Below are 140881 nucleotides of genomic sequence, written 5' to 3'. Positions count from 1 at the left end.
TGCCAAAAGCCACTAACGTTTCTGGGAGAAGGCTGTGTGGCAGAGTCCATGCTGTTGAGCATCCTCTGACGCCAAGTGATCACTTCCACAGTAACGGGACATTGGAAAAAGCAGCCCCAGCAGAGAAGTTCTTAGACTGTGTATTAGGAACAGCATTTTATGAACACAGCATGCACAAGGAGAAACGGATAAGGAAGTAGGATGGAGAAAGACAGCAGATCCTTGTTCCCCTCTGTTATGCTGTGCCCAGGTGGACAGTGTATCCCTATAGCCTCTAGAGCACCAAAACAAGCTTCCCTTTCTTTAGGACTGTGTGCTGAGGCTTACTTACCTCAACTCTGTGTGAATCCCACATTTGCTGTGTCGGGCAGTGTGCCTAGGATAATACAGTCTTTTGCATTGTTTCAAACATTTGTGCTGGCCAGAAGCTGTTTTGGATGATACACGATTGAATGTTGTAGACAACTGTGCTCTGGACAGCTGAAGGAAGGACTCAGATACTAGCAGCTTGGTCCTTAAGCATCACTTTTGCCTAGGAGGGAAGTTGTTTGCTGCTGGGCATTTCTTTATCAAGGGTCTGGGGGAAAAGGCTTCTTTTCTATTGGGAGGGAGTGAGCTGCAGGGTCACAGGTGGTGTCCCACAGGCACCAGGGCTGGGATATGTCCCATAATTGGAAACGCCCCGGCTGCATCGGCTCCACCTCCTACTGGGGATGGCACCTGGGCACGTGTGCTCCTTCTGGATCAGCAATGAGCTGATGGTAGAGACCATCTCCCAGAGTCCCAGCAGGCAGAAATATTTCTTTAAGTAGTGGCTGAAAGAAGTTCCAGCAGCATGGGCTAGATGGCAGTGACTGCTATTTTGAGAGAGGTATTTTCTGCTATAGTGTATTTGCTCTTAAGTTGTCGCCTCTTCTCAAGTCAACATCCAAACACTTTAAATGTTCAAAAGCTTTGCTATTTTTTCTTCCAAGTAGCAACTATAGCAGTGACCAGGGCAGTCCTCCACAGCTTACCACTGCCAACGATCTTCCACATATCTTGAAAAATATGTCACTGAGAAGAAAAAAACTTCTTGAAATACTTGGATTAAAACAACATTCTGACACCACAGTGGCCTAGTTCTTAGCAGTAATTTTCCATGGATGCAACCCTGCTGGCTCTTTGCAGCAGAACTCCTGGGTGACAGAGGAGGCCTGCTGCATACAACTTGCCCATGGGCAGCAAGCACACGAGGCTGCTCTTGGCATCCCATGGCTGTGCACTGGCATTTGTCCATGACAAAATGGACTTTCTGGAGATGGAATCTCCACAGAATTTCATGCATGTACAGTCATTTATCTTGTCAGCTTCTCTTTAGACCGTCCAGTTCTCTACAAATGGTTGCAAGGGTGAAATGTTGGTGCGTCCTCTCCTACCTCAGCTTCCTCTGGGCAGGATGAGAAAGCCGACCTCCTACCCTGTGGGCCTGTAACCCCTGCACCAAAAGCAGTGCAGTTTCAGTGAAAACCACACCTAAAAGAGCAGTTAAAGGACCCAGAAACACTGAGAGGAGCATTTCAGGTGTCACTTGCCTTCTTTATCCCAGTTAAGAGGAAGATGACCTAGTTCTGCTAGAGCTGAGTGTGGGGTGGGTACAAAGCATCCCAATGGTGTCTCAGTCCCATCTGTATGGGGTCACTTCAGCAACTGTCAGAAGATTTGCCAAATTTCTGTGTGTGTGAGTGACTGGCCGGGGAGGCTCTAAATATTCCTCCTCTACCATCTAGGGGAATTCCTCTGCAGTTCGTTCAGGTAGCTTCACACTGCAATGCATTTGTTGTCCATGTCAAACCTTTTAGGGGGGTTAAAACCATCTATATATTTATACATATTTACAAGTTTCTATTTTTATAGAAACTGAGCTCTTGCTTTAATAAAAAGAGAGAAGCACGTGCCATGTTTTTCAGGTAGCAGTTACATGACGTTGTGCAGGGTGTGTACCTTTGGCATCCCCTGGAGCTCTTCTTACACACATCCCTGCTCTTGCACTCCTGCTGCACAGGACTGCAGCGTGGGATGTGTGTGCTCCCAGTGTCAGGCCCACGAAGGGCAAGGGGAGAAGCAAGGGATGTGGGCAAATCAAAGCAATTCAATAGTTGTGTATTCTGTTAGACAATAGTTCATGAAAAAATATTTTTGTCTGTGTGGAGCTGATTTTTTTTCCCCCATGGAAAAACAATTGTTTTTATAGCGTTTCCCAACTATTTTGTCACGTGGTTAGTTTGCTGTCCTTTCTGTTTTGAGAGCTACCTTAGCAAAATGCTTGGTGATCAAGCCTGACTTTCTCACATTCACAGTTAATTTTTTGTACGTGGAAGCAATACATTTGGAAAGAACCACGTCGATACTGTTTTGGATTTTGAGCCCTTTTGCACAGAGGGACAATCAGCATTGAATTGGTGGCTGCATATTTTTCCCCCTTGAGTTCTATCGTTTCTGTTTTATTTCTGCAGTTGTTTGTTCCTTCCTCTTTTTCTGCTTGGAAATTAATCATGCAGGAAGCGATTAACCGCAGCGAGCTGTCTGTCTGCCTGTGACTCAGTGCATGCAAGGGTGCCTGGACCGCCTCGAAATGGCTGACTGCAGGCGAGCCCTGCAGCTGCAGCCCAGTTGCTCGCGCTGTGCATCCCACATGAGATGTCCTTCTTTGGCACATGTCACACTCAAAGGAAATCTCTGAGGTACTAAATTGAACGTGAAATGCCCAGAACTTGTGTTTTGGTGTAGTGCCTTTTTTACATGTGGGTTGCTTGGCAGGGCAAGGGCTCTTTGCCAAGTGTTATACGCTCTGTTTTTCCCCTGAGCTTTGTTTTTTTGGTTTTTTTTTTTTGGATGCAGTTAGTTCTTATCAAAACATGTTGCATATCATAACATGCTCCATCTTTGGAGCCCAGAGGCTGGCATTTTGGTGATAGCTACCTTAATTCTTGCTGCTGCAGTACCGGGATTTAAGCCTAATATTTACATACAGTGATGATAGTGGACACTACTGACTAGAAAATGCACAAGAACATGTGTACCGAGTCTCAAAGTTCTGATGCTCCTTCCAACTTTCTTTTGAAATGAGTTCTTTTTCAATACCTTGTGACACTGGTTGATGCAAACAGCTCTGTTGTTAACAGACTCAGTAGGTAAAATTTATCAGCTATTATTGTATTTTATGGTGTCAGCTGTTAGCAATTGGAGTTAATGTATGTTCCTTAAATTAGGCTCTTTCAGACTGATTGAGTGCAAATAATGAACCCTGAATCCATTGCTGACACACAAGACAAAAGCCAAAGCTTCCCTCTAGCTGCAGAGTTGCTCTTAGCATCCTGGGACTCCTCTGTGCTTTGTGCAAAGCAGTGGTGAATGAAGCACAGCGGCAGGACTTGAGTCCAGTGCTACACTATGCACAGTTGAGTTAGAGCTTCAAAAGCAGCAGGTGCTATTTGTTGCTGCATTTTGAGTTTCTGATGCTCCTTTTTTTTTTTCTTTTTTTTTTTTCTCATCAGCAGGAGCAGAGCTGTGCTTTTATCAAACTAATATCGCTATTAGTTTGATTTGTCCACCAAAAATTACTCTAAGTTGTGACATCCTTTGCAGCAGATCTTTTCCAAGAAAATATCACTGAAAATATCACAGCTTCAGAGCAAGAGCACTGTGTGTAAACAATTTGAGGCCAATGCTGCCAAAGTTTGACCTGTCTCAGAAACTTGCCTGATGCCTGCAAAATGCCTTTTGCCAGCCCTCCTAGCAGCTGAATCACAGGCTATAGCGTTTGTTCAGCAGCAGCTGGACGATAAGCTGGCCAGCGTACAGCTGCATCTCTGGCTTCCACCCATTCTGCTGATAAAGCCCTTTGGTACCAGAAATGCTAGCTGGTAGGCAGCTGGCACTGCAGGCACAGTGAGAGGCATCCTTCTCAATAGGACAGGAGTGGAAACTAGATACGCGTTAGGGTAGATCTATAGATACAGGAGCTGCTCTGATAGTAATGCCTCCTGCTTTATTATGTTGGCCCCTGGTGTCAGGCAGTGTCGATGGTATGGCAGTAGAGGTTGAACCTTCCCACCAGTATCCCATTACATGGTGTTGCCATGTGACAGATGGCAGCGGAAGGGCAGTCTGACAGAGTGGTGTCTGACATGGAAGTGCATATGGAGCAAAGGTGTGGAATTGAATTCCTCCATGCAGAAAAAATGACACCCACTAACATTCATTGATGCTTGCTGAATGCTTATGGTGACCAGTCAGTGGAGATGAGCACAGTGAGGCAATGAGTGGTGTATTTCAGCAGTGGTGACTGCAAGGTGGAAGATGAGCCACGTTCTGAATGGCTATGCACATTTTTATGAGCACAGCATGCAGTATCTTGTTCATTGCTGGCAAAAATGTGCAGTTGATGGTGGTGACTACGTTGAAAAATAGTGTTCTGTAGCAGAGAATGTGCTCTATCAAAGAGTGTTATTGTGCTCTTTGTATCTGTTGTAGTTTCCATGGCTATGAATAGGAGGCATTGCTTTCAAACTGATTGCATGTGTATTTATCTATATGTATCTATACACATACATATCTATACAGCTACATATAGAAAGAGGTACATACATCTTTACTAGGTAGATATTGATATTTCCCTGGAGGAAGGGATAGGCAAGCAGGAGGCACAGTGCTTTTCTTCCCTTTACCTCCTTGCAAGCAATGTGTCAAGGAAGGTCTTGGAGTGGTAGAATGCTTTCATGGGCAGTGGCTCCTTCTTAGAGAGCTCAGGCTTTGAGTGCTACTCTGCTCCTCCTCTGTTCCCACCAATTTCTTATGAAGCTGACCCAAAACAACCCAGTGAAGGAAAGGAAGGAGAAAAGAACAGTACAAACATGCAGAAAGCAATAATTTAACAGACAGGGAGGTAGACAAGTTATACATTTGCAAAAATGCTGTTAGTTGAAGAGCACACTGTAGATCAGCTAGCTGGCTTGCTGCACGCAAGTTTGAGCTGCCCTAAGAAATTAATTTAAAAGTCTGATAAAAAACAAATTTTATCCTCCCTTCTCAAGGAGCTTTCTCTTGGCACATGGAGCACCAAGAAGATTCAGGAGGGGGCGTTTTCTGGACTGCTTCAGCCTCTTACCAGAGCAATGCAGAGAGCAGCTTCTCGTTTTGATCAGTTGAAGGAGTTAAAAGTGAAGTAGCTTACTGGCACAGTTACACTAGAGACAACTGCAGCTGTGAAAAGACTGTGTTAAGAAACAGGATGGTTGTGGTCTGCTGAAAGAAATAATTTTCCTGTTGACTATTTTTTTAAACAGGAAGTTGAACAAAGCAGCATTAGTCTTAGTTCTTTTAATAGAGTTCAGATTTTAAGTACTGAATTTAGGATAATAAGAAAGGATAGGTCTCAGCAGAGTTTTATGTGGGGACTGATTGCAGGGAACTCAGAAGTCTGAAGTGCAAGTGGATTCTGGCAGATCCTGGGAACCTGAAAGCTGTGCCTCTCTGGTGACGCCTCCATAGGAGAGGTAACTCCTGCAGGATGAGTGGGTGGGAGACTTGTGTCAGTTTGCAGGGTTTGTGACTGTGGTGTTTGCACAGTGCTGCACAGACTTGGCTTCGCACAGTTTCCTCTTTGTCAGTCTGTCCATCCATCAGCTTCCTCTCTGCTCTGCTTGTGCTTTCTCAGTAACAGGAGCAACAGCATCTGCAGCAGGGGAAAATAAAACCTCCACACACCAGAGATAGTGGTAATGCCTTGAGCCTGCCCCATGCCACTCTGCTCTGAATTCCTTGTCAGCTTGAGCTAGGGGTGATGTGCTCATTTCCTTTCCAAGCCCTCTTCTCCTTGAAAATTTGACATGGGATGCTCTGCACTTCTGCACAAGCTCAGGGCTGAGCCTGTCAGAAGGTCCCTCAAAGCAAAAGTATTTTTAGGGGCAGGCAGCACAGCAAACTACTGAAATGTCTCAGCACCATCAGGAAAACCCCTGAGCTTCCAGTGGGTACAATTCCTGCTACCAGTGTGCTAAAATGCCACTAACAGCCCTTGTGACTTGGAGAAGAAAAAAAAAAGTCCACTGTGATTTTCAGTTTCAGTGAATTTCTACATCCTGCATGTGCCTGTCCTGGAATTACTGGAGTTACGTGTGGGGAAAAAGCAGGAGCCTGGTCTTAGGCAGCAGAGCTGAAGAAGTGGTCTCTGGCTGCCAGGCTTTCCCCTGCACAGCAGCTTGCTTGTTCTTCCTCCTCAGGGAACATGCACAGAGCATGGCTGCATTTGCTGCTTCTGAGAAGGAGGGTATATTCAGAGGTGGTGGTGGAGTCTGGCTTCTTGAGAGCAAGCTGGAAGAGGAGGTGCATGAGTCTTTCCTGGAGGTCTGCCTTTGCACCATACCCAGAACAGTGAGGGGGTGTTGTCTTCCAGCAGCTGAAAGATTTCAAAAGGTCAACATCCCTTTTTGAGTACCGCCCTAAAGGGATAGAGCCTTGTAGAAATAGAGGTTGATGGTTTACCAAAGAGGTTAACCTGCCATAATTCCACAGGAACAAGATTGCTGGATTAAACAGAGTTCAGTTTTGTATTCTATTGTTGCATGTGACCGCGTTACATTTTTGTGCATTGCCAGAGCAAAAGACTATGCAATGGTTGTGTGTGTACAGAACTAGGTATGTGTTTCTTAGAGTTTGCATGGCTATGGAGATCGTGCAGGGAACACCTATTTAAGGATGTAGCTTTTATCCATACAATTAAACATGAAGTGCTTTTAACAGACTGCTTAATCTTAAAAAAAAAAGAAAAGAAAAAAAAAAGATAAGCCTGCTAGATGTGGGATTGGTTTGAAGAAATACCTCCCAAAAGTGACAGATTTATTAATCTCTGGGTCTTTGCATTTTGTGTTTTGCTGTGCAGATTTCTTAGCAAGATCAGCTGAAGCTCAGCCTTCCACCATGCCTGTGCCTCCCCCTCCTGCACCCCCGCCGCCACCAACACTGGCCTTGGTAAGTCTTACAGGAGGTGGATGCACTGTATATGCTGTCCTATTTGCTGCTTGTCCTGTTGAAAGGGACGTACAGATACGCTGATGGATGATGGTGTGCTTGTATCTGCGTTGTTTTCCTGCATTTTGTATATGGTTGATTGATTCCTGCAAGAGGGTCCATTGCTTCCATTCCCTTTCAGTGCCCATGTAGATGTCACTAGCCACATTCACTTCCTCTTCCACCCATACTGGTTGTTTGCCTTGGAGCGTGGATCTTGGGTGGGGAGGCACAGCTTGTCTAACTGGGAGGAACGGAAGTCTTGCTCTCCCCTTGCCTTTCCCCAGCCATGCACTCTCACTTTCTCCTTTGTCCCTCTCTAACACATATTGTGACCTGGCAGTGAACTGATCAGAGCACCTGAGGCAAAAAATAATCTCATTTTTTACTTTTTATAAGGATAGTTCTTAGCCAGCTTAGCTTTCTCAGCCAGTCTGTGGTATGAAGGTATGAGAACCACTGCTGGCACAACATAGTGGGTGAAACTACACTGGACCTGGTTTCAATCAGCCTAAGCTGGAACAGAGCCTGCCCTGGGCTGTGTTTGCTCTTCATCAGGCAGACAAGAAAGAAAAAGCTTCTGGAAATGCTGTTGTAGAGTACTCAAATGTTTTCATACCAAAGGCCTAGCTGGTTACCCAGATTGACAGCATGACATAGTCTTTCCCTCACTGCCCACCACAAGCAAAATACAGGCTCTGTGCTTGGACCCTCCGTGGCAGCTCTCGCTAACCTTCATGAAACTGTAACACTGTTTTTTTTTTCAGGAACCCCTGTTTCTTGGAAGAAGTAACCATATATAGATGTGCGTGTAGCCAGAACTCCATCTTTCTTCTGGTTTATCTAGAACTTGTGTATTTCGAGTTTCACTACGACTTTCAGAAATGTCCATCTTTTTTCTGTAATCAAACTGTGTTAGTAGTTTGCCCAGGCTCAGTCTCCAAAATAGTAATTTTCCACAGATGTGCTTTGGCTTTAAAAAATCAGAGACTCTTGAATTTAAAAAAAAAAGTTAAATTCAAACAAAAGTGTTCTGTTTCCAGTAAACTGCGAGTAGCAGCAGTGCCTGGAGTCAGTAACAAGGACAGCTACTTATAGAATAATTCACAAAACCAGATATGGCATACTACCATAGTGGGTTGTGATAATAGAAATTAAGGTCTAAGGTAACTACCATATTGGAGCAGAACTGTGCATCTAAAATTTGAGGTTTATTTTACCTCCTCATTTTTAATTTTATTTTGCAGGCAAATACTGAAAAACCAACTCTAAGCAGGTCAGAACAGGCAGGGCGAAATGCTCTATTATCTGATATCACCAAAGGAAAAAAGCTAAAGAAGACTGTTACTAATGACAGAAGTGCTCCAATTCTAGACAGTAAGTATGATTCTGCATGGCTGAGTTTGTGTACTTAAATTGTTCTATATATCTGAATGCAGAAAATTATGTATCTCTCACTGGATGAACTGCCATGGGAAATGCAGGTAAAACAAAATGCCAGAGCTGATATATACAAAAATAGATTCTGCTTTTTGTGGATTAAGTGAGCTGAGAAATGAAGTGCTGCTTATGAAATGTGGTCATCGGTTTCCTCTCTTACTCTCATAAGGCAATTCATTTTCTCATTTGCTTAAACCAGAACACCATGGAAACCCTACTAGGAGACCTGCTGAGAAGCTACAGTAGCTCAGGGAGAGAAATTCCTTTCAGTACTGAGGACAGCGGGGAGAAGAAAGTGCACAAAAATAAGGGCAGCCATGGCATGGCACCATTGGCGTATTAATGGACCCATAGTGCTGGAAGCAGTCGGAGCCACAGCTTCAGCCAGGTGCTGCTGTGCTGCACGTAGCCTGGCTGCCGCCAGAGCGACTCAGGGGTGTTATCTTTTTGGCTGAGCCTCATTGCTCAGCCTGCCAGGCAGTGCCCTGGCACAACACAGCAGCTTAGCTTGCCTGTGAAGAGGAGATCTCCATCCAGCTGAGCTGCTGCTGGCTCTGCCTACACACCATGGCATATGCTGAGAGAAAGCTGGAAAAGCCCCCATAGCAAAAATCAGGAGGAAAGAATAGAAGCAGGCAGTAGGCAAGGAACAAAGGCCTGCTGTGGCGGTGGCACAGCATTTATTGCCTATGGAAAGAAGAGATTTCTACAGACAGATTAACAAATGTGATACAACTCAGTCTGGGTCTGGCCATGCAATTAAAGGCTGGACTGTGGTAGAAAGGTGATGAGGAAAGAAGGAAACACCAACAGACATGTGACCAAATAGGAATTTAGAAAAAGAAATAGGTACAGTCTATCATCAGCCAGATATTTAGCTTTCAACACTTGAGTTACATGTTCTAGCTATTCTAATGAGCTGGAGAAAAGAAGTTAAGGGGTTTAAAGGAGGGCTAAACGGTAAGATTCAAATGATACAATTTATTATCTTGTTTACGTGAATTAACAAATCATGAAGAAAGATGAAAACATAGTTAGAAGCATTTCTCCAGAGGTTCACACCCTGTGTGAGTCAGAGAACTGAGCTAACATGCTTAAGAACAGAGGGATGATGTGAAACATTCCCCCATGAACACATTCTTCCTCCTTTTTTCTGGGTGGGATTATTGGAAGTGCTTTTCATCTACAGGTTTTAATTACTTTACAGTCAATGAAATTTCTACCCACCCAAAGTTGTGGAAATCAAGAGGCCAAGAAATTAAGCAATTGGGTCTCAGCCATGTAGCCTGTCATAGAACTGATGGGAACTGATCTTCACAGATATCCCAACCTGTGGGCCTACTCGTTTTGCAGTGATGTTCTAAGTAGGGTTCTTCCCTGTATTTATCACTGAAAATGCTTTCATTGCACTTCTAGTGCCTTGACACTGTCATGGCACAAATGTTGAGGAGGGACACCAGCAGTGGGAAATATTAGAGAAAAACAGGAGAGGAAATGGGACTGATAAAATAGTTCCTTTATATTGGAACAAAATGGCAGCTAATGATCATCTCACTGCATTTCTGGGCATAGAGGAAAGTCATCAGAAATAAAATCTCTTCCATGCATTCACCAGAAGTGCCCCCCAAGGGGAAGATCACCTCTGTCTTTCTCTCTCATTCCTCATTTTATGCCCTTCACGTGACATATGGAAAAATGAAGGTGAAAGATAACAATGGTATGAAGAAATGGAAAGCAGCTATGCAGATGTTAACAAAGACAATACGATATTCTCAGAGGCTCCATCCATTTTTCAGTTTCAGATTCTCCAGAGTGACTGTTTCTCTGCTTTCCAGTCCAGAGCAGCCAAAAGGAAAGTGATGGCTTAGTAGAACTCAGTAGCTATGTTTATTGCTCCACCTCTTCCATGGCACAGTAGTGGTAGTGATGGCTGTGACATCCAGCCTGAACAAGGGCTTGCTTAAGTGTTTTGAAAGCTTCTCCTTTTATCCCCACTTACAAGTGTTGCTGTAATGAAAGAGAATACTTTGTAGGATCAACCTCACTTCTCTGCATAACATGGGGGACTTTTTTCCCAACAGAACCCAAGGGAAGCAGTGGAGGTGGCGGTGGCTTTGGAGGAGGTGGCAGTGGCAGTGGTGGGGGTTTTGGTGCTGGCAGCGGTGGTGGCGGCTTCAGTGGTGGTGGACCACCTGGCCTAGGAGGCCTTTTTCAAGCAGGAATGCCAAAGCTCAGATCTGCTGCGAGTCGAGATGCTGGTAAGAAAGATCTTGCAATTTCAGTGCAAACAAGTTACACGACACATTATTTACATTAATTACAAACCGCAGCAATAAATTACCTGCTGGGATTGAGAGTGTCTTCAGACATCTTAGGCTATCAAGAAATGAAATTTTCATCTTGAATCTTGTTTTATTCTTAATAGTAGGATTTATGAAGGGGAAGTGAGACCCCTCTTTCCACTCCTTCTCCCAGTTATTGGTGAAAACTAAAGATCTTGGCAGTGTTGAGTGGCTGCCTGCAAAGTAGAGTGAGGTCCTCCTTAGCTGTGGGTGTGCAGGACCAGAGGGGAGTCAATAGGATTCTGGATTATTTCTCCCTTCTGTACCAGAAAAAAAGATCAACTTTCCATTTGGAAAGTACATCTGCGTCAGCTCCTCAAGAGTGTGATTTACCACTTAGGGTAAAGGAGGCATCCCAGCTGGCTGCTGCACGTGCGGCACTTGGAGGGCACACTCTGTGTTCTTCTAGCTGGCTAAACAGCTGCCCAGAGTCCCGTGCCCCTTCAAACAAAGGAGATCTGCAACTCCTGAGTTTCCTAAAGTTAAGGATGTAGCATTTCACACAGGAGGACTGGACAACAGGGGTCATAAAATATTATGAATCCTGCATATTTTATGGACTAATGTAATTTTTCAGCCCATTTGTACAAAACAGTCTCTTGGAGCTAGTATTTTCTATTGTGTCATAGTCTATTTTGGGAACATGTATTAATGCAAAAGTTCCTGGCACAACAGGACAGTGTTTCTTCAACTGCAAGGCTGGCTGCCTTCTTGCTGACATACACAAGTACATAAGTAGCTCACAAATATTAGAAAGGGCTGCAAAGCCCTTTTGCTGGACAGCAGTTGTTAAGTTGCTAAATAGTTAAATTGTCAATGCTACAGCTCCTTTTGCTTTTGAGTTGCTGGTATCAAATACTTGTTCTTCACCAGTTCTTTTCTTCCCTCCCAGTGTTACTGCTTGCTCCATGAGGGCTGTATACTTGTATTGCCTTGCAGTCACTTGAACCCCACAGGCCATTCCTCTTGAGCTGGAAGGACCTAACTGCTGTGATACAGATCCCAAATAGCACTGAGATTTGCTGCCAGCTGTTCTGCAGAGCGTCCCCGAACACTTGGGCAGCTGTGTCCCAGCACAGTGTTGCTATGTGAGGAGGGCCCTCTCTGGTTGCTGATGCCTTCTCCCTGTCTCTCTTCTTCCTGCCCAGATGCTGGGGCAGCCCGCCCACCCGCACTGCCGCCTGGAGCCCGCTCTGCAGCTGCCAAGCCATTCTCAGCACCGAGCGGCCCGCCTCGCTTCCCAGGGCCACCGCTGGGGCAGCGGAGCCCAGCTGCTGACCCACAAAGGAGCCGCCTGCCGCCACCCAGGCCCGATGTGGGTTCTAAGCCTGATGCCACACCGCCACCGGTGCCCAGCACGCCCCGGCCCATTGCCTCCAATCTGCACAGCCGGGGTTCGACGCCAGTGCCTGTCCTCAACCGCCAGCCCAGCCTGGGGCCGACGCCACCGCCATTCCCAGGCAGCCGAGGCGCAGGGTCAGCTGGCTCCCTGCGGCAGCCCAGCCCAGGCCCAGCAGCCCCCTACTCGGGCAGACCACCACTGCCACCCACACCTGGCCGCTCACCAGTGGATGAGAAGCCGCCGCCGCCGCCACCTCCCTCTGGGCACCGGCCACCTGCCAGCCGGGACATGGCCGTGCCGCCACCACCACCGCAGAACAACAAGCCACCCGTGCCCGCTTCACCGCGGCCACCCCTCGGAGTTCCTGCACCCCCGCCACCCCCCAGCAGGCCGGGGCCGCCCCCCGTGCCCCCTGGTCCCGCCAGCAGTGATGAAATGCCACGACTGCCCCAGAGGAACCTGTCCTTGGTGCCCCCTGCTGCGCCCAGCTCTGGGAGCGGCCGCTCTGGACCTTTGCCACCACCGCCCAGTGAGAGGCCCCCTCCACCCATCAGGGATCCCCCCAGCCGAGCAGGTAGGGGCTGGGGCATGGCGCTGTTGGGCACAAGGGATCCTGCAGTTGAAAAATGAGGGCTTGTGGGCACCACTGTAGCTCAAATGACGTTACTGTGCGTTCCCGACTAACTCACGGATCTAGGTTTTGTGTAGTTGTGCAGGGCAGGTTTTGTGTAGTTGCTGTAACAAGAAGGGGCTGCCCACCAAATCCTTTACCAACAGGGACCTGTTTTACCCAGCTGCCATGAAGTGACAACATTCACCTTCCTGAGTCAGCCAGTGTGACTTAATGGTAGTGTTGTCATGAATGGAAAGCCTGGCCTCCTACGTGTTGGAAGGCACAAACACAACAAAATACAAATTACTTTAATAGAAGGCCAATCTGACAGTTGTTAAACAGGAGGCAGTTGCTGCAGCGTGACTAACTGTCATTACCTGCTAGACACAGATTCAGGATGAGACTGAAAGTAGCGTTGTCTCCATCAGGTTATTTCATCACATGTTTTGTCCTCTGACAATCACTGTTTGTAACTTTTAAGAGTTGCTCCTCATGTGCCTGATGGCTTTCCTTGTGGAGCTGGAAGAGCTGGGGCACAAATGGGCCCCATAACACAAGGAAGCTGCACCTCAGTGCACTCACAGAGGCTTGGCACATGGCTGCCTGGCTGCAGGAGTCGTCTCACGTTTGTTGGGGAGCACAGAGCAGTTCTGCAGAGTACAGCTGTGACTTTGGACACTGCAGGAACTTCTCCCGTGACAACCTCTGCTTCCACAGGAGATTCCTGTTTAGCTCTTTTCTGATGCAGATTTTAGTAAATGTACACTGCCTTTCTGCTGAGTCAATGAGCAGAAGGAAGCTAGAGATATAAATTATAAATGTAAATACTGTTCTGCAATGGTTTGAGGTAGATGATGGGTTTTAATAAGGTTTAGGGAGAGAAACCATTCTGGTTTTCTAGTATGTGTCTGTAACTAGATTTCATCAGAACAAGGAAGCATTTAGGAAAATGAACATAATTGTCAATTGCCCAACTGCACTAAGCAGAGGTGCTGAGACCTTTGGCCGTGTGCAGCCCTCCACGCCCTCTGCGTGGCTTCCTCCTGTCCAAGCTGTAGTTTCCTCTCCTGTCCCAGTTTACTGCTGCTCAGGGAACGTCACTTTCCCACCCTGTGTGGGCTGTGCATTCACCTTGCCATGCAGAGCTTTTCTGCTTCACTGTGAAGACACATGGGGAGTTGGTGGGGTATGGGCTGGATCCCCACTCTACAAAGTTCCTGCTATAACTGCTCATTGAGGAAAATGTGATTTAGAGTGGTTTGAAATTGGCTTCAAGGGCCAGCACCTCTACAGAGTATCTGCAGCTGAGGGAGGCAGGAATATGGGTGCTGAGGTGTGTTTGTGTTTGGGTATACCTGCTCCTCTGACCTCTGCAGGCAGGGAGCAGGGAGGTGGGGTCTGCTCTTCCCAGGGACCCTGGCCTGTGTTCTGTTAGTGAGAGGCCATGGGACACGGGCAGCAGTGTGCCACTACAGCACAGTAAGGGGCAAACAGCGTTTCTGTACTTGTCTCTATTCTCTCTTCAGGCCCCCTGCCACCACCACCTCCCATCAGCAGGAATGGAAGCACCTCAAGGGCTTTACCTGCTGCTCCCCAACTGCCTTCCCGGGCTGGGCTGGAGAACCAGAGAGGTGGGCCCCGGCCACCGCTTCCCCCAGACCGGCCGGGGACAAGCGCACCACCACCACCACCACCACCTTCATCAGCACTCCGGAACGGCTTCCAGGACTCAGGCGACGGTAAGCTGTGCTCCCAGCTACTTGCCCTCATAGAAATTGTGTAGCTGCTTTTGGCTTCACGTGGCAAAAAAGTGTGGGGTAGAGGATAGAACAGGACTGCAAAGCTGTCAATATAGGCTTAAAAATAACCCTTTGAAATATAGTCTGAAAAAGAATAGCAATAAAAGAAAAAAGAAACGCTTCTCCATACTTAGCTTTGCTACAGTGCATGAAGAAGTCCTAAGGGGATTGTTCTGACTGCAATGTGAATTCAAGCCATAGCTACACTAGAACTCCTTGTAAGTCAGAACAAGTTAGATGATGACTCAAAAACTGAAAGCTGAAAGACAGAGGAGGGAAGAGGTTGTCAGAACACTGCTGAAGATGTCAAGTTTCTCTCTCCTTGCCGATGTTTCTTGAAAAGGTGAGATTCAAGATAGCTGAGTTTTAAAGATTCATTATGCTTTTCTTTTGAGTTGTCATTTACAAAGGATAGATGCATCTTTTGGCTAATTATGGATGGCTATGGAAGTTGATATTTCTGACATTTATGAGGAAAAGCAAGCAGAAAATTAAACTGTAACTCACACTTTTGAATCATCTTTGCACTTCAGATAAGGCAGATGGGTTTCAAATGTATTTTTTTTCCCTTAGTGGTTTGCAGGTTCAGAACCTGGTTTCTAATTGTAACCATGGGAATAAACATATTAAAACTCAGTCCCGGTAAATAACCTAATAGGATGCTGGTTCAGTATTCAGCTATCAAAGCATTTTGCAATAGAAAACATGTAAGAAATTCAGTATTAGAATCAGTTGATTTTTCTGAAGCTGTATCACATAACCAACCAGTAAAATGCATCTTGTTCTGTTTTGTTTTGTTGTTGTTGTTCTTTCAGATGAGTGGGAAAGCAGATTTTCTTTTCATCCTATATCTGATTTGCCACCTCCAGAGCCATATGTACCTGTGAATAGAAGTTATCCCAGTAAACTAGCAAGAAATGAAAACCGAGGTAAGTTTGTTCCACCTCTGGTGTTGGGATTTCAACGTATCTTTCTAGAAAGTGTGAATGGGGAGGAGATTGGCTCCTGAGGTTTCAGAACTTCTCCAACATCTTGTTTTCTCCTCTCCACCACACAGAAAACGCTAAATACAGGTTTGCAGGCACAAGCCCTTTTAAACTTGTACTACGGAGTGGGATGGGTGCAGTATTGTTTTCTTCCTAAGTTGTAACCTGTGTTGTAAGATACCATTTTGCCATAATATTCTGCTACAGGCAGACAGAGATGCAAAATCCCAGCTTCGCCTTCTGATTTTTGTTTGTGTGGTTTTGTCCCTGTTACTCCTCTTGGAACTCTCTTCTGTGACTTCTTTCTCATTCCCCGTCTAAATCTATGCATGACTCATTTATTTGTGTGCCAAAATCATCTTTATTCTCCCTTGTTGGTGCATTAAACCCCTGCTTTTTTGTTTGTTTGTTTTTTTTAGGACAAGTCGTGCTCTTCTCTCAACTTTTAGTTTGCTGAGGTCATTATATCAGGATGTATTACACTCTTCTTCTAAGCTAAATTCTGTTTCTCTGATCACTGATGTTGCTGCTATATACATTTCAGCTTGATTTCATCTTTTTTGATCAGTGTTACATGCTGTTCCAGTTGAGTCTCAGGCATTCCATTAGTTAGCACCATTTGGCCTGGTACACCCAAGGATTAATTCACTTCTTTCACAATAGGTCACATCAGTGCTCATAGTTATCCTGTAATCATCTGTACACTCACATGTTTCTCTGTCTGTCCTGTTTCCAAATTATGAGGTTTTGGTGTGGAGCAGAAATTCCTGTTAGTCTCTGGCTCTTACCTTTCTTCCCATTCCTATTACTCCACAAAGAGAGTCAAAGAAATCAGTTTTGAATGAAAATCTTTATTTGGGGAAATATATGAAGAGCTTTGAAACATTACTTCTAGAGCTTGCTGCTTTCATTGACGCGTGTTGCAAGTAGCACTGAGACCACATGTGTTTATGTAGTAAGAGTGACTGACCTGCTGACTTTGAAAAGGGAGCAAAGGACTGAAATGCTAGTAGTTCCTAGGCATTTGGAGATAACAGTAGTTACAAACTGAAGTTAACATTGTTTGAAGTTCTTGCATTGTTGAGTAAACTAACCAGAAACTGGAAAGATATTTTCTAAATGGTTAGACAAGGAAATGAGTAGATCTCCTGGCTTGGATGTAAACTTCCACTATAAAAAGTAATGGAAAACTTTCTTTTTTTTTCAGGAGGCTCTGGTCGAAAAGAAAGAGGTGTCCCCCCGCTTCCCCCTATACCAAGGTGAAGTGGGTTCTGGCCCTTTTTTGGGCGACATCTGTTTTACGAGGTTTCCTTCAAGTCAGCTCTCCTGTTCACATTGTTGGAAAGTTGTCTGTTTTGCTCTGTTTCCACTTTTGGCTTGTCAGCTGGAATAAACTTCAGTCTATTACAAAAGTAATAGACAAAGCTTATGAACTATAGTTGCTCAAAGCTATAAATTTTGTTCGCTTATACTGCAGGCTGTCCTGAAAGGCATTTTATGGACCATGCCCGTCATACATGCATCATGCTTACCAGGTCCAGCCCTGTCCTCTTGAGAGTTCCACAGAGGTCTGGCTTTGAATTTAACGAGAGCTGGAACAAAGCTATTTCATTCATGTGGGGTACAGTGGCTGTATTATTTGATCAATCAAATACAATCTGTTTGCTGTTTATAAACCAACTGCCAGGGAACACTGTATAGCTGAGAATCCCCTGGAGCCTTCTTTGTTTGCCTGACCTGGTCCATCTGCTTCTGCGAGCCATACTCCTACTACATGGGAACCAAAAGTTTATCTTAAATCTTTTCACCTCAGCTTAGTCAAGTAATTTTGTAATTTTCTATACAATAGATAGCACGTCCTGTCCTGAGGATGGAGTGTGTCTGGCCTTATTTTTATCTGCAGAGAATCTTCCAAAAAAGAGCACAAGTGAAGAATTTGGCAGCATAAAAATATCTTTTTTCACACCTTTTTTCCTTGTTTTGTAATAACATTACAGTTTTAATCACTTAGTGCTTTTCTACTTTGATGTGGACTATCCTACAGTCATCCGTGTCCTGGATTATTGCAACGCACTCTTCCTGAGACTACCTGCAGAGAATTCTTCAAAAGTAGTCTTAGTGGAAATGCAGCAGTTATTGTAATTTTTCTTTCTGTAAAACATTTCTAACACCAGTGCTCCACAGACTGCTTTCCGTTTGTTTCTTTGGTACAATTAAATGATGGGTTTTTAATTTAAAAAATTTCCTGAGGCTCGGGTGACAGTCTCAGAGAGATTGTAGCTGACTCATGTAACAGCAGAGCAGCTGAGGTCAAAAATGTGCATAGGTGGAAGCTCTTTGATGTCATGAAGGAGGTCTGGGGTTAGTGTGTTCAAGTGGGAGCATGAGCTCCAAAATTTGCTATCTGCACTGGTTCAAGAGGATGGGAAGATTTGGCCTTCTGAGTTTACCATGAAGCCTGTTCTTTCAACCTCCACTGAAGGGCGCCTCAGCAGAGAGCCACGAGACTTATGCTGATAGAAGAAAGAGAAAAGTATTCTGACGTTGTGACAATCGGTTTGTATGTTTAATGGCTTTTGAATTTTGTGTTTGAGAAAAGGGTTCATCGAATGAGAGTGTTTTGTAAAAGGATCCAAATGCATGTAAAATGCCTTTGAAAATTTGAGGAAGGTTTTAATTCTGAATTTTTGAATATTGCCAAATCATAGCTCTTTGTTAATTGGATTTCTGAACTTTAACCCTGAAAAATTTCTCCTCTGTCTCCTCAGCAGCATGCTTCTTGGGACCCCTACAAAGCCTATACCAGCAACCATGTTCACTGGGTAAAACAAAAATAAAAAAGTTATGTTAGTTAAGAGAGTGTTTCTCTAGTGTGAGAGATGTGATCCTAAGCTGAGGCTAGAATGAGGTTAGCCCTAGAAAATCCAGGGAATGTATCTGAAGAGAGCTTGAACCCCACTGCAATGTCTGCATGTGGGGCTTCTTGCCTGTCAGTGGGCTTGGAGGGGCAGACTGCCTCTGTCCCACCACTGGGACAGTCACCATGACAAGGCAGAGCTGGGTGCGGCCACATCAACGTAACTTCCTGGCCTTCTTGGTATTTGTTTACAAAATCTTGTTAGCTGTGATAGCATTTGATTACATACAGGTTTTTACATTTTTGTATCTAATGACATATTTTCAGTTACTGTCTACAGTCTTGAACCTGCAATTGAGTGCGCAGGCGCAGGGATGTATCTACATCAAGTTGCAGGGTCGTGGCTGTTAGAGTTTCTTATAGAAATATTAATGGGACCTCCATGTGACAGGTGCACCTTGAGATCAAGCCTAGCTCAGTACTGCATTTCTATGTATTTTATGGATGTCACTTAAACGTGTGCACTATGCAAAGTGCCTGTCTCTTTGCCTTATTGTTATGTGAATAGAAGTCCAAATAAGATTTTTAGGATAATAACTTAAAGGATAAATTATTGTATTCATGTTATTAAACTGAAGCACTTACAACTTTGAGGAGCAACATTCTGAATTTAAGAATACAATATTTCTGATACATTGACCTGCCAAATCTTTAATATCCAAACAGCTATGCAGCCAAAAAAAATAGAAAAAATAAAATCCAAGAGCTGTACTGTGTCTTGTAACTTACCTGTTTCCAGTATGACTGTTTTACTTCAAGTAAAATGCTGCAGATTGTTCTGCCACTCCTCTGCATCATTCAGAATATCCCGTATTTGATCTTTTTGGTAAGGTTCGCTGACCAGAAAGTCTGGACCTTAACCAGTGACTTGGCAAGTCAGATTCAGTCTCACTTACAATGGCTGCGTAGAAGGCCCTGTCAACAAGCTGAGGAACCCAAGGTGCCTGTTGGTTTCACCACTTCCTTGTACTGTAGAAACCTCCTCAGAACAGCTGTTTGGCATGTATGTAAAGTACCTTAAAAATGCAGAAAGAGGTATTTTTTCACCTAGCAACAAACTTGACTATTTGTATCTTTTGCAATAAAATTCCCTAGTATAATCCAGAACAATGCAGCATTTTATCTTCCATATATCGCTTCACGTATCAATAGCTTTTTACAGTATGAGCAGTATTAAGGTATTTATTTCACTATGAAGTCTTAAAAAGAAAAAGGATACAGAACAGGTTGATCCAGTGGTGCCTTATGACTTTTTTATTCAACTTTCTGTGTTTCACAAGACAAATGAAGTCGTCGTTCTTGCACATCCCAACGTCAACAGCGCTGATAGCAGCATTGCACAGTGCTGCGCCAAGTTCTGCTGCTGGTGCGTGCTCAGTCTGCTAACTTGAGTGAGCTGAATGTGTGGAGAGGTGCGGGTCAGCTTCCAGTTGAGACATGGTGGCACTGGTGCCATTGCTGGCATTGCTCTGGAAACCTCCCCTTCTCCAGGCAGCCCAGCTGCCTTCAACATGTTTGCGTGGCGTTAAAGGACTAAGCTGGGTTCACTGCTTGCATCTGACGGTTACTGATTTTGCTTTAATGGCGTTGTCTTAATAACATTCACACCTCAAAGCTTTTTTATGCCGTCACCAAGACTTGGATTGCATGACAGAGGCCATGAATGTTCATTTTTGTTTAATTTGACAAAGTAAATAAAATGAGAATAACTTTTGTAGTAATTTCTGCTCAGTATTTCTGTAAGGAAACACAAGCTGTCTGCTCTGACTTTGTGCAGCAGCTGCAGGGAGAAAAGGTCCCAGTGATTTGTGTTCAGAGTTGTTGAAGGAAGCTCAGCTTGTGGCGCAGGAAGCTTGTATTTCTGTAAATGAACCACTTCTTGAATAAGGTTGCAAGGTTCTCATTGAGAAGCCACCATTTCCCAGCACCAAAAGAGTCATAAAAATTGTTGTTTTCTACAAGACTGAGCTATTAGAGAAGTTGCTTCAGTTGCCATTTTAGAAGGACAGCAGCAGTTCGTCCTTGCAGCACTGACTGCTTACATGTCATTTCTACGAGTAGTTCTCTGCTGGAGAACAGAGCTGCTGTCGTGGTTCACATAGTTTGCAAGACAACTTTTTCTGTGCTGGAATACAAAAGTAGGAAGGGTGCATTTACCCTTGGATGCAAAAAGTGGAGTTGGATGATCAAAGTGGGGTTGTTTCAAGCAGAATGTTGGCTGCCAGGAGAGGGGAGCTGGGGAGAAGTGCACCCATGGAGGATAAGCCAGTTGGCTGGATGTGGGCACTCGTATGAAAGCACTGAGCCAGGTGTAAGCTGTGTGAGGTTGTGAATGCTGTCAGTGCACTCAGCCTGTCACTGCGGTACTTCGAGTCTGTACAGTGTGTCTTGGATGAACTTTAACCTTTCTGATTGTACTCACCAGAAAAAAAGGGAGAATCTCTTACTGGAGGTGCTCAGTAAGACACAAAGAGTGGCTCGTGAAAAGCTCTGTGTGTCCCTAAGGGAACGCAGGGTTGCTCAGCCTGCCTGGTGGCACTGCTACCAGTTATGAACAGGGTGCTGGAAATGTGGGGAGTGCGGAGGGAAATTGAGAGGGCTGCATGCCCTGGGCAAGGGAGTGGCATGTTGGTGTGCTGACGTTTTGTAATTTGCGATACAGGTTCTGTAGCATAAACTCGTACGTGATAAGAAGGCACTCTAAGTTTGGACTCAAAGTCACGCAGGGCTATAAAAGAGAAACATAACTTCCAATGCAGGCTGAGCAGAAAGTAACACGTTTTTTTTTCAGGCGCTTACAGTTGGAACTTTTATAAAATATTAATCGAGTTCTGTGAAATTTTTCTGCTTAACATTTATCTTGTATGTGATTTTTTTTTTCTCCTTATTTTTCTATCCTATGCCAAATAAATTTTACTTTTATTTACTCGCTGGTGCAGCCTGTTGCATTGAGAACGTGGTGTGAGCCTGCATGGGTGTGTGGCAACAGTGCAGCTCCTCACCTGCCTGCATCTCGCCTTGGAGCTTTGGGCTTTCACATGGGGAAGATTAGGTGTCTGCAAGGAAAGAGAAGCCAGAGTTTAGTTTGGCGTAAAGAATATTAGATAAGAAGTGTGGGCAGTGATGCTGTGCTTGCACACACACCTTGCTTTAGTTATCCATTGGTGGGCAAAATCTCTAGGTGCTGGTTCTCAGCTTTGCAAGCCTGACACTTGCTATGAGGAGATTATATGGAAAATGTAGCATTTGGTGTTAACCTCAGTTCTGTTATCTCCACTCTCTTGCCAAGATGCTTCCAGAGTATATCACGTACAGATGAAACCTTCCTTTTGATTTTAGAGCCCTGTTCTTGGTTTTGTACTTCATCTTTTCAGGAGATTTGAACCAGGTTCAACCCAGGAAGACTCTTTGGTAGAAGTCCAAAGAAGGCTCCAATTCAGGCCACAGTTCTGGTGTCTCCTTCAAAATTAGAAAGGTCATTTAAAATCCTGATCTAAAAAGCTCCATGCAGAAACTCACTGACCTCGCCAGGCTTAGCCGTAGGTTCGTTCTTGCACAGCTGTGGGTACTTTGGCAGCCATGAGGACCACTTGTTGGTGTTTCAGTTTACAGACTGGCTGGGACAGAGGTTTCTGCGTTCTCCAGAGGCCACAGAAAGCCATGGCTCATCTGTATTCAAAGGTCCACCAGTGCCTGGGCTGTGTGGGTAACAGGACAACGAAGGGGGTGGAGGCTGTGGGTACATGGGCTGCGGAGGAGCTCGTTCTGCAGGCTGAACTTGGCTGCAGCAGTCCTGAACCAGGACCCAAAGGTATGAACCCAAGGGTCAGCTAGCAGGACCACCTCTTCTGGGTTCAGTCAAAGGAAACATGCCTCTTTCTGGGTTTTGCTTGACTTTGGGAAGAAGGAACTGACCTGAGCCATAACACAGCGCAGCCCTTCCTCCATTTAACTCAAAAAAAGAATACTGTTGCTTTTAAAAGAAAACAAAAACAAACAAAACAAAAACCAGTATACTTTTAATGCTTGGAAATGCTCTCCAGTTGCAGGAAGGATCAAGCACTGGCTCAGCGTCTCCCACAGCCATCCTGCCCTGTTACAGTTTGGCTGCACTGTGCATTGCTATTAGCAAATTGGTCCTGGCCAATCCGTTATCAGTTTAGATGTTAAACGTTGCTCCAAACATGTGTATGCAACAATTATGTATTTTTTAGGTTAGCTAACGAAACAGAACCCTCCAGGGTTGGGTTTTCTCTGTCTGATAGCCATTATAACAAGTGGTTCCTAACAGCTGCTTCAGCTATGGTACAGTTCTCTGAAAAGCAACCAAATATGTAACATGATGTGAGCTTCGTACCAAGATGTTTCATTTTCAGTTGCACTCTTAGAGTGCCTATGAATGTTATTTTGTATATAATGAAACTGCTTTACACTTTTAAGTGAGCTTATCCTTTAACTTGTCAGGACACTGTAACCCTCCGGAGAAGTTCTGCTTGCTCTGCCAAACTGAGACGGGTTGGTGCATATGCACCCTTGCCGGCTTTAAAGCCAAAGAAGTTATTTTGTTATAAACCAAGCTGTTTCTCCCCATAGGCATTCTATGCTGTCTGCAAACAGCTGTGCCTGTGCTCCGCTCCCTCTTGCAGAGATGTCACAAGAAACATTTTGCGGAGCAGATAGGGGCATCGGAAACCTTTTCTGTACCTTGTTGCTTATTACGCCTTTGTGGTATCTGTGCAGCTCGTTCTGTGAGCTTCTCCACACGTAACATGCAGATCTTTAACTTTGATGAAGCATAAAAGCAATAGAATAGCACTTTGTCTCCAGACTGTAGATTTTGCAGTGATACAAATAGTTTCTGTTACTGATGTGGATCAGTAAAAGCCTTTCAGCACAGAGATTGTACCCACCAACACATGTACAGATCTAAAAGACACCGTGGGGCAGTGCGTGCTGTAGGAGGATGGAGAAGTTGGTGCTTAACTCTGTGACATGCTCCTCATCTTTCTGTAACCACTGAAAGAAATCAGTAATGCTGCACTGTATCTCAGGAGGTGTTTATTTGGTAACTCCCTCCCATCATCTGTCTGGTGTTCAGGATGCCCTCTAGCACAGCCTTCCTTGGTCCAGTCAGCAGCAGCACGGCTGTGTTGGTGCACTCTCCCTCTCTTGCAGCCCCATGCTGCGCAACCCTTTCATGACTTCCCCCAATGGAGGCCAAACACTTCTTGTCTGCCTTACAGCCCCACAGGCCATGAGGAAGCAGCTTGATTGGATAGGAAATGTGACAGCTGTGTGAATCCTTCAGCTCTGACAGAGCGTGAGTTCCTTCCTAATGGATGGAGAAATCGATCTGCATTTTTCTATGTAAAAAAAAAAAAAAAAAACAACCAATTTATTTATTCTGTTTTTTTTCATAGCTGATGATAACATATTTAAATGTTAATTTTTTGATGCCTAAGGCTATTTATTTCAACAGAGCTAGTGGACAGTCTTTTGGAACAGTTATGGTCCTGTAATCTTTTCTTCCTGTATTCACAGAGAGGCTCATAACATACTACATTTCAGCGGCAGCCCAGGTGTGGAGGTGCTCTTGAGGAAAGGATGACTGCCATGAAGACAGTTGGATTAGATCAGCAAACATGTTCTGTGGCTGCTGCCAATGCTGCCCATGTGCAGTATCAGTGTCTACTGAACAAAAACATCTCAATGGAGAGACAGATAGTGGTACTTCAGAGAAGTAGTAGGTAACTGCTACTTCAATTTTAAAACACATAATGTGGCTTAAGATACAGCTTCTGCAGAAGCTACATAACAAATCTAAATCAGAAACCTGTCACAAAGGCTGTCTATGTAGCAATCACACCTTCTACTCCACATTACAACATGTCACTTTTTAATTTTCATGTTTTTCTCTCTGTTTAGGCCATTCTTTCATTTTTCTTCCTCAAAAAGAAGTTATTTTTCAGGCTTGCTGAGTTATAAGCTGCCTAAATGCCTTCCTCAATTGGAATATGGAACAGTTCCTTAGTTCCTTTTTTTTTTTTTTTTTTTTTTTTTCTCTTTCCTTTTCTTTTTTGTCAAGAGTGCAGCAGATTAGCAAAGAGTTGTCTGCCAGCAGCCCCTGAGATCAGGGCAGAGGCAGGGGCTGTGGTAACAGCGCTCCTTGCTGCTGATTCCCTCACTGCAACTGGGACCGCTGCTGCTCCCTGCAGCCAGGCCACAACTCATCACTGTAAGGCAAAAGTGTTCTGTCTGTGAGACCACGGACCTCCTGATTGGGCATTGTGGTCGCACAAGGACGAGTGTTTACTGTTATCATTCTCTCCATTTCAAATAGCAGCTTTCACTTCCCCTCCTTGCCAGTAGCTTGGGCTCTTTCTGAAAGCTGGGGACGTGCTGCTGGTGTCCTTTAGATACACTGTGGTCTCAGCTGTGCTGCAGGGCTGCTGCTGTGCCTTCATCTATCTACCTTCCAAATGGGTTCTTGTTTTTTGTTGTGTTATCGTTGATTTTACAGGTGTGTGCTGTGAGGAGATGCCCACACACTGCTGGACACTGGTATAGTAGTGGTGAAAACTGCAGACGTGTTTCTTCCAAGCTGCAAACAACTACTGATACAAGTGCAAGTGCATGATATAATGAACAGTCTTCTCCATGAGTGTTTGGTTTGGCAGCAGGCAGGTGGGCCAGGCGAGCGGTTTCCCCACACTGAAAACTACTCAGCTCAGTGCAGGAGCCATGCTGCCTGCTGAGTGCTGTGCCCTGGGCAGCCCGAGCTATGTGCCTTATGGAAGGGCACGCTGCACAGCAAGGTGACAGCAAGGATGTTCCCTGCCGTCCTTACCAGGGCGTTTCACCTTGCTTTTTTTTCCCTCAGCTCCTCCCTTCCCCGTGCCTCGCAGCCGGTGGCCAGGCCGGCGCTAGGTGGCACTTCGCGCTTGGCCTAAATTTCTCTTTGCAGAGAGCTGCTTTAACAACAACGCCAGAACTCGAGTGTTGTGTCAGTGAGAGTCGTTTTGCCTCCGCCACCCTGCCGGGAGCACGAGTAGCTCCCAGCTCGCAATCTGTGCTCCTGTCGTGTTGCTGTTGGGAATGTGATTGCGTGCTCTGTGCTGTGGTCCATCACTTCAGGAGCACCGTGAGCTTTGTGACTGCTGGGAAGGAGTTCACTCGGGACGTAGACAGCCTCATTCTCCCGCGTGGTTACACAACTCTTAGGCAAGTAAAATGCCGGTATTGGCATAAAAATGATGCAAGAGAACAACATGTGTGACTCTGCCCTGTTTCAATTTAACCTGAAAATGGCATGCTATTAGGGCCAAACTAAGTATTCGCCTGCAGCTGGAGAAGGAGTTAAGAATAAGCACCGAATATCTTTTGTTTGTTAATAGAGTCAAATGGCAATAGCACGTAGTTGTATGGAAGCCACCCTGACAATATTCCAGTATTAAAATAAGAATTTGCCCAAATATTTAAGAGAGAGCTTCTCATTAAGAGCTTCTCATTGTGAGCCAGAGAAATATAAAACAGTCAGAATGAGATCCGCACAAGCATAGGAATGAAATGCTGGCCACAAAGCTAAAAGAAATGACAAACTGCTGAATGCAATCTGGAAAAGATATAGGGGAGAATCTACAGATTACAGAAAGAGAAGTATGAAAACTGAGCAGGGAGAAAAATATCTGCAGTAGTTGAAGAGCTCAGCAAGGAGAGGGCTTACCTGTCACAGCTTGTGACAGGGGATCAAGAAAGGGAAAATGGTGTGGCAGAGATGAAATAGAGATGAAATAAGAGAACAAACTGTTGGGTTTCTATCAAGGAATATAACGCACTACATTCAATACGTATTTTTGGATAATGTTTAAACTATGTTTGTACATGTGGGATATGGTGTGATCACAAGTGGGAACTCAATAAGTGCAGAACATTTTACAGAAACTTGGGTCATATTCTTCACATATCTCCAGAGCTCAGCCTTTGTGTTGCAGCAGTCAGTTTTGCATTCCTTTCACCTGCCAAATCAATCACGCACCGAATAAGAAACAGGTGCAGCAGATTCCATATCAGAAAGAGCTTACTTGTTCAGAGCATCCTGCTTTAACAGGTTCCTGAGCAAATCAATATTTACACTTGCTCACGTGTATGTGGAGAACTGTTTTATTATTGTTGTTATTTTTGTTCTTTATAAGAGTTAGGATGAACCTGTATGGTGTGACTGAGAATGCATTACAGGCTGTACATGTCCAAAGGAGTGTGTGAGTATTCTCAGATCAAATAGGACCGTAGCTCTTACATCATATTTTTAATTATTTCATCACCTACTGTTAACATTGTGAATGTATGGAATTGTAAAATGTACTGTAAGATTTTGTGCATGGCAGGCATGCTTTTAACTAGTATGTGAGACAAATGAACAAGACTTGATAATTATCTTCCATGTAAAGCACTCAAAAACACTGTTAAAGTGGTGGTTTGTTTGTTCGTTTGCTATGTGATATTCTTGTTATTTTTCTTCAGCCTGGGTGGTTAACTTGTAAGTTCCTCTGTGGCTGAGTCAGTCTCCAAGGTGATATACCCGAGACCAAATGTATGCATGCAGAATCTTCCACTTTAATGGGAGACACAGCAATGCTGCTATTTCAGAAGAAATCAGCTAGAGCTATTCTGAATTCCACTGAATTCAGTGCAGTATAATTTGAACTTTTATTTCTCGCTTTTTGCTTTAATGAGGTGAATGTCACTATTTACAGCATTTATTTTGCTTGCTGATAAGGTCAGTTCCTTTCACCAGGCTTAAACACGTGTACACATTGCTGAAGCTTTGGGTTGATGTTCTGCAAGCTGGCTGTTAGCTCTTTTTATTGTCTTCTGTCAGGTGCAGTGTTGCGAAGGGTACGGTTGCACCCATAGGTATTTGAAGTGCCAGTAACAGGTGCCCATGTCTCAGCTGCAGGACCGTGGGATGTGAGCAAGGTGCAGCAGAGGTGGGCTTTGCAACATCAATCCCAGTGCACACATAGCCACACAAAAATACCACTTGTATAAACTTCCGTAAGCAGAGCAGGTGAGAAAGGATACTGCTGCACAACCATAGGTGAGTGAATAAATAAGTATCTGAAGGAGGAATAATGTTATGCAAGGATTCCTTTGTGTCCAAATGTGACTGTCAGCATTCTGTTTACACCCTCCTCTCTTCTATGGTGGCCAGCTTCAGGCTTACAGGCAGCAGTGCTTGGCACAGTGCTCTTTAGGTCTCAGCATCAGAATGTTCCCAGGACCACGGAGACTGGGATTGCCAAGTGTCAGAAGTGAGGGAAATTCTCCTCCAGAAGGCTGTTAACCGATTTCCCCATGACCCACTCCCCCCTCTTCCCAGAGAAGAAATCCTGGGGCCTGTTGTCTTTCTATGAATACATTTTTCTTGGCTTGCCTTTGATGCTTAACTACCTTTCCAGACACATGTACGATGTAAGCTATCATTTATTTTGCAGTAGCTGTGTGAGACAGTGCAAGTGATCAGATGATCTAGATATGGATAAGTTTTGAGTTGTTCCTGAGAATGTCCTAAGAACAACTGCAAGAGGACAGATGCTTGAAAACAGCAAACTGAGCCCTGAACTAGTGCGCTATCTGTGGGCATACTGCCAATTTTCACATAAAATTTGGCTTGTTCTCAATATCCAGAGCATTGAGGAAGTATTTTTCCTGTAATTCAATATAGGAAGATTACATAAGAAGTGTTTGCCTCTCCACCCATTGTTATAATTGCTTTGTTAGTAAGATGCCCAGATTTTCCATGCTGTTGCAAACTAGGTGCACAGCTGTCTGGAAATGACACAGAGATTGTACTTGTAGATTTGTAGATACATTGCATCCTGATTCATTTGCATTTACCAGCATTCTTTCTATCTTCTACCTTCTGTAATCATATCTATTCTTGGTAAAGTCACTTTCTGGGCAATACTTGCTTAGCAGTTATTTAGAGATGCTGGTTCTTAATTTTCAGTTGAGAGTGCTGCTTTGAAGCTTCCTCATGTAAGATGGGTTTTTTTACTTATCACCACCCCCTCGCAATTTGGGTCCAGGTTCTATTTGTGCTCTCTCTTTCTAGATAGGGGAAAAAAAAAAAAAAAAAAAAGACTTCAGTGTTTTCAGAAATAAACTGGCAAAAAGCAATTGCTTACAATAAATTCCTGAGGGCTTTTCTTTAAAGTATTCCAGCAGTCTTTTCAGCTTTGAAACAAGTGCTTGGGATTTACCCAAGTAGCCTTTGCATCTAGTACGAAGATACATTTCTGGTCCTCTGAAAATCTGCCTAAATTGGCTCAGAATTGTGTGTCTTTGAAAGTATGTCTGCATGTGGTCACTGCTGGTCCTTAAAGCTAAATTACCTTAAGCCTGCTGTCACAGAGAAGGCTAAGCTTCCTGCATAGTGTGGGTCCAGACATGTTATTGTCTGAGGGCAGTGCCTCCGATGAAGGCTTCAGGCCAGCAGGGAGACATGCCTAGTGGCTGCTCCTGGCTGCTTCTCGCTGCTGGGGCTGCTGCCCAGGTCAAAAAGCAGGTACTACCTTTTCCATTCAAAATGAGTTCACTGCTTTAATGGCCTGTAAGTGGACGGGAACATCTGATTGAGGTGAAGGCAGAACAAAAATCAAGGGGAAATCATTTTGTGGCTATGTAAGGTGTGGTTTGGGAATGCTGACAGGATCAAACGTAGATTTTGGGGACAGCTTTCAGTCTTAAATTTACTTTTACAGTTACTGGAAAACCTGGCTTTGCATCCCTGGGATACAGAATCCTCTTTGTTGTCCTTAGTTTACAAATGCCTTGACAAGAAGAGAGAGGCTGAGGGAACTGGGATCATTCAGTTTGGAGAAGAGGAAGCTCAGGGGAAACCTTGTTGCTCTCTACAATGACCTGAAAGGAGGTTGTGGCAAGGTGGGAATCAGCTGCTTCTCCAGCTGACAGTGATAGGATGAGAGGGAATGGCCTTAAGTTTCACCAGGGAGGTTCAGACTGGGTATTAGGAAAAATTTCCTCTCAGAAAGAGTGGTGAGGAATCAGAACAGGCAGCCCGGAGGCTGTGCTGGAGTCACCGTCCCTAGAGGTGCTTAAGGAAAGGACAGATGTAGTTTGTAGGGACAACAAACTTGGTTTAGTGGGCAATACTGGTGTTAAGTGGGTGGTTGGACTAGATGATCTCAGAGGTCTTTTCCAGCCTGAATGATTTTATGATTATAAACTCAAGCTGTTAGAATGAGACTCCACTCAAATCAAAGCTATATTTGAGGGCAGGGGAGAACACGTGGCTCAAATAAAAAGTTGATTAGGCACTGTAGGAGTGGAAAGAGGGTGCTGAACAAACAAGGCAGTGTCCTCTGCTGTTCTGTAGTCATTTTTTATTGGTGGTGTTTGTTTGTTTTTCATCTCATCACGTACCTTGGGTATTACAATACAATTGCATGTGTCCATTCCTCAGTGTTCTCCAGGGGAAACTGCCAGACTCAGGTAAAGTGCACTTTCCTGGTCTGCAGTGTGTATGTGGCCACCGAGATGGAAACAGCCCAGCTTCCCATTACTGCTCATGACCTAGAGAAAAATCATGCTTGCTTGCTGATGGGTATTACCTGCAATCAGTGAGCAGCCTATTCAACCAAACAAAAAGTACTGAAGTGTAATCATAATTTAAATACTTTATTAAATGTTGAATTGTTAGTGACCTTTTAAAAAGAGGAGAGTGGGAAGTATAATTTCTTAACATGACTCTTTATTGCAGTCTGGCAAGCATTCCTTGCTTCTTCCCAAAGCTTGTCCCTCCAAGGCATGCTATTTCTACAGGGACGAGTGCTAGGCAGAAAGATCCCTTTATACTTTGTACTTCCAAGAACTAATCCAAATCCATTTGAGTGGTCTTCGTATGGTGATAGAAAAATTTAACAACAAATTAATTAATAAAAGTGTCTCCCTGAACAATGTTTGCCCCAAAAACTCTCAACCTGAAGTTATGGAGGTAGATGTTACCCAAATGGTTTTACCATGACGCAGTGGTAAATGTGTTTGTTGGCCTATCTTTTGCACATCCTGGCTGGTCTTTGGGTCAGTTTGTGTTGGCCAAATGGGGGGATCAGATGGGAACAGGAACAAGAGGTGGGGAGCAGGTAGGTGCTTACTTCTGAGTCAGCGCTGCTGCTGAATGGTGGTCTGGGTTTGCACTAACAGTCTGCATTTGTAACGCAGTAACACAAAAATGATCTCATTCAGCATTGGTGCATTTAATGTTTTTATTTAAAAGGAAAGAGAAATCTCTACACACTTAAATACCTGTCTGCATTGTTTGTGGGATCTTTTAACCCTTTCCTGGTCTTTTTATTTTCCTTTAATACAACTGTATACATAGTTGTTGTTGCTACTGATACTGTTAATACATAGCGATTTGTTTCTGATAAGTTTCCTGTAAGTATTTTTACAGTAGAGCTTGTAAATTGAACCCACTATGGGTAAAGCATGTCCAACACATCACTCATAACAGCCCTTGTTTTGTCTCCTCTGAATGTTACTTGAAAGAGGAAGAAGAGTGGTCCTTCTTTGCTCAAAGTTTCCAGTTTGCTGGGGAAACTACCCAGCATGTTGTCTGTGGGCATTGCAGCTGCTGGACAAGTTGACTTCTTCCAGTTTGGACACCTGTTGTCAGCCATCTGCTACATGTAACAAGACAAGCTGGTCTGGGCCAAATGAACAATGGAAGAAGATAGGCGGGATACAGAACTGTGAATTTGCTGCCTTAGTGACAGCACTATCTGCCTGAATTCCTAGAAAACAGGCAGTTCCAAGTGCTGTCTCCTCAACCACGTCAAAAATTGGAAACCACTAGAAAGCTGCATCCTCTTTTTCATTGTTTGGACCCTTGGCTATTGCCAGCATTTAGGATTTACTAAGGAAGCAGTTAACTGTCTGAGCCAGCCTTGGGCATCTGCTGCCATGTGGAAAATGAGGCTGCTTTTGTTTTTGAGCTCTACAATGGTAGAAAAAAAGTTGAAATTACTGCAGGAAACTCAGCACGTTGATGCAAACTTCTGAGAGTACCAAAGAGGAAGTCAGTCGTGACTGGTTTCCATGCTGATGTACGGCAGACCTATTTGTGTGGCTTTTTGTTCTGCCTTATTATAACGTACTTAGAAAGAAAAAAAAGAACCCAAGCGGCACAGGTGCCCGCAGGGGTTCGGCTCTCTGCCTCTCCCGGTGCACGGCGCCGAGGCCCGGCACCAGGCGGTATCGGGAGGCGGCAGCCCCCACTGCCGCCCCACGCGGGGAGCCGGCCCCGCTATCCGGCAAGGCCGAGCCCGGAGTGACGACTCTGAGAGGGCAGATAAACTCAGTCAGTCTGCGCAGGGCCGCAGAGGCCGTCGCTTCGGCGGCCGAGGAGCCTGCGGCCCTGGGAGCAGGAGGCCCGCAGCGGGGAAAAGCTGCGCCCCGGGGCGAAGCTGTAGGCGGCGGGGGAGCGTTAGGCCCGGCCCCGAGGGCGAGAGGCGCTTTCGGGAGAGCTCCGGTCGCCTCCCGCCGCTGCGGAGAGCTTCGCCCGGCCGCCGCCATTTTGCGAGCCGCGCTCCCCCCGCGGCTGTTGGACCGATCCCTCCCATCCGCCGCGCCGCCGCCTCGCGAGGCGGCCGGGCCGGGCCGGGCTTCCCCTGCGGCGGGCGGTGGCCTGGGGCCGTGGAGTGGGCCGGGCCTTAGAGAGGTACTCAGCTCGGCCCTCTGTCCGCACACCGGTGCCTACCAAGCGCTAAGTAGGTAAGCGGCCGGCGCCTTCCCCATCCTCCGGCTCCCCCGTTTGTTTGTTTGTTGTTTTTTCCCCGGGACAGCTGTCACGAGCCATAGCGCCGCTATTCTGTTGCGTCTCGCTTTTGTCGGTGGAAACGCCGCGTGCTGGTGTCTGGGCGGCTGAGGAAAGGAGGGCGGCGGGCAGGTCCGGCCGCAGGAGGGCAGGAGATGCTGCATCCCTGCACGGTGGTGTGGCAACGAGGCGCTTCTTCGGGGCTGCTGACAGCAACGCGTAGTCTGCGTTCTGAGAAATGTTTTGCCGCTTCCTTCACAAAGATGCGTCTGCTAACAAGACCTAAGCTGAGCCTGATTGAAAACCGAGGGACGGCATGGTATTTTGTGCTGTAGGCAACTGTTGCTTCATTCTGACGAGCCTGACCAGCTGCCTAGATGGAGCCTGAGGCAGCGATAGGCACTATTGCGGCCACAGTTCCTCAGGGCTTGGGGTGCCCCAGCACTGCCATATAACCACAGCACAGGAGAGCACTGGGGAAGGAGCATGGCCTTGCTTAGGTGCTCAGAGATGCTTGCAGCCTCAGACCTCTTGTGGCAATGTTCAGGTTGTGTGCCAGTGGAGGGCTGTTTCTTGGGTTAGTTGCTGTTGGGGTTATTCTCTGTCTGCTTTCTTGGCTTGATGAAGAGAAAGGCAACTCGTGGTTAACTTGCAAGAATAGGAACTGTAGTAATCACTTCTTTCCTCTTCATTTTATCATTGTAACTCTCTGAAGTTGCTTCCTGTTTGCCTTACAGTATAAGCTGTTATTCAAAAACACTTATCTCAGTTAAGGGAGGGATGAATGGTAATTTTTCCTGCCCCAGTCTGACTTTCAGCCTCCTGAATAAGTTGCCACCTTTGGGATGTTCCTTCATCACATTCAGGTACTAAAGTCACAATGTGGGTTATAACTTACAAGTAGTCTGTGCAGACCTGCCAGCACCACCAGGATTATCCTGAAAGTAGTGACAAGTGAGACCCTGAGAGAGGATGTACACTGACGTGTCTTCTACAGTGTCTTGCATGGTCTTTAATTTAAGTAATAATTAAAATAAAAGAAGAAGAAGGAGATTTTCTTTCTGGTAAAGAAGTTTCTCTACTTTGGTATTCCAAGAGGAGCTTGATGATGTTGCTCAACTCACAGCTACTGCAGAACTGAGTTTCTGGTCTGGTGAATTTTAACTCTTTACAAATATTGACAACCTACAGGAGACACAGGCAAACATCAGTGCTCCAGTTTATTTCAAGAGCCTTGTGAGCTGTACTGGTTTCTTGATCTCTGTCAGTTGTCAGTTCTTGTGCCAGATTTCTGCTAGTGATGCCAGAACTGTCTGTCCCTATGAATGCAGGCTGGTAGTGGGCTACAGGTAGCTCCTCCTGGCACGGCTAATAGCAAATGAGGCAGCACTATTCTTAAAAGTTCCATGCTTATTGGCCTGCAGTTCCCAGCAATGAGCTTTCAAGGATCCAAATCTTAGTCTTCAGTCCTTGAACAGAAGATGATATATTGTATGCAAAGACAAGCTCTTGCCTTTAAGATATATGTACTCATTTTAGTGTTGTTTGACTAGTTAATTTCTTATGCGTACTGTGAGAACAGTTCTGTGTAGACTGTACAAGGCTTTGGTTTTGGATCTGCTCAACATTGTTGATTGCGTTAAAAGCTGTGAAATGAAGACACTTCTGCTTACGTGAGAGGCCAGACTGAAGCCCTAGGTGTGACAAAGCTGTATGCCAAATCTGTGATTGGTTAGGTAATCCCACTGCAGTTATGTAATGTGTGCATGTCATTGCAGATGGGACTGAGGGAAATATTCACTGTGATATGCAGCCCACCGAGCAAGAGCCTGCATTTCTGGAAAATACCCGTCGCTCTGTGATAGATAATCTGTGGTACACATGAGTGTTTGGGGCTGCGCACAGCTCTGGAGCCGAAGGGGTGATTCACATCTCAGCCTTTCAGGGAGCACCAGCAGCAGCTTTGCCATAGTGTGCCATTTCTCTCTTTGAAACAAGCGTGGTTCATGAAAAATTGTGCCTGGCTGACTTTTACAGAGGCGCTTGGAATGAATTTCAAGGTGAGGATAGCCTGGAGGGAAGCACGGGAATGTTTGTGGCACTCTACAGAAGATGGTTGTAGGCTGTGTGGGTGTATATCCATGTTAGTTTTGATCTGCTGTTGGAGATAGGGATTGAACATGTGCTGCTGACTGGTACAACCAGAGTCAGCCTGCTGCACGCTCATTTGAGTGAGTCCTGGGTTATGAAACAGCAGCAACTCCGTAAATAATTTAAAAAGGGAGGGAAGAGAGGTATTTAAACAATTCTAGCACAATTTTGGTTTCATAGAATTTGCTTGTGGAGCTGTATTGGTAGACTTGCCTGCAAAAGCCTGGTCTGTACCAGGAAACGGCCTGCGTGGCTTAAACTGCTTCTCAGGAGGGAGAGAGGGGAAGAAGTTCTAACTGCAATTAGCTACTAGATAGCTGTGTGAGGCTGAGGCTTCTGTAGGGAGCATATTGAATATGTTGCATTGCAGGGAGTCTCACATCTGCACAGTGCTGCAAGCTGGAGGAATTTGAGGTAGGACTGTTCCAGAACAACCACTTTTTACCCTGCAGCTAGGGTAGAATGTGGCTGGCTTCTTTCAGGAATTCAGCCCTGGAAAATCTCTTGATGTGCCAAAACAAAGTTTGGCTTTCTTTTGAACAATTTGCGTGTCCTAACTACTTTCTTAAATTTTGCTAGTGGAAGTGGTTTGTCATCTGCTTTACTTATTGCTATTTTTTCATTGTTCTCCAGCAGATATTCTTTGATTTGGCATCCTAAATAAATCTGGGTGAGTGTACCTTCTATTATGCTTTTTTAAAACATACAACATTTAAAACAAGCCCTGCTTGGAGCGACAGCCTTTTTTCCTGGGAAGAAGAGATAGCCAAGGCTGCTGGACAGATCCAGATGCTGCAACTGCTCAGGCCAGGTGAATTACAACAGCATCACAGGGTTGTTTACCAAAAGCTTTGGGCGTAAATAGATGTCATGAGTCAAAGGGTTTATGCTACACATGAATGTGTGTGTGCTGGATGCAAGGGTGTGAAGTAGGGCATACAAGATCTCGTCTTTGCTCTAAGCTGACTTATTTGCTTTTGTAGCTGGCTGTTGTATTCTCTCTGCTCCCTGTGGACAGGAAAATGGAGGCTGGGGAGGCTCCTAAACCCATTGTTGGTGTTTGCGGATCCAGCCGCAGTGCTGTAAGAGGCACTGGTTTGAGAATGGCGAACCTCAGCTTTGCCACTGAGCTGTTAGATCATTTATAGCAGGCAAGTCAGTCTGCCTTTCCTTTAGCTGCTGTCTCTATAAAATGGGAGAAAACACCTTGTGTGCCTTTCAGGAGTACTTTAGGACTTAGACTTGCCAAAAATTAATTTGTAAAGTTAGCACTAGTGTGACAAATTGGATCATTGGTCATTGTTTCATGTGGATCCTCATTAACTGGAAAGTGCATCATTAGCACAAGATAATGAAAAACTGGGAGAGGCTGAAGTTGCACAAGCAAGATGCAAGCCTGAGGGGTGCTAAGATGACTTATTTCCTATACATCTTTCTTGAGGGTAGGGAGCACCTTGCAGATAATTTTGTACAGTGTGGAGAAGCTACAGTCCTTGGTCAAATTTGTCTGCCTTGCCAAACACATAGTTCTTGTGAGGGCTATTCCTTTTATGTCTGTTATAAGGAAGAACAGGAATGGTAAGAAATACGGACTGCTTCCCAGTAATGTTAGGAGAAGATGTAAAGCCACTTTCCAGAGACAAAATTCTCATTACTAGGGTGTGTCTTATGTTAATGCAAACCCGGCTATGTCAGTGGGGAGGCCTAGAGTAAATTGGACAACTCCTTGCATCCATGGCACTGCTCTGGACATTGTTTGGAGGTGAGAGATGATTTTACACTGAAACAAATTAAAGGAGTAATGTCTCTGTGGATGCACCCAGGCTGAGATCCTTACCTAGTCTGTGTTGGCACCCCAGTATGCCTGGGCTCACTTCGGTATGAAAACTGGGCTTGTTTCTGAAAGAAGCTACATGTAAATCAGCTGGCACGTGTAACAGGACTGTAGGAGTTGCCCTTACAGGCAGCATATTGTTAGCACAGTAAATGCTGTCCCTTTTATGGGTATCAAAACCAAAAAGGATTCTAGTATTGGTTAGAAATAAGTAGGGCAGTTTTACTGAGTCTTTTGATGAGCTGTTTTAAACATTAGCATCTGCATGGGGAAGAAACACAAAAGTAATTGAAAGTCAGTGAATGCCATGTTCTTTCTGAGCTGATCAGTAATGGGAAAGGAGCTTTTCTTATTTCATGATAGATTGAGTGCATACAGCTTAGGCTGTAAAAGAATATGGAAACAAGTTGTTTGGTGGCTTAGTGTTTTTGATGTGCGAAGAATGAGTCTGTAGAAGGATGTACAAAGGAAGAATCAATACTGATAGACTTCGGAAAATTTCCTCTGCAACAGTGTTATAGATGAATAGGAGCTTCATAAAGATGAGTAGGTAAACTAGGTAAGTTTGTGTTTAACCTGAAGCAAAGGATTTTGTAACTTTTGTTACAAAAATTTTTTTGCCTCTGGGAAATGGATATACAGCCCTGAGTAACAGTGGGAGGCATCTTTTTGGCAGAGTAGGAAAACTGTTCTGGGCTTAAATTTACAGCAGAGTATTCACAAAAGAGATAGACTGCAGTGATAGGTCTGGATTAGAGCAAGAGCTCTGAGTCATCTGTTTATAATTGAATAAATGCTTATGAAAGTACAGAGGCAAAGGATATAGTGAAACAAAAGAGGAACGAGGAAGGAGCTCTATAAGCACCACAGGACTTTGAGGGATCCTCCCATGTAAGTACTATAAGAACAAGTGGAGATGGGAGGCGAATTAGGAGGAGCTCTAATTACAAAAGGTATGGGAAGGGCAAGATTAAGAAGAAGAGGATGATTAGCATGAATGATGGTCACAAAGGATGAACTTTGTGCAGCAATTCTGCAAGTTTAAGATTCTGGTCTCTTAAGCTTTTGGAAAGAGCTGTTTCAGGGGGATGACCTGGGTTAAATGAGATCTAGAGAGGGAAGTAAAGGAGGACTGCTGACCATGCTTGGAGCTTGTGTGTATGGAAGCAAAAATGAAATAGCAGTAGGTAAAGGGAAGGGTTTTAGTATTGGAAATGTAATGTGTATTTTTATTGCAAAGGAAAAAGAACCACGTAAGATATGAATCACAGAGGACATAAGATGTCATAGGGCAGGCACAGGGAATTAGAAAAGAAAATTAACGGTTTGGTAATAGGAAGCAAAAGAATGTGAGACTGTATTTGGGAACTGAGTTGATGAGGTAAGTAAGGTTACAAGCTATAAGTCAGCTAATGAGCATGTGAAGAGTTGTGTGCTGTCCTAATAGAGATTTAACCGGACTTGTAATTTCAGTCTGGCAAGATAAGGAATATACACTGAGAACTTAGCCGTTGCTGTTTTCTGACTGAAGACGGCTGAAGGGCTATGATTTCATCTAAATGTTGTTTAGATCCTAGAATAAGAACAAAAAGTCCTTCATTTATAGTTTCTCTCCTTCCAACAGATGGTTTTTTTTTTCTTTTTGCATTCCCAAACTACATTTAGTTTTAACATATAGTATTATCCTTAAATTTCAAGCTCAGTTCTTCAGAAATTTTTAACCTCTATCATTTGTCTCGTTGGGTTGTGTGAACCTGCAAGAACATGTGAGAGCAGAATGATTTCTCAGCTTTCTTATTTCTCGCTTTTATTTCTCTATATCTGTTTGTTAGTCTCATTATTTGTTTGTCATGCACTTGTAAGCGTAAGCTCTTTTGTCAACAAGCTAGATAGCATGAATTTTCATCAACATAGTTTCAGAAGTTAATGAATATCTTTTTTTGTTTTGCAGATGAGATCATTGAATGCTCTTTTTTTGCAAGAAGAAGTCAAAGGAAATGGATAGCTATTCTGACTTCAGTGCAAAGAACCTGTCGTCATCAGCTAATATGTCTATCTCTTTGCCGGAACAAGTTGGACTCAATGCCACCGATGGTCCTCCTTCTATGTCAATAAGCAGGCTTTTTCCAGCCCTATTAGAATGCTTTGGAATAATTCTTTGTGGCTATATAGCCGGCAGAGCCAACATTATCACATCAACTCAAGCTAAAGGACTAGGAAATTTTGTCTCCCGTTTTGCACTCCCAGCTTTACTATTCAAAAACATGGTGTTACTTAACTTTTCTGATGTAAATTGGTCCTTCCTGTACAGTATCTTAGTTGCCAAAGCTGCTGTGTTTTTCATAGTCTGTGTTCTAACATTATTGGTAGCCAGTCCTGAGAATCGATTTAGCAAAGCAGGTTTGTTCCCTATTTTTGCTACACAAAGCAATGACTTTGCACTGGGATACCCAATAGGTGAGTAGTTCCTTACGCTTTCTTTTTCAGAAGTATTTTTAGTGTTGTAGATGTTTTTGCTTTTCTTTTATTTTCCATTTTTTTAAATTAACTTTAGAACTGAAGTTAGGAGCTACCTAAACTTTCTCTCAATGTACATTTCTTGATGGAGCTCATTTTAAAAATGAAAAACTAGTCCTCAGACCATGTACAGGTGTGTGTATTGGGGTGGGTGGAGCAAAGCTGTCAGCTAGTGTGAATGAAATAATTTGAAGACAATCCAACTCCTGTTGTCTAGCACTATGTGACTTAAAAATGTATATTAAAATATTTCAGAATTGGTGTAAATTACCCTATACGTTGTGTAGGTTAAGCTACCCTGATGGATAATTGCCAGTTACCCTCCAGAACAAAATTAATTGCATTGCAAAGTAGGAGTCCACCTGTAGCCTGTGAAATAGCTGTAGTGCAGTTTAGTACTAATTTGGCATTAACTCTTGCTCTACCTCAGAGAAGACACAGCAAGAATGTTGGTATCTACTGACTGTGGAATGTGCCTCACAATCTCTTTAGAGCAAACTTTTGTGTTAATTAATTTACGTGGCCAATCAAGTTCTATCCCTTAATCTTTGTTTTCTCACAACCAATGAATGTTCCCTGGGATATGATCTTGAAAGCAGCCTTTTAAAGGAAAGATTACTGTGTGATTTGTGGTAATTTGTTTATCTCAAATAGGAATTTTATGCAGCTGTGATACCTTTTTCAGTAAGTGCGACTAAGCACCAGTCCAGTGGACTTAAAGGGAGGGGGTGGAATACAAAGAGGAGGCATTCAGAGTATAGCTTGTAGAGCTGTGTACTTTTATTCATGTAAGCCTGCATTTGGAATGCCAAGCTATATCAGTTATTAATCTTGATTTTTATCCAAATCTGCAAGATTTACTTTCTTCCCTTTTGGCAAGCAGGATATTATTTTCCCTATTGCAGGTTTTCTTAAGGGCATATTTATGTGCTTTTTAGCCATGTGTACTATGATTCTTGAGAAGTGCTCTGGAGCTGTCGCAGGCTTCTCCCACCTGCTGCTGTCTGACTAGCAGTGCTTTTTACCTGCCTTGGGAAGATTCTGTGTGCCAGTGCTGCTTCTTCCCATGCTGACCTGTGTAGCTGGTACCAAAAGCATGCTGCACGTAGCAGGAGTTTCCAAATACACCTTGAGTGCATGGTGTGTGGGGAGGATTGCTGGGTTCACCTGGTATTTTTTTACTTCTTCCTGAAGAGAGGGTGATCTGTGCCACTTAAATTCTCCTGATTACAGAATGAAAAATACAGATACAGAAGAAAAGCTCAAACATTCCAGATTGTGACAAGTATTTCCATATTTTAGGGAACTTTAAGAGCTAGCAGTTCTGTTCACCCAATTTCAGGCAGCATGCTGTAGAGAATCTTGAATCTTTATTCTTTTGTAACTTAGTGGATGCATATAAAATACAGACAAAGGCAATTGCAAACTTTTTCTTCCCTAGACGAAAATACATTCTCCCTCAGTTCCATCTCCTGAGACTTATTCCTCTTGTGGGAAATGTCCCGAACAGGGCTGTGAGGATTACTTCTTTATTTCTTGGCACTGGATTAAAATGCCAGCTAGGGTTTCTCTGAGGCTTTTTCTCTGAGGCTCTCTGAACATATTTCCACTGCCTCCCTCTACTTAAAACATTCTACTTGAAATCTGACAAGGAAGTCAATTCAGTTCAAATTTTTTCAAATATTCCTCGATTATAATGGATGATTCATGCCTGCCCTACATGCAATCTATCCAAATTCACATGTGGTTCATTAGGAGCTTTACTGTCACACCTAGCACACCAGAGGCACTGTAGGCACTTAAGGGCTCTTTGTTTCTTAGAGCTGCTTATTTCCTTTTTCCCCCTTTCAGTTCTCCCACCCCAAACTTTTGCCAGTTTTCAGCATTCTGTTGCATATGTAAACTATTCACCATTAGTGTGTCACTTCTGAAGTGTGTGCAGGGCTGGACACATGGAATGCCTTCTTTGTTTCCTTTTACTTGTGTGTTAAGAAGTGTTTTGAGCAAAACCTCATCTTCTAATGGATAGCTCTTATTAATTATGTCTTTAAAAGTCATATGCTTCACTTTAAAATTGCATAGCAGAAGAATTTAGTAAAGACAATTCTGTATATTGGAGCAACACAATTTTAAAGACAATTTGAGTGATTAAAAAAATACAAAATTCAGACTTTTTATCCAATGAGATATTTTTTTCTGCAGTAATTCTTGCTGTTGAAAAAAATCTGTGCATGAGGAAAAAACCTAAATGTCTAGGAAAACAAAAATGAAGATTAAATTTGCAGAACTCACCACCTTGCTTTTCTCTAATCCCTGTTACAACAGTTTCCCCACTACAAAATGATGTTGGCTTGGAGTGAAAAAGAACTGGTACACTGGTACAATAGTTTGCTAGCATCCCCCTGATGTAAATACAATCACTAAGAGAGAAAGCTTTGTCTTCTGGTTTGTCCTTCTGGGTTAGGTGGTACAACTGTGGGTGAACAGATATGTCTACTCTTGGATGGTGTGCTGTTAAAGAACAGGTGTAGTGCTGTGTAGCGGTGTGTGGGTGATGGGAGGCTCCGTTACAGCAGCTGTAATGGTGCTAAGTGCAGTAAGCATTAACAGTATTAATAGTTAGATAGACATGTTTTTGAGCAGCTGGGACGTGGAGAACTGAGGAAAAAAAGAAAGCTTACAGTCATTGTGGTTGATGGGAAATCGAGGTCCCTTCTTCAAGATTTTCTATATTTTCTATTTTTTTTTTTATTTTTTTATTTTTTTTTTTGGATGTGTGTGTGTTTACACAGATCAGCCTCTCTAACTGCCCAGAAGCAGTGAAAGCAGAGAGTTGAAATAGAAGTTTCCAGATTGTGAATTTTTTCACAGCACTAAGAAGTTCCAGTGTTCCACCACCACGTCTTGTCTCCTATGGAAACTCTTTTGGCAGTGCTGTCAATATATAGATTAGCAAAACAGAAGCAGAACTATTACTTTCTAAATCTGCAATATATGTATATTCACAACTCCTGTCTGTAAAACTGCCAGGAATCTCTTTACGTTCACACAGTTACTGCTTTGTGAAACTTAAGAATAGGGACAAATATTTGGAAGAACATTGTATGCAGTAAAGACTGGTCCAAAAAGGCAATGCAGCAAAAAAGTATCATTCAGCATTTGGAGTGAATCAAAGGAGACACGGGGTTATTTTTATCGTGTTTTTTAACGTAAATGTTGAATAATTGTAGAATCATTAATTAATGTTGGGAAAGTTAATGTGTTCAATACACATCTGTGGCCTAATGGTGATGTCCCCTTATGTCAATTGTAAATTCTGTTACTTTTAAAGGATACTGAAATAACTCTTCTCAAGTTTCAAGGCAACAAAAATTAATTTCATTATTAATGAATTTTTGTACTGAAATATTATCACTCATTACTCTTCATTTCCTGTCTTCTAGTTGAAGCTCTATACCAAACCACTTACCCAGAGTATCTCCAGTACATTTACCTAGTGGCTCCAATATCTCTTATGATGCTAAACCCTCTGGGTTTTATCTTCTGTGAAATCCAGAAGTGGAGAGACAATCGCACTGTGTCCCACAGCAAAATCAAAATAGTGGGCCTAGCACTCCTTCGAGTTCTGCAGAACCCAATCGTATTCATGGTCTTCATAGGAATTGCCTCAAACTTTATTCTTGGCCAGAAAATTCCTGATTACCTTGAAAATTTCCTTGACGGACTGGGCAGTTCATTTTCTGGCTCTGCACTTTTTTACCTTGGACTAACTATGGTGGGACAAACAAAAAAACTGACAAAGGGTATGTTTGTTGCACTGATCCTCCTCATCACAGCTAAACTGTAAGTTCTATTTATGTACTTTCATAATTTTGCTTTGTAAAGTGTTGCTGGATGTTTTAACCTCTGAGTATATCAGTCATACGACTTTTCTGTCCAGTATTTCATCTAAATATTTTATTTGCTGCAGTTCTACAGTTAGCATAATAGAAATATTTTGTCACTGTATTTAGACTGCAAAATTTGGAGACACACTTGAATATCATAATTACAACTAACTAGGAAACTTACTACGAGACCTACGTTGTAAACCATCTCAATTATAATTTTTTAAGAATGTGAGAAAAATAAATGATTGTTGCTTATGGAAGCCTGTGCAAGGCTTACATAGTAAGTCCATGTAATATCTGGGATATTGCTAAAGGCAGGCAGAGGAGCATGAATGGAGATTTTTTTTTTGTAAGGTAAAACTTTTAACGTGGGATACTTGGGCTTGCACACTTGTTCTGTGTCAGACAGGTCACATAAGTTGATCTGATTTTCAAGGTTGCTGACTTCTGTACGGCTGCTGTTTTTTTTAACAGATGGAAATTACATGTTGGTTTTATATTTTGCCTTTCTAAATCTGAAGCTATTGAAAGAATGTTTCTGCACAAATATGTAGTAAAATGTGTTGATAGTCCAGGGATCAGTGTAATTTCTAACACTTTTGTGTATGTTTTGTTTAACTTGTGACAAGAAAATTTGAAGCAGCTCATAGATGTAATGATTCCTTTTCTGAGTAAACTTAAACGAATGACTTCTTTCCCCCTTCTCTTTTCAGACTTATGATGCCATTTCTCTGTAGAGAAATGGTGGAACTCCTGGACAAGAGCAGCAGCACAGTCAACCATACCAGTTTATCAAACTATGCATTTCTTTATGGAGTTTTTCCAGCAGCACCTGGTGTTGCAATATTTGCAACTCAATTTAATATGGAAGTAGGGATTGTATGTAATCAGTTTTTTCTAAACTTGTGCTAACTTTGGGCTTGAGTTTGTTGAGTAAATACTTATGGTAGAGTATTTATTAAGTACTTTTCTGAGGAACAGACTCCTTACATTTCAAGTCTGAGCTGTAATGCAAGTTAATAATTAACCAGAATACTGTTTCCTGCTGTCTCAAGTTTCTTGGTAGTGCACGTTCTTAAATAAGTCCTTACACTTTTATTATTCATGACAATAGTAGGAAGAACTAGAATTATTTTTGTTTTCTTTTTTCAGAGGTCTTATTTTTGGTCTACTCTTTTAGTCAGAAATAGAGCAGGAATGTTGTCACTGATTTCAGTAACAAAGTGAGATGAATTAGCTTCAAACTGATAGCTTATGGAAGAACCTGTGCTTTAACTGATTATTTTGTATAGAACTCCAATTAAATCTTGTGGTAGAAACACATTTTAAATAGAGGGTATCAAATTAAAATATAAAGTTTATAATTTTTTTTTCCCACTTGAAGATTCTGAAAGTAAAACGTTTTAAGGTAGAAATTTGTGCCCGAGCAAGTTAGGAAATCTCTTTAAAATAGTGATCTGAGGAGTGAGTAGAAACTCACCCTTCCATCACTGTAAATTCTAGAATTCTACAAGGCAAAAAGATAGTGAGGTGCCTAAATAGAAACAACTGAAATGTAAAAAGATGATTTCTTCTCATGAATTTATACATATTACTGTTAACATAATTGAGTTTACTTATTTGTTTATGATGTGAATAACCAAAATTGCATCTGAAAGTATATTGTGATATTGTAAATTCACCTCTAGGTTGGAGTTATCAGTATCTCTAACACACATGAAAAAGCTCTGTAAGCATTTGCAGTTGAGAACTCTGCATTCCCACTACTTCAGAAGTTCGTTGAAACATATGAAACGGATACTTCCTCTCTCAAGTGCTAACGAATTTGTCATGGAAACAACTCAATTATTTGTTTAAAGCTCTGCGCTGAAGTTGAAGTTACAGTTTTGCTAGGGGTTGCATTTAAAAAAAAAAAAAAAAAAAGACCTATTTAACTTGAGATTTCCTCAACTCTGTTCATGTTCTGTTTGACTCTTTGCAGATTACCTCAGGCATGGTGATAAGCACTTTTGTGTCTGCACCCATCATGTATGTTTCTGCATGGCTTTTGACCATTCCATCTATGGATCCCAACCCACTGGCATCTGCGCTGCAGAATGTTAGCTTTGACATAAGTATTGTCAGCCTTGTTTCTCTGGTAGGTGTTGGCAAAATGAAATACCATTGCACACTGGAATATCAGAGAAGCTTTACTACATAAGCATCAAATCAAGTCATGATTTAAGATGAGATTGATATTTCATCATTGGATCTTCTTGCAGAAGGATGAGGGAGGAGCTGGGTTTAAAAAAAAACTGAAAAGCTGCACTGTGGGGAAAAACAACCTGAAGTGCTTGGATATCTCAGTAATGCAAGCTATGTAAAAACTTCTGCTGGAATTAAATCTAAACTCCTGAAATGTTAATGAATATTTAATTAATGAAGTAGCAATGAGAACATTTAAGTTGGAAGTTTTAATTTAGCTTTATCAAATTCCTTTCCTGGTAGTTCTTGGTGTCTAATCCTGAAAAAGCATACTGAAATCTCAGAAGTCTGATATGAATTGTGTTTTGGTTTCAAAGCACTTTACATAGTGTGCTTAGTCTTTTAAATAAAAAGCTTCCATGTTGGAGGAAGCTGATAACTTCTGAAGTTGGTATCACACTGAACCTTTTGTCACAAAACTATCCCTCAAGGGAAGCATCAAGTAAAATCTGCCTCTTGCCATCATTTAATCACTTTGGGAGATTTAAAAAGGACAGGATGCAAAGACTGTATAATTCCAAACTTCCAGTCTATTCTATGTTTGTTTATGTCTTGGGAAACAACCAGCCTTCTGCACGTGGTAGGCAAACCCTTGGTACTCCCTGGAAATATTTCGCCACTATGAGAACATGACGACACGTTGCTTTTTCTAAGGCATCCAGATTGTGTGGTGTGGTGGTGGTGTCAAGCTGCCTGTGACAGTCATGTTGCTAAGAAACTTCTCAAGAAGATTTGTTGTATATTTAATTGCACCAAATTTTGCCAGTGTTCATCTGGCTCTTTTTTTATTATTGTTGATGTTTTGTGTGTGTGTGTTGGTCTTACATTCAATTTTATCTTGTCTGTTACAGATTTGGTCTCTTATTGTTGTTCTTCTGAGTAAGAAATACAAACAGCTTCCTCATATGATTACAACAAATCTACTCGTTGCTCAGGTCAGTAGTAAAAAAAAAAATATTTTCTTTTTTTGTGCGTGTGTCTTATTTTTAACACTTTTGCAATTTGGTTTCTGCTGCGTATCTTTGTAGCCGTATAAAGTGAGAAGGGGAATCTAATGTGTGACTTGTCTGAAAGGTTTCTGTGATTTAAGAGGTATAGCCTTGAAGAAAATGGCAAAGTGACTGTTTTGATCATCCAGCTCTCATAGAGCAGCGTCTCAAACAGATCTATAAGCAATCAGAACAGCAAATGGCTTTTGCAATATATTTTTAGCATTATAAACTATTGCCAAATAGCAGCGCTGAGTGCACTTTCAGTTCAGTTTATGCCAATCTGAAGTCAGCAGTGCTATGATAGGCAGCAACATGCATCTGACTCTTGGTGACCTGATCCAAGGAGTGAAGTAGGAAACTAGCCCACATGCTGGTTCAGCTACCTGAAGTGACTCACTGAGGGATCAGACAGGTGCCAGTGCTGATGCAAGGAAGGGGCGTGGGAATGCATGGCTGGTGGCTAGGGAACAGCAAAGCCAAATAGCTCTGACTTGGATTAGTTGTAATTGTTATTTAAGCTGAGGGAGAACTGTAGAGTATGTGCTTCTTTTTTCCTTGAAGACAACTGCACAACTATTAGAATCAGTGATGTGCAGTGGATGCTTTTTGAAGTGTTGTTTCTGTTTGTTTCTTAATAATAAAGTGAACTATGAGATCTGATTGCCGTCACATTTCAGAGAAGAAAATCACACGTGAGAGTTGCAAGTGGTTCTTGTCTATAACAACATGAAGTTTGCTTTAGGAATATTTTTGAGCCCTTGTATTAGTATTTCCGTAGTATTTCAGCCTATTTATTCAGACTAATTCAGTACTAAAACTCTCGCATGAGGCCAAAAACTTGTATAATTCTTGACTGATCTGTTGATGTCGATTCTCAGCTTCATGTTCAGATCATTTCAGATGAATGGTCTGTACCGAACAAAAGCTTTGCATCTTGGCTAAATATTTATAATCTTGCAATTACTATATATACTTTATTTCCTGACTTTCCCTGCTCCACTGCTGTCAAAAAAAAAAAAAAAAACAAAACAAAAAAAACAAGAGGAGGTAGAATGCCCTAGTCAGTGATGTAACCATAATATTATTTATATATGTAAGCATAATATTTATTGCTGTGCTATCGAATTCATAAAATTACATTGCAATGGTGTTTAGAAACTTAATGTAGCTATATTACACTGTGTTCAGATTTGAGGCTTTTTGTGTTTTTTGTCATCCTGTTTTCTGCATTTAGATAATGTCATCTTTTTTTTCTTTTCAGTTTATTGCTTGCATTGGAATGGTGATATGGAATTTCACTGTTAAACAGAAAGATGTAACTGTGCAGATCCTAGTATTTATATTTCTCTACAGTTCACTTTATAGCACCTACCTGTGGACAGGTATGATTTTTCTAGGCAGAACTAGGTATACTATAAAAGATTAATGTACTGACATAATTTGATTGCATTCTTCAGAGTAATTGTTCCATTCACTTGTGTATAATTTCACAAACATACACTTAAAAGCTGTGCCAAGCTGAAGCAATGGAAGGCTAAATGTCAGATGCTGCTTCTGCTACTCAAAGCTCATATATAGACATGTCTGGTTTCTCTTTGCCTGTTACAGTACAAGACTTGCTGGTTTATTTAAAAAAAAAAGTCAAGAACCTGTCCCAAAGCAAAAGCAATTACAAATAGACTAAATGGGAATGGGTTGCCCTTCAGCTACTCAAAAGCTTACTGCCAATTTTTAATTAATGCAGAATGTAAGACTTTAATTTATTCAGCATTAAGAAGGTCTTAAAACCTTATGCCTCAAAAAACAGAATGAAGGGAGATAGCAAAGGAGCTTTAATATTTCTTCCCTGTGGCAATTGCAATTTCCAAAAACAGTGTATGTGTTCTGCAGGTGTAGATGATTAATGAAGAGATTAGTTGTAGTAGACAGATTTGAAAGATATATGAAGGAACTTGGGGAACTATTTGGGTGTAACTAAAACAGACTTCCTATACCATTCCTGAGTCCAGAAGTGGAAAGGTTTATTTTGTGTGATGTTTTTGTCCAGTTTTGTGCTTGTTAGGCTGAGACAGAAAATAGCGTATGATTAGTATAGCCTAACGTAAATACTAGCTTTGCTTTGACAAGGAAAGTATTATTGGGGTTGGGAATGGAATTGATATTTGCAGAAGATAGTCCTATGTAGAGTTACTTCTATAAAAACACATTAAACATTTTTGTGAAATTTAGCATTTACTTTCCAAAAGACTTATCTTTTTTTAACCTTAATGAAGTAGTCACTTGTGTCTTAAGTATTCTTATGGCACCTTTTAAATACTTGTAAACCTTCCTAAGCATTTATAGGTGGAAATAAGTTGTGATCTGAGAGGCACTCTTTGGTTACTAAGCAGGTTACACACTAGAGTGTCTAGAGTCTGTAATTTTCAGTTCTCTTTTTTAATAATAAACAAGGCATTTCTTTTGTTCTCTGTAGGGTTTTTATCTTTCTCTTTGTTTCTGTTGAGGAAGAGAGAAACAGTGAAGATTCCCATCGGGTTTATAATCATAGCTGGATGGGGGTAAGTTAGCACAGATGTTTACCTGTAGGGTTGGTGAGAGCAAGCCAAATATGTTACTTTGTTCATATTTTGCACTTTCAGAGTCCCGACGCTTCTGATAGGAATCTTGTTAATAGTTGGTGAACGTAACAGCACTAGCATTGACTCTGCCTTTTTCTATGGAAAACATCAGGTATGAGTATCTTCTGTCCTTGTCTCTTCTGACTTTTGCCATATCCAATACATCCTTAAGAAATTCTTTTCTATTTGTTTCTTATGTAAGTAGCTTTCAGTCAAAGTGCAGGCTACTGTAACAGTATCATTATACAATGCTTACAGATTGCTATAAAAATATTTCTGTAATGAAACATTCGAAAAACTTGTTTGAGCAACGACCTTCAAGTTTAGACAGCTATGACTAAGAAAAAGAGGGAATAGGCTTCCAAAAGAAAAGTCTTAGGAGTAGTAATGAATTGCAGAGCTCTCTTCTTGGTGACTAATTTAGTCTAGCTTGACAATTATCTAAAATTGACACCATCCAATAGCTAATTAATGTTTTTTAAGCTGTAGTAGATAGGATCTACGTTACATTGGTAGCAGTGACTGCTTGCGCTATGGGAGAATTCTCTGTGCAGTCAGGAGTTGAAAGTCCCTAAGGCTGAAATAGTGTTTTTATCAATAAGTAGTTTGTCTTTACTAGAGGATGTGATCTGTACTAGGGTAGGTAGTTGTTTTGTTTTCCCTCTGCCTTTCTTATGGACAGAAAGACTATGAGTTGCTCAGGATTATTCATGTGGTGCTTTCACAAGTAACCAAATAGCTTCACAGTGGACAGCAGGTATTGGTGGCAGATGATTAGAATGAAACGTTAATTAATGGGATGTTCCCCATTGGAGAAAGCATGGAAATTTGAGCTGTGCTGGAGAGGGTGGGTGACAAGTGCATTTGTCTTTGGGAATTAAAAGGTACCTAAACTGAACTTAAAATGCAACAGTAATGGTCCTGAGGGGAAATAATATAATGACAAGAGGATGTTTTTCTAGCTCGTGGGAAATAGGGGTCCTCATGAAAAACAAGAGAGGAGGGGAAAAAAAAAATGGGGGAAAAAAAGAGGGGGAGGACGTAAGAAAAAAGGAGGAAAGAGGAGGAAAATAAAAGAAAACTAGCTGGATTACTTATGAAAATAAAACTAATTTCATGTACTGACTGCTCCTTCACCTTCAGTGCTATGAGATGGGATAGCATTTTTAGTGCATTTTTAGTGCATTTAGGAAGCTGCAGAAGTTAGAAAGAAAGATATGTGCAACAATTTACCTTTAGTTTGTATTTAGGTACATACTTTCTTTTCTCTCCTTTTACTTAACAGATAATCACCACAGCAGTGGTCCTGTTCATCAGCATATTGATGTCAGGCATCTCACTTATGTGCATGAACAGAAATAGACAGGAGTCGAACTATGAGGTACTGAACCCATATTCACCTCACGGCCAAGTGGAAGGGAACGAGGGGAATCAAGTTTCAGCCACTGTGCCTCAACCTTCTGCAGGGTCTCCTGCACAACCTTCTGCAGGATCTTCTGCACAACTTTCTCCTGCACAACCTTCTGCAGGTTGTTCTGCACAGCTGTCTGCAGAAAGAGGTATAGAAAGTAGCTTTGTAAGAACAAATTAACAGCTTGGGATACAAAAATAAACAGAACTGTTCTAAATTTAATTCTGACCTGGGAGGGATTGTTGTTTACAACTTCAAATGTGAAGTTAGTTAGAAAGAAAAATCTAGATATAACTGCCCAAGGACTTAGGTTTATATTTGTAGGGAAGGTTTGATTATTATTATTGTGAAGTGGGGGAAGTAGACGGGGGAAAAAACGAACAAACATGTATGTGGGTTTTCTGTAAGTGATAGTGTTGTCATATGCATATGATAAATTCAGTCTAGTAGTTGTCACAGGTTATTTACCCAATAAACTGTCTCTCTGAGAATGAGTTGTATGCCTTAAACGTTGCTAATCCTACAGCAGTTGTTACTCCTTGTTTGACTTTGGCTTTCTTTCTCACTTCTCTTGTGTTCTTCTTCTAGCTAAAAGCGCCTGTGTTGCTTCCATGGTGGTAGTGCTTTGTTAAATATTTCTATGTATTTGTAATAAAATGCATGTGTGCTCTCAGCAAATTGGAACTAGTGTCTGCTTTCCCCTTTTAGATTATTTGTGAATATACTGAAGTATAGCATATAGTGTTATACTTGGAGAGTAAATTATGGCCTTGATGGAAACTAACTATCTTATTATCCTTAATAGGTTGCTGTTCTTGTCAAACAACAAATGGGGAAATAGCCTGTGCTAAGGAGGGCAAAGCAGTGCCAAATACTGTTGAAAACAAGGTTCCTTCAATTGAGACAGGTAAAACAACAGTGTATCCTTGTTTTAATATTACAGATTGGAACGCGTTGCCCAGAGAAGCTTTGGATACCCTGTTACCTGGCAGTGTTCAAGGTCAGGTTGAATGGGGCTTTGGGCAACCTGGTCTAAAAGATCTCTCTGCCTGTGGCAGGAGGATGGGATGGTTTCACACCAATGGCCAATTAATCTCTGCCTGAATGCTCACTCCTCTTCCTCAAAGGAAGATGAGGAAGACAAAATATGATGTAAAGGGGGGGGGGGGGGGGGGCCGGGGGCGGAAAGTCTCAAAGTATCAGATAAGGATAACAAACTAAATGGAAAAGAAAGGTGAGAAGGAAAAAAACAAGCACAGAGAGGAAAACAACAACATTTATTCTCTATTTCTCATTATCAAGTGATGTTAAGTCACAGCTTGGGAATCAGAACCTCAATATGTATGGCAGTTGTTCAGGACAGGCGTTTTCATAACAAGAGCAGCCTTGGCCATGTCCTCTCCCCAGCTCCTGCCCAATGCCAGCCTGCTGGGTTTGGGAGCTTGGAGAGAGCCTCGGTGCTGTTCCTGTGTTGCTTAGCCATAGGCAAACACTGAGGCTGTTTCAGCTACAAGTGCAGAGCACAGCTGTGTGTAGGCTGCTGTGGAGGAAGTGAACTCTGTATCAGTCAGACCCAGTACAGATGGTCTTTAAGGTCCCTTCCAACCCAAACTATTCTGTGATTTTATGGTTGACTCTCTTCCACAGCATTTGTGTGTGTTGCACTCACAGTGAAACTATTTGTTCTCTCGAGTCACGTTGAAAACAGTTGTTCACTCAACTCTGCTTCAATAACTTATATTTCATATTAAATTCAAGTGTTGATATGTGCATTGGTATTTATGCTGCTCTTGTTGTTTATTAGAAATCTTTAATTGCTTAAGAGTGACAGTTTTGTGTATGTTTGGTAGATCTGTTTTTTTGGGAGGAGTGTGATTGCTAAATGTTAAACTGCTAAAATCGAGACAAAGTAGGACTAAAGTAAACTTACTATATACTCATATTCAAATCTTATTTCCACCCTGAAGTCTTTAAAGCTTTTATTGTAGTCATGCACAGGTTTTGAATAAAAAACTTTAGGTCTAGAAAAGCAGGTACTTACTGCAGACTAGATCAAATGTCCATGCTGCTGTATTATCCAAATCTTGGGGAGAAACGTGGAGAAAATCAACTGAGGGGGCCTTAGGCGTCACTGAAGCTGAGGAATGGATCAAAGTGGCTGTTCAGCACCTATTGGAAAATTGCATGCTCAGCCCATTCTTGTCATACATCACTTTCAACAGTGAAAGCTATCTGCAGGGCAGCCTTTTTTTTCTCTGTTTTTTTCCATCTTTAACAAGGTAGTCCATATCCATATGCTTTATCTGAATGCAGAATTACTTCAAACAAAACTAAATATTCCATGCTGAAACGTACCTTGTTTTATCTCCTTTCACAGTACGTAGCTTTCTACTTATTGCCAACTATTTTTTTTATGAAGTAGTTCAGACAAACACCATAACAAGGTCTTCCAGGGATAGGGGAAGGGCAATTTAATTTCCTTATCGTAAGAGATAAGGTATTTTGAATCTTATGATTAAGTGGGATTTTTTTTTCTGCCTATGGACTGAACAATTCAAGAACTATAAATCCCTAAAAGCAAACTGTAATGGATACATGTGTGTAACTGACTGCATTCATTACCAATCCTTCAGTTATTCCCTTGAACTATGAAAGGTGTTTGATGTAAAGTCTTAATATGTCCTTCACTGTAAGTTTTTCACTGCCATCTAGAGGAATATGCTCAGAATTGCTGAGAACTCCACGTGAAAGAAAAGCATCTGTTCTCTGTGTATTTGCTTCTTTTAATTAATAGAATTATGGCAATGTCTGTTATACCCTGTTAGAAATACAGTAGCAGAACTGAAATAAATACGGTTGCTTTTCTGATGTGGCAGCACTGAGATATGGAGTATAAATATTGCAGCTGCTGTATACTTAGAATATTTATTCCATACATTAATCCTAGGTTTAAAATCTGTTCTGAGGAAATTGCTGCTGTTTCATTGTTGCTGATTCTTAACCAGAATTTCTATTAGTCCTTTGAAGGAAGAATTTTGTTGTGAAGTTTCTTCATCTTAGGAACACAAACTGTTACATTTGAGGATAGATGTCTGAACTGGTGGTTGTCAAAGCTAGCATTATGTGTGTAGGTCTTCAATACAAACATGAAGTGATTTAACAAGTTGTGTTAGTGAGTTTACTTATCAGTTTAGAGATTGTAAGTTAGCCTAATGAAAACTTCTGGTTTGTTTTTCAGCCGATCAGTGTGTGAATCAGTGTAGCGCTCAGACCTGCGTGCTGGCTCAGGAAGAACAGCTTCTACAGACTGGAGACAAACAGCTGGCCAGACACGTGCTGCTGTGCTTGCTTCTTGTTGTTGGCCTTTTTGCTGTAAATATTTTTTTCTCCTCCCTGTTGTTTCTCTCATTGAGGTGGGACCATTTTTAGGAAGGCTATGTAGACAGCCCAGTTAAAAAAAAAAAATCTTCCCATTCCTACTTTTTATAGTAATATATTAAGTAAATCAGAGGCTTTATTTTTTTCTCCTATTGTAGGAGGAGGTGTATCATAAGATTAATTTATTGTGTGGCACAGAAAAATTAAAGGCAAGTTAAGGCCAACAGTGTCAGTGAGCAAGCTTCACTGGAGAACCCCAAAGGGACAGGAAAAAATTGGAATCACATCATTGGGTAATTAATTCATCACTACCACTCCTTGTCCTATTTTTTTCTCAAGAGCTAGTCATCTTCTCTAGATATCAATTGAAAGTATGAAGTGAATTCTACTTCTGAAAGAGTCTGTACAAAAATTGTTCCATTGGATCATGCCTTATTTTGGAATTTGGACTTCATAGAGGCGTTTTGGTAAATAAGATATGTAAGACATTATTTGCAATGGAAGAATGTGTTTTCGTTGCTTTTCATGCTTATTTGGGGACAGGCAACTAAGCTGATATTGCCTATTAAATTAAAAAAGAAAGTGTACTCTGAAACCTGCAGGAGAAATATATCTTAGAAAAGAATATTAAATACGTTTTCTGTGTTACAGTGGTGTCCCAAATTAGACCCTCTATTTTCAACTGAATCCAAATGAATACTTAAATATGATGAAATGAGATTGATTATATTAGTTCGTTATCCTTTTCACCCAAAGGGGTTAACTGTAGATGCTTTAATTTCTTTAATCAGGTATCTGAGATAGCTGAAGTGTAACGTGCTTCAGCTTAATGCAATCTTAACTATGTAGAAAATATGTAGAAAGCAATGGTGTCAGCCTCAAGACAAATATTGCAAGTGTGTCTAGGTTAATATTGTCTGTGTTAGCTTGAATACTTGAGAATGCTTAAAGCAAGTTCCTTGTATAAACATGTGAACAGGCAGGACCTCTACACTGATATGCTTTTTAAAAACAAACAAGCTCATTTGTTTACTCCCAGCAATTAAGTCTAATTACAATAATGTTTTAAAGTGTTTTTTCTCTCCTGCGGTCTTCATGTGAATTATTTGTTGAATAAATGCAGGTGAAGAATAAGAAGGCGCTTTTGATTTTAACGTTTGGTTTGTACTATTTTATTTTTCTGTTTGTTTTGTGTTTTTTAACAGAATCTTTCCAGCTGTTTATGGTGGCTGTTCAACCAAGAACCTGGAAGACTGTATGTGGAATTGCAGTTCTTTTGTGCTGTGTTTAATTTTGGTCAGGTACTTGCTGATGTTTATTTTGAAAATAGCTTTGTTGATGTTGCAGCTCGTGCTGTTACAAGTGCTGTATGATGAAGTCCTCAAATAATACTGAAGACACTGGTTCCTTAAGCTGTTTTGATTATTTTCCCCCTGAATTTTTTCTTTTCTTTTGATAATTGTCTTATCATAATGTGATTGCCTTGAGTATGAGCACTTTAAGGGGTACAAATGGCAGCTGAGTGCCAAATGTCCATTGAGACAGAGTAGAATTTCAGCTTTATTTTTAGCAGAAAATTTCTGCATAACTGCATAGGTACAGTATAGCTACATAGATACTTTGGCTATTGGCCTTTAAGTTGCTACCTCTGCAGTTGCAGTTTCTTCACTATTAAGTAATACTTGACACAATTGGATGTACAAATGTTGCAACTGCACATAGCTTATTTCAGTGCAAACTGACATGTTAGACTGGTGGACTACGAAGGTGAAAGCAAAACGGTGTTAGTACTTACCACAGGGAGTATTTCTCAGGTCTGTGGACAAGTGTGCCTCTGAGATGCAGTGCAGAATCAAGTAATGATAGTCTGGCTTTGTTACAAAAGCAGCATGGAAGAATAGTGGGAGAACATTACAGCATGTAAATTGTAGTCAGTTCTTTTCTTGACATTAACAAAGAGATTGAAATAACTGGCTGTGTAAAGATACTGACATTTTGTTCATCAGATAGCTTACTTATTGAACTGCTTCTTTGAGAATTTATTTGACAGACTTATATATTTTAAGGACTAAGTGAAAAAACAAAGCAGAAACAAAATGAATTTCAAATAGTGACTGGGAAAGAGAGATACTCTTAATTTGTGTTTTGGCAATTAGTTGTTAACATTTTATTTCTATTCTTCAGAAGTCAAAATTTTTTGCTTAATCTATTTCCTCTGTGTTTTTTCCTTTAGGGCTTCATTTCCTTTGGTATTTTTGGCTTAGATAAGCATTTAATTATTCTGCCATTCAAGCGAAAGTAAGTAGAACATTTACACTTATATGTACAAGTTTAATTATTAACAGCAATAATTTTAAAAGAGTTTTGAGTGTTCTGTGCCATAGCATTCAATTCCCTATTTGTTTTATTTTTAAAATTTCTTCTTCTCTCCCAGCTATGGAGAGCTAATTGCAGTTCACTATCTGTGAGTTTTTACTGCTGCCCTGACACACTCGCACTGACAAAAATCTCACAAACTCCCAATAGACAAAATCCTTGTCTAACAATGGTAAAGCGTGTAGTACTGGGCCTTCAGAAATAATTTCAGCTGAAGAGAAAGATTTATTTGTGAGTGCTGGTCCTGATTGTTTCAGCACTGTTTTAAAGTCCTCTAGTAATTAGCTCGTACAAGTTCTTTAAATTAGAGCTAGGTGGCTGCGTTGTGAATCCAGCAGTGAGGGCTGTTTCCCAGCTACTCTCTGTCCTTCCTTCTGCCTGAGCCCAAAGTAAAACTTCTCAGTGTTCAAAGGGCGTACAAGTATATTAGGAAGATTATATTAAAAACATTTGCAGAAAAACAGTGAAAAGCCATGATGAGATTCCTGTGAGTTCCATTCTTATTTTCAGTTTCCTTGAAAGAGCCTTTGTTTGATTTATTTTTTTTTTTTTTGTTACTCCCATCTCTCCACCCCAGGCTTGAATTGCTCTGGGGAGGCAGAGAAGCAGAAGGGTGTGCAGATCACACTCTACCTGAGGAAATCAGGATGACCTGTCAACAGTTTGTTCATTATCACAGAGATCACTGTGTCAAAAGCATTGTCAAAGGCAGAAGGTAAGGTTTTCCCCCTTCATATTTAACCTGTTAACAAAGCTCGTAGCTCACCTTTTGGAAATAATGAAATGCAGTACAGTCATTCTGTTGGTGATTTCTGTTCTGACCTAATTACTCAAACCTTCAAGTGAAGATTAAGGATTTTGCAGTAACATATAGAAAATATTTCTTGTCTAAGACTGAAATGCTGAGGTACAAATTGTCATGTTATCTCATCTAGGTTTGATGGTTTTGTAGCTCCTCATTGAGTCCTGTCCCAGTTCTTGCAATTAGCAGGAGTTTAGGAACTAAAGTATGTTCAGTGTCTGTAACAGCATGTGTGATGCTTCATTTTTGTCTTCTAATTAATAAGGTGTTTGTATTTATGGTAGAAAATGTTACTAACAGCTATTGCAGGAGGCAAAACTATGGCAACAGAGGCATTTACTGTCTGAGAGTGGAACGTCTTTAGGACTTTACACCTTTTGAGTTCATACAGTTTCTTTTGCTGATTCCTCTCATGAACCTTAAACCCCAATTGTGAGATTGCCCAAGCTTGCAGACCCAAATTATGATCAAAGATCGTAATGATCAAAGGTTATGTATTCAGTTATGTTCAGGTGGATGAGAAGAGAAATGCAGACAGAAGCATCTGGAATAAGAAAAAGATACTTGCCTGCAATTATATATCTAGTATGTAAAGCAGAGAGATGAAGAGTTGTTTGAACAGGACACTTTTTTTACTTCTCTTGGCATGGAAGCTCTCTAGTAGGACTAGTTCTGCAGGGGGAGATTCTCTCAATGGTCAGATAATCTGAAACCATATTCCAGAATTATTTCTTTGGCAGCTGTGTTCCCTAAGAAGTAAAAGCAGAGAGTTATTAACTTAGGAAAAAAAAATGAACTGTAGCAGGGTAAGGATTTGCCATACAGAAATGAAGTATTGGAAACTGTTTTGAAATAAGGCAGGTTTTAAAGCTCTGTGTTTGCTGCACTTCTGCTATTGAGGTTTCTTGGGTTTTGGGCTGTTTGGTTAGTTTTAGTGTTTTGTTATGTTTTTTTGTTGTTTTTTTTTTTTTTGTTTTTTTTTTTTTAATTATGTATCATCTGAGAATACATCAAAATCTGACTTTAAGTGCTTTATTGTTTTCATATTATGTTCGTGCAGAACAAGTTTCACATCTTTTTTTTCCCTCCCTGTGGATTAAGATGAAGCATTTATATTTGTGTAACTTGATCCTATCCTCATTGATTTGAACATGCTATAACTGAGACCTTCTGATCATGGATTTCTATTTGTTAGATTTTTTTTTTCTCTCCTATGATAGTAACTTGCTATCTGTTACTGCTGCTTTTAACTTGGATTTTTTTTAAAAAAAAAAAAGAGGGAAAAAGAAATAGAAGGTTTTTTTTTTTTGCTATTCTGTACAATTGTTAATCATCTTCAGAAACCCTATGCTTGGTTTCCATAGAGGAGATTTTAGATGAGCAGAAACATTCATTGCTGCAGGTAAATTTCAGAATGGTATTTCACTGCAACAAGGCTAGATGTCAGTGGAATTACTTCATGAATCTGTTATGTAAGTCAGTAAATTAGTTGTCTTCTTTCATTTATTCTTGGTACTGCCTGCTGTAGTAAATATTTAACCAGATATTCAAGTTAAACAGTCTTTATTTACGATGTATGTAAGCAGCTGTTTTCTGCTTGAAGCTGGAGAGGAATTATAAAATGGTATTGAAGCACAGGCGGAGGTCAGGCTGCTGCAGGCATGCTGCACCCAAATCATATTTTGTTGCAGAAATGGTCATGCTAGTGAGTACATGAGAAATAAGTAGTCACTAAATAGGCTTGCACTATGTGTGCTAGTAGGAAAACTGCTGCTTCTGTTTGTTGATATTTATTTACAGAACCCTAAAATAACTTTATGTAAATTTCGCTTGAATTGTCTGTAGGAAAAGGTAGTGAACACTGGCATGTCCCTAATATGCAAAACTTGCAAATTCTCCTCTAAACTAAACATGCTCTTAACTATCATGATGTCTTTCCTTGTTTCCTGCTATTTTTCCTTGCCTTTCCCCATCGTGCAGTGGTGATACCAGATTTACAGAACATGTGGGTGAATCATTCCTTTGACATACAGGTGTGGTGCAAAGACCTCCACTGGCATCTTCTTTGGCTGTGATCTGGTGAACTGGCTCATCCAAGTTGGCCTCGCCTCTGACCGTGGTGAAGCTGTGATGTACGGAGACAGACTGATGAAAGGAGGTGTCATCCAGCATATTACAAATGAATTTGAATTTCGGGATGAATATTTATATTACCGCTTTGTTCAAAAGAGAGCAACTACAGCTGAGAGCCAGTGACCTGGGCATGTAGACAGAAGGCAGGCAGGTAGGGGTAAATGTGACCATCTCTTCTGGGTTTGCTGCTGAAACTGGAAGTGTTTCTTTCTTAGGGCTCCTGGAGGGTCCTGTTACCTTCTCGTGTAAAGTTCAGAAATGTGGTTCTACTTCTGTCTATTCTGAAGCAAATGATAGCCATTCTCAGTGAGTGCTAAACCAGAAAGCAACTAGATCGAAACAAGATACTCTGGATTTCTTCCATTTTCAGCAAAACAAATAGTAAATTAGTATGCGTCACTGACATATTATACAGACACTTACAACAGCAACTTTAGTGACTGGTGCCACAATGGAAAAAAAACATGTCAGAGGGGAATATTTCATGTCACTATATGTTTTATAGTGTTTCAGCGTGATGCAATCTTGATCCTTGTTCAAGGTCAAGCTCCCACTAACTTCATAGAAATAAGACTTATTCCATCATATCTCAGTTTTTACTACTGCATACTTCTGCATAACACCAGAAACTTTTTCTGGCTGTTTACACCTCACACCAAGCAGTTTGTTTCCCCTTTAAATATAAAATCCTCCATTTCTAATAATAGAATTCTTATGAAGAGATTACAACGTCATAGAATTAAAGCTGAGGAAATAAGGAGTGGAATAAAAAATAGTTTTCTGCAAAGATACTGCAGAAACATACAAAAATAATCCCCACTTCTCAGATTAGGAAATGATGATGTATTCTTACATAAACAGCTGGTTCTGAAGTTTTCTCTTTTAGTGGTGATAACAGTTTTGTCAACAGTGGATTTTTACTTTCTGGAGTAAGTCTCCATTATAATTCAGAAGTGCCAGCCTCAGATAGAGAACGCGTAGAAGCCTAGGACACCTGTGCAAGTCAAGATCCAACATTTTATTAAGCCATGAGATCTTTTAAATAACATGCATTGACTTCTAAGTCTATTCTATAAACAACCCTAATGGAGCATCCAGGTTAAGGTTTACAAAAGCTGGAGATATTAGAATGTTGTTATTATTGGGCATGTAACAGAGTTTTCAAATAGGCCTCAGGTATCCCTCTGTGATGTTAAGTGGTTAATCCAGTGTCATTCAGATTCTCATGCACTGAAAGCAAAAACTTCAAGAGTAGTTTGAAGAGGTTAAAGACAAATTGCAGTATCTGATAGCCATTACGCTGCTAGGAAAAGCATTTCTAATGCTGAAAGAAGGCATTTATTTGTCTATATAAAATGTTATATAATGAGGGAAAGGAACAAAAATACTAAAATAGTATTTGCACATCTGGAATAGTCAAGGAAACGACTTTTTAAAAAAGCATCCTTTAATTTAACTTTATTTTTTAAATACAGATTTTATGACAGCTACTTATGTGTCTACTTTGTATTAAGAACTGAAAATGATTTTAGCAGCATAATCTATTGTTCAGGAAACAGTCATTTTATGGTAGCTATAACTTTGCAAAAGATTTCAGTCTTATTGCAAGCCTTCAGTGTACTGACACATAACTACATAGGTACGCTACACAAACTGATATATTTTAATGGTTCCAGCAACAAGGTAATTGATACTTGTATTGGGCTGTGGCCACAAAAGAAAACGATAGTTTGATTTCCATTAGAATTGCTGAAGACATCAGGCATTTTGGAATGACTAGATGTACATGTCTAAAGAGCAGAAGCTATATTCTAAATATTGTAACTTATTAATAAATCTGATATTGATTTCAGAGTTCTGGTTGTGGTGTGATGCAAGGCATGTGGGGTTACGTGTGCTTCTTCCTGAGAGATTGGTTGACGTGCCTCCTGGATTTCAGATTTGCTATGGGGAGTATGCAGAGTGGTTGTTAATGGATGTCCACCAGTTTTCTTCTAATTGCATGCCTGCTCCTGATGCCAGCAAGGAGCTAATTCAGATCTTCAGGAGTGTTTTGAAATCATCTCCTTAGCAAATACTTTTTATTTCAGAAAACCGTTCAGATGTTCAAGCTTAACTAAGCTCAGTTTGACGGCCCTAAGTTTAGTCGTCATTCTTGCACTCAGCTCTCATTTTCATCATGATGTCCTTGCCTTGGCCTCTTAGTAATGGCTCATTCCTAGAACCAAATCTAGCACTTCCCAGATTTGAAAACAGCATAGCTGTTTTAAATAAGAAATTGCTCAAAATGTTTGCTTAGAGATGTTTGCTTTAAAAAATCTACTGAAAAAGGACATCTTTTGATAACAACTGACAAATACGGTTAGATGAACTGTTACAACACTGTGACTTCTGATGTAGCTAGTCTGATGAGAGTCTATGATGATTAACAAAAGAAACTGTAAAACAAATATGGAACATGCTAATATTTTTCTAAATCATTGGAGACTTTTGGAAGCAAAGGACAGGCTTAGAGTAACATTAGGAAGTTATCTAACTCTTATACCTGACAAATATTTGATTCTACTCGGGAGCACCAGTAGACTTTAAAATAGTTGGCAGTTAAGTGTAGAGCAGTTGCTTATCTAGTGATGTTTTTGTAAATGGCTTTGCTTTTAAGCCTTGGTCAGTGATGCAGTGAGTTCTGTTTTTTGAAGGTTGATTAGCTTAGGACAGATATCAGTTAACTCGGAAGCTGTTTGTTTTTTGTGTTTTTTTTTAATTATTAGTTTTTAAATAATGATCCTTAATTAAGTTTGAGATTTAAAAAAACAAAAAACCCTTTAAGACATTTCTAGGTGAAGTACATGCAAAGATTGCCCTCTGGAGGACATTCTGATGTATATATCTTTTAAGTACGGTTGTGGGGGGGTAGGGCTATTTATTCCTTCTGCACTCATCTTGTGTTTTGTACCACATGTGTACTAAGAAGATAAAATCCCAGGAAGAAAGGTACCAAAATGTCTTCTACTCTGTTGGCCATGACTTGGTACATCTGAACACATCATCTTGTTTTTACTGTGTATACTGTAGACAAATAACTGAAAGACAACATAGAAACTGGAAGAACAGCTGGCCTATATCTGCATATATTACAGTCTGACCAATGTGTGTTTAACCTAATAATCTGGTTCATTGCTGTCCTGAGATTAAGTGGCCAAGAAGTTTGCTTAAAGGCCTGGTGCAACCACCTTCTATACTTCCATTACTTTGTAAATTTACTATACTTGCAGTGTAGCATAAAATTGTGTATCTCATTTTCCTATGCTGCTTCTAAACCTGACTCTTACCTTGGTTTCCTGCACAGTTTTATTCGGCATTTATTGCTTCTTTGAAGTTATCATGGAGCTAGTGTGGAAAAACTGACGATCCCAAATAGGACACGGATGCAAATTAATTGTCAGATACAGATATTCATGAGGAAAACGGGTAAACACAGCATATTTTTATTAAATATACCATTTAGTTCACAAACATGCATTCTACTATTGAATTTCTAAGAAATGATGATGGTAAGACATGCACAAAAGGTTCACAGTTGACTCAAGCTTATTTCCTTAGACAGCATTATTACTGCCACTCAGTCAGTATATGATCTATATATACATGATCTATATAGGAAGTTGAAGAACTGTTACACTGTTACACTGACCCATTCAATTCTCTGTGTGGATCTGAATATGCTACCACCACATTAATCAAAAAGAACAGATTTGATCAAGTTTTCTTCATCTTATTTGTTTGGCAGCATATTACAAACCTCATTTTATATGTATTTCTTATATCTGCCTAGAATGCTTTTTCTCCTGGGAATATAGAATGGCTTGCAAAATATCAAAACTTTGTGTAGCTTTCTTACATCTGAGATGACTCCAGAAACTGAGGAATATAAAGCATTCATCAAAGGAATGGTCTTTCTGTGGCCTGTAGGGATATTGCATCTGTCTATCTTGTCTATCACTGTCTATCACTACTATCACTGTAATTTCAAAGCTCCATTTCATTTTACACATTCTCTTCTGAAGGTCCACAGAAGCACTGAGACTTTTTTCCTTGGCTTGTAATTTTTATCATGCTTGATCACATAGCAAAGTCAGAACCTTCCTTCCCTTTTTTGCTCTCTTTATCCCTCATTATGGTTAATAAAAGTAGTGTCACAGCTTGACCGCTGCTTTTAGCAGGGCTGTGGAGGAAAAGCTTCATTAAATCAACTTCTTTGTCTAGCAATTTTAGCGTAACAAGGTATGGCTAAAATAAAATGAAAAAATTTCAAGAGTCCTTTTAAGTTCTCCATTGAGGATACATATATGCTTATGTACCCTGACTTATTAATTTCCAGTTGCTTCGTTTAAAACAAGCAAACAAAAACGTTACAATAAAGTTTCTTTAAATGCTTCCTTTAAAAAAAACTTCCACACAACATTATAAAATGTATTACAGAATTAATTTAAAATAATTATATTGCATGTAAATAAATTATTTTTGGTATCAGTGGGAAAAATAGGGAAGTGAAAATTGGTAACTTGCAAGATGTTTGCTTTGAATTTCAAGTAATCAGATTTCACAACAAATCGTGACAAAGTTATGATGTGGATTCAGTACAGTTTAAGTTCTTAGCCTCATCCTATGTTAAAGAAGTAGAATATATGAAATGTGCCTTAGACAGTATTTATCAAAGAGCTGAACATCAATCTTTCTTAACCATACCACTTTCCTTTTTATTCAGTGAAACCAATACTTTCTACATTCTAGCAAGACTTCCAGCCTGGCCATTTAAATTCAGGCAAGGAGAAACTCTGCTGCAGTTATTAATTTGACTATAAAAGTTACACATGTGTAACATGGGGCTGTTCTGCAACTTAGTCAAGCTACTGAATTCTAATTGCATCCGTGTGTTGTATCAGTCCCTTTTGACAGCTTTTTGCCACCTACAAAGGTACTGCATAGCTCTAAGGGAGGCTTTTCTGCCTTGCTTCCCACAACCAAAAGCTGTTTGGCCTGAATAGAAATCCGCATCTTTAAAACTGTCTGTACTAAATAACTGGTGTATGGAAAACAGGAGGTAATCTATAGAGCCACTCCATTAGAAGAGGTAAATATAAAAGCTATCCATTCAAACAGTAATTTTAACCATATATTTTGAGTTCTTCATCTACACACTGTGAAAAAAGGTTCCCCAGTTGGTTTGTGTCAGGACATCCATTTTGCAGAATTGATTCCATTTCATTCATCTTCCTTTTCTCCAGTGTCTGTATCTTTTCCAGCATTTCTTTACCTTTGCCCTGCAAGAAGGAATGTCTGTGTTTCACTGGAAGCTATACAAGACATGTAGTGTTCATCCCCACAAAATGCTGTTGTACTGTCCTTATTTAACCCTATAATTGTTGATAGAAGTTAGCAAATTTGGCAAATTTTCTTAGATCATTTCTAATACCTAGGACTCTCTCCATTTCCCTTACATCCTTTGACTGATGTGCCTGGGAGGGAAGCTGCTCTAGGAATTTAAGCCAGCAAGACTTCAGAGGGTTTATGTCCATTTTTTAGATCATGTTAACTGTGTAAACAGGAGAGACACTACTGTTAGAAGTACCTGCCTTCCTGTTTTACCTCTGTGCTCAACTATCTTTGTGATCTTGTTTTCTTTCCTGATGTCCAGGGAAATTCCTCTATATGTACTACTTAATGCTACGTTATTTTGGCTGCTTCAGAATAACTTCTGCGTAGTTCAGACATTTCTGTAGTGCTTGCTACGTCCACGCTGCCACTTAGATCAGCAAAATTAGGATCCATGTAACTGTTAGGTCCAGAGCTACCTACAACTTATGTGTTGTAAACATGCTGCTAAAATGTATCTGTATTTGATACAACTTGGCACTGCCAGTATCCTTAGAAGATGTACTAGTAACAGTGTTGCCATGATTGTCAGTGAGATGCTAATTTCGTGGGGAAAAGAGCTCTGGAAGAAACAGGAGAATAAGAGGAAAAAGTAGGAACAGAACCTCAGTTTGAATAGTCCAACTTCTGTTTCTAAGGTTGTTTGACATGACATGCATAAGAGAGTCTGTCCATACCAAGCAATGGTAAAAGGCGTGAGCTCCTTGCTGGTAGAGATCAGAGCCCCGAAGAGTTTTAAGTGCTTGCCTCAGGAGCTGTATATTTGCCTGCAGCTGCTCAACCACTTCCCTGTTGTCTGACTAGTGCAGGCCTATGTAGGGCCTCTTTCTTTGCAAGATAAGCAGCATAGATACTTCTCTGGAGCTACGCATAGGGGTACAGCTGGTTTCAGTTCTTAGAGTTAGAAACATATGCCTGCCAGATTCCAAGATGTCTGGCTTCTGGAGCACTACTATATTCTTCACCATTCATCTAAGGGCCTTTAATGATACCACATTAACAAAATGTGAGCAAGATGCTTATATAAACCACCTGCTTGGACTGGAATCTAATTTAATCAACATACCTTCATAGTTTCCATAACTACAGCAGCATTTTCATGTTTTTTATAGAGCTCATGTCTTCGATCTGGCTTACTCTGAAAACGTGGCTGCTTCTTGACTGGATCATCAGGACCAAATGTAGGGGAGGTAGTTTTTAATAACTCAGTAATTCCAGGCACAAAAATGAAAGGCTTGAACACAGACCTAGGAAGAGAAAATAGAACACACATCTTTACTGATATAGCTGTGTTAAAAAGGAAGCAGTAGATTGCTGTATTTTCCCCATACTTCTACTTCCTTCTCACAAGGAAGAAGTCTAAAGAATCAAAAATTCTCCCAACGTGTTTTGAAGTCAGTGATAGCAGCACGTTTCACTAAGTAAGTTGGTAGAGGATATTAATGTACATAACAAGCATTACATTCCCCCACTGTTTGGCTGGGGGTTCTTTGGAAAACAAAACAAAAAGGACTACAGTTAGACAAACTGATACACTTTTCATGTAAGTATTTACAGCTTTTCATCATTATGTCTTGCTGCTGCGTCACCTTGCAGGGTCTGGAGTTCCCGTAAAGAAGTGAATGCATGGCAGATTAGGGTCCTGAGGCAACACAGACACCATGCTTCCAGTTGTCATAAAACCACCTTCCATATTAATGCCACTCTCTTTGTCACGAAGAATTTCCATCATTGTTTCAGAAGTGATAGCGCCTATTTCAGATACAAAACAATCATTTACACACAGTGCTATTTATACTGCCAGCTGGTGCATTTTCTGCAACTGGCTGCTTTTACCTTTAGTAGGCAATGCCAACCTTACTTTTTCTGTTTGGAAAAAAAAAAAAAAAAGCCAAACCATACTTTACTATGTAACACTTCAAAATATCGCTGTTTTCCCACAAGTATTTATTTCAAAGAGTAGGTGATAATGAGCTATAACATTTGTGACTTCAAAAAGGATGAGGGATGGAGGGAAAGATGGTGGGTGATGCTTCTCAAAAAGATGTGGTGCATATGGCTTGCAAATGGTCATCCACACAGTAATAGTAATTTTTCAGGTGAAAATCAGTAGATCGGATTAGAGGCTGAACTTTTTAAGTATTGTGCTGGAGTTGGGAAAACAAACAGTCATATTGGTCATTGTGATCTGTACACAGGTAATGCTTTGAAATGTAAGAAGTAACTGCGTGGATTTTGTATGCCTTTGAATGAAGCCCTGAGACTTTTTCTTTGCCCTAGCAGCTGACCTTCCAAAGCACAAAAGCTTCAAGTTGACGATCAGAATGACGAAATTCATTAACTTATTTTATACACAGAATCAACAGAAACTACAATAGTAAATCCATTTTCAAGTGCTAACTGCCTTTGAGAAGTATAGTACCAAATGTCTTTATGATAATAGTTCTTTCTTCTCAGTGGGGTGAGCATCTAGATGCTCAGCATCTAGCCTTCACACGCTGTTGCTGTTCATATACACCACACACCAAAGCTGAAACCCCAGTAGCCCTAGGCAATCCAATATTCCAACAGGCAGCACTTGCAGTGCTTTTTTCAAATTTGTGGTACCAGTTGAGCATATACTTAGAACAGAATAAGACTAGTCTTTTCTCTGCTGGGAAGGACCATCTACTTTTAGTCTCTGTGATTGCCTCAGTGAATTCTAGCTGCATAAAGACATTTTTTAAACTGTCTTGCTGTTTGCTTTTAAAATACACTATTGATAAATCAGATATGCCTTTAAAAAAAAAAAAAAAAAGCAGTACAAACTGTCTGTAGCCAGGCCTACAGGAAAATAATCTCTTGTTACTATTCTCACAATTGTCCGGGCAAGTTGGAAAATAAAAATCAGCAAGCTGGACAAATCAATGAAACTAAGCAGCAGTTGGTTTGTGAGCTGCAAGGTGGCAACCTGTCAAGCAGAAAAGGTGTTGCCTATTTTCCACTAGACTTTTTTTTTTTAAAAATTACTTTATATTCCTAAAATATATTCCTTATTATTTGAAATGTGAATAACATTTATCTAAAAATGGTCTTCATGTGGTAGGAAGCATGGGAGAAAAAACTGTAATGCCATGGAGGGAAAAAGCTGGGCAGGATGGATTAAGAAACCAGTGATTTTACTGCTCCTTTAAACCAAATAGCTTCTAGTTAGGACACTTATTTAAAATAAATCTAAACGGAACTGAAACCATGTGAGGTTGATAACCTGAACACCTAGTGTGATTGTTCAAATGGCTCAGGTAATGCCTGAAAATGGGGATTTAGAATGAAAACACTGATAGAATCCCAGCATTGTTATCATACAGGTAAATACAGGTATTATGAAAATGCTTTCAGTATTCAGAACCTGCAATTCCCAAAATGAATGCAGGATTTACATGATTGCTAAAGCAGGAAAGCAAAAAGTAATTCATTCTGATGCATGAACTAACTGCTGAACTTGGTCTGACGGAGCTCAGCCAAATAAGTAAAAAACTCTGGGGTGCAGGGTTACTGGAGTTCAAATTAATTACTTCAAATGAGCAAGTGAAGGCAGATGTATCAAAAAGCTGCCAGGTGGATGCAGTTTGAAGTAATAGCTTCTCTCTAGAGAGGTCTGAAAATAAATAAGTTGGTGATTAGGAGCACCTGCTTAGAGTACAGAAAATTCTTTTATTCTGCTGTCAGTGTTTCACTAGGCTGCATAAGGTTAGAGTAGCAGTTACAGTGAAATCACAAAGATTTAAAGAACAATCTTAAAAATGAACACAAGATTATGTATGTGAACACTGTGCTGGTGAATGGCATTAGATTAAAGATGTTCATGGGATTCTTTATGGCTGCCAACGCTTGGGAGTCTGTTTTAGCCTCTGCTTTTTTAGTTACAGGTACAGTAGTGATATACAACATACCAGAACGATTCAGAGCGTGCTCTTACAGACATTTTGGCAGCGGCGTCTCAGTGTTGTTACTGTAGCTGGGTGTTTGATATTGGATGCTTGCTTTATTTTTTTTCTCTCGTCACCAAATTGGCAAAAATGGACAAAAGTCTCCAAAGTTCAGTGTTTCTTCTTTAGGAAAAACATGTGAAAGATTGCCCACATCAGAGGTTTACTCGTCTATGATTTAAATTAACGTAGCTCACCATGCAGTCTTAAAAAAATACAAAAAATGATACCTTTATTTTTGTTCAGAAGTTTGTAGCCTTCACAATAGCGGCTTCTGGATGTAGTCATTCTAGCAGTATTTACATAAGAATACGTGGCAGCAAAATCAAATTCCTTTTCCCCATCCCACCAGCCCTTGCTTTTGGCATACTCCTTCATCTCCGGATGTTCTCTGTCAATCTTGGTTGTGATAGAGAGCTGGTTGGAAATATTCCGCACACCTCCTGTTTGTAAGGTGAAGAAAGAATCATTTGAATACAGTGAACGCTTTTTCCTCTCCCTACTGTTTACATTTAATTCCACTGCTACCAGTGTGACTCCACTAAGTCATATTTCAAGCTCTGTCCTGACAGTTCCCATCCTTACATTCTCAGACTGCAAAAGACGTAGCTCAACACCTCAGGGCGCACTGACCCTGTCAGCACTGACTGTTACCAAACTGAATTGATTACTACCATCCCTAAGACTGCTGCTGTTCTCATCCTGGCCTGCTTGCTGTCCTCTGTTCTTCAAGTGCAGTAGTGGTCATCTCTGACTCTGAAAAGGCCCTCTGAGAACCTGTTACCCTAAGATGCAACTCCCATCCATGTCCTGAGGCTAGTTTCATGCCTTCATGAAGTGGTAAATGAAAACTAGAGAACTGCCACTTGTCACCACATTTAAAATATTTAAAAGAGAGTATCATCCATACCTTCTACTTTTTCTGCTGCCCAGTGTTTTCCTGATGTCTCCAGCACCCACGCTTCCTTTCTGTCAGCTATTAGAAAGCTGTTATGGTACGTAAAGGCCATGTGGCTCTCCATGCAGTTTCCTCCCTGGCCATATTTTTCTAGCAAATCAACTATGACAGCAAGAGCCTTTTCGGCTGTGTCCGCTCTCTCAAGTCCAAGCCTAAAACAGAAGGAAGACGTTATCCTTGGAATGACAAGCTTGAACGTAACTAGTCAGCATGACTATTCAGATTGAACTGGAATGCACAAGTAGTTGTCATTATTTACATGGAGATGTGCGGCTAGTAAAGTGTGAGAGGGGGAAAATAGCAAGTGAGTCCGGACCTTAGGAAAGGCCCACACACTGGGTCCTGAAGTGCAGCTGTGCTCCTGTTACAAGTCTTGTTTCAGATCAGTTTTGTAGAGAACAAAAATGCTTAATAACTTCCTTGTCAGACTCTATTTTGGTGTGTGATACCTCTCCCAACCCCAGCTCCTGGCAGAGAGGAATGAGCTAACTGCTGTGCCAGTAAATACTTATTTTTAACCACGGTGAGAACAGCAGAAGAGACAGACGTGTTTCCTGCGTGTGAAGGCACTTATTTACCCATGTAGCTCAATGCAAACATTTTGAAATTAAGTTCTGAATCCGGTCCCATTTACCAAAGCGGCGTGTGCAGACCTTACGAGATCCATGCCCAGGAGCGCCTCGGCACCGCACACCTCCTCGCGGCCCCATACGGCCTCGTTCCCGATGCACACCCCGTGCTCGTTGGCGCCCATCTCTGCGCCCCACAGCCAGGACGGGCGGCTCAGGACCACGGCGTAGGTTTGCTCCGCTTGCTCAACCGCGATGTAGGTGCACTGCAACGAGCCGCGGCAAAGACGTCGCCTTTAACGCCGCCGTTCCCGCGGGCATCCGCCCTCCCCCCTCACTCCACCCCGCGTCCTCCCGACTCGCCGCGCGGAGCCCCGCTCGGGCTGCCGGGGCCGCTTCCGTGAGCGCGCCCCGTCTGGGCGGCCCCCGCCGCGCCTCACCTCCAGCTGGGCGCCGGGCGGGTGCGAGGCGGCCGGGACGTACAGCACCTCCTGCACCTCATCCGATGGCCGGTCCGAGTTCTTCCCGAACACCACCCGGCCCCCGGCGGCGGCGGGCGGCAGCGCCACGAAGGTGTCGCAGGAGCGGGGCGGCGGGCGGGCAGCCATGCTGGCGGCGGCTGGGAGGAGCGGAACGGAGCGGCGCCCCGCAGGAAGGCCCGCCCGCCGGCCCGGAAGGCCCGCAGCGAGCGCTGGAGCCGGTTGCGCTCAGCCGGCGGGCCGCTCCTCGCCGCCGCCATGGGGAAGTCGTTCGCCAACTTCATGTGCAAGAAGGACTTCCACCCCGCCTCCAAGTCCAACATCAAAAAGGTGAGCGGCGCTCCGGCGCGTTCCGGCCGCGGCTCAGAGCTCCCGGGCTCCTACGGCCGTCTCCGTTCCCTGGCTCCAGCCCCGCTTGGCGCGGTGTTGCCTCATGCTGCCCGTCGCTGCCCTCCGTTCCTGCCCGCAGGCCGCTGCCCGCAGCTCCTGGCACCCAGCGCTGCGGTGTCCGAGCTTCGTTTTCCCTCCGCGTTATTCAGCTTCCCCGCCTTTGTTCTCAAATGTCGTTGAAGTTTTAGCTTATCAAAATTATGCTTTGATGAAAGCTGATTTTCAGCGTGCTAAACCAATGAAGTGGTTATAGGGTGTGTTTTACAGTACCCTACAGTTTTACAATCTGCTGGAAGCGGAAACCTCTTGTTTTAACTAGGTATGGATGGCGGAACAGAAAATATCCTATGATAAGAAGAAACAAGAAGAATTAATGCAACAGTATCTCAAAGAACAGGAGTCCTATGATAACAGGTGAGAGTCAGCTCTTCCTGAGCTACTTGAAGCACTGTTTCTCTCTGACCACCACGGTAAATGAGGATGGTGACTGGAAAACTGCTGTCTGAGCAGAATCAACAAGGTCTGCTTTCAAATCACAGAACCATAGAATTGCAGGGGTTGGAAGGGACCTCGAGAGGTCATCGAGTCCAACCCATGCTAAATCAGGTACCATACAAAAGGTCACACAGGTAGATTTCCACATAGGTCTTGGATGTCTCCATACAAAGAGGCTCCACAGTCTCTCTGGGCAGCCTGCTCCAGTGCTTCATCACCCTAACTGTAAAGAATTTCTTCTGCACGTTTGTATGGAACTTCCTGTGTTCAAGATTTAGGCAATTGCTCCTTGTCCCGTCAGTACGTGTGACTGAGAAGAGCCTGGCCTCATCCGTTTGCCTCCCACCTCCCTCTTAGATATTTCTCAACATTAATCAGATTCTCCCTCAGTCACTGCTACAAAGAACAGGACAGGAGGTGACCTGGTATTGCACGTTCTGATGCAGAACTGTGTTTCAGCTGTGATTGATATGTCTGATCATTGGTACACAGTGAAGCATGCAAAAGCATTGACTGGGCCCTTGTGTTTTTGATATTCAGCTTTTGGTATGCTGATTAACAGATGGAAAATTTCTGGTTATTATCATAATTTTTTGCTGCATGTTTCTTTTTTCTTTTCTCATTAACTAATACCTATCTGAACGCTTTGTGTATAACACTCCAAACTGTTCCTTTCAGGTTGCTTATGGGAGATGAGCGCGTGAAGAATGGTCTTAACTTCATGTACGAGGCCCCACCTGGAGCGAAGAAAGGTACTGAGATGTCTGTTTGTGGGCAGGCAGAGCTAACGTTGCTCTGAACAAATGAATATGGTCATTCAGATAATAAAACAGTATGGTCATAGAGGAGTAATGCTAGAAGGTGTTGCTTTTTTTTCCTCCTACTGGATATATGCATAGATGGATCGTAGTTAATAATTTTGATTGCACACTACTTTAATTTCAGTCAAATTGAGAAATACTTTTTAAGCAACAGTTCAGTGTGAAGGGAAGATATGGCAACATCAGAGGTTCTGTGCTTGGCCATAGGTGTTTCTTTAAGGCATTATAAAGCACTGGGTGAGGAAGGCTAGTCTTTACCAGCACGTTGGCTCCAGCAGCACAAACTGTTTTGGCCAGCTCTCCTTTTTTATAGCAGGGTAAAAATAATAGCAGGGTAGCTTTTGCATAAAACTTCTGCCCGAAATTCAGCTTGATCCGTGTCAGGCACGGGAGTTACCAAAGCAAGAAGTTAATTAGCTGATGTCTTGTGAGTAATAAATGCTGGATGACTCAACTCTGGTGGGTCTGGCTGTCACTATATTTAATACATTCATGAGCAGGAGTTCCTGAAAGCCTTGTGGACACGTTGACATTGTTAAGTTTTAGTGACTGATAGGTGTAAGCACAGGAGTAAGAAAACATAATTTGTAAGAGTTTCTCCCTGAAAGCAGGTTGCCCTGTAGCTGTTGTGCCAACCTGCTGAGACAGGCAGACTCAGTAAAGCCAGCATGTGGCCCGGGCATGTTTCCCAGCCAGTGGGCCTGAGAAGGCTCACCAGGGCTGATTCAAAGCCCTGAAGGCTGACCGACCTTCTGGAGGAGGCTCGGACTCTGTTCACTTCTTCTAAGCCCAGAAATACCATCTCCACCAAACTGAAATTTTATTCTTGACAATTTTTTGTTTTAATTATTACACATGCAAAATATAGAACAGAAATATTTTACTATCTTTCCCTTACATGTGACCTTTTTAAAACATGAAACTGAAATGATAGGTATGGGCCCATGGGACTGACACAGTGAATGACACAGTAATGTTTATTAAGTAGTTTTTAGGGTATTTTTGAGATCCTGGTAACCAAAGTATTCAATTTAACATAAATAGAACTTGTTTTGCAGTAAACCCATGCCTGATAGGAATTACATTAAACCTTGTGAGAGGAAAACCTTTTGTAAATTGCAATTTATTTTTTATGAACCAGCTAGCAAAGAAACACATTTTAACAGTCTGTAGTCTAGGAAGCACTTGTTTTGGGAAATATGAGTAGAGAAATCTAACTAGACTTCCTCCATTAAATTCAGAATTTGCATATTAATCAACTTAATGATAACCTTCTGGCAGGGCGAGTCCCTCTATAACTGCTACGATAGATGACTAGATACTGACTAGGAAACAAATTTTCTCTCTCTGAAAACCAAAGAGAACTTTGTAGCATTGCTGTCCAACCCCAAGCTGTTGTACAGTGTTTCCCTGGCTAGAACTTGCAAATTTTTGTGCTTGTATATCACAGCAATGTAATTTTAACAGATGGCTGTGTTTTAAAGGATTTGCAACTGCATATACTAGAAGATGATTATTTGTGTTCTCTATTTTAATTAAGTTACTGTTGTATTAGTATATACTTCAACATGTTTTGCTTCCAGATTGGGCACCAGCTGCATTTTATGTATGTAATTAATATATTGTCTCTTCTCTTTTCATGATTTCTGAAAATTCGAAGAGGAAACTAAAGAGGTATTTTATTACGTCGTTTCATTGTGTTTTCTACCTGCTTACTGGAAGTGTATTGGAAAAGCTCAAACTTGCCATGCTTTGTGTTTTGTAGCAAGAAGGAGAGACTGAGTACAAATTTGAATGGCAGAAAGTCGCCCCTCGAGAAAAGTAAGATGTCTGGATTTTATCCAGAGAAAAAATATTCTTTTAATTTACCTTCCGTGGTCTTTTCTTTTTCTACTTTCTTTTCAGTTTCATTTTTTAGCGGGTCATTTGCGTAATCATTCATGCCCATGCAGTTAATTAGTAAAAGCTGTAAACCTGGAGAGGTCTCAAAGTAGTTTGGTGTGTGATGGTTTACAAAACAAAGTGAATTTACGATGTGTTTGCATTTTGTGTCTGTGTGACAGGTACGCTAAGGATGACATGAATATCAGAGACCAGCCGTTTGGCATCCAGGCAAGTCACATACATTTCACGCTGTGGAGGTCTTGAGTGTATTGCAAATATTATCTAACTGCAGAGTATCCACGTGGACTTAATTTTATTGTGTTTCTCAGTGAGTCTAAAAGCATTTCTTCTGCCTAATAACACAAATGTTTCTGTAAATGTTAAGTTGTATTGTTAACTAACTTATGACAGTGTTGTTTGGCTTCTTTTTTTTACCTTCTAGGTGCGGAATGTGAGATGCATCAAGTGCCACAAGTGGGGCCATGTAAACACTGATCGAGAATGTCCTTTATTCGGCCTTTCTGGAATCAACGCGAGCTCAGTGTCCAGTGATGGTTCAGGTAGGCAGCAAATGCCTTTCTGAGGGTCCGGATAAAAATGTGGGGAAAACTTCTCAGGTTTAATTTTGCAAATGTTATCTTCTTTCGAAAGGTTGGTGAAATGGGGAAAAGATTTCTTATTTCATATGTTCTATCCAACATTTCTGATCATTTCAAGTGCTAGGGATCTAATTTTCTGGTTACTAACTCATTTTTTGAAGAATCTCTAAAGACTGTTGCTGTTGATTCTTCCTCTGACATAATGTCAGAAAGCTGCAGTGAAATTGTTTCCGTCGGAATGAGAATACCTGTTACCAAATAAGTAATCATGTAATGTGTTGTCAAAGACTGTCCCAGTTCATGTTCAGGCAAACTGCTCTGAGAAGCTGTAGTGTATCAGTATATTTTTGTTAATCATTTGAAAAAATTGAGAGATTTTTTTTTTAGTATATTTGATTGCACTTCTAAAAATGGATGAGTAACTGGAACTGAGCTTTCCTGGTTTCCTTTCAGCTGGCTTCTGATTGCTTTGTGAACTTTTTTTTTTTAATTAGGTTTTAATAAATAAGTGGATGTAAGCATTCAAATTAGATGATGTTTGCCTAGAGTGCTGTAAGCTGACTCAAGTTAGTAATGCTTTTAATATTTTCAAAATCTTGGTCTATTACAAGACACCTGGTAATGTGGGTGAGTCTTCCGACTTGCTACTGCACTCCAAGATCATGATCATTCACTTTTGCAGGGATATCACTATGGCTGCACGCTTGATAACACCTGTTCTTCTGTTTCTGCTCAGGATATCTATTTTATGTAGTAGCTCTTAGTTTTACTTCACGTTGGGCCTACCAACAGTCTTGCCTTCAGAATTACACCACACAGATATTTCATCTCTCTGGGATGAGGCACAGAAGACTTAAGTTGAAGGAAACAATGCCTCTTCTGCTCTTCGGCTCCCAGGCATTGTCTGATGATTATACCATTGTGTTAGCGATGCTGCAGTTGACATTCTCAGCCTTTATATTCAATAGGTTATAACATTAAATCTTCTTCTTATCTGATTCCTACCTTAGACAAAACTGCTTGGAGCATTTGGTGGGGGTAGAATGATACAGTGCAACTGTTACACGTCAGTTGTGCTTTTATGCTACAGAACGTTTTTATTCCAGTTCAAATGATGTGGGCAATTTTTAGGAGTGCTTGGCTGGGAAATTTGAAAAATATTTGGTGCATGATTGCACCAGCTTGAAAATGGAGTCATTATTTCTAATGCAGACACTTCACAGTGTCAACGTAAGGCTAACTGCTTGCTTCAAACCCAACTGATCTAATTATCTAGATGCAGGAAAGTTGGAATGCTGCGTATTTCCTACGGAGAGAGATGCTGTCTGGGCAGCTTTCCAAACAGTCACGCAAAGCCTAAGAGAGGGATTTAATGCGCAGGATGAATTTTGTGTTAGGAAAAAGCTGTAAAACTGTTTACATGTACTCAGGCTGTGCGAGTGACCTCGCATTTCCAAGTTGGAAGACAGTGTGCTGTGCTGAGCACAGTCTTTAGCAGGCTGAGAGGAAGGATTTCAGCGAGTAGGGGCGGGTGACAGATCGGGGTTTGTATATATAATTTGTAAGGCACTGTGATCTTGGGTTTGAATAGTCAGCTGTAATGATACGACTACCTTCTCATTTTTTCTTTCAAGAAAACTGTATGTAAAAACACTGGTGGTAAAATTTAAAACAATTGTAAGTTCTTCATCTAACAGCAGATAAGAGGTTTATAGGAGTGGGTAATATCATTAATTAGATCAGCAGTAAAAAAGGTTGTCTGCTTTTTCTAACCTCGGGCATGCAATCCTCTCATCAGCTTTTCTAAATCTTCATCCGATTTAATAACAAGCTAAGTTATGCTCCTCTGAGAGCTTCTGGAGTTTCCTTGACTGTACATGAAGTATACGGTTAAGTGAGAACACAAATTATTGAATTCAGTAATTATCCTGAGACTCAGAATTTATGCATATTAGGTGAAGCTTACATCTCATTTTACAAAAATTTTACAATTTTTTGAGCTGAACCCTGATACCGGTCCTATGGTGTCTGGGATGGGGGATTAAATCCTTGTCTTCGTGTTGCTGAGAGCTCTACCCAGGTTTCACCGTGTGCAGATCTGCAGTCAGCTCTGTGAACTTAGCCTTAGCTGAGAGTGAAGTCAGTTTGTCAGAACAGTGTTTTTACATTTCCTGACAGTGCACTGCAATAGTAGAAAGCCAAAACCTGTCATGTTCTGATCAACCCCCCTCACATGCACAGTATAATCTTGCTTTGACCGTTTCTCTTCATTGTTGTTTCCATTCGTAAAATCTACCCAATGCTTTTTATGAGCCTTAATGCTGAACCAGTGAGCACCTCTGTGAATGTTCTTGTCTTCCTCTATAAAACGCAGCTCTCTGAGCTTAGCTTTTTCCTCCTTCTCTTTATCAGTAGTGATATCCATTATTACTTCTAAGCTGCTTATTCCTAGTTGTTTTTTTTTTCTGATTATTTTCTAGTACATTGAAAATGTGTTCTGCTGTGCCATTCTTACTTTGATTGGCCTAGAAGGCAGAAAATACTACTTAAAGTAAATAATACTTTGAAAGGTTAGGAAGTAAATCCTTCTGCAGGAGCTCCGTCTCTGAAAGCTTGTTCCTGCTTTGTGTGTTGTGAAATTTGAAATGTAAGTGTTGTCTCATAAATGAAGAGTGCAATGATCTAAGAAATAGATATATGATAATAATAATAGTAAAAAAATAGTATAACAGTTAATAATCCAGTACTGCAAATAGCTTATGAAACTAATTTTCTTTGAAGGATGCAATCTAGCCTATTGTCCTGTTTTCAGCTGGAACAGAGTTAGTTTTCTCTATAATGTTTGCTAAGATGCTGTGTTCTATTTAGGAAAAAAACAACTGTTGATCCCACACCCAACACACGTTGTAGTTGTTGCTGAGCAATGCTGCACAAAGCCAGGGATGTTTCAGCTTTTCAGCTTCTCTTACTGCCCTGGTAGCGAGGGCCTGGGGGGCACAGGAAGCCATGAGTGAACAGAACCATCACAGATGACCTAACCTGGCCAAAGGGCTGTTTTGCATGATGCCACACAGTATGGAACTATAAAACCAGGGGAGTTGGCTGGGGACTGCCACAGCTTGGGGACTGGCTGAGCATTGGTTGGCAGGTGGTAAGCAATGGCATTTCACATCAACTCTGCTTTTCTGTCTTAGTAAATTGTCTTCATCTCAACCCATGAAGCTTTTTCTCCTGATTTTCTTTTCCTTCCTGCTTGGAGGAGGGGTGAGTGAATGGCTGTGTGGTTCTGAGCTGACTGCCAAGTTAGACCATAGCAGGCCTTTTCAGTGCCCAGCGTGGGGCTTGAAGAGTGAAGATAATGATGGATCTGACTAGAGCACGTTAAAATTGTTACAAGCTTTATAGTAGCGTAGTAGTTGCTGGTCACAGTATTGATTCTTTCACTGGCAGTGTGGTTTTATTTGCTTTCATTGTTACTTTTCTTAGTTCCATTCTTATCATTGCTGGGGGCTGGCCTAAGGTTACACGTGGTTTTGCCATTTTGTAGATAGCACATGCTCATATTACATTGACCAGGATCTTAATGTGGTGTTTGTACTCGGTACTGCCATCATTCTAGCAATTTGGGAACCTTACTGTGAGGGCTATTAACAAGCTCTTTATTACAGGCAAGTTAAAATAGGCTTTGAAAATTTTGAATATAGCTGGGATGATCAAACTGGCACAGTCCTATTGCTGTGTCTTCTTTGTGTTTCTGGTTTTGTGTGTGGTTAAACAACCATTGCAAAACACCAGCCAGAGATGTGCCCTGAGGCGGGGTGGCTGTGGGTGGCAAGGTGTGTGGGAGGAGATGGGCAGGTATTAATCACCATCTCTGAATGGTTTGGAATTCACCCCTTATCAAGTGCAGAATCCTAAAAAGCTGACAGAATGTTGTTAAAAGGTATGCCCTGATCCTGGCAATATGAAAGAGTTTGAGCTCGCTGTGCTGTGCTGGTGCCTGGCCTGTGCCTATCAAACACTATTCTATACTATTCTGTACCCTCAAAAAGAAGAAAATGCTTCTGGGTCTATCCCACCCCCTGCGGCAGGTCCCGTGGCTGAACCAGAGAGCCAACAGGAAGCAGAAACTGCCCATCCCCATCTTGCCTTTTCTCCTTCAAAAATTTGAAATGCCCTCAAAAGGTCTTCTTTGAATGGCATCTTCAATTTAATAAAAGCAGAGCTTTAAATGCTCGAATCAATAAGCTTCAGTAGGATTTTAAAATAAAAGAAAGTAATGCAGAAACAAGTCATGTCAGAGGGAAAGAAATAGCACATGAATTAGTAGTTGGGACTGTGATCTGCCAAGAAGCACAGTTACTGCATTCCAGCATTCTTGCATTTCTTGATGTTTTATTGCCTGAAGTTTTTCAAAGTAGGCCAGTCTGTTCTTAGGAAGACCTTCTGCTACAGGTATGAGAAATGCACATTTCACTTCTAATTGCCGGTGTTATTTCCTTTCATATGCTATAAATGATGCATCTCAACACACAGAGAAAAACTGAATAGCGCTTAATGCAGGTGCAGTAGGTGTTCCAATGTTCTCCTTCAGGAAGAGAGCAGAGTAAAATTCCTTATTTGGACTCAGGCTTTTCAGCCTCGGAGGAAAAGCTTAACTTGAATGAAAATGAGACTTTGTTGGATTTAGTTGGGTTATCTGAAGTGCTACTCTGTTAGTCTTTGAGGAAAGAGGTGCAGTTGGTCTTTGCATTTATCTGATGTGACGGCTGCATTGCCATCTCCCTTCCTGCATGGAATCCAGAACAGCAATCGGTGTGCGGTTTCAACGTTGAGTATCTCACACAGAGACCAGTTGCTGACTCTGCTTTGCTCAAGTGGAACCAGTGCAGGAGTGCAGCGTGCATGGCAACTCCGCTCTGTTCGAGTAGAAGACCTCTATCTTTCAAGATCTAAAATGCACTGCAGTGCACCAGCAAACAGCAAAATAATTACAATCAGTCCCTTAGCTTAGGCTTGGTTATTTCGCTTCTGGGACTATTTTACTAATCTAGCAGGTAATTCATACTAGAAAAAAAAATAATAATCTTACCATTAAAAAAGCGCCTTTTGAATAATATCTCACCAGTGAATAGAGATTATTTCTGCAATAAGGCAATTTCAGTGGATGTGGTTAGCATGGGATAATCACACCCCTGGGGTACAGCCTTGTCTGTAATCTCCCAGGAGTGTAATTATTTCATGATAACTGCACCCCCTGATGTTGCATTATTTCCATTATGAAATTCTTAGTTTTAGATATAAAGTAAGTTACTTTGATCACTGGAAACTGCAAAGTAGTGTTAGAATGCTCCAACTGTGACACGTACAGAGACCAACTGATAAGATTTACTTCTCCTTTACAAAGTTAAATTAGGCAATCAAAATGCTGCTTTGGGCTAAACTGCTTTACCTTTTTTTCTTTTTTTTTTTTTTACTGGTAAAAATCCTAACTTTCAAAGTTCAGACAAGATGAAAGTATCTCTTGTGGTTCTGACTTTACATGCAGCTGTGCATATATGTGTGTATATGCACATATGGAGTTATTAGAACACAGACTCATAGGTTTTACATGCAAAAACTTTTGAAGTAATTTTGTTAATTCGCTTCAACATTGCTTGTAAGTGCCATGGTCAGATAAATCAGTCCAATCTGATGCTCTTGGCCTATTGAACTTAGGCTGGAGAGTGCTGGGCATCATTCTCTGCTCTGTACTGCTTTCAACATGTTACAGTCAACTGGCTCCATATATGTCCTATCCAGTGAAGAAACGATTCTGCAGAATGGTTTATGCCTTTATGGAAAACTGAGGCAAATAGAAGTCGAAATGTGACTGAGTGACATGTATGTGTATGTAGCGTCTGACGTTCTACCAAGATGAAAAGGTTTGGTGTGTCAGTGTAAATGCAGCCTTCTAAAGGCTCATCAGCACCTCCTGAAGTTTGTGCCACTTTTATGTTACCGCAGTGTCCCCGCACTCACTATGCTTGCCGGTCACACTCTGACCTTCAGCTTCTTTGGGGTGTGAAATCGCTTGCCATAGAGATCATGGAAATCGTCAGCCATGCTAAGACAAGAAAAATGAGATTTATGTCTGTATTATGTTATCAGTAGAATCTCCCTGCGTGTTTTCCAGGGACAGATGCGGTACCGTTTTGTTTTCCCACAGATAAGAAGTGCATTGTATTGGGAATGCAGGAATGGATTGAAGTGTTCTCTTGAGTCTGTGTTAACAAAGGAGAGGTATTTGAATATGCTAACTGTGATCATTAGTATAAATGGTCATCTGCAGAATTGCAGCGCATGAAACTTTCCTTTACGATCTGTAGCTGAGACCTTTGATTGTGTGCAGTAGGAGCCCTAACAGAGTCTTCACGTAGTTCAACTATCTCATTTCAGAATAGCCCTCCATTTATGCTTCAGAACCCTCTGTATTTGGTGTGAATGGCATTTGAGTAATAAATATGGATTCCTGTAGCAGTTTGATGATTTAAATGTTTTTTACTTCTTAAAAATTCAAGATTCTCTGAAATAGCCTGGGACAAAAGCACGGCAATGTGTTACATTCAGTTAAACTGCAGATGCTCTGAAGAAAGGCTAATTAAAAGCCAGAGGTTTTGTATTCATTGGTTTCTCTCAATGCCAACTGCAGCAGTTGCTTTGAAGTGTAAATATGGTCTGAATGTAGTCATCCCCGAAAGAGATGGAAAAATTATCAGTGAAAAATGATCAGTTCTGAATTAGTGGAGGCTGCGTAAACTTGCTGGGTTCTTCACGTCCGGGGTCACGATCACATAATTATGATAATAGCTCTTTGTCCTTTAGATAAATGAGAAGTGTCTACTCTTATCTCTGCCACAACTGCGGTGAAACTTCACAGAAGATATGGTGTGATTAGGCTCAGCCTGTAATTCTTTCCCTTTTTAGTTCCATTTCCTTTTAAGCCACCTGAAAAAAGAACCATACAAAACTGTATGGAGAGCACAAAAAGTATGTGGGTATATTATTGACAAACCTGTCTCTCATAATTTTAAAGTTAGGTTGTCTTTTAAAGCAAAACCCAAAAAGCCTTGTGTCTAAATGGTACTCCCTTCCTCCATGCAAAGTCACATTCTGATTTCAGCCTGTATTCACCCTTCTCGTGATCATCTGCTGAGGCAACCAGCGGCATGGTTTCCCATCACTTATTTAAGGTGAAAGAGCTGTTTGCAATCTTCCTGGTGTACGCAGGTCTACAGTATCCCACCTGTCCACCTGCAGACGCAACAGAACCAGATGCTGTTTGTTTCTTTTGTGTTCCTGTTTGGAAACTGTAGCGTGCAGCTGTGCTGTTCTCAGCCAGTGGAGTTGTTTTGCTTGTGAGCTTATGCTGCACTGTTCATCTTCAATGGAAATTCAATAAATTCCTATTTGTTTTGCTTAGAGATCACTAATAAGGTTTTAAGATCTGAGTGGCAGTTGCCAATGTGATTGATTTATTCAACAGCAGAGCGTGGTTTTAATATTGCTATCATATAGCAAATCAAATTTCTTTTTGGGAGAATTATGGCATCATGCTGTCCAAGGTGAGCATGAGAAAGGCCTAAGCATGTCACCACCATTCTACTTTGTTAACAAAAAGCACGTGGTAATAATGGATAAGCCTTGAGAGTCTCTTGTCCTTGATTTGTAAGTGACTTTTTAAGCCTGGGTAGAGAGGAGTATACTGAATGTGAAGCGTACTGATGAAGGGCTAGCAGATAGGCCAGTGTGCTTTCTATTTGTGTTTGTATGAATTTCATCTCTGTTAGCAAACAAGGAGATAGCTATGGTATGGTGAGGAATGGGGAAGCTCTAGAAAAGCCCAAACACGTTCTGAATATTCCGCTGTCACAAAAAATGAGCATTAGTTGAAATGAAGGTTAAGAAGTTGTAATTAAAATGGCACCATGAAGAATATACTGCTTTTTTCAGGTGGTTTGTTGTTTTGTTTTGTTTTTTTTTTTAAATATGGAATGGCTTATTTCAATTTGCAACACTATGTAACTGCATCTGCTGTGTACTGGCTAGGATGATTTCTCCTGCCACAGGCGGGATGCTGGTTACAGTATTACTGCTTCTTACCTCTTTGCTTTTCATATGTATTCTCAAATAAAAATCTAGATAGGAACTTCATCGATTGCAAAGAATAAATGGGTTTGTTTATCTGTGCTGGTGACAGTAGTGAAAGCTTTTATCAGTAAGTTGAGCTGACGCTGTCGAGGGTAGCACAAGCAGATAGATGGAAAAGTACTATCTTGGTGATACTGACAATCACAGTATTATGGTCTGTCCTTACTGCCGCTGAAACTGTTGTAGAAAAACTGGTATTTAATCACAGTTGTTATGAAAAAAGGTTTTAACGTCCTGTTGGATAATATTGGATAATTTGAAAAATGTGCTTTAGACATTTTAATGGAGGTCTGCTGGATGGCGTGTTACAGCTAGCATTGTTCTCCCAAGGAGGAGTCCTTTGCCCGTGCTCATTAGATGAAACATTCTGGCAACAACAAAGCATTACACACGCTCGTTGCGTCTGTGGCTTTGTGAAAAGTACAGACAAAATGGAAAATGACAGTTTTGGCTATAGGTTCTCTTGTTTCAGGGCTGTGAGCAGGGGTAATAATGTGGGGTGGGAGAGCCTACTGTAAGCTTGGCGGTCAGTAATTGAAATCCAGAATTATATTGCCCCCTGGTTGTTTAATAGAAGCAGAATCGATTCTATTAAATTGATCTCAGTAAAGTGCAGTAAGAAATTGGAGTGCTCTTTATTATAGAAACAAATTGACAATATGTTGTAGAAGTCTTCATATGATATCCTTGTGAAATCCAGCATAATTGATGCTCACATGGCTTCAGAAAAATTCTGCTTACAGCTTTTCTACTTATTGAATTGCATGAATATTATAGAGATGCACCAACAGCCATCAAGCTAAGGTTGTGCTCGAGTTGTACTTTGTGAAGACTAAAATCCTTCTTTCCATACTTCATTGAATGGTTTGAGTTTTCAGGTTTAATGTCCCAACCCTGAGTTAACTGAGCCATCTATTATTTTTTTTTCCTTTAAAACTACCTTGAACAAAATATAAGAGAGAGTAAAAACATTAAGAACTCTGAGAAGAAGTAGGAAGAAGTAGCAGCCTATTTGCTTGAAAACAGTATTTCTTCAGGCTGGGAAAAAGATTTAAAAAAAAAAAAAGTGGAAAAAAAAAAAAGTAAATTCTAGAAAATAAGCTTGGAAGATTGAAAAATTGCCATTTAAAAATAGCTATGTGCTCTATTTGACTTGTTTCAGAAAGAATGAGAAACAGGTGATGAAACATTATGACTCTGAGCTTATTTTTAGTTAGCTGATGAAGGAACACTGAGAGACTTCTGTTAGGATTCCTCGCAATCTGCTATTTTTACAGAATTTCTACATCTAGCTTGCTATTAACTTGTGACATAATGTCCTCTCTGGTCCTTTTCACCTGCATGAGATCACAGATCTGCCTTCTTCACGGGCAGTCTCACAAGGCCCTAAGGAATGCACATGTGAGGGTGTTGTGGTTTGAAGCATGATACGGAAACGGGGTCCCTTTTGGAGAGAAGGAAAGAATAACCACGTTAAGATGAGGAAAGATAACAAGGTAACGCTGCTGTGCAGTGCACTGTGCCTCCACACCCAGTAGCCTGCCGCATGGTGTCATGATATGCAGTACTGGTAAAACCGGGACGGGGGACGTCCATTTGCACAGTACACAAAGAATGTTTCTTTTCTGATGACAGAGTGACTGAAAATTGATGGATGCCACTTGTGGCATACTTAGGTAGCATCAATTCCCGCGAGCTTAGCCAACTGAGAGCCTCTCGGCCCAGGCTTACCGTCTGTCCTTAACGTACAGTTTGAAAAGAAGAGCAGATAAGAAACAGTTGGATTCATAAACCACTTGAATCTCAAGGTCTTGTAGTACGTTTGGTGTAACTTGTCTACCAGACAGGAGTAAGAGTGATATGTCAGCTGTCCTTGCTACAGTAGTACCATGTTGTGTCTGAACCATTGCAGATGGAGCTATGAATGTGTCTCCTCAATGTCAGTAATAAACATGGCAGCAGGGCTTCTAGAAATTCGTTTTAGCCGTGTTCACTTTCCTTTTTAGCATAGCTATTATGTGTGCGGCTGTGCTGATCCCGGTGTGAGCAGGCCTCCTCTTCCTTGTGTTGGTCTGTGCTTTACAGCACAGCTGCAGTCACTTGGGCAGAAATGTACCAAAATCAGTAGCGTCGTGCATTTGTGATTGGCTTTTTGTGTGGAGGAGGAAATTACTTACCTCTTCACAGTGCTGCTGTGAACAAAGAATGCCTGAAAGGTTTGTTTCTAGAAAATGAGCTATGGGTAAAAGTACATCTATGGGAAAAAGGTAAGCCCTTACTTAACAGACCACGTGGACTCGAGTAAAGACTGAGAGGGATCTTTCATCAGAAAATTGTTTTGCCTGGCAAAATAAATAAACTGGTGAAAAAATGCAGGGGATCCTGAAACATTTCCAAAGTTTTCTTCATTCTTTCTTAGTGTATAGGCCTGTTTGTTTCAGTGAGCAGTGTGTAATACAGTAAAAGTCAAGAACTTCAAAGCTGATGGGTTTTTTTGAGAAAGTGCTATTTGATGTTTTCCATGGTAATTCTACTTTCTACGCTTACCCATGTTAAAAAAAAATAATAAATTGTCTTGTTCTTCACAACCCAGAAACTCAAAACCACAAAGCAGGATGGATGTGTTCTGTAAGAGGAAATTGATCTCATGATTTACATGTAGTTTAGTGAAGTATTACTGATTGCTCCGTACTCGGTATAACATGCCTTCGAATTTTACTTTAGCTTGCCTTCTCCATTTGCCTTACACAGTCATTGACAGGAAGGCTAGTGAATGAAGTGCTATGGAGATTTACCAAAAGGGACCTACTGAAAGCAGGTGTGTTTAGGGTGAAGAGAAAATGCCTGTTCAGGGATTTATATATCGATAATTGTAGCCTTCAGTTAACACCAAGGAGCCAGGTGTGGGGTACGTAAGTTACAGCGAAGCCAGCACGAGGCAGACAAAGCTGCTGTGCCTAATCCCAAACACCTATGCTAATGTGAGGTACTGCAGGCTTTTAAAGCTGAAAGCTGCGAGCGCACTTAGAGTAACAGCACAGCACGTCTGGGGGGCCCTGGAATGAGTGAGGACCTAACTGATTTTTCCATGTATTTATTTTCTGTCTGTATACCATGTTTCTGATGATGGGTACTTTTTATGTTTAAGTTCAAAAGTGCGTGAAAGATTATGAAAAATGCTTTATTAGTGGTGTAGTAGCAGTGCATTTTCCCATTGTGTTAGGGGAGAAGGGGCACTTAAGAGTCTTGTTTTATGTTTTTCTCTTTCTGTTTTCTGTGCGTTTTGTAGTATAGCAGAAATACACTTACCTAAATATATTGTTTTCAACATGACAAAGTTACATAAGAGAATCCCCTTGTACTTAAAGAAAAATGCAATTATTTTCTATTCTGAATCTCCAGACTGCTGTTTTAGAAAATCATATCTGATTATTTGCTCAGCAGAAGATTATTGAGTTGATTTAGCTGTGATTTTACTTAACAAAGCTTCAACTGAATTCCTACTGTGGAGTCCAAAAAAGGTAGAGAGATATAAATGATACATTCAAACTGTGATTTTTGTGAACAGGGCCATCAATGCACCCCTCGGAGCTAATAGCGGAGATGAGAAACAGTGGGTTTGCACTGAAACAGAATGTACTGGGGAGAAACTTGACCGCAAATGATCCATCACAGGTAATGATCTTTTTACCAGTAAGCTGAAAATGTCTATAAATCTAAATGTGATTGCTTGTGAATTGCTGCTTAATGTTTTCCAATATGCATATCCATAGGAAAGCTGAATAGCTGCACCAGTGGAAAATCTCCAGAAACTTACTGTGTTTTCCAGCTCTGTTTTAGTCAGAATGATGAATCATAAGTTACCTTTTTTTTTTTTTTAATCTATTTGTAAAAAATTAAATACCTCTTTTGGTTGACTAGAAATTAAATTTTTCGTAAAGAAGTGGTTATGGGTTTTACCTTGTACTTGTGATGCAGCGGTGGTCTCTGCATGAATGTTTGAGGAAGCATGCCCAAGTATTGCCAGGAGTGCTGCAGCTGAAGGTGTTTTTGGTTAACTGAGCGTTGTTATGTCTTATTTCTGGGGGAGACAATATTTAGTTGTTATTACTTAGGCTGCACAAAGTATATTTCAAGTAGAGGCAATTTCATAATAATGTAAAGTGAAAAATTCACATGCATTACTTGTGAGATACTATGAGGATGGTCAAATTGCCATGTCACCAAGTTTAAACTAGAGACAAGACAACAGTCCTCAGCTGGTTCTTGAAATGCCAGAGTAAATCAACAGTTCCTTTTGTCTCCACAGTTGGATGTATGCAGGTTGCTCCCAAAGTAATGCTTCCTATTTATTTCCACTGAAACAACGATGAAAACAAAGAGCACAGTATAACACTATTTAATGGAGTGAATTCTCAGCTACAAAACACTATTTTTCAACATGGTCACCACCATAAGCTGATTCACACAGATGAACTGAGTGAGACGCTCTTTGTTTTGTGGTGTGACAGCTGTGCATGGCCACCTGGAACATGACTTATCTTTCACATTGCTGTCACCACTGCTGAAACACACCACCCACCAGCTCACTGTGCTCACATCTGCTGTTTGAGCTCCATAAACATTCAGCGAGCATCGATGAGTATTAGAAGATGCCATTTTTTCTGCGTGGAGGAATTCAATGGCACAGCTTTGCTCTGTGCCCACTTCCATGTCAGACACCGTTCTGTCAGACTGCCCCTCTGCTGCCATCTGTCACACAGCAGCAGCACGTAATGGAATATTGGTGGGAAGGTTCAGCCTCTGCTGCCACACCACCCGCATCTGCCTCTGACGTTGTGGGCCAACATAATAAAATGGAAAGCAGCACTTCTGGAGCAACCTCTGTAACTGCATTTTATAAAGCTGTGTGCTATAGAAAAAATGTAGCATCTGAGCACTGTTAAATGGAGCACAGTGATACCAGTACTTTAGCCTTACATTAGGTGTGATGTTTCTTGGTTTTTAGTTTTGGTTTTTTTTTTTCTTCTTTTTTTTTTTTTTTTTTTTGGAAGAGCTTTTTAATCTTTATTTCTTCTTTCCCCTCCTAAGTGTGGCTAAAATTAAAAACATTGTGGTGAAGAAACTGTAATGTACCAGATGCACATAATTTGAAGAATTGAGGGTCATAAAGTAGCTATGCTTTGTTGACTGCAGTACTGTATGCAGATTGTATGATTACCATATTTTGCATTGCTAGAACACTTCATGAGCATTTAAACACTAATAGCACAACAGTAAGGTAGATATGTTAATACCCATTTTCCTAATGACAAAACTGAGACAGAAAAGTGATTTGCTTAAATTACTCTGGGTTTGAGCAGGACTGGCATCGTACCTATTCATCCAAGCATGATAAAAATGAGGTGACTTATCCTAGGGAATCGTGGGGGCTCCAAAATTGGCTCATTTTTATTAACTGTTTCAGAAATGTTTCTTTCCCTGGCAGTGATTTTTCATATGTTACTAATAACTTCTGTTGTATAGCCCCCACATTACAGCACCTACTCAGCTTGGAGACAGAATGTGGGTGGGTGTTTTTTGGTGTTTTTTTTTTTCCTTGCAGCGAGTATGTTGCTTTTCCCAAGGAGTCTTCAGTTGACTTGGTAATGCAAGCACATTCGTGCCTGTGCGAAAACAAGGCACGCACAGATGCATCACTTCTAATGCAGCAATCTGAATGGGGAGATTATCTTTATCTAAGGACTTAAAGTTGTACTGCATTTTTCTAGGAATTTGTTGCAAGCGAAGGAGATGATGATCCAGAAGTTGAATTTTTAAAGTCACTGTCAACCAAACAGAAACAGAAACTTTTAAGGTAAGCGTAGTATGAAGTGGAAGGGCTCTGTGTCAGCAGTAGCTCTGATTCCATAGTAGTCTTGTTGTCCCTCTACCTTTCCTATATCATCGAAGAGCTTAGCACCATCACTACAGAAGAAGTGAATTCTGTTTGACATACACTTGGCCCCAAAAAGCACTATGCAGTGTGTCTGTCTGTCTAGCTTTTTTTGTCTTAACTGGTCCGTTCTAATCTAATCAGGATGCCTTTGCATTGTGCCCTATTTCTCATCTGGCTGGGATTCTGAAATAATAACTGGCTCATTGAAGGTACTGCCAACTCCTGTTTTAAAATATTATGTTGTACTGCATTGCTGACAGTATTTTCTTCCAGAATTAAATGTTATATATGCTTGCTTACTGGTTTACAACTTGGCCAAGTACGTTATTTTATGCCATGCAGCTGAAGTGAACCTAACCTTGCACCTTGTTATCTCTGTTGAGGTGTGTCATGTGCTTTAGGATCAAGGGTTTATAGATTGCTGCTTCAGCTAAGCCAGCAGAGGGAGCTCCTTGTATTTCTGTACTTCTAATAACAAGTTGATGAGGTTTTCATTATTTGCTTCTATCCTACTTATTTCTTATGTCAAGTGACTTGCAGTATTTTCCTCTGCTAATTTGCAACATTATTTTGAAGTAACACGAATGTGTGTAAGAGCTACTGCCAGATGGATCCCATACAGGTATCACTGGTTAAAACTGTGCAGCCAGCTTTCAAGGTTAAAAAAAACCAAACCCCAACACACTGTGTACATGGAAAGCAGAAGAGGAAAAAGGTAAATTGTTAAGCAGGTACCTGAGTAGGTAGGTTCATCTCGTACCTGCATATGTAACCAATCATTCACTGGGCATATGTTTATTTTAAGTAAGGAATGTATACGTGTTTTGATAACTTAAAACAGTATTTTGTTTGAACTTCTGCTGGCCCAACACAGCTAATTGCAGTACTTCGTATTTTCAAAGCTGAACTTCAGTAAATGTTTGGGTCCTTTGGATTTTATGAGTCTGAAGGGATATTTTTAATATGCAGGTAATGTCATTCTTCACTGATTTTCTGAGAAGTGTAAGCACAGCAAGCAATGAGTTAAGAATGCAAACTTCTGCAAAAGCAGTTAAATGGCAGTGAGTGTGTGTGCATGACAGAGCACTGTAATTGTGGCTGGAGCACTTACATTTCTGCCTGTGACAGAAGATGTTATTGAAAATACCAGCATCGTTTGCCTGGAGAACAGGCTTTAAAATATCAGTTTTCATCACTAATAGGAAGCGAACGCTAATTGTTTTTTTTCCTTTTCAAAATCTGTTATAAGAATGCACAAATAAAAGCAGCAGATTTTCCAAACTGTCTCCAGCAGACTGACAGTAAGAAAGCACTACCAATTAATTATCTGCATTCCTGGTGATAAGGCCAAAATGTACTTCTCTTTTTTTTTAAATAAGGAATTGAAAAACCACATTCTAACTATGCTTAGCTCAAGGTTAGAAGCTTAAAATGATTTTAAATACTTCTCTGGACGAGGATTGAAATTCAACACGCTTTTATGGAAAATAATGTATTTACTGCGTAGGACGAGTGAAGTAGTCAACTTTAAAAGACAATGACTGTAATCTAGAGCATGTTAACAAGTCTGATTGCGCTACTCTCTTATTTTGAAAATAAAAGGAAATTGGATCGTCTGGAGAAGAAAAAGAAAAAGAAAGACAGAAAGAAGAAAAAGCAGCAAAAGAAAAAAGGCAAGAGTAAACACAAGAAACATAAGATGAGCTCCTCTTCCTCATCCTCCAGTGAGACTTCAGGAAGCAGCAGCGACAGTGAGACTGACAGCAGAGATAAAGCAGCACAAAAGAAGATGTATTCTAAGAAAAGAAAAAAAGACAAGTTTTCAGAGGCTAGCAGCAGCGATTCAGAAGGAAAGGCAAAGACTAGGAAGGAAAAACTTTATGAAGATCTCTCCAGTAGTCACGGTAACAAGGACAAAGACAGGGAGAAGTATAGACTTTTAAAGCAAGATAGTTCTGCGGAGAACAGCAAATGGAGCTCCTGTGAGGGGGAAAGAAGGTCCAAAAGCAGACACCAGAGAGAGACTGAAAGAAAGGAGAGGGATAGCAGGAGCCGGAGCGCAGATAGAGGGAGAAGCCCTTGCACAAGTCACAGCAGTCACAGGCAAAGGCAAACAAGAAAAAGCCCAAGTCAAAGCCCTGGTGAAGAGCGTCACAGGAAAAATGAAACCAGGAGCCCCAGCACAGATGGGCACAGAAAGGAGAAAAAATACAGAGAGAGCAATGGAGACAAGTGCAGTAAAGTAGAATACAGAGAAAGGAGCAGAAGGAGTAGAAGCAGAAGCCGAGAGAGGAAAAAAAAGAGATAGTGTAGGGGACCGGTGCAAACAAAAATGTCTCCTTCCTGATGATACCTTTAATAAGGGCTCAGTTACACACTGCTCTTTGCTTTCCAACCTTTGTAACTAGCTTTTCCTAAATAAAGCCAACAGCGTCATTTCTGTGATGTTATAATATCTGTAAATCAGGACAAATGTTGCGGTATTTTTCTTACTGTATGAATATTCTTGTTGGCAAATATCTTATGTGTGCATGCAGTAATCCCTAGACCTGAGTTTTAAAGTATTTCAGAGCAGTGTTTGAAATCCTTGATTTCTGTCGGTGGTGATTTTTGTTTTGATGCAACTGTGAGGGGAAGCAGGAAGTAATGGGGAAGAATCCTGGGGTATGTTAAATGGTAACAAATGTTTGAGATAGCTGTGGGTAAAATCCCTGCTTCCAACATCAAAACATTATGTTGTAGAGGGCTTTTTGTTGTTGTTGTGTTATACTGCACCATTTTTGCTAAAGTTCCCTGTAAGAGATCAATTTCATGAGTTAAAACAACAGAGAGACATAGTTCACATAAGTGTGTAGCCAACATTTTTTGACCTCCTGCAGTGTACAGCTTGGTCAGGGCTATCTAAACATCTTGAACCCCTGTTGGTGTGTGTCAATACAATGTCAAGTTATTGTTCAATAAGCTCCCAAGACATGAAAAGAGCATTTAGTGCCTCAACTGCTCTGGGTGTTTCATCGTTTGTAGTAGGAAGTTAATGTAAATATCCATCCTTTCGTTTTTGTGGAACAGACTTCTTTCTCTTGGTGACCGTTGTTCTTCACGTGCTGTTATGAAAGTCAATAATAAAATACCTTATTATTTAAAAGCAGTGAGAACTGCCTACTTCTCCAGTATTCTGAGTCGGTACAAATGCACAAGGCAATGTTTTGCTTTCTGTTTCAGGGCGGCAGGTGGAGATACATCAGTGGACAGGTGAAGGTGCTGCTGAGCCGATGGGCAGCTTTCTTCCCCCCTCACTGCCAGGGCAAACAGCGCTTTATTACCAGTCCACTTCTTCTTAAAACTGTCATGCCGTTTTTCAGTATCACTCAGAGTATAATATATGGTGGAAGTGACCTGGCTTCTCTTTTAAGCACGTGTGAATGAGTTTGAAAAGGTGAGCCATTAAGCGATGTCACCTTCTTCTAAATGCTTTTGGGTGAGGTTGCTCCGAGTGTTCTTAATGAAGTGGCCAGGCTTAAAGATGTGCGCAATCCAGCAGAGTCAAGCCCTGTGGTGATGTGTGCGTGAGAGCTCTGAGTGAGCAGGAACAGGAGGCTGCTCAGAATGCCCATACAAAGCATCCAAACGTTGTCTTGTGAAGAACGTGCTGTCTGTCCCTCTGGGATGGGCAGTGTGATATGGGGAAAGGTCTGTTTTTGTGGCAAACTTCACGTTACACACAGCAGGAAAATTCAAGGGATAACAAACAAGCAATGGGTGTGCATTCCCAAAGCAGGGGCAGGGCTCTGCGTGTGGCAGGGTTCCTGTGCCCACCTGGGAGGGGCAGCTGATGCCTGCAGCTGTGGGCACTTTGCTGGGCCCTGCCATGTGTGCCCGCCGAGGTGCGTGCTGAGCACACCTGGCCTCCTTCCCTAGGAATGCCGGGAAGTGGCGCGGGCTCAACGTGAGGCCGCCGCGAATGAAAGCTGCAACAGGGAGAGTGCCATGTTGGACGCGTCTCTCAGAGACCACCCGCTGAAGAGCTCTCAGCAAGCCGCTCGTACTCAGGGAGGCTCCCCCTGCTGAAGGTCCGGGCGGCCCGCAGCAGTCCCGCCGCCCTTGGGAAGGCACGTAGCCGGGCTCCCCGCGCCAGGTGTGGTAGGGCGGGCAGCGGGGCGGCTGGAGAACTGCAGCCTGTGTGCAGGCCCGGAGCAAAACCCCGGCGGAACCCCTCGCAGCGAGGGCAGCGCGCAGGGCGCCGGGTTCGCGGCGCGGCCGCTCGACGGAGCCCTGTAGGAGGTGCTGTCGCTTCACGGATGACGGTAAGAGCATCTTTTTATTATTGTTGTGATTAAAAAAATACACGGGACGCGGTCAGAGGTGACGGGGCCACCTCGACTTCCCCCCCGAAGGAAGCTCTCTATTTATGTTGTCATTGATTAATTCCCGCTACCTCATTTGATTCCGATTTAGAACGATTTGATTCTAATTGAATTAGCATGTAATTTGGGTGTACATAATTACTGTAATTATGACGTTCAGGTAAGGCAGCTTTCGGCTCGGAAAGGCAGTTTCAAATGTTCTACTTTTGTCTCTTCCCCGAGCGGACAGGGACTCCGCACCCCGCGAGCCACGTAGCAATTAGCCCATCTCGCCGGCAACGCTCGTACGCCGGCTGAGACAACGAAGCCGAGGCGGGAGGGCGGTGCGGTTTCGCCCGGTGCCCGCCGGCGGGGTCCCCCGCCGGCGGGCCCCGGGCGAAGCCGCGCCGCCCAAGGCGGCCCCCCGACCTCGCCCCGCCGCCCGCAAATTTCACCGCTAGGTGGCGCCCGAGAGCCGCCGCACCGGTGCTGGCGGCCGCCGTCGGGAAGGCGAAGCCGGGAGTTTTCACCCCCCTCTGTTGTTGTTGTTATTATTATTATTATTTCTTCTCCCTTCTTTCCGATGCGTTAAGAACGTTATCCCTTGAGGGAATTTGTCGCTAAGTGATTCGAGCTTCAAATAAACACTCGGAGGGGGCGGGGGAAATGGCTGCGAGCGAAGCGCGGAGAAAGTTTCCTTTCGAACGGCAAAAGGCGCAGTTACGGCGATCGGGGTCGTTGCGTTCGCTGCTTTCCTCCACCAAACCTTAAACCGACCAGCCCCGCAGCGGTGGGCTGCGCGGAGCCGCCTCCCTCCGGGCGCGGGGTGCTCCGACGCCGCGGCTGGAAGAGAGAAACGAGATTTATTCTGCTGTCCTCGTACCTTTAGTTGGTTTTGTTTCGGTTTTTTTGTGTGTGTGAAAGTTCCCCAGACCATATAATTATCGCCGACAAGTACGAAAGAATGGCGTCGTTTATTTTTAAAAAGGTGACATGCTGTCTATTTTCTCCGTTAAACGAACCGGCGCTGCGGCCCGGAGCTGCTCCCTTCTTTCGTTTCGGGGCAGCCCGTCCGTGATGGACGTTTACTGACCCGAAGGGGCAAAGGCAATGCGAAGAGGTCCTTGATCACTGAGCTGAGAATTGTAACCCCGGCCCGGCAGAAACCGGACCCGGATGGGCTCCCTTTGATGTGTTTTATTATAAATGGAAAACAAAACCGCCTCCCGCCCCGCACCCGCCGCATTCCCTGCCACTCCGGCCGCCCCGACCCGCAGCCCGTCCTCCGCCGCAGCCCTCCCGCACCGCTCGGTCCGTAGGAGCGGGGCTCGGCCGGCAGCGCCGCAGTTTCTCTTTGGGGCGACGTCTAGGTGGCCGACAGCAGAACCCGTTTGCCCGTGTTGTTAGCGCTCCCTATTTTATGGCGGATTAAAATATTGGTGTCCTTCCGATCTGTAGCGGGCGGGCTAAATTAACTTTTTTTTTTTTTTTCTTTTTTTGTCTCTTTATAGTTTTTTCTTCTTTTTTTTTTTTTTTTTTTTTTTTTTTTTTTTTTTTATAATACAATTATCTCATTTAACAATTTGCCTTCAAAAAAAATAATAATAATAATACCGTGGCTGTTAGGTTGGTGGTCAGGAGACAAAGGGAGTGAAAATAATTTTCATTTCAATAATTGCCTTCTGGTCAATTTAACTGTGCCTTATTTTGAAAGAGGCTGCCTAAATGAGATTCCTGTCCCAAATGTGTTCCCAGGCCTTAGCCAGGCCTTTAATTATTCCCGAGTTTTTTTTCTTCGGCATAAGACGCTGCACTGAGTAATCACAAAGAAGTCAGAGAGCATCCTTGAACCTTTTCAATAGCAGAGCCACTGATATTCAAATACCGCGCAAGGACCATTTGACTGCATGGGGACATAAGCATTTCCAATTCGCTATTTGCATAGATCGACCGGCTTTGAAAAGGAAAGGAGCAGTTGTCTTCCCGGACATTAAAAAGCCTCGTTATCAAATCGAGTGCTCGGTTTGGGGCTTTTAAAACGTTTACATTTTATCTCAGGTTGCCCTTTACCGTTTGACATGCAAATTCGGCGCAGTTAATTTGGACAATTAAAAGGAGCTTCAAGGGAGCTTTGTCACCGAGCGTATCCCGGCTTTTCCCCGCGGACCGGCGGAGATAAAGTTGGCCAGAACAAATGATGTCTGGGAGATTAATTAGATATTTGATAAGACATGAATCCCTAATAAGGGAATACAAGGCACAGGGGGCTGCTGCGCGCTCTAAGTCAAAATTAATAACATTTAACAAGATTTTCATTTAGGCATGAAATGCCTTTTCCGGAGTATTGACTCGAGCGCTTTATTCCCCCGAGATCCCCCCGCACTAACGGCCCGAGCAGCGGCCCGGCTCTCCGCTCTCCCGCTCCGCACGGCGGCTCTCCCCAGCAGCCCGCAGCCGGGCCCCGGCCGCCCTCCCAGCCCCGCAGCCCTGAGCGAGCCCGGGGCCGCCCCGGCCACCAATAAGGACAGAGCCGCGAGCGGATGGTTGCGAGTCCTTTAATAATACCAAAATGAAAATATGTCGAGATTTTTTTTTTTTTTTTCCATACAGATAAACGCATTTAATTTCTTTAAGCGACCTTAACTTACGTGTGTTTGAGTGAAATGTTAACTCAACGTTTTAAATATCTTTTACATATATACTGACTTCCACAAAGTGCATCAGAAATTTAAAATAAAATAATTATTAAAAAAACAAAACAAAAAAGTAACCGAAGCCCCAAAACCTCCCTGAATTTCAGGAATTCACCGATAAAATAAAAAGGAAACCCCCGACCCCCCTGACAGATCCACATTTACAGGAAAAATAAGCGACCACACTCGGGTTGGGTTTTGTTTCGTCTCCGACCCCTATTTATACAGATGGTTATGAGATACAGAGCAACCGTCTCGCCCTGCCGCCTTAGTTTCTCACCTTCAGCCTCTCAGGATGCTTTCCTTTCAACAGAAAGAAGAGGAAAAAGGAAACGGGGGGAAGAAAAAACGAAAGAAAACAAAACAAAAAAGAAAGAAAAGAAGAAAAACGAAAAATCGCAGAAGCGTCCCTCGGGGCGGGGGGTCGGGTGGCCGCCGTTCCTGCCGGGCCGGGCCGCGCTGCGGGCGGCGATCCCTAGGAGTCGCCAGGGCCGCCCGGGGGTTCCTTGCCCGGGCCGCGGGCGGCGGCCGCCCCGTCGTGCAGGAGGAGGTCGGGGGACTCGGAGCGCGGCGTCTCCAGGTTGCTGGCGTCCGTGTCGCTGTCGCTGCCCTTTTTGCCCCCGCCGCCCCCGTTGTGCGTTTTGATGTGTTTGCTCAGGTGGTCGCTGCGCATGAAGCGCTTGTTGCAGACGGGGCAGGCGAAGCGCTTCTCGCCCGTGTGAGTCCGCAGGTGCCGCTGCAGCTCGTCGGAGCGGGTGAAGCGCTTCCCGCAGAAGAGCCAGTTGCAGACGAAGGGCCGCTCGCCCGTGTGCCAGCGCAGGTGCGCCTTCAGGTGCGAGGTCTTGCCGTACACCTTGCCGCAGCCCGGGATGTGGCAGCTGTGCAGCCCCTTGCGCCGCAGGCTGGCCCCCGCCGGCCCCAGCCGCTCGGCCTCCTGGCAGTTGGGGCAGTCGCAGGTGGCGCGGCCCGAATAGCGGCGGGCAGAGCGCGCCGAGCCACCCCCCGCCGCCGCCGCGGCCGCCCCCGAGATCATGGCGCTGGCCGCCGCCACCGCCGCGCTGGAGTCCGTGTAGGAGGGCAGCACGGGCTTGAAGCCCTCCTGAGCGAGCAGGTGCTGGCCGGTGGAGAGCAGGTGCGAGGCGGCCGTGGAACCCAGGCCGGTGGAGCTGAAGGCGGAGTGGGTGAGCGAGCTGAAGTCGGGGTTGTAGGTGCCCAGCTGGGAGTGCAGCGAGGCCTGGGGGGCGCCCGAGTGCAGCGAGCCCTGCAGCCCCCCCGCCGGGTTCTGCACCTCCAGCCACGAGCCCGGGTTGGCGTGCACGTCCCACCACGGCGAGGCCGTGCCGTTGGCCACCTCGCCGGCCGAGAGCGTGGAGTGGAAGCCCGACTTGTACCAGGATTCGTAGGGATGCGCCATGCCCACCCGCGGGTACAGCCCGTCGGCCGCCGCGCCGTGCACCTTGGAGATGAAGGCCGACTGCCCGGCCGGCTCCTGCGGGGACACGCCCGCCGCCGCCGCCGAGTTGGAGAAGAGCCCGCCGTAGTCGCTGCTGAAGGCCGATGATGTGGGCGAGGTGGAGGCCAGGCAAAAGGCGCTGTTGGCCGCGCCTGTGCCGCCGCCCAGTCCGCCGGAGCCCCTGCTCGTGGCCACCGCGAAGCCCGACAGGCCGGAGCCCAGGTTGCAGCTGGACGCCGAGCGTTTCCAGGGGTGGAAGCCCCCCTTGGCGAAGGCGCTGGACTCGGGCAGCGTGGTCAGCGGGCTGGTGTTGCCGATCTTGTTGCAGGTGGCGGCCAGCATGGCCAGGGGGGTCGTTCCGAACCGCGGCTCCTCCTAGGACAGACACAAAGCCGCCGTCAGCCTCGCCCCCACGTCCGGCCGCCGACCGGGAGCGTGGAGAGGCGCCCGCCCCGCCTCGCTTACCGCCGCGCTCCCGGAGGCCGCGGCCCGGCCGAGCCGGCGCACGTCGGGCGCCCGCCGGGAGTCCCCGCGGCGGGATGGGACGGCACGGCGGGGTAGCGCCCGGCGTCGGGCGGAAACGTCGCGGCAGGAAGGAGCGGGTAGCGCGGCGCGAGGCAGGGGCGCGGGACCGGCGCTGAGTCGAGCGGGACAAAAAACGGTCCGAAACAGAGCGAAACGCGTCTCGGCTCGGTCGGCGACGTTACGATTCATAGAAGTAAAGCGAGAAAGCACCACGGCTTCCGTCCGGCCCCGCGCGCCTTCGGCCGCAGCGTCCCGACGGGGACCCGACGGGGACCCGACGGGGACCCGACGGGGACCCGGCAGCAGCCCCGCTCTGGCAGCCCCGCACGACGGCGGCCGCGGCGCAGGAGAGGTTTCCGGAGGCAGCGGCCGCGAGAAAACGCGCGGCCCCGACTTACCCCGAGGATCGACGTAGCCATAGCACGTCCCTGGGCGGGCTGCGGCGGAACGGGAGGGGACGGGGTTCGGTGCACGCCCGCGCCGCCCCGGCAGCGCCAAGGACACTCCGACTCGGCGGGGCTAAACTCTGCCTAAGTGCGGGGCGCGCCCGCTTTGAAGTACCGCTGGCTGCCGCGCTCGCCCAATGAGGGCGCGGGCGGAGCGGGCCGGAGCGGCCCCGCAGCCAATCAGGCGCGCGGAGGTGCCGGCGCCGGGGTGCGGGGCGCGTGCCAGTCAGAGCGCGCGGAGAGCGCTGCGCGCCGGGCCGCGGGCCGCTCCGCAATTAGCGCCGCGCTGCCCTTCCCCGGACGCGGCCGGCGGCGGCGCTTGCGGGGCCGGGCACGGAGCCGGCGGAGCGCGGCCGCATGGCTTCGCGCGACGGGGCCCCGCGTCGGTGCGGGCGGCGGGACGGCGCTCGGTGACGTTGCGCGGGGTCGCCTCAGTTTCTTCGCTTTGGCGAGCGTGAGAGGCGGCCGCAGGCGCGGCGCGTTCGTTCCTTTCCGTGCGAGAGGTGCGACGGAGGCCCCTCCGTTATGTCAGCCCCGTGAACCCCGGACGGGCGCCGCTTTCCCACGGCGCTCCAGCGGGCGGCTCCGCTGTGAGCCCCGCGGAGCTCGGCCGCCGCGGGTAGCCGGCAGCCCTGGCGCCGTGCGTTACGGCGGAGTGGTGGGACGTCCTGCGGGCCGCGTCCCCGTGTGATGGTCCCTAATCGTCTCCTTCTCGATTCTGCCCTAGCGCCAAGCCCCGGAGCAGGTGCTCGGGGGGCGAGTTGGAGAACGCGGGCGATCGAGACGTTTCGCTTTTCTCTACTTGGTTTTGATCGTTTCCTTTCCGTGCCTCGCCGAGCCCCGCGGCCGCACCGCACGCCGCACCGAGGGCTCCCCGGAACGGTTTGCTCCCGTCGCCCGAGGCCGTTCTCCGCGCCGAGCGCGGCCTCGGCCGCGGCGGGGCTAAGTCCGGGGCCGCGGCGGGGCGCGGGCGGGGGGGGCGGCCCCGGGGGCGGCCAACAGGTGCCCGCCCGAGGAGCAGGGCCCGCACTGAAGGCATCCGCGGGCGCGTCCACGCCCGGCCGGGATGGAGGGACTGGGAACGGGGAGCGCCGCTAAAAGCTTTCGGGGGTCAAGTGAGCTCCGACGGGTTTTGTGCCGTGCTCCAAAAATGGAGTTTTTAAACAAAGATCGGCGTGTTATGCTCGAGTGTCGAGCCGACTGTTAAAACATTTGGGGGGATAATGACAACGTAACAAAGGCCCGGTTCAGAGTGAATCATCACCCTTTTAAAAGTTAAAGCAATTTTCAGGAGAATGGCTTTCAGCAAACGCTTTACATTATTCAAAACGGCCAAATAATGCTCTATTATAGCGCCTGAATGCTGCCAGTCAGCCCCTAAGTGCAATTTGCGCGAAGGCTCCGTGCCTTATCTCCACTTCTTTATAAAGAGGTGAATATAAAACAATTTCTTCCAAACCCAGACGGAGAGCACGAAAATTGCTTCCCTTTCTGCAATCAGGGCAATTTAACTGGAGTGCAATTAGCACTATTAAATGTCGATTCTGCATAAACAAATCTGACTAAGAAGCGAAAGTGGGGTGAGAACCTCATATAAACTGAAACTGATTTTTTAAAATTATGTATCCGGGTCCTTCACAATTGATCCGTGACGTTTTCATTTCGGAATATATTTACATCATAAATACATTATGTTTAAACCAACATAAACGTTAAAAAAAAAAAAAAAAAAAAAAAAAAAAAAAAAAGAAAGAAAGAAAGAAGAAGAAGAAGAAGAAGAAAGCGACGACCAAAGCAAAAAGCAAAGCCCTGGCCGTGCACGCTGATAGAGCAGCTCCCACCGAACACGGCCGTGCCCTCCCCGGCCCGGCTCTGCCCGCTGCCTCGCCTCCCCGCGCGGATTCCGGGCGCCGGGCTGAGGCCGGGAACAATTCGTTCATTAGCGCTGATTGGAAGGCTGCGGGCTCACATCGGAGAGCGTCAGATGCGGCGGCTCAAAACGCAGCGCCGGGAAAGGGTTGCCAAATAGTTCGAAAGAGATCGATTTCCCTGCAGCTGGGCGCGGTGCGGCCGTATGGGTGCCTGGGAGGGGACCGCGGCTTCGCACGGGGGTGCTGCGGCCGGGCGAGGGCTGAGCCCTCCCAAGTGGAAGGGAGCGGCGTAACCTGTGCCGGGCGGCGGGACGTGGGCAGGGGGAAGGCGAAGTGCTCATAGCTCAGGCACATAATTGAGTCCTGCCTTTTTTTTTTTTTCTTTCTTTCTTTCTTTTTTTTTTTTAAGCACCTCTCCCCCACCCTCTCTCCCTCTACCTCAGTGACACTCCGCGTTCCTTGCCGCTCATTGTCAGAGCCACGCGCGGGGGGATCCGGCCTCAAATGAATAACTTGGGCTCGGAAGAGGCTGCCCCACGATGTGCCAGAGCGGGGATAGAGGGATGTAGGAATGGTGCTGAAATACAGACCCGGCGCCTGTTGAGCCCACCGCATTCTTTCCGCCGTTGAGTTTTTCATTTGTGGGTAAAGATGAAGAGCGGCTTTAGATAGAAAGAAATCTTTCCTAGCTAACGAAAAGGGAAAGGGCACCGGGATCGAATAGATCACGGAAATTAAATGAAAATTAAAGCACCGCCACGATCCCTGTCAGAGCTGTCAGCGCTGTTCGTTATGCAGCGCTCAGTCCAGGACGGGCCTTCCGCACCGCTCTGCCTCCCGCACCGCCGCTCGGGGCCGGGCCCGCTCCTCCCGCACCTCCCTGCCTCGCACCGCCGCCCGCAGCCCCGCGTGCTCCCGCGCTCCGAGCGCTGCCGGGGCCACGCCCGCCCGCCCCGTGCCGCTCTGCTCGGCGCGTTTGGGCCGTGCGTGCGAAGCCTCTCCCGTTCCTCTCCCGCTCCGTTCGTCTCCGCCGAGACGCGGTGACAACTGAAGGGAAAGCTGTGTCAGGGGAGGGAAGGTGACTGCAGACTGTGGGATGATTTTAATTACTACAATTATTGGGAGATTATTCAGCGGCATCACGGGTTTGTTTTCCGCCTTGGTGGGGAAGTCTGAGGAGCGCCGCACGGGGTGCGCGGCGCGGATTCTCTCTCCAGCTCCTCACGCTTCGCGGTGCCATTGCGATAAGTCTGTTAGACGCGACGGGCTCCAGCTGCGGCAGGTTTGAAATGCAGCCGGCGCCAGCGCTCGCGGAGCGTCCTTTGAATGAACGCGTTTCCAAACAGCTCCCGGAGCGCAGAACCACCTTTTCCCCCGCGCCGGCCGCAGCGGCTCCGAGGGCTCTGCGGCCGCTGCTGGGCGAGCCCTGCACGCCGGGAGCGCGCCTCGGGAACGCGCCCCTCGGGCCACCCCGCGGTGCGGCCCCTGCCGCGTCCCCGCCGCCCTCCCGCTCCTCACGGCGTCCCGGCTTTCTTCCGCGGCGTTTTTAGCAAGGCGTGACTCAGAGCGTTGATGGTGATTAAGCAAGCTGTCTATCTGCAGATAGAGATATGTGGGCACGTAATAGACAGGATGATTGACGCTGCAAAGTTCTCCTCGGTCCGCGATGACCAATAAATCCCGGCGCTGGCTTCGCCCTCTAATGAATGGCTGCTGGGGACGGGTCCCCCTGCGCTGCTCCCCGCTCTCCCGCCCCTGCCCTGGGATGCGGCCGAGGACGCCGCTCATTGTGCTCCCTCCCGGCAGCAATTACTGCGCTGCAACTTTAGGTGAATCCAGCGCTGCTCACGAACCATTTCACGTTCAAGATGCGAGCTTGCGGTACTTTCCTAGTGGCAATTAGGAGCCTATTACAAGCCATTAAATTGATCAATGTACCTTAAACAATGTGAGTGATTTATATGGCAAAGAAAAAAACCGTTTTGCATCCATTGTACTGCTCTGGCGATCAACCTGGCCCTGCGTGTCCATTCATCACTGCTTTGAGCAACAAAAGCGATTTGTTTAGAAAACTTGTGCGCACAGACACAACCTCAGCATCTCCGGCCTGCAAGGTGTCCACAGCGTGTTCTCAGCTGGGGGCTGCAGCTCGAGGGTTCCGGCACGGGGGGGGGGGGCGGGCTGTTTTCCTGAGAGACGAATTGATCTTATACCCGAGGGAATGAAGGCAGTAAGGGCGTTCCTGCTGCTGTCTAAGTAAACACTGGTCTGTGGCGCAGGGAGGAAAGCAGCACATTACCCATTTGTTTGACAAAGCTCAGGGCTAGGCAGGGTTCAGGCTAGACCAGGTGAGGAGCGAAGCGAGCGGTTTGGCCTCCTCAGTGCTCAGAGACCCTGAACCCAAATGGCATCACTGGAGCGCTTGTGGGCCTTGGGGCTGTCTGTGCCAACTGCCAGGAGGCAGCGAGTCACACCTGGGGAAGGCCTCTTGGAATGAGGGGTGCTGGGGTGTTCAGCTTCCATCAGAAACAATGGGACTATGCCTTGCCGTTAGTGCAGGGCTGAACTGTTTCTCCCCTTTTCCTTACTTCTCGCTAAACTTTTTTGCTCTGCTTCTTTGTGCTGCAACATGACTGTTCTCCGTAGCCCCAAGGGCTGGGAAAGTCCCTGCCTGTGAACTCAGGCTCCTGAGGGAATGTGCCATACGGGCTCACTGAGTCAGCCACACAGCTGCACTCAGGTGGCACTTGCACAACTGCAGTGCTGCTGATCAGGACAAAAGGACTCTGACAGGCTTTCTTCAGGTGGAAATCTCTTCTGAGCAATCTCACAAGTGAACATTATTCATTTAAGATCCCAGATACCATTGGTGCTTCAGTAACAATCTGTTTTCTATGTTCTGGACTTCAGAAATTGAAACACGCTCATCAGAAATCACTGTTTTACCATGTTACTTGCTGCCAGGAGGTAGACACACCACATCAATATCAGGACAAAGAAAAGAAACAAGGAAAGGGTGTCCAATCCTGTCGAGGGCTATGACCCTTTTGTTGCACAGCACAAGGTACAGCTGCTTCACTGTCTGATTTCCAAGTTGTTCTTACAGCGCTGACACTATTCACTGGCTAATCTAGTCATGAGCTGCTGCTTTTCTTGATAAAAACGGATTAGCAACTGCAGCATCTACCGTGTATACCAGACAAGATGAAATGCAAACCCTCCTCCCGCTTCTCTATAAAATATGCTGTAATAAGAGAGGGGGTGTTTCTGCTGAGTCTGTCATGTAGGACCCTATTCTTGTCTTTCTTCTAGAGCCTGCACCATCAGCAGCAGAACACAGAGCCAATGGTGTGTCCTGCCTGCCTTACATCTCTTGTAGAGAAGTTGTGGAAGAAGAGTGAGAGATGTGGAGGCCACTTGCAGAAATTCGTGTCCCGTTAGTTGTTGTGCTTTTAAGCCTTTTTCCTTCTCCAGTGTGTTGTTTTTGGCTCTTGGTCCAGGAGGCCCGCTGTGCCAGCCTTCTCAGGAGAGGCTCTGGCCTTCCTCTCCTTCAAGTATATCTGCTTTCTCAGAGTGCTTTCTGCAAGCCTTACCCTATGCATTTATTGTGGAAAAGCAGCTTATATTTCCTCACGTGCTGCTTCAGGCGCTATCTATCCATCTGGGTTGTGTTGTCCTTCAGTTATTGGTCTTCTTACAGTGATCAAGTGAACTTTTACAGATCTCCACACTTCTTGTCAAGGCAAAGAAGGTGCTGCTTTTAATCAAGAGAGAGGGCAACACAAATGCAGTCCTAAGTCACTTAAGCCAATTGTGAAGGATACAGTGTGTGCATAACTGTGGAGGACATCAGCCATTCAGTCCAGCACAGCTCAGCGTCTCTTCAGAGCCAGAGCTCCAGAGTCCCCCTGCCCCACTCCCACCTCCTGTGCTGGCAGGAGCAGAATGGTGAGGCCAGACCTGGGGCGCTGCACAGATTGGAGCCGCCAGGTGAACACAAGCCTGCAGGTACCATACAACACTTTCTTCCAACAAAGAAGATTGATTGCATCTTGGCCTCATCATTAAATGCACTATTATCAGAAGAAGCTGAAATAATGCATACAGTCACTTTAAAGGAAAGCAGGTTTCTTTGCGAACATGCCTATTATTTCAATAGTCCTTGAGAAGTATTTCAATAGTGGCCAGGTTGTTGCTTACTGAAATACATTTGGATTGAATACATATATATCAAGGGTTTTCTTAATTTTAGTTTGAGTTATTCCTGAAGTTCTCATTAAATTTACCATTTGTAAAGAACAGATTAAATGAAAATGGCTTTTAGAAAAATAGAGCTGGAAATTATTTTGGCCTTTCTGACCTGGAAGAGGCGATAATTTGCTGCAGCACCAGTGATTGGACATGTCTGACATTTAGGTATTCCCTCACAGTTTCAGACCTCTGTACAGATGAACTCTGTCTGGGACAGCCTGGCAGTCAACTTTTTGTTACCGTAACATAAATGAGTAGACTACAGCTGTCTTAAGCAATCTAGGCAGCCAGCACCAATGGAAATGAAACTCTGGTAAGGGCAATGATAAGAAAAGGATGTCTATTATCCACACTAATGCTCCTAACATTTTCGAAACAGCCATTACTTGTGTCTGTCCATAATTGTCCTTGCTACAGTAACGGTGCAATCTTTCTCTCAGAACACTTACAGAAATTTCTCTCCACTGACTTTTCCAAATGTAAACAACCTATACAGCGTCTTCTAATGTAAAACAAATGTGGTAAGTAGGTCCCACATTAAAGAATCACTTTGACTGGAATGTCTGAAATACTCAAGGGATGTATGGGTGAGTTTGAAAATGCGTTCCGTTTCCAAACTCAGTCCCGTAGAGATGTATGAGTGTCAGTAGGAGTTGTATAGTGCATTATTTCTGAGTTTGAATGGTTGCAGGAAGCAGACACAAAATAAGCTGTGGGTTTTTTGCTAATTTTAATATTTCTCAGGGCTTTTATTGCACATGAACGTGATTGTTTTTCAGTGTTGATGCTAACAAACAGTTGTCTATTTAAAAAGTGATGCATCTCCAAAATTCTCAGTTACAGCAGAACAGCTGGAAGCCAACATCTTTATTGTCCTGCCCCCTGGTTTGTAATCCTGTCAGATAAAACGTCTTGCCTAATCTCATTAGAATGGGAGTCAGTGCAAAGGCGGGATGTTGAGCAGTTCAGAATGGCTGAAAGCAGTGAAGTGAAAAGCGAGTTCTCACCTCTGTGTTAAGAAACATGATGTTCACAATACCTGTGTGGTACTTATGGTGTATAACTTTATTATGCAGCGTGGAGGAAATTTAGCAAGGCCCCTGAGTGTTTTGCGTCCCAATTTTGCCAGCAGCTGAGGCGCTGGTTTCCAGAGGGCATGGAAGTGATACCATACATACAACGAGGAGATGCAGCACCTGCAGGGAGACCAGCAGGGTCCTGCAAAGTAGCAGGAGTCCCAGAATACTGCTGTGTGCCAAAAACACAGGCTGGAAATGCTACAAAATGTGGTTTTATTGCTATGTTAGTGAGGCACTCAGCCCATTGAATGCTGGATGTTCTTCCAGTCCAATATAGAAATGTGGCAAACCTGCAGTTGTGCAGCTCCAGGACTGAAATGCTGCGGACACAAACTGTTTACAGATGGACTCTTACCTGTGCACGCACACTTGTGGCCGTAAAAGGAAGAGGGAGGGGGATCTCTACAAATTAGCTGCTTGAGAGGAAAACCAAATAGTCAAACTAGCAGCTTGGTAGTTCGATACTCAATTGCCTTTTGTTACAGTATTTTTCAAATAGCTGTTGCCATAACAACATAACATATTCTTCTTTTAATTTTTTTTTTCTGTTTGAAAAAAAAAAATATATATTCTTGCCAGAATTCTTCCATAATAACTCCATTAACTGCAGTGACTTCTATTGGTGAGGCCAGTGCTGATGTCTCCTGCTGTCACAAGTCACTCACCAGTCCAGCAGATGTTTTGTTTAGTAAGGCCAATTTGAGCTTTATAAAACATGTTGTGTTTTTTTTTCCCATCCTCAAAGAGCAAATATCAGTGAGGATGGGATTCAGAGACAATCATTTGCCATGAGACAAGGCATTTGGTACCTTTTGGGAGAATTTCTTCCATACAAATAAAACTGAATCGGGCCAAATTGTAAAGATTCTGCTTTAAAATAGTGACAGTGTGCCAAATAACAACATTTTGGCTTGTTAGGAACACACATATACCTAGCAAAAAAAAAGGAGGTGGAGGAGGAAAGGAGGCAAGAGATACAAATTCCTTAGAAGGCCAGTATTTTTTTCCCCATTCTGTAGTATCGATTTTGCTAAATTCTGCAGGTAAAATGTTGTAGATGAGAATAGTTTGGCACAGCCAAAGAAAAGTCATTGTAAAACAGTTGGAAAAAAACAAGAGGAAAGGGGTTTCTTTAAACACTGATGCTGCCCCAGAGTGCTGACAGTTTTATTTTGGATTCAAGTAATTTGCGTGACTAAGAACTAAGCACTTTTCCAGGCCATCCTCACATATGACAGTAACAAATGTGTTCAGAATATTATATTTAATAATTTGTCTACTAACATCATCTTCTTTCTGGAAACATTTTAATCGCCCATCAGTTCATCAGATTGAGCTGTCCCTCTGTATAATGGGTGTAATACTTTCTATGTCTCCAGAGAGGGAAACTGAGGTACCAGCTCTTCAAATGCTGTGTGACCACAGTCTTTTCTTGTTACATTTCTTCTACTTTCAAAGCATGTAACTTATGTATGGAAACTGCTGAGTCGTGGCCTGAACCTCTGATTGATCACCTGAGGCGAGCCATGAGTCAGCCAGAGGAGCACAGGTGAAGGCAATTCAGCTGTGCTGCCGGAAGGTCTATCTGCCTAGACCTATTTAAGAGCTAACTAGCAGTAGGGAAGGATCTCTTTTGGAGATCTGCTCTGCTGCTGTTTTGTGGGTGAGTCCAGGATAGGGGTAAGCCTTCTATTTATTCTTTTTTGTTATCATGGTCTACTTTGCCTAACTCTCTTGTTTATTTTGTGATTATAACATCCTAATATTCTTTGATTATACATTTCTTGACAAGATCTCTAGAAATCAAAATAGGCATCTTTTTTAGTTTATGAATTGTATGTCCTTCATTTTCATCAATACTAAATATACAGTAGATTGAGTATCAAAATTAATCATTTTTGTCAGGGTCCTTTAGTAATCAATCAGACCTATGTTTTCTTGGAAACTGTTTTGTTTTTCAGGCTGTCATCATAGAATTAGAAAAGATTCTGTGAATTACTTTAATGCTTTAATGTATTTACTAAAATCCATGAGAGAATTAGAAAAATGTACCCTGTGTTATTTCTGTGCTGAACTGTCTATTGTGTTGTACTGGCCATCTGATACCAGCATCCTGCTTTTCTCAGAGAGGTGTGCAGGGGTGCACATCCACGTGTGTGCACGTGTGACCATGGTTTCTTTGCACTAGACAAAAAGCACGTTTTTAAATCTGTAAAAGTGAAAGGTATTGCTAAATCATGTATTGATTTCCATACTCCCAGAAATCTGCATTCACAGGAATGGTTTAAATTAAATTCTGGAGAGGGTATCTAGGTTTGAACAAGTGTAAATGATGTCGGTACTTGGTTATCTGGTAATAAGACTTCAGTTACACTCCTGCTTTGAGGGCACATCTTCTGCGTGGTTTGTGAAGGTACCTCTCATTCCAGGTCACCTGAAGCAGCAGTCCTTAATACAACATCACAGATCCTGGAGCTCTATTGTGAAAACTCAGAGAGGATGGTGATTTCTTCCTGTGTAGTTTAAGATTTTTTTTTTCTTCTAATATGTAGCTGAAAATATTTCTGTAACTGAATTAATTTCCTCCACATTCTGAAGTGTTTAAAAGCATACCCACGCTGATGTATTTCTCTTGTAAGAGAGCAGCAGGTCCAGCTTCGGCATGTCTGCTCAAGGGTCTCTTTTTGGTTCAGCAGCAGATCTGTGACGGGCTGAGGGAACTCTCCTGGATCCTATGTACAAAAAGGCTGAAGCGCTGCTGCAGGCTCCTGCAATATGATGGTGATGTGAATGATGTCCATCCCCACCGCTGCCTGTTGGATTTCTTTTGCTGCAGTCGGGTTGTTCAGTCTGACATTGTTTCATGAAGACAACACATCTGCAGTTTGTAAATTGAGAGAGAGGTACTACATGCACCTTTGTTACACCCCCTGTTGTTTGCGTGTCCACGTGAAAAATGTTAGTGAGATGTATTAAATGCACCAAGAGCAACCATCTCTTTTGCACCGCCCTGCTGCAAAGGGGGTTGAGAAGACAAACTTGAAACAAAAAGAGCTTTCATACCATGGTCCAGTGCGACAAAGTCATTGTAGGTTGCTCTTAACTACCCAGGGAACTTTCAAAATGGGCACTATTTGAACTCCAGAGCAGGGCCTATAATCTTGCTTAATAATTACTTCAAATGTGACAGTTTAATGCAGTGTAGGTATCCAAAACGATTTCTGAAATTAATAATAGACATGCTTTATAGCTTACGCATGTCGAAAGTTATAAGACAAGTCTTGCCATAGAACTTGACTATCTTAACGTGACTTTTTAAATAGTCTGACAATTTAAAACAATTACATAGCATTTTGTTCTTGCTAACTTTTAAAACAAAAAAATGTTCCATTGTGTTTATGGGGCTGACTCTGGTGAGGTGACCTCTGTGGAGGGGTTACTCTTTGAAGTTCTCCCTGAAGAGCTTCAAGGCAGCTGTGTGTCTCAGAGTGTGATTTTGTAAGGTTTTGATGCTAGAAAACTGTTTAACAAACAGCTCCAAAATATTTAGATTTTGATTAATAACACACAGTGCTGTGGTATTTAAATAATATGAAGTATGAAATCTAACATGTGGCAGAAGAGTATGTGTTCCACATGGCTAGGAGGGCAGGAATGGAAGCACACCAGTATCTGAGCCACAGAGAGAGTTATACTAAGTCAGTTAAACTCTCCTGCTGAAATCTGTTCAACTGTTGTCTCTGCTCGTGTCAAAGCCTTTCCTGTGACGCTGTGGCTACAAGAATGCTCCTTCAGCAGCGCTTTGTTCTGCAAGAGTCCGCGTGTTGTGGATATGCAGAGCCCTGCCTGTGACCAATGTGTGTACCCCACACACAGCAGTTTGGGAGATCAGCCCAGTGGCCCAGGACAGAGCTGTGGGAGTGATACTACCAAAACCTGGGGAAACTAGTTGGATATAACATCATGGAGAGCAGTGCTCACATGGACATTGGTCATGGGGCCTCAGAACTGGGAAGTGCCTACAGTTTGACAATCTTCAGCGTTGAAACTTTGCTGACAAAAGAAGTTTTATGTGGCCAAAAGAAGGCTTACTCTGTCTGTAGGCAGTAAAATACTGCTGTGCATGATGTCTTTGCAATGAAAGGGCTTTTGCTGATGTGAAGAAATACTGAGCTGGCCTGCACTTAAGGGTTTGTTTGAGAATCCCACCTCCCTTACACCCTAATTACTATTGGGATAGGATCACATCTACTCCCATAGTAATCATATATTAGCCTTTTCTATTAGCTCTAGGATGAGAAGATAAGTTTGCATGCAAGTATTTATTTTATTAAATGAAAAGGAAGAAAGCTATCCAGCTCTGGCATTGTATACATGGCCTTATTTGCAGATATCTTTTAACCACCAGAACAGAAAAACTCAGACATTTGATTTCTATTTTGAGTCAAGCCAAAGGAAAAAGCAAAAGGTGAAAGCATTTTTTTTCCCCAAATATTTTTTCTCTACCATAGAAACAATATGTAAATGAAATAGCTATTTACTGTGAATACATGCACGCTGCAAATATGCAAGTGGTCGCTTAGCATGCTGCTGTAACGCTGTTATTGTCCAGTAGGTGAGGTGTACCTGTTATTCTTACCAATTTCCTATTTACTTACCCAAGTGTTTATTTGTTTATTTTCATTTGTAACGGTTGGAAACAGTATACAGCTGCAGAGATACGCACAACTGAGAGGACTCAAACCTGACTTTGTGAGCGTTTTCACCTTCGATCTACCAATTCTAAGGAAACCCTACCAAATGCAGTTCTGTTAGTGATGGGAGATCTAACAAAAGGCAGACTGGGTAAAATACAAACGTACCTTTAGCTGTGCTGTGCAGTCTAAAATAGAGTTGATGTTAAAGCGATTCTGTCTTCAGACCAACATAGCAAAAATGCAAAGAAAAGAGCTCACTTATCTAGCTGCACTGATCATATCTAGCCCACATTTGCAAATTGTTTAATTGTGAGTACTCCTAAGCTGGTGTTACTGCATTGTGAGGATTATTTTGCAGTTGTTGGTAACAAAATTTAAAATAGTCTCCATTTAGTCTCTTTCAGATGAGTTGAAGCTAGATGAAGTGAGAACTAAAGGTTTATGATAAAGAAAGGCCTTGTAAGCAAATGTCTTGATATGTGAGGGAACTATTATCTACTGACTGGAGTCTTACTTCAGAGCTAGTAACAGAGCCTCCTTTTCAGAGGTCATTCACCCCATCACAGAGATAATGATATGAAGAATTTCATAGAACATTTTATGAGCAGAAATGTGACTTCTTTGTGTTTGATTCTTCAGATTACTGTTTTTAATCTCAGCTTGAGTCTCAAGCTTCTTAATCACAGATTATTTGAGTGAATATCCACAAGAAATAGTACTTAGGGCTTTTGAAATCAGGACATTTTATTTCAGGTGCAGTATTTAAGTTGCACAGAGAACTTTCTACTTGTGCATGTGGGCAGATCAGGTATAGGAAGGAGGATCAAAGCCTGAGATGGCCTCGTTCCAGCTCCTTGTTCTGCACTCCAAGCAGGCTCGTCTGAAAGACACTGGAACATCATTTTTTCATCTGATGGCTCATTGATCCAACTGGCAAGGCTTCCCAGTCAAACCCTTCTTAGGGTATGTGATTCACAGAGCTGGGTCTGGGCAAGTTCAGGTTTAGTGATTTGTATGCTCGTCACCCTGGAGGTGTCTTGTTTTGTTACAATTACAAAAGAAAACAGATCATGTTTGTACTCTGGAGATATCATTGTCTGTGATTCTCCCCACATTCAAATATTTTGCAGAGTCCTCTGCTGAGCAGCTCACAGGGTAGCTCACACTTTCAGAAGTGTGTCCCATAGTAGGGGATGGCTACAATCCTCCTGGCATGATTTATGCGTACCCTGGTTTGCATTGTAGGCGTGCAGCTTTGGCATTATGCAGCTTCCTCATCCCTTTCAGAGCTGTACCCAGACGTCTTATTAAATGTGTTTAAGGCTGAAAGTTCTAAGGAGGAGTTATTGCATCCTTTGGAATGCAAAAATCAAAAAGTTTTGCTTTTCCTCATGCCTTCCAAATACTACGTGTTCTTACTATTTTCAAGTTGCGTTCATGACTCATGGATTTTTGAGTCGTGTTGTGGTTGAACATTGAGCATATACACAGTTATTGGATCAGGAGCAGAAAAAATAAAAAGTAGTGACAAGGAAAATTCAGGTTGGATGTCAGAAGAAGTTTCTTCACCAGAGAGGGGTTGGGCACTGGAACAGGCTCTGCAGGAAAGTGGTCATGGCACTGAGCTTGCCAGAGTTCAAGAAGTGTCTGGGCAGTGGTCTCAGACATATGGTCTGATTTTTGGGTGGAGCCAGGAGTTGTGCTTTAATGATCCTTATGAGTCCCTTCCAACTCAGGTTTTTCTATGATTCTAACTTTGAAATTGTTTTATAGGAAATCTCCGCTTATAATATTTCATCTCAGGTGGTGTTCCAGGTAATATTGGTATGAAATTGACCTTTGAGAAAGACCAGAAAGTATTTACTTTGTAAATTCATCTCTATATTGATTACATTTGCTCACTCCACTCTTATACGTGAGATCTCTGAGGCAGTGGTTTTGATTTGTAGCCTATTGGGGTCTTTGGATTGTTTCTAAAGAAATCTGATAAGGACATCTGAGAAACTATATTCATTTACAGAACATTACCTGTAACTATGGAATTAAATGCTTCTAACTCATCTTTCAGCTTTCTGAAACACTAGAGAAGCTTCCCAAATCTTTCTTTTTCAGGGTCTGAAGGTACTAAAAAGTCCTTAACGTTGTCTGTTCCTCAGAAGCCCTTGCTGGGGCTGCTTCTAAAATGGCTTGATGCTTCTCAGCTGGGTGGAAGACATTTAAGCAAGTGCTAAGTGTGACAAGTGTAGGTGAGAGGTTAGGTCCTGTTCTTAATTCCCTCATTCCTTTTCCAGGTTTGGGAACCTAATGCTGTATCTTGACTGTTCTGTCGTTCATCTTTGCAGGTACAGGTTGTGGAGATGGCTGCGAGTCAACTCTACAAATAGATACTGTGCTTCTTTATTGTATTATATCCTTGTATTAAGGATATTTTTGTGGCTAACACAGCTGGTGTTTTGGCAGGAGGTGTACCTGTTCTTCAGTTTCAGGGCTGTGAAGGTTACCTAGCTCCTCATGTTATTGCAGCAGTGAGATTAATGCTAGCACTGCTAACCATCATTTCCTTTGTTGCTGTATGCTGTTCTTAGGTATTTTGTGCTTGACAGTACACCTCTTAAAGGAAGTGTGAATCTTAAACTCAATGAACCCTGAGCCAAACAGCATTTCAGTCTTGTCTGATACTGGCAATATACCAAGTGCAAAATGGAAGGGAAAAAAAAAAAAGACAGAATAAATGATTGAAGATCACCTCTGGCCTGAGTCAAGAGGATTTCTTTCTCTGCCTTGCAGGCAGATAGATCTGCAGATGCTGCTGTTGCTGGTTCTCTTGAGCACATGGCCCATGAGCTCAAAAGTGAACCGAGGGAGGTCTCCTGTGTTGTCTCACAATGTCAACTCAAAACTATGCAGAATATCATTGCTGGTTTCCTACAGGAAAATGCTGAGGGTAAGTGTACTGAAATTGTATTGGGGTGGACTTTCTGTGGCTGGACATCTCTCTTGATTGTTGGATGCCTTTATAAAGTATCCTGTACTACTTCTGGGGTAGTGCAGAAGGCATTAGTCAAAATGGAAAATATCACAGATACCTGTTGTGAAGATGGTTAACTTTAGCTAAGATTTTAGTGAGAAGTATTCATGGTTTTATCCAGTGAAATAAGCAATGAAGGTGTGAGCTCCCCTTTCTGTTGTAAACTATAGGGGGCATTGAAGCAAAATTCTTAGGCATTTGTTTTCTTACATTTTTAACTGCATTTTTTAAATATAGACTGTGAGCCTTTTTTCTTTTCTGTTCTTCAAATACTAGTTTTGCCAGTGCAAAACTCTGAAATAAAGAGGAATTAGGGCCAATTGTTTGGAAGGTAAGCTGAGAGGGGCATATGAGCGTTCTTAGCTGCACGTTTTGGCCTACACTGCTATGGAGCCTGCTGGCATCCACTGCAGTTCTGCTTTGTCACTGTGGAGTTTTCTGGCAATTTCTGGACTCCTGGCTGGTCCTGATTGGAGTCACCAAACCTGCTTTGCTCTTCTTGCAAGCCACTCCAGATCTCTCTTAGTTTTTTGAGCTTTAGGTCTGTCATGCCAAGTGAAGCACCAACGGATATCATTTACAGATGATGTAAAAAAATTGAATGCTAATGTCACCGATGTACTTGGTTAGCATTTTGTATGTAATGTTTTTCCCCCTTTACAATCTCTGGGAACTTTGGGGACTAGGTTACCACACCACTTGTATCAAACAAGGTGAAAAATACTTTTTCATATTTAGATCTCTGTTTTTACCCCCATTTACATCATGGCACATTAAAGATTTCCATTGTTCAAATCAACAAACACTTTTTTTTTTAGGTTCCTAAATATTTTCACAATTTTGGTTTCCATTGGGTATTTGTCATTACTCAAATAGACTAATTGGTACCAAAGTACAGAATACGACATTTATTACTTGTGTTTTTGCAGATAGACTTTTCAAGCATTTATTAGAATTATTTGTTCATTATGATGCACTGCTTCAAATTAGAACCTTGACTTATTTAAACAAGGATTCTGAAGTCTTTAATGCGTGTAAAAAGGTCTGGAAAGAATACCGTTGTTTCTATGAAACAGTGATATTACTGCAAACACAACTGAGTGATGATGTTTTTGCTATTTTATTCAAGATGGTCAGAGCTTATATTTGCTCAACTCCAAGATCATTTCAGAGCTGGTATCCTAAGAATCAGCTAATGTTGGAAAGAAGGCGAATTATGAATGCAGCATGGCATAGTCATCAATAGACTACAAAATAACTTTAAAAATCATGCTTTGACAAACATGGCACAGCCTCTGCTGTAGCACCATATGCTCTAAAAGCTGCAGATACATTTTTTTGAAAACACTGATGAAGCCATTACTGCTCCATCCATTTGTTCATAGTATATATCATTATTCAAGAAATTTAAGAACTGTAATGATGGAAAATCACACAGGAAGAAAAGAAAAGGAACATGGACTTTGTCAGAAACAAGGGCTACATTTTTATTCAAGAGGCCTGTAATGATGGTAAATCACAGTGAAAGGCAGAGACAAAGCGGGGATCCCATAAAGGACTGACACGCCACAGTGGCACAAGTAGTAGAACAGTCATAGCAAGTGGATAAAAATAAAGAAAACAAAATTAACTAGAGGAGAGCTGGACTTGGGACGTAGTGCAAAACAGAAACAAATCATGGCAAATGCTACAGATTAATTTCAAAGAACCTGCCGAGAACGAATAGAGAGACAAGTTGCATCAATATTAATGAAGCTGAAATAGAACTCCAAACGACCACAAGTGCGAAATGGCACAGAAAGCATTTTCTTTTAAATAGGTTGGAGATTGGATCACAAGACCTTCATAAATATGAAGGGAATTCACAAAAGGCATCATTACAAGAAACGTGATAAACAATCACAGTGTAAATCTTACGGATGAACTGTAGGAAGATTAATTACCACTGTGCATATATATGTATATTTAATCCATAGTTTATAGACAAGATGTTCAGAATAGTAACAGTAAGAGTGTTTTTTGATAGCTAATTATCTATATACGTCTTAAATGAATCTTAGGCATTTTCAGGTATCAATCTTTATAAATTGTAACCACGTGTCAAGCATAGGATCTCCCTTAGCTAGGTGCAGAGCAGGTGGGTACCTCTCCTGGCAAACATTGCTCTTCCTGAAGGCACTCAGTGTCTGACTTTCAGCATCACAGAGATAAAATCAATGTATCTGTTTTACTTATGTAACAAATCAACCAGCTGATGGTTTTGCATCTGACGCAGCAGCGGCCATGCGCTTTCCCTTCCTCTCATAGCAGGTTATTGGTGTTACCTCAGTGCCTTCCTGCAGCCCCACAGCAGTTGTTGCTTCCACTCTGAGGCTTGTACTGCCCTGGCTGTAAATATGCTGACCTTTGCTACCTTGTAGTAAAGACGTGACGATCTGAGTAAAGCAATAAAACTACTTTATAAGGCAGAGTTTCCATTTAAACATGAAATGGGGGTATAAAGTACTGATATAAATATATATAAAGACATAGACCAGGTCTGGCAAAAGAACAGCGCTTTGTGGGAAGCCGTGCTCTTATTTTTCTTTGGTGGGAGGCACTGCAAGCAGCAGGCCATAGTTTAACTCTGGCTGAAAATGTCTCCAGGTCTGAAACTTAGTAGTGAAATCTGTATACAAGCATCCACACTTAAATAATACTGTGGTTACATTCCCAGAAACATCAGGATTGTGAGTCTGTTAATACCTTTGAAATTGCTGTGAATTTTTGATTTGTGCTTCATCTGCGCTATATACAATATATACAATAGTGTATAGACACACATTGTTTCCTTCAGACCTTCGAGGTGAACTAAGTAGGTCATCTGGAAGGATTTTACTCTTGGTTTATGCAGTTCTTTGTCAAGTGTGGGGGATACCTGGGTGCCTATGTTTAATTCATAAATTAGGGTTACAATTTATGCTCTTGTTCCTGTGTTCTGGAATAGAAAGTCACAGTAGAAGTTATGAAGTAGCTGGAAGGTCCTCTTTTGAACGCTTAAATGCAGTTGTCCTGTAGACTGTGGTTTTTGCCAGAGCTGAAGGAATTTTTTAGTATTTTATGAATAATGTCTCTTAACTTTCTGCAAGTAACTCTTCTTTCCAGCCTCCAGAAAAGCAGGTAAGTAGTATTAAAGTAATAATCAGTTTTATTGGAACACTTCAGGTTATAAGAATAATAACCACATTAAATTAAAAATCCCCGCATGATGTTCTTCAACATCTTGTTTGGTTCACATTTTGCAGTCATTTTGCAAATTAGATGTAGTGTGCAAAATTGTATAGTTTCCATTTTACTTACAAGTTTTCCAGGTAGCTCTATCAGTCTGTTCTTTCATCAAAATAGACTATCAGGCTGGGAAATAACTTAATATGCATTATGCTAGGCCCAGAATAAGATTTGCAGCTTTTACTGATAAGAATTTTTGAGCTCAGTAATCCAGATTTGTCAGTGTATTTTTGTACTGTGCTCAGTGTGTGAAATGAAACAGTTACTGTAGTAGTTCTTTCATAAAGAAATGACATCACAAATGTTTTAATGCCCTAGAACAGGAACAGAAAATGTCTTTGCAAACCAGTGTAACTCTGCTGTCCTTGGATTGGACTTAGCTGCAAGCAGTTAAGAGACCAGACTAATGCCAAAGCTGATATTGGCTTTAGTTATTATGCTGTAGTGTCTGATTCACACCTCACCCAAAAAGTCAAGTTTAGAGACAAATTGTAGGGAAAAAAGATAATGATATCTACAGTTTCTTTCAGATACCATCCTGGGCTGCCCATAGATTTATAGGAGACAGGTGCAGAGCTAGCCTTTTCACAGGCTTATTCCCAATCAGCATTCTTGCTGCGTTTTCTTAATAGTTACACAAGAACAGCCTGAATTCAGAGACGGCAATCTTGTAGGTTACAGCATCTCTTTCCATGTCACTAATACCCTTCAAGGAGTAAGAAGTATGTCACATTCACATTCCTTCCTTGTGCTTCATAGTTCAACTACTGAGTACCATTCACTTTTCAGTGCTACCACTCCCAGCACTAAATAATATGAGGTCTGAGCTTTTTTGTAGATCACTACCTTATCTTTCCTTCTAGCAGTCTTTTCATGTCTTAGGGTTTCATTTGTAGGAAGAAAAAAAAAAAACACCCCAAAAACAAACAAACAAAAAAAAAGGGTTGTGCTAGGATGGATCTAGAATCCTTAAAGCCTGGGGAAAGTCTGATAGAGTCTACTTGGTGATTGGTCCAAATTTAAAATGCTTTTCTCCGTTTTTAGTAGTAATAATCACAGAAGTGTTTTTATTTTAGGTTGGTACTTGCTTTTACACTGTCATTTTGCTGGGCTCCTGGAAATTTCAAAGTAGACCTGTCATTTTTTTTTTTTTTTAACTAAAATTTCATTAATTCCCTAGTAATTTCTCCTACTACAGTAGTTCTCTTGGTTCTGTCTGGGATCACATCTGTCTTTTGATCTCTTCAGTATGGAAATCTCAGTACATATTATACCTGTTAGCAACATCATCCATGCTGAAGTTAGAAAATTTGGCTGAAATATCCAGACTCATCATTTAGGACTAAAATATTAATGTGGTGGATCAGACTGTTATGCTCCTGAGCCATTTCAGTCTGGGCCATTGCAAAAAGTGGTAAGAAAGTGGTACTTTATGCCACCACAGTGATCCTGACCAGCTGTGGAGCAATGCTGACATCACTGACCATCTCCAACCTTCTGCCATTCCTTAAGCAAGAAGAGTGAATCATAGAATTGCAAGGTTGGAAATGACCAAGATCATCTAGTCCAACTGCCCTCCCATACCATTGCTACCACAAGCCTCTAAACCATATCTCGTAGGTAGATTAATAAATAGATTAATAAATAGATTGCAAAGTATAGTATAAATTTATTGATATAGAAGATGGTATAAGGGTGGATTCTCTATGGAATTGGATGAATCTACAGTTTAAAGAAAACACAACCAAAACCTAGTGAATCCTACTGAGCCTAGTGTTTTAAAATGTTGTATTAAAGTACTGTTCAGCTGGATGATGAGAGCCCTTAAATTCTGCAGAACACAATGAACAGTGTTTAGTTTGACTGTGCCCTCGGACAGCATTTCTTTTCAAGGCTGTCCTGTTGCCTCCCAGTGGCAAGGACCCAGGCAACCGTGGGTTGCTGATGTGCAAAAGCAACTTTGTTCTTCTAACCCCCTGGGTTGCGCTGAACATTGCCCAGTCACAGCGAGGATCAAGGGCTCTGTGTTTATTCCTTCAGTTCTCCAAAACCACTTATTTCTGCAGTTAACGGTGACTTTGCAGTAAATATATGTTCTGGGAAGCAGAAAGCAAAGAGTATGTTGGTGGCACAAACCACAAGGTGTTTGTTTTATTACTCTGCCTTAAATATTGTTTTTAATCGGGTAGAGTTGCTCTAGGGCTGTTTGACTTCTGCATGCATTCAGAATGTACAGTAAGCTATATTTTGGCAGTATGTTTGTGTTGGAGAGTTAAGCTGACATAATTGCACTCTAGGTGTTTTTGTTTTCCGTTAAACTTACAGAATACATCTCAAGTATCAGTTAGAATTGTTATGGTATTAGCTATACATGCCTGTTTGAAGGGAGATTGCTCACCTTTATGATAGATTTGGATAGAAACATTCAACCAAATAAGGCAAACTATCACTCCAGTTGTGACTCAAAAATAAAGGTATGTAAGGTGAAGTATTACATTGCCAAGAGAAGGTTTCTAACGGATGGAATCAAATGTTTTAAAATCTTATACCTGCTGCACTGAAGTGGCCATGCCTAACAGTAAATTAGGTGCAGAAGTTGAGATGAATAGCAGGCATTGTTACAGTTAATTGCACGATGAGGTATGAAGAGCGTAAGTAAACTATATTAAATCTTGCACAATTCTCGGATGTGCAGCACTGACTTTGGTACTGTATTAAATACATGGAGTAGAAGCAGCAGAAGTGGTCAACATCTTAACAATATTGTTTTCCTCTTCTGGACTTCATCTGTTTTTTCAGATATCTAAAATTGGAGTTCAACACAAAAAATAAATATGTTACTTCACATAGCAAACTGCTGATACCTGTATTATGCTTGTGAGAAGAACAAATCAGAGTTAAGTTTAACTGGCTACCAGGTAAATAGCAACTCTCTTGTCACACACAAATATTCATCTAAGTTCATTATTTTTATTTTAAGGAGACAGTTGAAATGTTTGTCTTCTGAGAGATTTGCCTAAACTAAAAGGATGGACAACAAAACTGACTGACAAAACATTAGGAGGGTGAGGAAATGTAATTAATGGAAATGTTCCTTGAAAGGAGCCTTTCAGGATGTTTGTGGTCTTATAACTCAAGCTAGGCAAATTCATCCTGTAGTTTTGCCATGAAATAGCTTTGCATGACCCCACTTTCAGAACACAGAGTAGTATGGGAAAGAGTGCACTGTCTAGATCTTTAGAAGGGTGTAAAACCAAGATGTGTTTATTCCAGACTGAACAAAAATGCTATTTGCTTACTGAAGGGTTTTATTTGTAGCTGTGAAGGCACGTTACCAGCAAGAACAGAATATTGATGATTATCACTATACTAATAGAAAAGCTCTGAGTGGATACAATAATCTTCTCTATTACACTGTAACAAAATCTTTTGTTGCTCAGACAGGAAATAAGTTGTAACTGTGATTTTTTTTTTTTTTTTTTTTTTTGTATGTAGTTCGAAGTTATGTATAAAAACAGGGAAACGTTTCTTACATATTTTTTGTAATGTTCAAGATTATATTCCTCTTATTGTGACCTAGATGATATATAATCTGATACTCTCACCTTGACTCCTTCACTCTGGTGTTTTTCAAGTTTTGAGAATTTAATCTTGCGGACTTAAAATAGGACGTGCTGTAAGAACAGCTTTTACTGTCTTCTCTCCTTCAATTTTCTTAGCAGGCAAACACTTGATGGTGTCTGTCTGTAATGGTTCAGAGGAACTCAGAGTCTGAGTTCAAGAAAATGTCTTTAATTTAAAAGCCTTGGTCTGACTTCTGTAACTTTCCACAATTAATTTTATGGATTCTAAATGATCCCTCTTTTTTTTTTTTTTTTTTTTTCCCCCTTAAAATCTCCAGTAAATTTCTAGATGCATACTCTGAAGAGGATTACCTTGTTATTTATTAAATTGCCATGTGAATAGTTATAAATAAATCCTCACATGTTTGCACTGGGCTTCTCTTGAGTATATGCCACCTTTATTAACATAAATAAGCATGAAAAAAAATGTATCAGTATGCGTGTTTCCCAGTGCTCCTTCCATCCAAAAGGATTGTTGATGCATGCTGCATATCCCTGGATGCTGGGTGTTCTATCTTTCCATTGCCCATTCCAGTGCGGGATTGTTGGGTTAGGAAGACAACCAGCAAATATGAACCCCACCTCTACTTGCAGTGAACAGGATTACTCTTCGTGCCTCGATGTTGCTCTTTCACTGATGTTGTTTCCAGAAGGGTCTTGCTCACCATTCATTTACAAGCAGTAATCATCCCAAAAAGCTTTTGGAGATCACATTCAATAAAGAAGTCTCTATGGGAGGACATCCTAAATAATGGCATGGCATCTTTTGACAGGGCCAATTTAGGCTGAGAGAACTGTTGTTTTCTTGCTGATTTATTTATTTTGGGTGAGCTGTTTTAACAGAAGTTAGACGGAAAATGAATTATTCTTCAGTTAAATTATTTTTAAAAAACCCACGAAAGCAAATTACACATGCAGCTGAGGTAAATATTTGCAGTCTTCAAAGTGTCATCTTCAGACATGAACATGAATTCATGATGCAAGAAAATAATGAACTAGGCATATAATACAGTCTGAGTCTAATCATTTTGGACTCATTTTCAAATCTTTTTTTTAATGCTCAGGAAATGATATAATCAAAATAATTTGGTTGGGGTATTAGTGGTCTTAATGACTCTTGCAGATAGTTAACTATTTTCAATGCATTTATAGAATAAAATTATGTATTTGTTTCTTTGAAAGAGAAAATGGAAGAATTATTTAGAGCTACACTGACGGTTATAAGAATAAAGTATCCAGGCTGTGTTGCCTCATACCATGTAGGAATACTGACTTCTGAAGCCAGCCACTTTTTCCCAAAACTGAGCAGAGGGTCACATCCAGTCCTGCACCTGGAGATTGAAGGGGCTCTGTGTTCCTGCTTTCTCCTTCATAGAAACTGTGGAGCTGATTCTGTAGAGTCGTTGCTGAAGCAGCGAAGATGCAGGTTATTATACTAATGATCACTCATTATACACTAAACTCCTGTTTACAGGTTAAATGGGACCCCTGCGTGGAGGTAATTTTTGTAGCACAACTGCAACGTCTTGCACATCCCTTTCACTTCCTTCTGCCTTGCCCAGCCCATTTTGGCAGACTGTGCTGCACAGAACCATGCAGGGCTCGATGATCCATTGCAGGAAGGTGCGGCTGTGGCCTGTGCACCTGCAGCAGCTGGCTGTGGGCTCTGCTCCCACCTCCTGCTGGGCCGCTGACTTCTCGGGTTTGGGCTGCCTGATGTGTGAAACCAGGGTTGTTTTTTATTTGTTAACCAGCCCATTTCTTTGACTCTTTGCTGATTTTTTTGGAGGAGGGGTTGACTGTTTCATTCTCCCAGGAGGGGAGCTCCAGCTGGTTGGTGCTGCAATGCTGGGAGCCCAGGATTGGTTCTCAATGAGATTTTGGAGTGTTGTGGCACACAGCCGTCTCTAGATGGGTAAGGCTCATTAACATCTGCTTTTTTTCTTGAGTGGGTGTGTGTACTTCTGCTGGTTTGATTTATAGTAAACGAGTTACTGCTATATATGCATATATTATTAAGCAAAAGCAATTACGTTTGATTGCAATGCATTCAAATGACGAACTGCCATCGGCAGTGGGCACTGCACTGGACTAAGGATGTCTACGTCCGTGCACGGCTTTGGAAAAGTTATTGGATGTGGCGTGGAATCTCTGTCAAGCTCCAGGAGCGTCTTTCATTGCGGCGCACCATTAGGAGAGGAACCACAGGTTCCCCACGGCCAGCCTCGCAGGCTGCAGCGCAGGAGCGCGGCGGGCAGCCCTTAGCAGCCCGGCCCGTCAGCGCAGGGAAGCTGCCTCCGCGCCGCCCCGCCCGCCTCCCGCCGCCGACCTTTCCCCTCGCGTGGGCTCGGCCAATGGGCGAAGCGGCCCCGCCTGTTCCGCCGCCGGCAGCTGCCGAGCCGGCGTGTCTGTCTCCGCGTGCCAGTGCTGCCGCTCCGGTCCGCTGGGCCCCAGCTGCCGTCCCGTCCCGCGAGGTGAGCCCGTCCGCCCGCCTGCCTTCCGCGGGGCTCGGCGGGGCGGGTCCCGCTTCTCTTTCCCCTCCTTTCCTCTTTCTTTTCCTCCGCTCGCGGCGCGGCGGGCCCGGCGGCAGCAGCAGGCCGCACGGCCGGGGGTTGCCGGGCACCTCGGGGGGAGTCGGCACGGGAGGTGCGGGTCCCTCACCGAGCGCTGCTCTGCGTCCCCAGATGGCCCCGAAGAAGGCAGGCGACGGGGTGAAGGCGCACCCGATTATCGGCAGGTTCGGGACGTCCCTGAAGATCGGGATCGTCGGGCTGCCCAACGTGGGGTAGGTGCCCGCCCGCCGCTTCCTGCCGTGCGCGTGTGCCCGCCGGCTCGTTTGCTTACGGGAAGGAGGGGGTGAGCGGCCCCGTCAGCGGCAGCGAACGGGACTGCCTCTCTTGGAACTTCTGGAGAGCTGGTGAAGCAAAACCCGCCCCAGCGGCAGAAGGTGGGCCGCCGTACATGGCGCTGCGCTGCGTGGCTGCCGGCCGTGGGCAGCTGCTGCGCTGTGTGTGCGGGGGGTGTAAGCGGCTCTTGGCGGGGGCAGCGCGGCTGGGTCTGCTGTTGAAGTCGAGGGGCGGTTCAGTACTGCGTGTGGTTTGGGGGAAAGGTGTGTTTTTACCCAGCCCTTGTACATTCTACTTGTTTGGATTTATCTAACAAAATTTCTTTCTTACAGGAAATCCACGTTTTTCAATGTGTTAACAAAGAGTCAAGCGGCAGCAGAGAATTTTCCTTTCTGTACTATTGATCCAAATGAGAGTCGAGTTCCTGTGCCGGATGACAGGTTTGACTTCCTGTGCCAGTACCACAAGCCTCCAAGGTAACTCGAGTTCTTGCTTTGTACTTTCTTGCTTAAGCAATGGAAGTAGTGTTACTGAAAGCAAACTTTTCATGGTAGTGTACTGCAAATGTGGCATCTTTGTTTTTACTGGCATGTCCTTTAGTATGTGTGGAAAGTGGATTCTTGTTTGGAAACAAAAATGTAAGGTGCTATCAAACCTCAGAAACTAAAATAGATGCCTGTTAATTATTAATTTCTGCTTGCACTAACATGTGGATGTATAAAAATGAATGTACATAAATCATAGTGCGAATTAGCATACATGTCTGCTGTAGTTCAATAGTTGGGCCTCAGTTTTTTGAGTCAGGTCTCACAGATATCTAAAAATGATCGGCCAATCATTGACCAGGAATACATTTGTTAGCTTAATTTTCAGGTTCGAGCAAATTACTTCTGTCAGTAATTCCTGTGTACTTTTTTAATATTGAAAGAATACATCAACATGGAACTATTTACTAAAGTAAGTTGTTGTAGCTTAGTTCTCAGTCCCAAGTGAGTACTAAGCTTGCTTGTTAATATACAGACCAAAAATAAGCCAAAAGGTTTGGACTGTTGGTTATGAAGAAGTAATTATGTGTAAGTTGTGATATTGTTACTGCTTGGCCACATGAACATTATTCTTGTTTAGCTGTCATCAGCTACTTATAAATCAGTAAAGTGATAAAGAGATAAGTAGCTCTTCCTGCTCGCCTCTTATTGTCATCCCAAAGGCACACATGACTTCTCTCTCTCTGGGGCTAAAAGAAAATAAAAACATCAGCACCACAAAAAACCCTTTAATATCACTGAATATTGTCGTTGCATAGTAAATTGGATACAAGTCGTAAATCCACTTTCACTTGAATGGTATTTAGACTTTTATTTCAGAAAGAGAGTGTTTGTTACTTGAAAGAAATGAGTGTGGGGATTAGTGGGTAGCTCCTCTGGGTTCAGTCACTCACAGAAGCAGTAATGTCGAATACAGCCTCCAGTAGCCAGGAGGGACTGTGCACTACTCTTCTCTGTTTGGAAACAAGCCAGAATTGGCTTTGTTGTGTTGTAGGTGTTTTGTGTTGCTACTTCTACTAATCTGACTTGTCACCTCTTAAAAGGGTGATTCCTGCTTAAAGCATACAAATGCTAGGGAAGGAAGAGGAGTTTCTCTTTCTCAAACAGATCTGATATAAAGTTTTTAAAGGCAGAAGAGCCTGTACTGGAACCAGGGAATGAGTAACATTTGTTTTTAACAAAGAGAAAAGGGATGAGCGTTTTACCCTGGTGCTGAATAATCTGTTCTGTTGCTGGGTCAGACTGTGTAACAGGTAGAGTTTGAAATAGTAGAGAAGTTTATTGAACTATTTGAGAAATGAACACAAAGCTAGAACTAAGAGAATTTTCAAGCAGGCATGTTGGAAACCTGCTGTGTTATGAGCTAGGTTGGACCTTTCGTGTGGCTTTTTGGAGTTTCCTGGTGGGTGTGAGGTTTCATTATGCTGTACTGCATGGTACAGGGAAATCATTGGAGTGGTGGTGGAGAAGAAAGACTGTGGAAATACAGAACAGAAATGTAAATAGAGAAAGAGCATTTTGATTTCGATGTCAAATCAAGGCCTTAGCTGCATGATACCTGTTTCACAACTACATAACTAGTTACACTGAATGGTTGCTCATGGAAGTTTAGGAAATAAATGTATGCTTTCCCTCCTCTCAAATTTTGGCACAAATATGTTTGTACAACATATTGCAGACTGTGTGCATGTGTTTATCTTAAAAAACAAACAAAAAAAACCAACAAAAAAACTTTTACCTTGGCTTAGAAAATAAAGCACTCTAATGAAGGATATCTAATGATGAAGGAAATTGTCTTAAACCACCACTGTGCTAAAGAAACCGGTGTTGCCTTTTAAAGTAACTCAGTTTTTAGTAGGAACTTGAAACAAATTGGTAAGGAAGATGCTTCTTTCTTTTTTAAATGCATAAGCCTTTGGATGCATCACTCTGTTGTTCTTGATGGAATATACAGACCACTGCATTACCAAACTGGGCCTTCTTTGCCCCAGCAACTCTTGCGATCTTTGCTATAGTGCACCCTGTACAGTGAGGGTGGTGTGCTGGTGCTGTTGCTGGATTTCTGAGCAAGGTAAAATAAATAAATAAATAAATAAATAAATCCTTGCTCCAAGATTATGTATGTGCTTAAAATATAGAGGCATTTCTGGATGCTGTGGTGTTTCATGTTACGCATTACTGTGACATGCTTCGTGGTAGATCAGTGTTGCACTGATGTGTGCAAATGATCGGTTGGTGCCACCTGTTCCTGGTGATCATGTGAAGCTCAGTGACTTTCATCCAATGCTGGCTAACAAATCTTAAGAAACAGAAATTAATTTGTTTAGAGAAAGGTGAAAAAGAAAATCCAGTAGTTTTTGTTCTTTAAAAAGTACTAAAGCAGTTGATACCTGTGGTACTTTCTCCCCCATTTTTGCAGTATTTCTGTTTGCCTAATTTCACGATGTTCACTGTCTTTCAAAGCATAGGCAAGTGTGAGTAGTTCCTGCCTTTTCTCCTTATTTCTGTGTTCATCTATGATGAAATAGAGATTCAGGTTTAGGGAGTGGGCTGCTGGGAGCAGTGGTGCTTTGCTTTGCTTAGGATGTTAATTTTGTGATAGCTGAGATGAAACCATCCTGGGGACCTGGATATTCTATCTTCAAAGGTCTCTCTTCTATTAGTAAGATGTGAAATAAGCTGGTGTTTGGAATCCGTTTTCTGACACCTGGAGTTGATTCTTGTGATAGTGGTCTATCTGCATATGAAGAAGGCTGTTTTGCTCTAATGTGCCATCTTTATAGTGTGTGTTCTTCTGATGGCTGGCCAGGAAGATAATCCTACAGAATGGATAGAGGAAAGAAAACATTCCTAACAACACCTTTGTTTTTCTTAAAATAGTTTAAAATTACAATGGAGAAGTGCTCTAAAACGTGGTGTTTCCCTACCTTGCTGTTAACTTAGTTATTTGCCAGAAAGCAAGGAATTCTGATAATTCTAATGAGGAGGTTGCTGCTATTTGTAGTGAGGGTCTTATTAGCTCTGCCTTTTTATTAGATGAAAGGAGTTACTGTGTTAATGCATTTATGGGGTTACTGGTTTCTGTCTTCAGAATTTGTGTTACTTTTGGTAGTGCCTTACTGCTCACTGATTGCTGTTTCCATTTGAGCTCATATGCTGGTAATTAAAAAAAAAAAAAAAAAAAAAAAAAAAAAAAAAAAAAGATGGAATTTGCTAAGAAAACCATAGTGGGACGAAAGTGTGAAGCTTTCAAAGTTTATTTGCTTCAAAAGGTATTTATACTCTTTCTCATAAGCTATGTTTAAATATTTTTTTCCCTATTTTCTAATCTCACTGTTTTGAGTATCGTGCTGTGTTCTGGCTCAGTTCTAATCACATCACAAAGTTAGGAATGGTGTAAAACATATAATTAAGTTCCTGCCTAAACCGGCAGGTTTAATGATGCTTTGAACTTCACCTTGGTGAAGATGATGATTTTATCCAGATCCTGTACTATGAGGTCAGTTTATTATCTGAAGAAATCATTTTTCTTGTGAAGTGTTAGAGGAATGTTGAAGACAAAAATGGGAGACTTCATAGCTTTATTCACATCTTTCCACCAGCATTATAAAAGCTGTGGATTTGGGCACCTTCTGTTATGTCTACACTTGATAGTATGATTGTATTTATCTTAGTGTAGTACTAATGAAATATAAGGGTGACAATTTAAGTTGTTTAATGGAAATTAAGTACTGCTCCTTTTGTTTATGAGTGTTTTGAAGCCATTGGGTTGGAGGTGCTGATGCCTAAGGCTTGCATTTTGTAGTCTTTCTAATGAGGAATTTGCACCATTTCAGCAGGATTCTCTCTGCCACTGTTAATGATGGTACGGACATTTGTGTAGATCACATGAAGGTGCTCTTAGTTAACATTTTATTGCATTCTTGCTTGTTGTTTTCCTCAGATGGGTTTTGAGAAGTAATTTTTGTTTGAATGTAGGTGGTGTTAAGTATCACCACTTTGTATCTATTAAAATGGCATCTTCAACTAGACTTGTTTGCTGCTTTCTTTCTGATTGTTTACACAACCCTGACCACCACCACCACTACTAGTTAATGCTACCTGTTTTAATCAATGCTGCTTAAAATATGCCCTTCTGACAAACTTGCTTCGCTTACTGAACTAACAGTGGAGGGGAAGATAGCACTGATGGGCACTGAGGTGTTTTATCCATTTGGTGCTATGAAAACTGCTCGGTGATAAGCATTTTATTTCAGCATTCTGAGGTTGTTTGAAAGAACAAGTTTTTCTTGAAGGAAGAGTAGGAAAGTTTGTTTTCTTTTTTTTTTTAATAATGTAGGTGTAAGATATAAAGATATTGTTATGTGCAACTTGTTTTGGAAAAATGAACTATTTTATTTTCATATTCTGGACTTATTTCTGTGACGAACATTTTGACCAATATGCTTCAATAATGAAACTTTCAAACTTTTTATCTTCCAGCAAAATTCCAGCCTTTCTGAATGTAGTGGATATTGCTGGCCTTGTGAAAGGAGCCCATACTGGCCAAGGCCTAGGAAATTCCTTTTTGTCTCATATTAACGCCTGTGATGGGATCTTTCATCTGATGCGTACGTAAACTCCATTTTTTAAGTTGACTCTATAGCTTAAGGACAGCGTTGCTGTACTTGAACTAATAACTGTTGAACAAATAGCCATTAAAATGTAACTACTTTTACTGGGCAACTCAAAGTCATCAAGTTCAGGGTTCTCCTTACTCACTCCCTCCCCCAGAAAGCCCAAAAACAGTACAACAAACTGAAAATCACTAAAGAACCTCATCTTCTGGTGAATAGTGAGTATCTTTCTTTATGGTCATTGTGCTGGAGACTTGAAAGTGAACTGAATTGTTGGAAACATTAATAAAGGCTGCTCTGAAAGTAATGCCTCCAATTTTATTACATTGGCCCATGATATCAGCAGCAGATGTGGGTGGTGTGACAGCAGAGGTCAAACCTTCCCACCGGTATTGCAGTGTGTTGCCGTGTGACGGATGGCAGCTGAGGGGCCGTCTGATAGAATGGCTCTGACATGGAAGTGCAGATGAAGCAAGGATGTGTCATGAAACTTCTCCATGTGGAATGATTGACACCGGTTGGTATTCATTGATGCTTGCTGAGTGTGTCGAGACCAAACAGCGGATGTAATACAGTGAGGTGGTGGATGGAGTTTTGGTGATGATACCACGCCATAGCACCTGTGAAACAGTGGTCACCTCCACTGCTGCAGTTTTTTCCGAGTGCAGTGTGCACTCTTGTTCATCATGGTCAAAAATGCATAACTAATGATGGTGACTATGTTGAAAAACAGGGTTTTGTAGCCAAGGATTTGCTCTATCAAATAGTGCTTTTTGCATGTGTTTTAGTTTCTGTGGAAATAAATAGGAGGCATTACTTTTGGAGTAACATACACAGAAATGATTGGTAGAAAAAGAAAATACTGAGTTAACAGCAAATTCTAGAATTTTGTTCTTAAGGGCAAGCCTTACATCTATCCTCATGCTGATTTCTCTGTGACTTACACTGAAGCCCTGTGACTTCTGAGTACTTTTCATTTAGACCAACACAAAACCTAAAGGCGTGGAAAATTACAGTAGTGATTTAGATGGTTAGAACTGTTGCTCCCTTGAACTTGAGCATATACTTTGAGTAGAATCATGGGACACTGATTGCAGCTAAGCACTTAACGTTGTTTAAAATGCTGTGAGAAGGTGAGGACAGATCTTCAGTTGGACAGAGTGAAGTAAGTCCTTTGATCTTCTGCATCACTTTAGGAAGTACTTCCACATGTGAAGGCTGTACTGGTACATTTGTATATTGTAAACATTTATGTTCTGATATCTGAGAACCGTTTCTACAGTATCCCTAAGAAAAAGGGGAAATCACACTCTCAATTGCCATACTGGGTTTTTAATTATAGTTTTGTCTGATGTAAGTTGAGACCAAGTGATAAACTGTTCAGACTTGCTCTGTTTCATATTTATGTCGTGTTTAACGCTTGTGAAGGATATAATTTTTTTTGATATAATATGTACAGAAAATGCTTTTTAATGTATATGCTGAATAAGCCAATGCATTTTCTCAGGCTATTAAAAAGGTTAATGCCATTTATTGTCATTTTTGGGGTTTGAGAAAGTAGTGAGACTGTTATTGTGGGGTTTCAGACCATTCAGGTATTTACTTTGTGTTCTTTGAATTTAGATCTATCAATTTAGTCTTTCATGTACTTGTCATATGTTTCAGGGCTTTCATGGATTCTGAAATGTAATGATGGTGAAATGATTGTTCTTTTCCTTCAGTCTTTGAGATCACAAAAGATGTTGGAATTGTTTGTTAAATACTGCTTTCTCCTTTTTCTTTCTTCAAAATCTTAGTCTTCCTATTCCTCTGCTCTTGCTAGACATGTAGCCAGAATGCAAGCTAGTCAGGAGGTGTTGTAAAATTTCTTTTCATTGCCCAGTAAGCACAAAGATCTTTCTAAGTGTTATTTGGAGTTGTTAGTAGAGCTAATAAGTAAAAATAAACAAAAAAAACAACCAAAACCTAATGCAAAGTAGTCTAATTAAGGCATATACAACTACGTTTTTTTTTTCCTTCCTGAAAATTGCATTATTTCTGCTTTCTTTTCCTTGAGAACTGTAAACGTAAAGATCTGACACTGAAAGCTATGAGTACCTCTCTAGCAAATTAAAAGCAAGTATCTACGGTTTACACAATACAAACTCTTGTTAAAATTTGTAACTCAGACAAGTTTTTTACATACCGTGTCAAAGTATAAAATTGTATAATCTTTTTCTGTATGTTGAACTGCTTTTTACACTCACCTCCCTTTCAAAATTATTTCCAATCTAAACATTCTTTCTTATGAGTCTGTGGCACATCTGGTGCATGCACTGTTTCTGTCAGATTTTAGAGACCACACAAACTGTTTTTCTGAATCCTTAAACTTTACAGGTCCTGAGAGGATGAAGATTATTTTTTGCCTTTTATCAGAGCTCAGTCCAAATTTTTAATGGTCCTTAAACTGCCTTAAGGAACCAGTGTCCTGGGAGTGGCCATCAGTTCTGAGCCCAGCTCGTAGGCGCTGGGTTTCTGTAGCAGTGCAGAAGATGACTTGACAGCAATCCAAACAGATTGCTTCTGTTACAGGGAGAAGCTGTGTACTGGTAGGTGAAGCTTTGTGTGCCAGCCAGATGGGAAGTAGGTGTTACTAAGGATTGAAAAATGATGGTAACAGAAATGCTTTTGGGGGGAGATGTACTAAGAAGTGATCTGGGGAAATAAGCAGAACTGACAAAAAAGCTGCTGGGCTCCTGCATGGCATTGTCAGGTAAAAATCAGAACAAACTGGTCAACAGGGAGATCGCTTAGAAATGGAAAGGGATTTTTAGGTCATCACTTTTCAGAGCGTTAAAAATTTAGTGTTTGTCTTCACTTGTGCTTTGAGTTGATCTGGAACAAATTTTCACCTCAGAGCACTGAAACTTTTGCTCCCAATCCTTATCCTGTTGTCATGCATCTCCGCTGCACGCGTTAATGGCTAACATGTGCAGCAGAGCCTGTCAGAGAATTGGTCTTTTCTTCTCTTTGCATGGCAGGCAGAAGGTCAAAAGTGGGTTATTATGGGGTCCTTACTACATTCAGGCATGCGGATCTTGAAGAAAGACTTGTTAGGCAAACTGGTGGGCACATCATCCTGAAATTGAAAAGCATGGTAGCCCACCTGGGTTTGGGTTTTACGGAACTTAATGGCCGTTATCAGTGTAATCATCTAATTTCTCCAAAAAAGTAGGTAGGTAGGTGTGACTTGGCTGCAGATCTGAAATATGTCTTTGCCCAGCCATGCAATTGGGGAGGGCAGTGAAGGGAGAGGCAGAAAATTTTTTTTCTGGGAAAAAAGGCTTATCAGCTTCTCAAAAGATTGGATTTGTATTACCGGACACCATAAGAACAGGATTAGTGGAAAAATGATTTTCTTTGAGTATTGTTTTGCTTTTCCCAGGCGGCAGGTTTACTCTAGACAAATGAACTTTGAAAGTTTTTGAGAGTTTATATTGCTAAAGTTCCTGTATGATTGCCATATTTCTTTGATCAAGCATCTCTTACTTTGCAGGTATTTTGAGATATGACTTTTTGTGTGTGCTTGAATTTCTAGCAAACATAATTTTCATTGTGTGGAAGAATGTGTTAATCCTGAAAAGAAAAAACAGATATCCCATGTTTATAAATAGCTTTTTATGCAGGTCTTGCTAGACTCATTTTATCTTTGCATTGATGAACCCCATTCAGGAGGATTGTCCTTTGCACTGAATTTCTGTTCCTTTGAATTCAGTTGCATAACAGGCAATGTAGCGAGACAAACTTCAGGCATCTCACTGAAGTCCTAGGGTAATGGTTTCAGTCCTGTTTTTCTTTATTCACTGGGAATATATTGAATTTTACCTTCCTTAATACAAGAGGTCTGTTTGTAGCTGCTCGCTCCCATAACAGGATTCCCTGGTGTTTCCCCTGAGCTACCTGAAGGTTTCCAAGGAAGGTTGTTGCGTATCACTTTGTGTACCACAAGGCACTTAGGTTTGGCAGCTGCAGCTCTAATACCCTCAGCAATAATTATAATTGCCTTCCTGTTGAAACTGTGGAAGTTGTGTATGGTGTTTGCATGCCTTGTTTCTTGCATAGCGTAAAGCTGAGATGAAAAGAGATTTCTCTGATTCTTTCAGTTTCCTTCATTTCAACGTAGACAAGTACCTCGGGGCCTTGAAATGGTCCTGAGTTTTCAGTCTTCAAACTTCCATATCCTAGATACACTGTTACTTTCAAGGCAATATAGTGCTTGTTTAAATCAAGGAAAACAGTGTTTTCATACTTTAACTACACTTTCTCTACCATGAAGTAGCAACAAACAGGAGGTAGAGCAATAGGATAAGTAAAAGAAGATAGCCTGCTGGAGTAGGGCTGTATTTTTGTGTGATTAGCAATGGTACGAAGGGGATTCTCTTAGCTGAGCAAATAAGGCATCAAGAGGAGTGCTGTATATTTTTTGTTTGATATTTCCTGTTGCTTTTTTTCCCTATTAAAGTGCACAAATTGAAATGGAATTTCTTTGAGGTAAACAACTTGATCTCAATACTTCTAATTTCAGAGGTTATCTCTGGGGAAAAAGGAGTATTTTTTATTTCTGGACGAATCTAAGTGTGATAACCTTTGTCCAAACATGGTTTACTCACTTATTATTGGCTGAATGAATGGGGAGTTTAGTTTTAATTTCTTTTTTTCCTGTCCTGGATAATAGCATGTCCAGCATTATTACCAAAATAACCTGGTGTGTTCCATTTGCTGAGTTTCATTGTTTGGTTAGAAGCGGTTCTCTTGGTTCTGTTGCCCAAGTTTCAGGTGGATTTATAGTTTTAATTGCAGTGGGAATGTTTTCATGGTGGCATGAGGCAGGCTGGGGAGGGCTGTCATATTGTTTATATGGCCCTAACTGTTTTAAGCTTTTATGGCAGATCTGTCCCAGGTACTTGTAGAAAAGAAAATGACTTTCTTTGGATGGTGGATTAAAAATGGCAACTATACTAGAAGTGCAAATTTAAGAGTTGCCCTTAGCTATTACTTCAGTGAGGAAATAGCAGGTGTCAGTTGTGTCCTTGGCTACCACTCTGAGTCGAGTATTGAGTATTCTGGATGTTAAGCAGCCTCTTAATGCTGTCAAGGTTCCTTTTGTACTGATATGTACAAGCTTGTTTATCATTAGTTCTTTCTCACATAAAAATAGACTGTTCGTGATGTGGGAGAGGAGAATATTTTTTTCAGGGAATTATTTTATTCCTTTTATTCCAAAGCTGCTTTTTTTTTTTTTTTTTTTTTTTTTTTTTGTATGGATGATATGAGCAGGAGTGCTAGATTTCTATTCTCTACCTTACGGTGGTTCTGTATCAGCAAGCAGAACTGGAGTGCATGGGTAACAACCACATCTGGCCTATGTAACCCTGTTGATCCCGCAGTATGGCCAGCTGTGGAAAAGTGCTTTTAAATTTCCCAGATCTTTCACTTAGGCAAATAAAATTAATTTGTTCGCCTTTTGGTGAACAAATATGTATAAAACTCACATTTTGTACCTTAGAACTGTTTGCAGTATGCTCTTCTGCTTTGTCTTCCATGGAAGAATGTGCCTCCTTTCCTGGGCACTTGGGTGAGGGCTGTGGAGAAGGTGCTGAGAAATTGTCAGCACTCTAATGACTTATCCTTTGTCTTTGGCGAATAATGGCTCACCAGGCTGAGTGAAAGTGACACCTGAGCTGTAAGCTCTAAGCTCAGGTAACTATGGTTTAACGCACAAACAACATCAGATGAGGGTTTGAATAGTCTTTATTCTTAAACTTTGGCACAAGTGGTTGTTCTTTGAGAGCTGGATAAGCCTAGGTGTAGGGAGCAAAAATGTTGTATTGCTGAGTAGCATTCTTTTAATCTGTGGTGATTAAACAAATGACTCTCAGAGAGAGACTTTCTTTCTTCAGAAACAGAATGGGAGCTGTGAACATTCAAACGTTTATGTTACTTTTCAAAAAATCCAAAGTTTCTTTTGCACTGAGGTTCCCTTTTGCTGTCCCAAGTTAAATTTTGATTGTGATGTACCTAGGGGGCTTCTTTTCAGCCTCAGTGTAGTAACTTCTGCAGATTTAGTTAATTACTTATGCTCATTGAAAAGGAAATTTATTGTGCGTAAGTTCTTCTCTAGCCTTTATTGCAGTTTGTTAATGCTAGAATTGTAAGTCTGATGGTAATTGAAGTTACAAACGATTTGGGAGCCCACTTTGCCATTCATATTTAGCCTAATACATTGTGTCTCTCTGCGTCCAATGTCTTTTTCTCATCAGAACATGATGTTTTTATGAAAACATAAAAATTTCTTATCTAAAGGCCACCACTCTTGTTGGAGTGGTAGCACCTAATGCCGTTCTATTTATAGATGGAACTTGTTAAATTTCCTCAGCAGGGACTTAAAGCTATGACCTTATAGGCCAGAAGCAGGAGAGCTACCTACTGAGCTACAAGGGCAGTCTCTCAATTCTAAAGAATACGTAGAAGAATTTCTAATATACCGTGCTGTGAGTCATAAAGTACTTGACCAGTAAACCCCGCCCTCCCGTGAGAATAAAGACCAGGCATGTTGTCTTCACTGAGTCATTGCTATTATTTGACCTATGACTACTTTTGTTATAGATCTGTGTTTCATATTAGTGTATAATTGCTATTTAGGCAATACAGGTGAGACATTTTTCTCTGTAATATCTTAAAGAAATTATCAGGCTGTGACAGTGTATTCAAAACCAGTCACCTAAACACACTCAAAAGTTTGTCTCCTTAATTGGATGTTGTTATTGTTGGGGTGAGGTATCTTGGCTTTACATATAGTTTAATATCTTGTAATTTTTATTTCTTTGCTTTGCTGTGGACTTTCTTGAAAGCTTGAAGGTAGCAGTCCTGCAGTATTTATTTGTTTGTTTGTTTATTTATTTATTTAACTTCTTGCTGTACTATGAAATGTGAAAACCTGTTTTTCTTTGATTGGAGGAATGTCACATTAGAAAAGGTAAAACCAAAAATTCCTTGTAAGAATTTTGAAGTAGACAACTAGCTGGATGTTGATAAGCATCACTTTGTTTGGTACAGCAATTGTATGAAATTGTATGAATTGTATGTATTTTACTTAAAAGAACTTTGCCACGTCATGGGCTCATGTTCAGTTCATATTCTTAAAACAAGTATGTGCACATCATTGGTTCATAGTATTTACATTTAAATAAAATTTATGCTTACAAGATGCTGTGAGTACAGTTAATGTCTTGTTACATCATCTTGTCCTCAAAAAAAGAATTAAGTTCTCTGAGTAGTCTGTACTTGTTGGCATACCCAATACATGGTATACTACCTGCAATGCTTTATATTGCGCAGGTTCTGTTATCTGCAGCTGTACTTGTGCACATATATGTTTTCAGATTTCTCCAACCTACTCACCTCAATTTCTTCCTGCTAATGTATCTTTATGTAGGTGAAGTCAAGCAGTATTTCCCTGGTGTGGATCTGTGAGACTGCTTTGAACTGAGTGGTGGGGAAAAAAATCCTCAAAAAGGAGCCCAGGAAATAACTGGACTTAATTATTATTCTGGCTAGGAATTATGTATCTTAGACAAACTAAAATGGGCTTCTGACTTAGTTAGGATGTGAAATTGCAAGTCTTAATTAAAATACGGTTAGGCAAATCTGTCTGTGGTCCTGTGTAATGTCAATTTAATGCTTCCTTTCTCTTTGCTGTGGTTCTGTGAGTGCTTGAAAGTCACTGACAGCAATTACTGCATAGTAGAAAGCCAAACAACATATTTGCCCTTACCAAAAGAAAAGCCCTAGGAGGTGTATATTTAAACAAAATCTCTGCACAGTAATCCAATTGGTATGCAAATAATTTTTTAGTCTGAGACTGTTCAATAAGCTGACAGAATAAGCTTTGCTTAAGTTTTCTTTCAGAATTGCTATTTATTGGAGCAATCCTGGTTCCCACAATGACCAAAATGCCACTTGCAGAAAAACAGGTGCCCTCCCTACCCTAGTTCATACTTTGTGCCTAACTTACACAACGTGCTAAGTCTATCTTTTGGTAGCTTTAGCAGCTCCATATTCAAATACCTTTTCTCATCTTTATGCTGCCACTTTCGTGTGTGCTGATGGAACTGATTGTAGAACCACGCAGTAAAATGGCTTTGGGAACCAGTTTTGTTTTAAAAAATAGCTGTATTCTTTTTACTGGGTTATTTTTAAAATAGATCACTTTTCTAATCAGGTTTAAAGTGTAACGCGTTTGCGTTGTTCCTCAGCTGTTCTGGCTGAGGAAGCATTAGGCTCATTTGATGAGTTGAAAAAATGTCCCTAAGAAGTCAACTACAGGAAATCTCTGATACAAATTGCATACTTTTGTTTTTTATTCTCTTTTTATTTTATTTCCCTGAAGCATTAAGCTTTCTCTGGGCTCTTTCTCATATCTCCAGAGTCTGGGATTCTCAAGGGGCAGTCCTAGCAGTAAAGACTGAAGCAAAGAAGGAGTTGACTAACTCTGCCTTCTCTGTGTCCTCCATTACCAGGGCACCCAGTTCATTCAGCAGCAGACCACATTTTGTCTATTCTTCCTTTTGCTGCTGACATACTTAAACAACTTTTTCTTGTTGTCCTTGACCTCCCATGCCAGGTTTAATTCCAAGTTGGCTTCAGCCTTCTTTCTTGTATTGCTGCGTGCCTGTTCCTGTCCCAAGTAGCCAGACACTTTTTCCACATTCCGTAGACTTTCTTCTTCCATTTGAGTTTTTCCATGAGCTCGTCCATGAGTTCATCCATGCAGGTCTCCTGTCTGCTTTTGTACTCTTAGGAAAGCACTCATCTGAGCTTGAAAAAGTGGTGCTTGAATGTCAGTCAACTCACTTGGACCCCCTAACTTCCAATGCTCTTAAGCCATGGGATACCTCCAAGTAGGTCCTTGGAGAGTTCAAAGTTGGCTGTCCTGAAGTTCAGGGCTGCAAGTCTTACTTTTCTTCTTTATGAGTGTTTATAAGGGTGTATAAGGGTTTATAAGTGATTTTTTTTTTTTTTTAATCATTTCAATCAATTTATTTTTTTTTTTATCCTGTAATCCTATGTGGAAGAACACAATGAGCATTAGGCTGGATTTAAGTGTTGGATGTTTATGTTGGCAGCAGTTGCTTGAGCAGCTTTGAAAGTTATTGTTTTCATATTGATGCCAAGGGGATACTCTAGCCTCACATAACAACCTGAAGTCTGACTGCTTGCAGGCAATTAACAAACGCATTAAAATAATAACCCACAGGTGACCATCTGTTGTTGTGGAATACGTCAGAACCGTTACTTTTAGTTGTTAGTTTGAGTTTTGCACTTAAAGTAAAGCTTCAGTATTTGTAAAAGATTTTCAGAACCTCCTTGTTTATTCTTAGATATGGAATTGATTTTCTGAGAATTCAAGCATTATATGGTTAATTTAATCCCTATGGAATGTAGTTTAAAAAACTTCCTTGATGAAATCAATCGCTACCCATCTTCCTTCTTTTTTTTCCCAGCCCTCTTCCTGCTCCTCCCTTGTTTCTCATTGCTCTCTGAAAGAACTCAAAACACCATCAGACAGGTTCTTCTTCCAATAATGACAATGGCAGATAAACTCATGTACCTCAGACTCAATTCTAGTTAAAGTTGTAAAAAATGTTTGAATATAGGTTTGCATTTTAGTACTTACTGAGATAGTTGTTCATGAGATAACAGTTCCTTAAGACTTACTAAATATTTTTATGCACCAGACTTTGGTAATTTGATGTGACAATTGATGTTTGAGAAATAAATAGCAGTAGGAATGAGAAGCCAAGTGCATTGCAAACTGAGGAACTGCATAGCAAGAAGAATGTGCGCTACCTGGGAGGGGCTGCTTGCTTTTGGGGAGATATGGGAAGATAGGCATAGGGTGAGCTCTGAAGTGTTACAGCACAGAAAGATGGATCCAGTGAACATCACTGTAAAAATATGTGTATGTATATTTTGTGTGCAAGATAGAAACATTGATGTGTCATGTTTTTTAGTTGTTAGGGATGGTATGGCAAAATTGCCGTGCGGAGGAAAAGTTCAGTATCTTTGTATGTGCATTTAATCTATCCAAAAGAGCAAACTCTTAAATGTTTTAATGATAAGCAGAGAGTTATTTCACAGTTTAATTACAAGGCAGACTGTAAAGATTGTTTCAGTCTGCTTATTGCATTTTTTGCCTTCTCAATTTGTCTTTCAAAATTTTCTAACATAGCTGAGCCAGTCAATACCACTCCACCTATATTTTAATCTGAATTAACTGTGTGCTTATAGTGTCTTTTGTGCTTAAACTCAAGTGAGAAGTTTATCCTGCATCACACACTGTGGGTGTTGTAATTATTTTTTTAATATCAATTTGTGTGCAGAAAGAACATAAAACTTTAGTGGACTATGCTGAGTTTAGAGAAAAAAAGAGCGTGTTTCTGTAGTGCTTCTCTTGGTCTAGAACTGCAGCTGAAGCACGTGGCTGCATCAGTTGGTTTACAGACTTGAAAATAAAGGATTTCCTTCAACTGCTTTGCAATATTCCGCTACTGTTTGAAATGGGGAAAAAAAAATAGTCTTATGTTAAATTGATGTAATTTATATGTAACAAATTAGTGCTTAAATACTGAGTGCTTTGTGCAGTTAGAGAACATTCTGAGCGCGTGTAGAATGCCCAAGTGATGGGATCTAGCCTTAGCTCACTTTTTGGCTTTATCACAATAATAAATAATTTTCCCTAACACATGATTCATCTTTGTAGTTAGTATGTTGAGCTTTTATTTGTAGCAATTATGTTTAGTCATTACGATAAAACGTATAATAAAAATGTTGCTAAAGAAGAGTTAAAAACAGCTCTGTTTTCTTTTTATAAGCCACCTGTTGCCTTAGATGCATAAGTACATAAATTCAAACAAAGTGCTCATCACTTGTCAGCCATCAGTGGCAGCATAGAAATTACTTGTGGTGCTTGCTTTGCAAGAAGTTCTTTTGTGTTTGTGACATCAGCTTTGTTTTATACAATTAAAGTATTACACGCTAGAATAATCTAAATTGCAACCACTAAATGGTGATGTAGTTCTTTTTTCATAGAGTTGAATTTGTTTACTGATTGTATGCCGCTATTGACTACTGTTTAACATGACATGTCCCTTTCGCCTTGAACAATCTTTGGAAAAGGTGTTTTTTTGTGTCCTGTTCTTGCCTGCCACCCTGTCCATTCCCTTTCTCTTCTCCATTGTGGAAGGCTTGTCTCGTGCTTTTATTTTTTCTGAACAAGTAGATATAAACGCGTATTAGTCTTCAGTGTATATATATATATATATATATATATATATATATATATATATACTGAATATATATATATATATATATATTTTTTAGATAGCAAATTAATAGCACATAATGATATTGCGGCATAGAGAAGTCTTGCAGTAAAGTGATCTGGGCTGCAGGAGATGTTTAGTTCCATAGGAACAGTTTTTGTCATTAATAGAACAGTTATCGTTTGTGTGCTTTAAAATAAAACCCCATATCAAACCTCAATTTTGATAATACACTTTTTTCCAATTATGACCCCACTGTTCTCTATAGATAACTACTAAATGACCTTCCATTGAAGATACCTCATCTGTGATGTCTGCTCCTCTGTATGTTTTTATTTACGTGTCTTTGCACCTAGAACTGAAGAGAAAGAATCTGTGTATATCTAGGTTACGATTTCCTCAATTTAAGGTGTCTTCCTTGTGGTGAAGCAGGTATTCAGTGCTGTAGAAATACATGGGGAAGGTATTGTGTCCTTCTTAAAGTTTGTAGTCTCAAGTAAGGAATATTTTTTGAAATTATATTTTAATTTTTTTGTGTTATTTAATAGTTGGGTGAAATTAGTGTAGATTTTTATATGCTGGTTTTTCTAATATGCCTGTCTTGTTCTGTGTACCCTTAGTAAAGGAATAGAGTCTCTTCACATTTCCTGTACACTTAATTTAAATCCAAGTCATGGTACCCATGTGAAACAATTAGGTTATAACAAATGTCTACCATTACAGGTTTTGAAGTAGAAGTGTTCTATTTTCTGTAGGGAATGCAAGAGAACTGCATAAATGCCAAGTAATGTGCATGCAGAAGTTACTGGCTGTGCTCAGGCTGTGCCAGGAAGAACATGGGGTGTGTGGCAGGGCTTTGGCTGCTCGGTCCCTTCTTGCTGCTGCGTGAAACCCTGCTGGCTGCTGGCTAGTCCTGGGGCTGCCTTTATTCCTCCTCCTGAGGCTGGAGGAACTGAGGCAGGGTTTACAAAGAGTAACTTAAAGCTCATCTTTCCCTTTTGCATAATGTCCTAACTTGCCCTTCTGAGCAGTACTCACTGCAGGTGAAGGAGTGCTTGCTCTAGGGGGCTCCATCCTTTTTTCTCAAACCTTCTCCCTCATGTGCTGCTGCTGAAGTGAAATAGATGTGACTTAGAGAGGCTGGAATGCATTGACTGTGTGGCTCTGCTGGGGCAAGGAGACTGTATGACTGCACTGGTTACAACTGAGAAAAAGTCACTGCAACTTGATGCTTGAACTTGAATTTCTTAAAACAAGATGGCACAATTTGGGCAGGCTTCTTGTTTTACTAGTTAAAGCTTTCTCTGAGGGAAACAGGAGAGCTATGCAATGGTAGTTCAGATAATCCCTCTATCTACAAATAAAAATGGAAGTAGCTTACAGTTGAGAACAGTTAGAAGACTGTTCTAGTATTAACTCTGCCATGATGGGACATGAGAAGGTCATAAACAAAACTTAAAGCCTTACTGAGCGACTATACTGTAATTGGTTTTCTTTCCCCAGTTGGTGGCTCTGATATGGATGTGATTATTTTAACATTTGCATTTCACCGTTATGGTTAAACTGATAAACCATCAACAATAATTTTACTGAGATGAAATTTCTTGCATCTTCATTTTAAGCTACTAGCTAGCTAAATAACTGATTTATACTCTGATCTTTCCTTAAGTTTTCTTCGTGATGTTGTTCTTGGAATACATGTTTAAGCAAGCATGAGGAGAGAACAAAAGTGACCTTTTAAAGTACTCTCATGTCCTTTCCAAGGATGTGATTCTTTTATTTTGTCATATGATATTTGCGATTGAAATTCAGTGAATTGCAGTCAAGTTCTGCTCAGTG

The 140881-nt window shown here is 42.1% G+C and overlaps 6 protein-coding genes and 2 long non-coding RNA genes across 19 annotated transcripts in view; 6 read left to right on the top strand and 2 right to left on the bottom strand.

Moving 5' to 3' along the window:
* Positions 1 to 21415, top strand: part of WIPF1 (WAS/WASL interacting protein family member 1) — a 48791-nt gene extending 27376 nt beyond the window's left edge. For 5 of the 6 annotated variants that reach the window (XM_042874439.1, XM_042874444.1, XM_042874441.1 and 2 more), the window contains 7 exons: positions 6923 to 7011; positions 8298 to 8427; positions 10572 to 10748; positions 11981 to 12748; positions 14314 to 14526; positions 15402 to 15515; positions 16780 to 21415. In XM_042874439.1, coding sequence (XP_042730373.1) covers positions 6961 to 7011; positions 8298 to 8427; positions 10572 to 10748; positions 11981 to 12748; positions 14314 to 14526; positions 15402 to 15515; positions 16780 to 16835 — 1509 coding nt within the window. In that variant the 5' untranslated portion in view covers positions 6923 to 6960 and the 3' untranslated portion in view covers positions 16836 to 21415. Of the gene's footprint in view, positions 1 to 5448; positions 5538 to 6922; positions 7012 to 8297; positions 8428 to 10571; positions 10749 to 11980; positions 12749 to 14313; positions 14527 to 15401; positions 15516 to 16779 lie in introns of all 6 variants that reach the window. The other variant, XM_042874443.1, reaches the window with a different exon arrangement.
* Positions 21416 to 26733: 5318 nt separating this feature from the next.
* On the top strand, positions 26734 to 31244 carry LOC122181964. Its single transcript, XR_006179641.1, has 3 exons — positions 26734 to 26747; positions 27440 to 27586; positions 31060 to 31244. It is a non-coding gene; the product is annotated as an uncharacterized LOC122181964 (long non-coding RNA).
* Positions 31245 to 32173: 929 nt separating this feature from the next.
* GPR155 (G protein-coupled receptor 155) lies at positions 32174 to 60524 on the top strand. Of its 6 annotated transcripts, none has more exons than XM_042875016.1 (17): positions 32174 to 32283; positions 35114 to 35147; positions 38263 to 38768; positions 42272 to 42671; positions 43432 to 43597; positions 44700 to 44855; positions 45814 to 45897; positions 47216 to 47336; positions 48428 to 48512; positions 48594 to 48684; positions 49858 to 50131; positions 50789 to 50890; positions 53222 to 53355; positions 54567 to 54662; positions 55595 to 55659; positions 56315 to 56452; positions 58573 to 60524. In XM_042875016.1, the coding sequence occupies exons 3-17, from the start codon at positions 38276 to 38278 to the stop codon at positions 58793 to 58795; spliced, it is 2628 nt and encodes an 875-aa protein (XP_042730950.1). In that variant the 5' UTR covers positions 32174 to 32283; positions 35114 to 35147; positions 38263 to 38275; the 3' UTR covers positions 58796 to 60524. The 6 variants fall into 6 exon arrangements, 5 of the variants coding, with proteins under 5 accessions (XP_042730950.1, XP_042730949.1, XP_042730952.1 ...); XM_042875015.1 differs by having other exon boundaries at positions 35111 to 35147; XM_042875018.1 differs by lacking the exon at positions 35114 to 35147 and having other exon boundaries at positions 32174 to 32279.
* A 1600-nt stretch (positions 60525 to 62124) lies between these two features.
* SCRN3 (secernin 3) lies at positions 62125 to 70208 on the bottom strand. The gene is made up of 7 exons (XM_042875021.1): positions 70041 to 70208; positions 69685 to 69866; positions 68984 to 69183; positions 68304 to 68516; positions 65695 to 65857; positions 65172 to 65352; positions 62125 to 63993 (listed from the first exon to the last, which is right to left on the bottom strand). The coding sequence occupies exons 1-7, from the start codon at positions 70206 to 70208 to the stop codon at positions 63838 to 63840; spliced, it is 1263 nt and encodes a 420-aa protein (XP_042730955.1). The 3' UTR covers positions 62125 to 63837.
* A 68-nt stretch (positions 70209 to 70276) lies between these two features.
* On the top strand, positions 70277 to 91541 carry CIR1 (corepressor interacting with RBPJ, CIR1). Its single transcript, XM_042875019.1, has 10 exons — positions 70277 to 70409; positions 70789 to 70883; positions 71643 to 71716; positions 73446 to 73459; positions 73551 to 73606; positions 73849 to 73897; positions 74112 to 74229; positions 86027 to 86133; positions 88230 to 88315; positions 89999 to 91541. The coding sequence occupies exons 1-10, from the start codon at positions 70338 to 70340 to the stop codon at positions 90702 to 90704; spliced, it is 1377 nt and encodes a 458-aa protein (XP_042730953.1). The 5' UTR covers positions 70277 to 70337; the 3' UTR covers positions 90705 to 91541.
* Positions 91542 to 95907: 4366 nt separating this feature from the next.
* Positions 95908 to 97887, bottom strand: SP9 (Sp9 transcription factor). The gene is made up of 2 exons (XM_042874920.1): positions 97809 to 97887; positions 95908 to 97260 (listed from the first exon to the last, which is right to left on the bottom strand). The coding sequence occupies exons 1-2, from the start codon at positions 97827 to 97829 to the stop codon at positions 95908 to 95910; spliced, it is 1374 nt and encodes a 457-aa protein (XP_042730854.1). The 5' UTR covers positions 97830 to 97887.
* An 8829-nt stretch (positions 97888 to 106716) lies between these two features.
* Positions 106717 to 112334, top strand: LOC122182010. Of its 2 annotated transcripts, none has more exons than XR_006179664.1 (4): positions 106717 to 106737; positions 107751 to 107960; positions 111867 to 112000; positions 112097 to 112334. It is a non-coding gene; the product is annotated as an uncharacterized LOC122182010 (long non-coding RNA). The 2 variants fall into 2 exon arrangements; XR_006179665.1 differs by lacking the exon at positions 106717 to 106737 and adding an exon at positions 107495 to 107559.
* A 9731-nt stretch (positions 112335 to 122065) lies between these two features.
* OLA1 (Obg like ATPase 1) overlaps positions 122066 to 140881 on the top strand; it is an 85573-nt gene continuing 66757 nt past the window's right edge. Inside the window, exons 1-4 of the mRNA XM_042874980.1 lie at positions 122066 to 122146; positions 122357 to 122457; positions 122851 to 122994; positions 127546 to 127673. Coding sequence (XP_042730914.1) covers positions 122357 to 122457; positions 122851 to 122994; positions 127546 to 127673 — 373 coding nt within the window. The 5' untranslated portion in view covers positions 122066 to 122146. The remainder of the gene's footprint in view (positions 122147 to 122356; positions 122458 to 122850; positions 122995 to 127545; positions 127674 to 140881) is intronic.

Source organism: Lagopus leucura, unplaced genomic scaffold (assembly GCF_019238085.1).
Source record: "Lagopus leucura isolate 7727_CA_CO unplaced genomic scaffold, USGS_WTPT01 Super-Scaffold_100012, whole genome shotgun sequence".
NCBI classification, from domain to species: Eukaryota; Metazoa; Chordata; class Aves; order Galliformes; family Phasianidae; genus Lagopus; species Lagopus leucura.
Note: the sequence above shows the minus strand (reverse complement) of the source record. Positions and strands in the feature narration are given on the sequence as shown.

What these genes read in the sequence shown, in the direction of transcription:
- CIR1 (XM_042875019.1), top strand. Translation starts at nt 70,338, where the DNA reads ATGGGGAAGTCGTTCGCCAACTTCATGTGCAAGAAGGACTTCCACCCC. An exon ending in CCAAGTCCAACATCAAAAAG is followed by an intron (nt 70,410 to 70,788) that starts GTGAGCGGCGCT and finishes TGTTTTAACTAG; the next exon opens with GTATGGATGGCGGAACAGAA. An exon ending in CAGAAACAGAAACTTTTAAG is followed by an intron (nt 88,316 to 89,998) that starts GTAAGCGTAGTA and finishes TGAAAATAAAAG; the next exon opens with GAAATTGGATCGTCTGGAGA.
- SP9 (XM_042874920.1), bottom strand. Translation starts at nt 97,829, where the DNA reads ATGGCTACGTCGATCCTCGGG. An exon ending in TGGCTACGTCGATCCTCGGG is followed by an intron (nt 97,261 to 97,808) that starts GTAAGTCGGGGC and finishes TGTCTGTCCTAG; the next exon opens with GAGGAGCCGCGGTTCGGAAC.
- GPR155 (XM_042875018.1), top strand. Translation starts at nt 38,276, where the DNA reads ATGCTCTTTTTTTGCAAGAAGAAGTCAAAGGAAATGGATAGCTATTCT. An exon ending in TTAATATGGAAGTAGGGATT is followed by an intron (nt 43,598 to 44,699) that starts GTATGTAATCAG and finishes GACTCTTTGCAG; the next exon opens with ATTACCTCAGGCATGGTGAT. An exon ending in TTGTTGTTGGCCTTTTTGCT is followed by an intron (nt 53,356 to 54,566) that starts GTAAATATTTTT and finishes GTTTTTTAACAG; the next exon opens with AATCTTTCCAGCTGTTTATG.
- SCRN3 (XM_042875021.1), bottom strand. Translation starts at nt 70,208, where the DNA reads ATGGCTGCCCGCCCGCCGCCCCGCTCCTGCGACACCTTCGTGGCGCTG. An exon ending in CGCCCGGCGCCCAGCTGGAG is followed by an intron (nt 69,867 to 70,040) that starts GTGAGGCGCGGC and finishes GGCTCGTTGCAG; the next exon opens with TGCACCTACATCGCGGTTGA. An exon ending in CTGGGCATGGATCTCGTAAG is followed by an intron (nt 69,184 to 69,684) that starts GTCTGCACACGC and finishes CTTCTGTTTTAG; the next exon opens with GCTTGGACTTGAGAGAGCGG.